This window comes from Mytilus galloprovincialis, chromosome 3 (assembly GCF_965363235.1).
Source record: "Mytilus galloprovincialis chromosome 3, xbMytGall1.hap1.1, whole genome shotgun sequence".
Classification (NCBI taxonomy): domain Eukaryota; kingdom Metazoa; phylum Mollusca; class Bivalvia; order Mytilida; family Mytilidae; genus Mytilus; species Mytilus galloprovincialis.
In genome coordinates this window covers 95,886,087-96,029,897 of record NC_134840.1, presented here as the reverse complement: position 1 = coordinate 96,029,897, position 143,811 = coordinate 95,886,087, and the positions used below count along the sequence as shown (strand labels likewise).

Here is a 143,811-nt window from a genome sequence, read left to right as displayed (position 1 = left end):
TAACATATTTTCTTCTGAATTCATGTACACAATACAAATTTTTGATATGTATGTATGCCAGTTAACACGCATGTTCATTGAATTGGGTCAATTCCGTCAATAAATTAACAGCCTTCCGTCAAAAAATTAACAGGCTTTCTGTCAACACATTAGGTCCTCCGTCAACAAATTCACAGGTATTCCGTCAACATAGTAAACAAAACAAAACTTTCTTCTGTCATCGAAATATTTTCAGCTACCTAAAATTAATCAATTAGGTCATGAATGTAGGTTAAATTAACAAGTATACAATGTGAGAAAAAGGTAATTTCGTATATATATACATAACATAACAAATATGTTTCAAACCATTAATCAGTTATTCATTCAGATAAGTTAATTATATAAATACTTTAGAATAAAAATGTTACCAAAAATACTCATTTCAAGATCAGTAACACCATTCCGTTTTCAGCAGTTTAAAAAGAACCGAAAACAGCAGAGGTGTGGAGAGACATGTTCCAAAAGTTGTAGATATATACAACAGAAAAATGGGTGGTGTTGACCTTGCTGACCAACATATTCAAGTGTATGACCCTGACTTTAGATCTGTGAAACTGTGGAAAAAGTTGTTGGTAAACATGATATTAAGAGTAGTAGGTAGGTGTGCCATTTAGCAATATGTTTTTAAGTACGCGTAGTTATTAGTTCCTCCAGTCGTTTTTATGCAGACATCGTTTGTTTATTTTAATTTTCTTTGGTTTTCGGTCGTCAGCATCTATACATCAATAAATCTAACAGCTATAAAGTTAATTGAAGTTTGATGAGGTTATGAATTTAGTTGTAATCATTTCAATTTAACGTTTTAAACTTATTTTATCTATGTATACAAAAAAAAAAGAAAAATTGATAAAAAAACGTTTCGAAAAAAAGTAAGTTTTCATTTCTCCGGGAAGTAATTGTTCGTTCATCTTTTCTTTTTAATTTCATAGGAAATGCATATGTATTGTATCAGAGGAACAGACGACTACTCCCTAAGATGACAAGGATGGAATTCCATTCCCAAATTTATCACCAGTTGAATGGAGATTTAAGAGTTGACAGGAATATTCCGCGAGGGCCATGCAATGGAAGTCGACGACTTGTTGAAAGACACTTCATTGAAAATTTGCCAGGTAGTTATGATCATACATAGATTTTAGTAGAACTAAAATAGATAAAAATAAGTATCTATAGTTTTAAACTGGCCTGTCCCTTATTTACAAAGGCCAAATAAATAAACAGATGAAGTGATATCTAAAAAAGAAAGTATTGATTTAGAATAAGATAAAAACGCCTTAATTTATATGTACAGTGCCTCAATATTATTGTTCATTTACAAAAGAAATTATAGATTATATTGTATCATTTTATTTATATATAACTGAATTAAAAAAATGATAACCTCATTTATTGTAGGAAAATCACGGCGTCCATGTCATGTGTGTTCCAGACAGACACTCGGAGGAAGGAACGAAAAGAGGTCACGTGTCCGTACATGGTGCCCGGATTGTAACGTGGGACTGTGTCTGGGATATTGTTTCCGCATTTATCATAAATGTCAAAATTTTGCAACCCATCGACGGGGTATTAACGAGGAATAAATAAATGAAAAATAATAACAATTTGTTTTCTTTTTGTATCATTTATTGATTGGTATTAATTATTACGGCAAATGAGACAGATTTATTACAAATTATACATTTCTCCCATACTAAAAAAATATCTGTATTTCTAAAACAAATATTATATATACTATATCAGCGAAAAAATGTGTTCTTGTTCTTATATTTATCTGAGAAAGAAACTCAATATACTAATAGGATTACGTTAGAGCAACAGACGTCGGATTACACAAGATAACGTCAAAAAAAGCACGCAATCTACTACAATATATAGATATTATGACGTTCATTAATTCAATGACGTAACTCATTCAACGACTTTGGGATATAAAAAATAACAAAATATAGAAGATGAAATGTTTATGAAATAGCTTACATACAGTTGGAAAGCAGGTCACGGTTTGACCCCAAGTTTATCAGCAACAATAGAGTCACGTGACCGTGAAAATTCAGTAAAAAAACGGATGAGACAAACCTCATTTTAACTCACTGAATACTATTGTCGTAATAAAAACTTATTGACCTAACTAATCTTGAGTATCCATAGTTTATTCTCGTCAAAACTCACACATCAAATCAAAGTCCTTTATTCTTTATTTTATCTGCAAACTTGGAGTTTGGGTGAAAATTGTCAAGTCTCCTGAACGAAAAATCTAAATATTTACGAGGAAACTAAAAATGATGGGCTGAATTTAAATTTAATAAAGCATCTCATTAAGACAAACACTCGATATGAATATCTCGGCAATAGAATGTTGGATACGCAAACGTCAAATTGATTTCAAACCGAAGCGGTGGTTTTTATGCCGATTTGTGCAAGTGGTTATCTCCCCTTAATATCACCAGTCAAAAATAGAAACCCAGCAAAATGCATAAAAATTAAAAAAGGAGTTTACTTTACAAAAATTAGAAAGAAAATAAACGAAACTCGATTTATAACTATGTTATGATAATATAAAGAAGAGATACTTCCCCCTTTTTTTCAGAGAAGGACTAAATGTAAATATTAAAAGACAAAATATTACTACAGTAAAAAAAAAACAATTCAGAAATGTGGATAATGACACCTACATGTAAAATTAAAAACCTAGCTATATTGAAAGAAATTAGATCTGGCGGATGAAATATACTACATGTAATTTTTATATGAGGGATCATTCCTAGCAGAATTTTTTTAAACACTTCTGATTATATTTAATGCAATAAAACATAGTTTATATAATTTCAATAATCTTTCTGAAAATTGATATAATTATTAAATAAATAGTACTGATCATATATATTTTATATTCTATAAAGTCACTAGTGTGACCAAGAGTCACAACAAATTTCTTCAAATTAAGAGAGCCTTTAAACTCAAGCCTATGTTTCTTAGTTGAACAGTAAAATATAAAAAAGGGATTTATAAGTTTTATACCAAAAATATTGACAGAAATTCTGTAAAAAAATATGCTTTAAATTATAAGTGAAAGTGACACAATTTTGAATTTCAGAATCATTTTTATTGTAAAATTAAACTATTAGATTAGCTTGAACAGTAGCCCTTTGTCTTATTTCTCAGGGTATTTTGTAGATTATAAAAGTAAACTTTTTGGAAAAAATGGGGCTTGTTCTCTTGAACAGGTTGCTGTATCAGCTTCTTTAAATAATTACATATTTATAAACAAAGTATTGTATATATACTTTACCTGAATACTAGTAATAGGAAATAAAATGAAACTGGTGGGACAAATTTTGTGCATTTTACTTCAATAATGATCAAAGATGCTTAAATTTGACAAGAATTTGCCATTTGAATAAATTCAATTTTGTAAAAACACATCTCTATGAATAAACTTCTTGTTTCGCTGACTTGGCTTGATAAGCTAGTTTTTGCTCTTATTTCTATAAAATTGAGAATGGAAATATAGCTAACTAAGTAAAGAGATAATAATATAAGCAAGATTTTATTAACTGACCTTCATTTTCTTTTTCATGTGTTTTTTTCCTACAGAATTTTCTTTGCAATGCATTTTCTATTGCTATTTTTGTGCTTTTGTCCATCCATACAGTAGGCTATCAATAATTTGTCAGATCTGTCCGAATTTTCCAAGACGTTTAGCTTTAAACGCAATATAGAAGATCTTTGTTTGTTGTTTCACTTTTCCAATGTGTAATTTTTTACTATGCACATGACCCTGGCACATATTTTGTTATAAACGTTACATGACGTATGTTGAAAAAAGAAAACAATGTCACCGTCAATTTGTGTAGGGGATCAAAAGGGGTTTTAGTTACTTTAAAATACAAGTGTCGTATGGAATTGTGAAAATCCACAACTTTTAATCAAAATTTCACTCATGTCTTTAATAAAATCAGTATTTTAGAGCACTTTGAAACAGGTACAATGAAAAGAAGCTAAACTTTACTGTTTTGAAGTAGAAACGTATCTAAAACCAGATAAAAATTGACATGGCTGGTGGTCACTAAAATTGATGTATAAAAGTAAAAAATGATGGCTTCAAAACAGTGTATAAATTTGAAATAGGTTTCCCGGTTTCATTTAAGATGATAACCGTTCTTTTCTGTATTTGGATACGCAAACGTCAAATTAGGAAAAATCAATTTTTTTGGCGAACAAAAAAGATGGCTATTTTTTTTTAGAACGGACAGGATAAAGGAATAGCAATAACAAGCTATTTTTTGTAATGTTTGTATGTCGTAAAGAAATTATATTGGTCACAAAACCTACAAATTTTAAAATTTAATTGTAATAAAAGCATGACAAGTTGCAAAAAATACTTTAAACGTCAATTTTTTAGCCGATTGGTTTGGCGGACTTTTTGACGTTACGGACGACTGTAGCGCCACCTAATTAATTCCCCCTGCTATTGTTGATGATAAAACTTGACGACAACAGAAGTTTCCAAGGACTTGCTTTCCAACTGCATAGGTTTTTGAGTTTTAAATAAAGAGCAAACGATGTAAAACAAAGGTTTAATTTTTGCCATTTTCCCGTATTTCCTGGCGTATCAAATGCAACCTTGAAAAACGGTCGGCAGCAAGAGGGTTAATGTAAGTCTCCTTTGTAGTTACTTAGATCGATAATGAGACAATTGTCAGGCAAGTTGGGACAGAGTTTGGTGTAGTCTCACATAATTTGTTTATTCGTTCAACTCGTAAAATATTGCTGTTTGATTTAAAAAAAAAACCAACATAATGAGCAAAAAGACTTTACCAATGTTTACTGGGTATGTACCGTAAGACGATAAATATATGTTTAACGTGAAATAAAATATATGGCAACGTATGGAATGAAGGTATCAATTATGATGATTTTTTTTTATGTAATTTAAATGTCAGTTGTTGCTGTTTTGGACGTATCAATAATAAAGGCGAGTAAACACAAAAGCGTCTTCAATGTTTCGTATGCTTTACTAGAGTCTAAGAATATACAACAGAACGTCGGCACGTGACGACGTTGCGGGCCTATTGTTACGTAAAATGGCGGTAAAACGTTAAGCAAATAAAAGAGTATAAAATACTAAACTGAAACTATAACTAATTCACAACATTCTGGGGGCCGCAAAATGCAATTACTGTTCATGTTTTGTTCATAAAAAGGGTATTGAAAAAACACTTTTAACAATTACAGTTCATATTTCTAATGGCACCAGTTTCACAATTGGTCTTGTTGTAATCAGTCCATTTGATGTACGCAGTTTGACTGCTCTCACTACTCCATCTTTCGCGGTGATCAAATCTTCTATAACTGCTAGTTTCCACATCATTCTCGGTGAATTGTCCATGATTTGTACGACGGAACCGATTTTCACATGTGCGCTTTGGTCTCCAGCGACGCGATGAAATTCTCTAAATCCGGTGAGGTATTCCATTCTCCATCGTTTTGCAAAGTGTTCAATCAAAGTTACTTTATGATTAAAACGTTGTTTGCTTCTGTAAATTCAAAATTTGAATAATGGACCTCTGAATCAGAATTGTTCTCTTGCGATAATCTTCTTCCCTGCAGTAGATGTGAGGGCGTTAGCGGCTCTGGATCTCGGATGTCGGACGACACATATGTAATCGGACGATCGTTGATTACACGTTCAATTTCTATCAAAGTTGTTCGTAATACATCCGAATTTACTTGCGATTTCCCGAGCACTTTTTTTAATGTCGTTTTCGTAATTCCAACTAGTCTTTCCCACCATCCACCGTACCACGGTGCTGCTTTCGGAATAAATTTCCAATTGATTTGAATGTTCATTTCCTTCGGAATATCATGTGAAGCGGAAACAAAAGTTAGTGCATTGTCGGAATACACAGTACTGGGAATTCCTCTCCTACTAACGAATCGTCTAAAAGCTAATTTGAATGATTCGATTGTCATATCTGTAACAAGTTCTAGGTGAACGGCACGAATACAAGCACATGTGAATAGGCAAATATACGATTTTGTAACAAGTCCATTATCTTTAACGAATAGTTGTCCAGCGAAATCAACACCAGTTGTCTGTGATTTCCGACTCCTTAATAATTTTTGAAAGTTTAGTTACACTCATTTCTATGTCATATGTGTATCTGTCGGCCTCCTCTATTTCTTCGCTCACTTCCTCTTCCGATAGTTCCTCCACAATCTTCTCGTTCAGTTGATCGATCGTTTCCTGCTTCTTCACAATAAGTTCTCGAATGGTTGAAAGTTCACTAACGTCATATTCCTGCAAAAGTTCCTCGGAACTCGGTTCCACTTTCTTCAGTAACTTTGTAAGAACTCCCCGATGTCCAGCTCGTCTGGTCTTCATCTTCGCGGTACTCATCTTTTGTATTCTTCTGTTTTTGTCACGGCACCAATGTTTTGGACGTATCGATAATAAAGGCGAGTAAACACAAAAGCGTCTTCAATGTTTCGTTATAAAGTCTAAGAATATACAACAGAACGTCGGCAAGTGACGACGTTGCGGGCCTATTGTTACGTAAAATGGCGGTAAAACGTTAAGCAAATAAAAGAGTATAAAGTACTAAACTGAAACTATAACTAATTCACAACAGTTGCAGATATATATATATATATAAAAAATCGCCGAATTTGATTCATTGCTGTTGTGCCGAAGTTTGCGTAAATTCCTAAAACGATCAATATTCTAATTGATACGAATATTATTCAAGTAATATTTAAATTTCCTCTTTGGTCTCCGGAAAGTTGTGTAGATATGTTAATAAATAAACTCATCATAGATACCAGGAATAAAATTTAATACATACGCCAGACGCGCGTTTCGTCTAAAAAAGACCCATCAGTGACGCGCAAATCAAAAATGTTATAAGAGTTGCTGTCTCATTAAAAGGTACTCAAATCAGATTTTATTGAAATATTATATGGTATATTAAAAAGAGAAACGCATTTCAACGAGGTGAAATCAAATATAAATTATAAATTCATATTTTATAATATATTCTCTTGGTAAAATAAATACGTTACAAAAACACATTAACGCAAACATTTGTCGCCTTACAAGTGAACGTCAAAAACGTCAAATTAGCGATGCTGTGACATATTGGTAGACCACCATGCGACCGCTTCATTTTGATGATTTTTATATTTCTCTTTACTTTATACTCATCAACATGTTCCTTTTGCAAAGGAATTTGACTTTATAGTGATGTTTTTCGAAAGACGAATGTTGTTTTTATTCTTTTTTTAAGATTAGTAACAACTTGTCCTTAATAGTTCTATGAAAAAATGAAAACGCTTTCATTGTGACATTTTGGTAGACACCCTTTCAATGCATCGATATTTGATACTAATCGATGAAAATATTATTTAAAGCATCGAATATTTTCTTTTATATTTGGAATTTATCATGCTGGCTTCATTTCTCCTCTCTAAAATGCAAAACACATTATTTTTCGGTGTTTTCTATACCCAATACCGGAATTTCTAACGTAAAACGTTGGTTATTTTTTTTTTCTGACGGGAGACCTTTGAGGTTCATATACTAAACATTTTTTGTTTAATGCTATAAATGAGATTACTGTCCGAATAAATGACGTTCAGATGTAATAGATAAGGAGGCATGTTACATTTTATGACTAGTTGAAAAGTTTTACACATTTTTAATCAATGTTGATAATTTCTCTACAGAACAAGTTTTTTTAAAAAACGTTGTTGTGACAGTGTTCTTTAGACTAGGTTTTTGGTAATGATGTCGAAGTTTTCGCGGGATTCGCTCATTTACATTGGATTTCTTTGCTTTCATAGAATGTTCCAAACTTGTTTTACAAAAGGATATGCGCTATCATAAATTTGAGAATATAATCTTCTCGCTATAAATGCATTTTAAACTGTTGTGCCGTAAGGGAGTGATATTTTTCCTTGGTGTCTACAGTCAAAAATGACTTCTTTCAAGGCTTACTCGGTCCAAAAATTGCGTTATTTACGTTTTAGACACATGTCACCCCAAAGCCCTAACGCATAACGATGGTGTAACGTGACGGTACCCAAATTGCACCTATTTTGACAGATTTTTCACCTACGTTGTTTAATGATCAAGAAAAAAATGTCCATACTGGGTTTATTTTGTAGCCCTATCCTTCTTTATTGTATAGGTACACCAACTTGATTTTTAATCCATGATTGAGTCGTAAAAAAATGGGTTTGAATCAACCTCCAAACTATCAATGATTCTGTAATGAGGAGTACCCAAATTGCATCCATGCTTAAATTCACATCGTCAAAAGTCTAATAACCGAGCTTTTGTTTAATTTTTTCAAATATTTTGAACAACTGGATATTAGTCCATGCTTACTCTTCATATTTTACGAAATGGATACTTATAATATATTGTATTTGTTAATTTTAAAAAGATGACGTTTTGATGACGTCGCATGGTGACGTTTTCGTACATTTTGCGTTTTCAGTAAACAGTCCATCTGTTGATAAAGACTGTGAACGTTTTGTGTATATCTAAATATGTTTACCTATGTTGAAAGACGTGCAAAGTATCCAATCATAAAAATACAAATTGTTTTGTCTCTAGGAAATCTTGTAAGGTTTCCGTTGCTTTTTTTTTCTAAATAGGTGCAATTTGGGTACCCTTACGTTAGCAATATTATATTTTATATACCTTTAAGTACCCGAAAAAAAAGGAATACTCGAAGAATAACATTACGATGTTACCTGTCTACACTAAAAATACAAGATTTTTCTTGTTAGTATTAGGTAAACAGATTGACAAAACTGAATAAAAACCGATAAGCTATCTGTAACTTAAATTGTGAAGTGCTTTAAATGTTTTTTACACAAAATAACACTTGATCTTTCCTATATTTTTCTTGTTTAAGGCCAATTTTTAGTGTCGGGTACGTGAAATCTGAAAACGTCACCAACATTGTGCGTAACGTCTAATGTATTTTATCGATATGCTTTTTTGTATTTTTTTGTTGGCATATTCGTTTTTTATAGTGTTAAATATTGTAACACAATGTTGACTGCTGTACCTCATATTTTTCATTTCGATATTGTGTTATATTTTCTGTTCGTACAGTGTTATCAATACAATGGAATTTAATGAAACTGTCTTACAGGAATATGGCAAAAGTTTTCAGATTTCAGTTTTGCCATTCGATAAAAGACTTGAATTTTCTTTTGCGATCGGTATTTTTGTTAATTAATTGTTTGAAAGCATTGGAAACCGAACGTTTTAGATTTGACTAAGACTTTGTATGTCACATTTTATAAATAAAACAATCATTTTACTCAGCGTGAACAGCAGTATACTAATGTTGCCTTCATTTATACTCTCGACCTCAAACAATAGAGACTAAGTTTTGTTTGATTTTAAGTTGTTAAGTATATTCAAACAACCAACTATTACTTACTTAAAAAGGATAAGTCACTTCCTCTTGATGGCGTTGTAGGCTTAGTAGATAATGTTGTCCAATCAGAGATTGTTGCTGTTTCTGTCGAAAGTTTATCTGACGTTGTGACTGTTACAAACTGTGCTGCTTTGCTTGTTGATGTCGGTTCTGTGAATGATGTGGATATTGATGCTGAGGGGGTTGTTGTCGAAAAAAACATTAGATCGCTTGTATTTTTCGACTGTTTTGTTGGAACTGTTGTTCGCTCTTCTGTTGATTCAAGATATATGTTTTGAAAAGAGAAAGAAATTGAAATAATAATTAATCTATTTTTTGCCTAGTTCAGTAAGGCCAACATAGTAAGATAGTGTAATAAGTTGCACAACTACTAACACAATTCTATAGAATTACAATTGTATTCTTGTAATTGTTATAAAATATATTAAATGACATAATAACAAATTTAAATAGTTGTCTCATTGGCAATCATACAACATTTTCTTTTTTTTTTTATAAATATCCATTGATATACAATTTTTTTAAGTTTATCTGTGACGTCACTTTTTGTGGCACTGTGACACACAGTTAGTAATTCTATTATGTTGTTTTGTGTGTACTGTACTAAACTGATTTTTCGGTATTCGTTTTTATTCTGTGGTAAACATGCCGAAATGAATTTAATATCATTGATATAGTTTTCTGTCCTAAGTGTTCTTGTACTTATGTGTACTATTTTCCTGTCATGTTATGTTATCATTTAACGGTATAATTGACATTGCCATAAAGAACGAGGTTTGGCTAGCCACAAAACGAGGTTAAACCAACCATGTTTGTTCTTAAAATGTCATGTACCACATACCAAGTCAGGAATATGGCAGTTGTTTTCTAGTAGTTTGTTTCTATGCACTTTAGGGTTTCTGTTGTTTCGTTGTTTTCCTTTTAGGTGGCATACCACCAATTACTCCCTCAAATTTAGAACGTATGTGAAAGTAGGCCTACTCGGATAAAAAATAGTGCATTTTATGTCATTGTTCACCTAAACTAACCAACAAATTTGCAGAAAAGAAATTTTTGTTGAAAGAAAAATATATTAAGACCATTTTGAGCCAAATTTTACCTGTCTAGGAGTTCAAATTGAGGATTAATGCGCTCCATGGTATACTAATTTAAGATTTACAGAAAACTAGGGGTTATTTTTTGTGGTACCTCCTTTCGGGAGCTCTCTTCTTTCTTATTTGATTTTGAATGTATGTTGAAAATTGGCATGCAGAAAGGTGACACCTGTACAATTCAGGATATACCTAGTTTCTTTGAAGTTAAACTTTAGGTAAAATATTTAGAAAGCTGTGAAAATTGCAAAATTTGGTTGAACAGATAGGGACTTTTAATTGGTGGTGTGACCCCTTTATAGCTGATGTGTTTCCGTCGATTTTAGTTTGAAACCCGTTTTTTTTCTCTCAATCGATTTATGACTTTTGAACAGCGGTATACAACTATTGACTTTATTATTCAGAACATTGATAATCCTTTATATTAGTATGTCTGTAAGTTATGAAATTATAAAAAAACCCACAAACAAACAAACAAACAAGAAAACAGGTCGCAAATTATTTAGATAACAACAATTGAGGTTTAAACGAATGAATATAAAAGCTGAAAAAAAGTGAATGAAAAATTGTAGGCTGTTTTTATATATGACTGTCAAAACTCACGTGTTATTGGATTGTGTGATGTACCATAAAATGTTATAGACCAGGAAACTAGCAATACTACAAACAAAATATGTATTATAACTATAATATTTAAATTTTGATAAGATTATTGAGTAATTTTTTTTAACTTTTGAATATCAGTATTTCAAAAGTCAATAACACCACAAATTAACCAAAACCTATGTTTACAACAAATGGTTTTAACAATGCAAAAACAAACACCTTTTTGTATTGTGTACGTACGTTATGCGCAGGTACAAATGCTTATTTATTCAAAGCTCGATCAATATGGAATAAACAAAATGATTGTTGATATTTGTAGAACTAACAATTAATTTAAAACAGTGCATTTCAATACAACATGGAAATTAAACACTTCAAATTAATTTTAAAGGAAAGGATACCAATATTTTAATAATCATTATCAATATATGAACAACTGAAGAGTTCGAAACAGATTGATCCTCACAAGGATATATCGAATGCATCTTTGCATTAAGCTTTAGTGAGAACGCCTAGTGAGAAGTCATGAAAGCTTTGAATGAATTATTATATAAGTATCAACACATCTGTAATCTTATTATCAGACACAATTTATTGACGGAGTCTAACTTACCAATAGAATTTCCCTTATATGAACCAACTTTAAGTCGCCAGGTACCAACAGGGTTTTCCCACCAGAAATGAACTGACATGAATCTCCACATTAACGATCCTCTTCTCTTGTATTTAATGGCATCTTCATACCGGAAATGAAGTAAATTACTTTCAGTTCCGCTTGGAGAAACAAGATTTAGTTCTGTGACACCACGATATTGACTGTAGGAGAAATCTATTTGAACTGTAACGTGTTCTAAGAAACGAGTTTCACTATCAATCCCTGAAAAGGTTATTGTGTCTGACGACAATAAACTGGTAGAACTAAAATAAAAGAAGTAATTCATACATGAATAATTTGCACAATTTCCTAATTCAACAACCTTACTACAATGATTCGTTCTACCATTGCCAATAATCTCATCTTAACTACCAGGCTTAAAGTTTTTACGCCAGCATTGCTATGTACAGAATAATCACTAGTGACGCTCGAATAAAACAATTAAACTAGAGGCTCTCAAGAGCCGGTGTCGCTCATCTTGGTCTATGTGCATATTAAACAATGGACACAGATAAATTCATGACAAAATTGTGTTTTGGTGATAATGATGTGTTTGTAGATCTTACTTTACTGGAAATTTTCTTGCTACAATTATCTCTATCTATAATGAACTTGGCCCAGTAATTACAGTGGAAAATATATTCTAAAAATTTACAAAAATTTATGAAAATTTATGAAAATTGTTAAAAAAAATGACTATAAAGGGCAATAACTCCTTAAGGGGTAAACTGACAATTTTGGTCATTTGACTTATTTGTAGATCTTACTTTGCTGAACATTATTGCTGTTTACAGTTTATCTCTATCTATTATAATATTCAAGATAATAACCAAAAACTGCAAAATTTCCTTAAAATTACTAATTCTGAGGCAGCAACCCAACAACAGGTTGTCTGTTTTGTCTGAAAAATTCAGGGCAGAAAGATCTTGACCTAATAAAAAATTTATTCTTTGTCAGATTTGCTCTTATGCTTTGGTTTCAGAGATATAAGCCAAAATCTACATTTCACCCCTATGTACTATTTTTAGCCATGGCGGCCATCTTGGTTGGTTGGCAGGGTCACGCCACACATTTGTAAAACTAGATACCCAAATGATGATTGTGGCCAAGTTTGGTTAACTTTGGCCCAGTAGTTTCAGAGAAGAAGATTTTTTAAAAGAATACTAAAATTTTAGAAAAATGGTTAAAAATTGACTATAAAGGGCAATAACTCCTTAATGGGTAAACTGACAATTTTGGTCATGTTGACTTATTTTTAGATCTTACTTTGCTGAACATTATTCATGTTTACAGTTTATCTCTATCTATAATAATATTCAAGATAATAAGCAAAAACTGCAAAATGTCCTTAAAATTACTAATTCAGGGGCAGCAACCCAACAACGGGTTGTCCGATTTGTCTGAAAATTTCAGGGCAGATAGATCTTGACCTAATAGATTATTTTACCCCCACATCAGATTTGCTCTAAATGCTTTGGTTTTAGAGTTATAAGCCAAAATCTATATGTTACCCCTATGTTCTAATTTTAGCCATGGCGGCCATCTTGGTTGGTTGGCAGGGTCACGCCACACATTTTTAAAATTCGATACCCCAATGATGATTGTGGCCAAGTTTGGATTAATTTGGCCAAGTAATTACAGAGGAGAAGATTTTTGTAAAAGATTACTAAGATTTACGAAAAATGGTTAAAAATTGACTACAAAGGGCAATAACTCCTAAAGGGGTCAACTGACCATTTCGGTCATGTTGACTTATTTGTAAATCTTACTTTGCTGAACATTATTGCTGTTTACAGTTTATCTCTATCTATAATAATAATCAAGATAATAACCAAAAACAGTAAAATTTCCTTAAAATTACCAATTTAGGGGCAGCAACCCAACAACGGGTTATCCGATTCATCTAAAAATTTTAGGGCAGATAGATCTTGACCTGATCAACAATTGTACCCCATGTCAGATTTGCTCTAAATGCTTTGTTTTTGAGTTATAAGCCAAAAACTGCATTTTACCCCTATGTTCTATTTTTAGCCATGGCGGCCATCTTGGTTGGTTGGCCGGGTCATCGGACACATTTTTTAAACTAAATACCCCTATGATGATTGTGGCCAAGTTTGGTTTAATTTGGCCCAGTAGTTTCAGAGGAGAAGATTTTTGTAAAAGCTAACGACGACGGACGACGGACGCCGGACGCAAAGTGATGGGAAAAGCTCACTTGGCCCTTCGGGCCAGGTGAGCTAAAAAGACAAATAAAGTACGAAATTTAAGTAATTTGAGGACCAAACATTCCAGCAGCGGTGTGTGTCAAAGTCTTGTATGTGTCATTAAGTCTCCTCTTGTTTATAGTTGTCTCATTGACAATCATACCACATCTTCTTTTTTTCATATTAGGCCTGTATTGTATCAAAGGGAATCGGGTTAATACTGTCGAACCCTGGCATCGGAGTTTTGTCCTCATGGGTTATGTACATTAACGCAAGTGAAACTCTGATAGGGCGGCAGAAGTCCAGGGAATTACTCTCCTTTCTTCTTAATGGACATGCCTCCCAGAAATCGGTTTGCACGGCAATACGGACGTTGATCGCGCTATGCACCGCGGCTCTTGTGGTGTCCAGAGCACTCCAAATCTCTCCTATTGTATTTATGAAAATCCTTTAAGCATTTTGAAAATGTAAGTTTTGAAAATTGTTATTCAACATAAGTATGACTATATCAATAATAATTCATGTCAACACTCACAAAAAAATGCCGACTACTGGTCTTGAACGAAATATTGTTTTATTATTTTATATGCCACGGAAACAGTTTTAATAACTTGTGCAAGATTTATATTTCCAAATATGGGCAGTTTAACAAGTCAATTATTAATAGATGTTGAACTTCGACAAATGCCGAGTATTTTGTATATGTCAAATGGTGAAGTCATGTAGAAATTTGATGATTAAATCTTAGATATTATACAGATACGATTATGAATGAATATTAAAAACAAATAGTTTCCGAGTTCTGTATAGTTGTTGATATATATTGGAAAGTCTTATTACAAGACAAAAAAAGACAGTGTATACCTACATAAAAGGGAACCTAGTACGAGTTGTAAAGATGTGTTGTACTGGAACAGTGGTCCATGATTTAGCTTTACTGACCATGGTTTTCGCATCCATTAGACCATACCCAAGGACTTGGCTAACTGCAAAATATATCAACGAGTTTTGAAATATTAAATTTCAAACATATTCATATTTACAATAATTGTATTTTTTCATAGTAAAAAACTATGACAGGTATGTGTTCAACAGAGGACGACGGATTCGTTTCATTTGTTGTAACCCCAATCAAGTCCACTTTTTATCAAGTGTGACTTACTGAATCAGATTGTTCACCGTTATAGTTATGACGTGAGCAACGTATTTGGTAACAGAAGGGCGTAAGATATCAGAGGGAGAGTTAAAGTCATAGATATTGGTAACTCTAGACGAATTTTTGATTTCTCTCCCGGTGCACCTGAGATCACCATCAATTTTATGTTGCATTCGTGTTGCTTAGTCTTTACTTTTCTATGTCGTGTTTCATGTACATTGGTTTGTCGTTTTGTGATTTTTCGTTTTTTGATTCCAGATGCAGGGGCACCCGTCCTGTAGCTCATGCAAGTACGAATTCTCAAGGTTTAAGTCTAATTCGATAGCCTACATTCGCGAAAAGAAGAAAGGGATAGTGGTAACGACAATTGGAACATATCCGTCGGCATCTGCAGATATTGTGAATTGTGAATTTTCCAATTCTAAGTAGCAACATTCCAGCAGCACCTGCATACGGTTGATATATCTCCCAATTGATACGATATTCCCGTGCTTGCATTTCCTATCATGATTTTCTTGATAGAGGGTTGTTGATCACAATGAAGCTATTAAACCAAGAGTTCCAAAGGGTAAAGTTTAAATCATCCCTTCGTAAATTTGACGGACGCCATCACGAGTTGGTTGACCTCTATGGAATAACCGTTTCCTAGATGATATCGGATATGTTCCTTACGTCGTAACTACAACATGTACACTCCCCTTCCTTTCATGAATGTGACCTACCGATTTTGTTATCACAGAAGCAACACGACGGGTGCCACATGTGTAGCAGGATCTGCTCACACTTCCGGAGCACCTGAGATCACCCCTAGTTTTTTGTGGGGTTCGTGTTGCTTATTCTTTAGTTTTCTATGTTGTGTCTTGTGTAATACTGTTTGTCTGTTTGTCTCTCTTCATTTTTAGCCATGGCGTTGTCAGTTTATTTTCGATTTATGAGTTTGACTTTCCCTCTGGTATTTTTCGTCCCTCTTGTAGAGACAAGACGCCATCTATACCGAAACTTTAAGTTAAATGATAATGCCAGCTTTTATATACGCATGTAATAACGTTGTTGATGAGGTCTACAGTTGTGTCCCATGGGAATGAAACTTGTTTATATAAAGTACATCCTCCAAACGTAACTAATATGTTGTCAGTCATGAAAATAAGAACCTTGATTATGCTAGTCTCATAGATTTTTCTGTTTGAATCTGAAGGGTATTTTTTATGCACGATTAATCGGTCTATAAAAGAAGATACTTGTATCTTTATTGGTCTTTGACCTATAAAGGATAGAAGTTTTAAAAAATCGAAAACAAATGGACAGGCTGTAGACAAAAGTCATACCACTAATTTAAAAATAAAAGACGGAAGATTGACGAATATATCAACCTATATGCCGTAAAACCAGTGTGTAAATCTATAAATGGAGTTTTTATCGGGAATACAATGATTATATTAATCATGAATATACTTGGTAATAAAAAAACAAATAATACAAAGGAGATTATAAACAACAACTCACATTCCTTGTTTGCTCCGTTAACTGACCAGTCAGAATACGTGTCATTAAATCCTTTCCTTGATGATGTAAGGACTATCAAATGTTGCACGTCTCTCCATGTAAGATTAGGACTGTAAAGGTAAAAAAAGTCAATATCACGTGCACTTCATGATGTAACTATCATTTGTTCTTACAATTGAAATATCGTTGTTTGCTCGTAACTTATCAGTATGAAATTATTATGTATTTGTTCAATGCTTTGCACGAAAACCCACAGGATCTTCAAGAATTTGTTACTATCTATATACCGGAAGCGTACTGTAATAAAAAAAAAAGGAATGATTTTAACATCGACAAATGTAGAAACTACAGTTACTAAAACATATTGGAAAAGAGATTCGACAAAGCTGCCGCCGTTCTGTTGACCGTTTTTTTTTTCAGGAGCTACGACACATACATCATGTGAACATTGTAAAAACAACCTAAATACTCACATATTCAGACATGCTATTCTATAGCATTAACATTTCTTGAATGAAAAATGTGGAATCAAAATAGTGAACCAGGTTTTCACATGATGATAATCATTCTCATTGTGTCTTTCACAATAAAAGTCCTTGAAAGGATTTAACATCATGTTATTCCCCCATCATAAGAATCAGTAAAACAAGTTAATTCATCAAAAATACCATTCGTAAAGGTGTATACGCTAGAAGCAGGTTTTGCCTCCGAAAGACTAATAAATAAAGGCAACTGTATTATATCATGGTTCAATATTCATCAATTGATTAATCCACACTAAATCCGGCTTACAAACTAAACGAAAGTGAAACGCATCAACTTTTAAGAGGAACACAACGGAACAACAGAAACACTGAACGGCAACAGATTCAAACGCTAACTTACATAGAAACGGATTACCATAAATTAGGATATTTTGGTTTATTTGATACATTTGTACCACAAATGAAATCCAAAATTTAATACACGAAAATAAAGCAAACGCTAATTATTAAAACGCCAAAATCGCGTACGGGTACGACCCTATGATAGTATTATTTGTTAGGGTATACTTTTTATACTACTTATTCATCTTCATATTTTCTTCAATTTAATGCATGGCCAAATCAGCAAATAAATACCTTGTACAATTTTAAGGCAATATTATACAGTTTTTACTTAGTTGTCAATTTTCTGACATTGTTATGAAAAAAGTAGAATAACAAAATACTGAACTCCGCTGAAAATTCAAAACGAAAAGTCCCGAATCAAATGACAAAATCAAATGATTTAACACATCAGCCGAATGGACAACGACTGTTGTAATCCTGACTTGTTACAGGCATTTTCAAATGTAGTAAATGGTTGATTGAACCTGGTTGATCAATTTATTTGGCAATCGTTAATGGCAGTCAGCAGGGTATAAGAACAGCAGTTGTTCTACCTGTTAGTCCATGTTCACACCAAACGCCATGTACAGTAAACATGTTTACTATTAGTTTAACGAAATGTACAGTGGTTTTGCATTAAATTTGTTCACATCTATACCTTTTGTAATTTCCTGTACATAAGATCTGTTCAAACTTGTAAACTAAATGCCATTTAAATTTTCATTACGAAGAACCGAATGCAGTTTTTGGACAACTATCTAGCAGTTAGGGAATGATCATTTAACTTCCAAAAGGGGTGGGTTGGGAAGGGGAATGGATTTTTAGTTTACATGTGAGTTACACTGACACAACACCGAGTAAATGCCAATGTGTACACGGCCTTAGTCAAATGCGTTTTGTTAAAATATACTTTTTTACTCTTTTGGTCTTTTTGGAAAATGTTGGTTGTGCTGTATTTAGACCCCTCTACAAAGATTTTTTGTTTACATGCACACGTTTAAAAATTCCGGTTTTTATCCAACGCAATCATAGGTTTGAACTTTGTTTTCAATTTAGACTTGTTTATATTTATTTCGATTGGGCTTTTATTATATTTCTCTCCGGTTCATTTTAACCGTTCATTCTATTTCCACTCTTTACAATTCAAGAGTGTATTATAAATTGAGGTAAATTAAATGGCCTTCCAATACTTTTTCCATCCCTAACATCATCAAAGAGACATAAATTGTCGAAATCCGGATATGGTGTTAAAAAAAAACAAATTAAGCACCTCATGTTTGTGGTTTACAATCTTTGCCGCAAGTTTATTGTTTTGTATTAATTTGATATTAATTTCCATTTTGTAACATCTTTGTGATCAATTTATTTGGCAATCGTTAATGGCAGTCAGCATCAGTTTTCGACCTGTTAGTCAAATGCGTTTTGTAAAAATATACCTTTTCAATCGTTTTGTAAAAATATACCTTTTCAATCTTCAGTGCTGTACAACTTTGTACCTTTTTCACTTTCGATCTTTTATATCTGGGCGTTATGTATTCGGGTTTAGTTTTCTGTAATTAGTTAATACTTCAGTTTCTTTATGTATATCTCTTTCATATTCATTTGATAAAATTTACTGTTTGCAATAGCATGAATTGTTCTATATAATAAGAATGTTCTTATCCCGGGCATAAAAACAATGCCGTATTTGGCGAAACCTTTTCAACTTTTGATCTTCAGTGTTGTACAACTTTGTACTTTTTTCACTTTCGATCTTTTATATCTGGGCGTCACTTGTAAGTCTTGTGTGGACAAGGCGCGTTTTTGGCGTATTGAATTTTAAACCTGATGCTTTTTGTTATCTATTAATCATGTTTTTCTTTGTCTAATATGTTCTATTAATTTGTATTGTAGTCCTGTAATATTATGTTGTCATTTCAATGTTATATTTAACTTTGCCATTAAAGTGCGAGGTTTGGCATGCCACAAAACCAGTTCAACCCACCACTTTTATTCCCCCTTTAAAAGTGTCCTGTACCAAGTCAGGAAGATGGCCATTGTTATATTATTGTTCGTTTCTGTGTGTGTTGCATTTTAACGTTGAGTCGTTTGTGTTTTCTCTTATATTTGAGAAATTGAGATAAGACGTGGCACGGTACTTGTCTATCCCAAATTCATGTATTTGGTTTTCATGTTATATTTGTTATTCTCGTGGTGTTTTGTCTGATGCTTGGTCCGTTTCTGTGTGTGTTACGTTTCGGTGTTATGTCGTTGTTCTCCTCTTATATTTAATGCGTTTCCCTCGGTTTTAGTTTGTTACCCCGATTTTGTTTTTTGTCCATGGATTTATGAGTTTTGAACAGCGGTATACTACTGTTGCCTTTATTTGGTCTTTTTTGGAAAATGATATTTGTGCTGAATTTAGACTCCTCTTTAATGTGAATTAAAAGAAGTATTTGATACAATAAAATAAATACTTAAAAGAGTGACGAAAGATACCAGACGGCAATCAAACTCATAAATCGAAAATAAACTGACAACGCCATGACATACTTCATGTGTACTAAAATAATTACTTACTATAATAAAAATGAAATGCTTAATTTGTATTTAAAGAATTACGTAGTATACATGAAAAAACATACTAAATACTTATTCAAAGAACTACTTAAGATATATTGAAATGTTACTTGCATTTACTTTCTTTGTAATTACTTACTATTACTTGGAAGTACTAGTATTTACTGAATTTTTTACTAACAATTTATACTTGTGTTTTACTTGTTTTAAATGAAATCTAGTAATTTATTTTTTTGAGTGTACTACTAGAGGCATAAGGACTAAATAAACTCATCACATATAACAGGACTAAATTTTATATATACGCCAGACGCGCGTTTCGTCTACAAAAGACTCATCAGTGACGCTCGAATCCAAAAAAGTTCTAGTTTGAGAAATGCAAGGGTATTTTGTCAATGAATGGGTAAATAATGGCAAATATGAGTTCAAAAACCAAACTTAAATACATTCCTTTCAAGGGAAAACCGAAAAACGACGCCAAAATTTCACAATTACGGTACTTGATAACAACTGCCATTTTACTGACTTGGAACAAGATATAAAAAGAAAAACATGGTAGGTTGAACCTGGTTTTATGGTTTTGAATCAGTAACGTTCGTTTCAAACAGGTGAAATATCCAAATACAGTACAATGTTGTACCCACAATTCTTAAGGAGAAGCTTTATCATCGTGTGACTATGTAGGGGTTGTTTGTGCTGTTTAATGTGCTGTCGTATGTTTTTTTTACGTGTTCGTTTTTATTTTGTGGTTAATCCCCAGGTCTTGTTGACATGAACATTAATCATATAGTCTTTTTTGTTTATAGATTAACTGTTTGCAAGAGTACGAATTATATCATAAATACTACGGATTTTCATGTCCGATGTATAGATAAAATATACCGTGTTTGGCACAAAATTTTGGAAATTTTGGTCATCGGTGTACTTGTTTGGCTTTCTCTACTATTTTGATCTGGGCGTTGCTGGTGGGACTTATGTAGACAAAGCGTAGGTATGGTGTATAAGATTGTAGGACTGGTACCTTTGATAAAAATTAGCATGTCGAAATGTCCTATTGTAATGTTTATTTGTGTATATCTCTGTCCGTAATGTTCTTGCATTTATTTGTACTGTAGTTTTGTAATGTACTGTTATCATTTTAGTGTTATATTTAACAATACCATAAAAGAGGGAGGTTCTACTAGCTGCAAAACCTGGTTACATGAGCATCAATAAGGGGTCCTCAAAAGGAGCAAGAACAGTTAACCATTCAAATGCACCACAGTTTATCCCCGATATGCTTGGTGTGTTGCTCAATCATTGGTTTTCTTTGTCCTTTTCGCCGATTTCATCTTAATTGTCAATCTGAATATTTATTTTCTATTTGTACATTACTAAACATTACTTTATTGTAATTGTTTGTATTCTTGTTTTTCATATTTGCTAAAGTGCTTTGTCTATATGCCTTTTTGTGCTTCTTTATTACATATTTGTTTATTTTCTAGTGATGCCTAGTATGTCTGTTTTTTTTAACACATCGTTGTCGATATAATGGAATTTGATTCAACTGTCATTCAGGTGAGAGGTTTAGCTAGCTATAAAACCAGGTTTAATCCACCATTGTCTTCATAAGAAAAATGACTGTACCAAGTCAGATATATGCCAGTTGTTATCCATTCATTTGATGTGTTTGAGCTTTTGAGCTATCAAAGTTCAGTATTATTAAGATTTTTCTTTTAACGTAGTTTATTTTCCTGCAAAAATATTGTCTAAACTATTATTTTGAAGTGACACCAATATAATCAACGAATATTTACCCGATTTACAATTTGAATAACAGTAGACGATACAATGAATTATTTTATATGACCTTATTATGCAGACACCCTGTACACTTACTTTGCTTGCAGAGCAAGAGCTATTATCCCAGATGCTATTGGTGCTGAGAACGATGTTCCCTGGGTACCATTGGTAAGACACTCATCGGTAGTTGAAGTAGTAGTCTGAGAAAAAAAAACCACATATGAGAATCAATGATTTTAATGCAAATTAAAGTCACAGATACAAAGGTATATATCATTGTTCATCAAACATTTGTCAAATGTTCAATGTTTCTTGCTGTGAACAGTGGAATACTGTATTGTGTTTAAATTATGTCACTACCATAGAATATATAAAGTAATTCGTTTATAAAATATAAATTCTTAAATTTGACCGGAAAAAATATTTAACATGTTATCTTAACTATACATGTATCTAGTATGTACTTATATGTTATCGGAATAATAAAAGTGTGTACTGTGATACTCACTAAATATCTATCTTCCTCGCTACCACCATATGTTGCAGCCAAAGCAGGAGCACATACTTCAGAGTACCATGCATTTTGTCCCAGTTGTACGCTAGTTATAGCCACAGTATAAATACTGTTGACGTATCCATCAGCATTACAATTGTCATCTGTCATGCCATTTCCAGATGCAAATATAAATATGACGCCTTTACCATTCCTACCCTGCTCAGAAAATGAATTGAATTATAGAAAACATACCTGAAGTAGATTTTAATTTGATAGAAATGTATATATTATGTGAACCCATTACAAAATTTGGTAGGTAAAGTTCAAATGAAGATATTGTTTTTCATTTCTTTTGTGATATCGTTCGTGAAAGTTGTCTATTTTTCGAAATTTTTATTGACTTCGCATTTTGAGGTTATATTTTTATTGATACTTCTCAATTTTTTTTTCAAATACGATATGACTATGATGACAAAACTTTACTGAAAAAAATATACAAAAGTACATATTTTTTTCGACACTATACCTAATCAAAGAATATAATGTATCAACAAAATATAAAACGATTGTAATCAATTTCATTCTTTACTATTTTAATAATTGAACATACAACGTAATTCTTTTTTAATAAGTCACTTATTTATGTATGTTTTAGTTGATGTTTTATGTCGCACCGTCCGTTATTATTGATAATATATAAAAGAGGGACGAAAGATACCAGAGGGACAGTTAAACTCATAAATCGAAATTAAACTGACAACGTCATCGATAAAAATGAAAAAGACAAACAGACGAACAATAGTACACATGACACAACATATCTAAAGAATAAGCAACACAAACCCCACCAAAAACTGGGGGTGATCTCAGGTAATATACACGAAAAAAAAAGCTAAGAACCCCACGTTTTTTTGAATTGACAAATATTACTATAAGGGTCGTGGGATCCCAGAACAAATGGTGGTGTACCCTGTTAGGACATAACATTAGCTTTGAGAAAAGCAAAAGATATTGCAACAAAAACGATAATTTAATATATAGATTGTCCCTGAACCACAAGCTCAGTTTAAACACCAAAACATGTCCAATTTAAGTATAGACCTTCTGGGTTCGTTTTGTCATTTCACTTAGAAAACGTCCATTGTCATTTTGTTAACGATATCAATCGCTCAATATTCAATAGTGGATGAAACAACCCTGCGTCTCATCCCTCCATTTAGTCGTCAGTCGTGGTATTTGCTGTCATTCCTTGTAGAATGCTGCTTCCAACTTTTTAGATTTTTTTACTGGTGGTTCGGCTGTCTGTTTCAGACGGCATAATATGTCACGAATATGCTCCATCGTATTCAAATCCGGGCTCAAGGGAGGCCATGGAAGAGCAGTTACTGCTTCGCCTTGAAGAAATGCGGTAACCGCCCTTGAACGATGCGGCCTAGCGTTGTCATCCATAAACACAATCTTGCAGCTAATGGGTTTTTATCAAAATCGGTACAACTACTGGCTGGGGAACTTCTCTGATGTATTGGTCTTCATTAAGGTTTCCTCGTATAGTCACCAAGTCCAATTTGCTGTCATGAGAGCTGCACCCCATACGATCACAGAACCTCCACAGTAAGGGACAGTTGCTTGGATGTTCCTTGGGAATAACATTTTCAAATCGCCGGACTTAAATTATCAAATTTGAAGCGTGGGGAAACTACATTTTGAACGGTGACACCTGTATGGTCACATCTTTTTAAAGGAACATTGATCTTGTTGAAATCAATATTTATTTTCAAATTAACATAGTTGGTATGAAACTATAAGGCAATACATCTGGGGGTGCTTATAACTTTTTTGAGTGTATATATAGGTTTTGTGCTTACCATATAAACGAACCGTTTTCAATCATTTTAGAGAACTTAGCACTATATAATGTAATATACATTAACTCAAAGTGAGAACTACGCCAAAAGTGTAAACAGCCATAGCCTAAACTTACATTTTGAACTCCTGCTTTCAAAGCTTCTTTTGTAAGAGTACCAGGTCCACCAAATCCGTAGCCATCTGTAAGGCCCCAGCTATTGGAGTATATGTCTATTTCATTTAAATGATGATTGAGAGCTTGTGCTTCCTCTGAATCTGTTAATCCACGACTGCCAAGTAAACGTACGCCTAAAATAACTGGTAAACATCACTATACGTTTGGTTTAAGACAATTGTCATATAAAACCAAGAGGAGTAAAACCTACAAGTTTTCCAATGTACATCTTTTGACCTCTTGTAATTTTAGATATTTTTCGAAAATGTGTTTGTGTTAAAGACAGACAGTTTTATTGTAATCAATAGTCGAACATTCTTGTTCAGTTGATATTACGTTAAACAGAAATCGTCCTAATGCAAATGAGTATTAATATATTCTATCTTTCTAGTTGAAAATAAACCAATAAGGACTATTTAATATTCATTGACAAAACCCCTACAAAGGGACTAAAATTCATATTTAATTTTGTATTTTGTATTTGAATATTCAAACTTCTATAGATCATATCTGTCATATATATGTAAAGTTCAGAATTGAAATGGAGAATATGTCAAGGAGTACAAAGTCAAACAGTTTCATTGGGTGGACGTTTATATGATGTAGCTTATATTACGTTGATTTACTGAAAACAAAACACAAAAAACAATAATGACATAGATTTTGACGAACGTAATCAATGCATCATTCACAATTTGGTAAATTATTAAGTCAGAGATTTCGTTGCCATAAATTACCTAAAATGTTAACTAAATTCTTTAAAGATACAAAGATTTTATTGTTAATTTGACTCTACCTGTAGACCTGTACCTGTAATATTGTACTAAAAGCGCGGAAATAATATGTGATCCGTATTAACTCATCGAACCTTTAAACATAGTAACTTAATTTTGCGTAAGACAGACATCGACCTAATGCAAATAAAATTTAATACAACCTATGTTTTGGTTGAAAATGAATCGATAGGAACTATTTAAAATTTATTTGATATAAAACTCTACAAAGTGACCAAAATGAACTGAACACAAATGATCGACTAGTCATCTTTTTCTCTAACTGTTTATGACGTCTTTACACTAAATGGATGTTAGATGAATGATAATTTAGTTTAAGATGCCTGTTTTTTTTAATAATTGTTATCGACTTTGAACTAGCTGTCAGTAACTGCGAATACTCTCAGATCTGTACGTATTGTCTTTTTGTTGTTGGGATGTAGAAGTACCCGGCCACATCCACTTGTATTTGTAGTATTTGTATTTTTATCCATCTGATGAATTCAGCCTTTTTCAAATGATTGTTATAGTTCGTTTTAATAGTGTACTGGTACACCACTGGTCCAAATTAGGGGGTCGGGAACCCGCTTACATGGTCAAGTAACTTTAATCCCGCCACATTCTGTATGCATGTGCATGTCACAAGCCAGGAGCCTCTAATTCAGCGGTTGTCGTTTATTTATGTGTTAATTATTTTGTTTTTCGTTCATTTTTTTGTACATAACTATTGCTGTTATTTTCCTAGGTTGAATTGTTTTACATTGTCATTTCGGTGCCTTTTATAGCTGACTATGCGGTATGGGCTTTGCTCATTGTTGAAGCTCATACGATGACATAAAGTTGTTAATTTCTGTGTCATTTGGTCGCTTGTGGAGAGTTGTCTCATTGGAATTCATACCACATCTTCTTTTTTGTATCATAAGTTAATGGTATCCTACCAATGTTCTAATTAGATCTATCAATATACTTTACATTGGCGCATTGTCATCAGCAAATTAAAACATAACTAAATTTGTATTCTTTTCATATCGACACATCCACGTTTATTTTTTTTTTCTATAAAGATGTTAACTCTTAACTATCACACTGCCTGTTGATACATTTATTATTGGCTTTGTGCAAGTTATGAAATGGAGAATGGAAACGGGGAATGTGCCAAAGAGACAACAACCCAACCAAAGAGCAGATGTCAGCCGAAGGCCACCAATGAATCTTCAATGCAGCGATATAATCCCGCAACCGAAGGCATGCTTCAGCTGGCCCCTTAACAAAAACGTATACTAGTTCAGTGATAATGGACGTCATACTAAACTCCGAAATATATAAAAGAAACTAAATATAAGAATAACGCAAGACTAATAAAGGCAAAAGACTCCTGACTTGCACGCCTACTTTGACTGTCCATGACGTTAAAATTCTACATCCTTAGGACGTGTTTCAGTTGATGTTAGTCTCGGATGCATGATATTTTATAATTATTGGTTTTGGCCTTTAACTAGCTGTTTGTAACTGCAAGTAATCTTTAATCGTACTTTCTTGTTAATTTGACCTGTTGATACTATTTGTAATGATTTTTTTGTTACTTAATGTTGACTTATTCAGGGTAATATGTCTTCCTTATACCAGTATTTGGTATGACTACATTTTAATGGTAGAGTTTACAACACAATTAGTTTCTTTTACCGGTGTATATTTTTGTAATGGTGGGTTTTTAATCAGGCTTATCGTTTTTTTTAATTGTATAATATCTCTAATGTACTAATGTTACCTTTTTACTCCTCCTTATTTTATTTTATTTTATTGATTTTGTATTTACATTGTATCATATATCAATTCTTTTCGTTCAGTGTATGTTCATATTTGTTAATTTGTCTTTTAATTGAGTTACGTCATTTGAATTAATATTTTGTATAGTGTGTCTTTCTATTTTGTAATGTTACACTATTCATGCTATTGTTTCAGATAAGGATGAAGGTTTGTATTCGAATTAGTCTATTTACCGGATTTGTTATCTTGTTATCTCATAAGCACCACGACGGGTGCCACATGTGGAGCAGGATCTGCTTACCCTTCCGGAGCACCTGAGATCACCCCTAGTTTTTTTTATTGGGGTTCGTGTTGTTTATTCTTTGGTTTTCTATGTTGTGTCATGTGTACATTTGTTTGTCTGTTTGTCATTTTAATTTTTAGCCATGGCGTTGTCAGTTTATTTTCGATTTATGAGTTTGACTGTCCCTCTGATATATTTCGTCCCTCTTTTTTACCTGTTAAAACATTAAAAACCGCTACATTTGTTTGCATTTGTCCTATGCCAGGAATCTGATGTCGTTTTTTGATGTGGGGTCATAAACCAGGTTCAACCCATCATTTTATCTTAACATGTCCTGTACCAAGTCAAGAAAATGGCAGTTGTTATCTTATAGTTCGTTTTTGTGTGTGTTGAATTGTCGTTTTGGTTTTTTGTTGCACTTTAATGTTTCTGTTGTTTCGTTGTTTTCTTATATTTGATGTGTTTGCCTCAGTTTAAGTTTGTAACCCTGATTTATTTTTTTCGTTCAATTGATTTACGACTTTCGAACAGCGGCATACTATTGTCGCCTTTAATCATAAGTGTTTCTCGTTTCTCGCTTTTTACATAGATCAGACCGTTAGTTTTCTCATTTGTATGGTTTTACACTAGTCATTTTTGGGGCCCTTTATAGCTTGCTGTTCGGTGCTTGCCAAGTCTCCGTGTTAAAGGCCGTACTTTGACCTATAATGGTTTACTTCTACAACTTGTGACTTGGATGGAGAGTTGTCTCATTGGCACTCATACAACATCTTCTTATACTTAATAATAGATATAGTTGAATATAGCATAAATAAAGGCAACAGTAGTATACCGTTGTTCAAAACTCATAAATCCATGGACAAAAAACAAAATCGGGGTAACAAACTAAAACCGAGGGAAACGCATTAAATATAAGAGAACAACGACACAACACTAAAATGTAACACACACAGAAACGGACCAAGCATCAGACAAAATCCCACGAGAATAACAAATATAACATCAAAACCAAATACATGAATTTGGGATAGACAAGTCCATGACACGTCTTATCGAAATGTGAAATTACACTCAAAAATAGGAGAAAACAAACGACGCAACGTTAAAATGTAACACACACAGAAACGAACAATAATATAACAATGGCCATATTCCTGACTTGGTACAAGACACAAAAAATTTTAAAGGAAAAAATGGTGGGTTGAACCTGGTTTTGTGGCATGCCAAACCTCGCACTTTAATGGCTATGTTAAATATAACATTGAAATGACAACATAATATTACAGGAATACAATACAAATAAATAGGAGAACGTATTACACAAAGAAACACATGATTAATGGATCACAAAAAACATCAGGTTTAAAATTCAATACGCAAAAAACGCGCCTCGTCCACATAAGACTCACCAGTGACGCCAAGATATAAAAGATCGAAAGTGAAAAAAAGTACAAAGTTGTACAACACTGAAGATCAAAAGTTGAAAAAGGTTGTGTCAAATACGGCTATGTTTTTATGCTTGGGATAAGAACATCCTTATTATTTAGAACAATTAATGTTATTGCAAACAGTAAATTTTATCAAATGAATATAACAGATATACATAATGAAACTGAAGTATTAACTCATTACAGAAAACAAACACCAATACATAATGCAAAGACCAACACAGAATAGACACACCCGACTCAGTCCAGGCCTCAACGCAGTAAATCATAAAAATGACGTCACATACGATGGCGAAAAGGCACAAAAATTACGTCACATTTGAATATATGAAATTTCTGAAACAGCAGAAAAATGACGTCATATATGAAAAACTATATCTCAAAAGTAAGATAGAATTAGGATTGAATAAAGATTATAATAGAACTAAATACTGATATTGCATTTAAACACAATGCATATTGCAATACTTATTAATATCAATTAACTATAGTATATATATGTCCAGTTTGTTATGAATCCAACTTGAAACGTAAATTATCGTACAGATTACGTTGACCAAAATTAAATCTAACATAACATTTGGATTTCCCTGAGTTGTGTGCCACTGATGAGTTTTATTTGTAAACGAAACGCATGTCTGATGTTTAAAATTACATGTGTACGGCTTATACCTTTGATATGTTTTTATTGTAGAACTTCGATATCACGTATTATTTCAAACATTGTATATAAAAATAGGAAGATGTGGTATGAATTTCAATGAGACCACTATCCAACAAATATCAAATCAATTGGATGTAAGAAACCATAGGCGACATTACGGCGTTCAACAAACGTAAAATTCCTATACCGTACAATCGGCTATAAAAAAAACTCAGACATGAACATTTTAAATAATTATGGTTCTTTTAAGAACTTTGGCAATCATAGAAATAAGTCATGATCAAAAGTGTTGAATGCCCTAAACCTAAATAATATTATTTCACTGAATCCTGCTTAACTGAGTTTCTATCTATTGCATGTATCGTGAAAACGATTGTTATTTGTTTACTTATGATATTCTACTTTTCGACAAAATTCCTATATAGAATCTCGTCAATAAAAGAATCACCGAAAACTTTGTTTGGCCTGTTTGGTTATTCAGAAATAATTGAAATCCATGCAGTGTTTTATTAAAAATAAGATACAAACATGACTAAGGGGAGACTAAACTTACCAACTATAGAAGAATGATGTGCTACACCAACAATACACTCGTTGTTGTCTTTTTCTGCTGCTATAAGTCCTGCAACTTTTGTTCCATGACTAAAAATATATAATTAAATCTATAATAAAATTAAGAATGGAACTGGAAATATGTCTCAGAGAAAATTCCCCGACTAATGTTCAGATAATAGCCGAAGGCCACTAATGGGTCTTCAACAGAGAGAGAAAATACGGCACATGAAGGCATGCGTCAGCTGGTCGTTAAACTTGGACTAGTTCAGTGAAAATGAACGTCATACTTAACTTTAAATCTTATAAATAAATTAAAAAACAAAATAAATTAAACCAGGTATCGTATATGTATTATCCAATACAAATAAAAACTATAAAAAAAAGCAATGTGTTATAATTTTCACCAGAACAGACATTTAATTAATGTTTTGCTGTTGTATTAGAAATAAGATTCACCATCAGTGTCATTTGAACTAGCTTCATATAAACTATGTATACTTATAAATATTCACCTGCTTCCATATGGAGGCATAGGATTGTAATCATCATCTACGTAGTCATAATCGTTTACTGTGTCCTGAAATATAACAGTGGTTAGATGATAAATCTTAAATGTGAGTTGTAATGACTTTTACAATCAATTCATATATGTTTGAGACAGGTGCCACAATTGATAATTCTCAGTTAACATGCATAAAGCATCGGTTGTCAAAATTGTTGATACACTATATGATGACTTGCACTTTTATTCCTAATTGACAGAGTAAATATAAAATAAATATGAGTAACTTACTACATTTGAAACAAGATCTAGATGATCGGTCTGTACACCATCGTCGATGACAGCAATCTTTATGCCACGTCCGGTGTAACCATAATTCCAAGCTTCATTTATCTGCATTGAAGGGGAGATTTCACCATTCTGAAAATAGATTATATGCTTCTTTTGGTTTTCCTTAACAAATTCCATGATACATCTGTATAAAAGGAGATAAAAAAAAAGAATATGAAACATACACTTTGAAATTTTATTTTCTGTATTTATCTTTAAAAACGCAGGATTTACTGATAATTGAGTATGTGATCAGCTTATGACCAAACATATTCTTTGTCTTTGTTGACATATTTGCTTGTTTTTGTAGATGAAAATGCCTGTAGCAAGTCAGTAATATGGAAGTTGTTGTCAATCACTTGATGTGTTTTATGGTATGATATTGGTTGTAAATATTTGATATTTATCATTAAATGCATTTTTGTTAAATTTTTTTTGTTTTTTTGTTTGTTATTTAATTGGTACAGTTTTTCATTTAAAATCATATTTGTTCATTCATATTTTTTTTTTTTGAATCGTTTAGTTTTTCATTTAAATGCATTTTTGTTATTCAAACGGTACAATTTGTCATTCAAATGCAATATGATTTATTTTATTAAATTGGTATAGTAGTTTTATTTTTATTTATATGCAATAATTGCATTATGGGAAATTCTTTGAAGTCATGAGGTCAAAATTACAGCAACCTTTGTGATTGGTCGGTAAAAAAAACCGCGTCAGAGTATCGCCCCTCTAACTGAATCTGGCGTTCGTGTGAGTCCTGCACTGGCTGGTAATGCAAATAATGGACAGGTCAATGCGAGTGACAAGTAATAATTATTAATTTGACACACAACCTGTTCCTGGATAGAAACAGATGCCTGCGTGCATGACAAAAACGCCTCCAATGAACAAGATACATGTAATTATGACGTTCTTCGAGTCTATATCATGTTTTGCTTTTCTTCATCCTCAGAAGCCTTCTTTTTATGTTTGCCTTCCTGCAACGTCTCTGACTGGATCAAGAAAAGTAAAAAATGATACAGTATCAGAGAACGTCATTATTACATGTATCTGGAATTAGAGGAGGAGGGCCGGGTGGGGTAGGGTCAATAGTCGTGTATCTTTTTTTATTTTAATGTGTAGACTGTGAGGGAGTTTCTTCAGAAAGGATTTATATTGAAGGCCTTTTTTCCATGCATGTATGCCTCAGTTTCTATACTTGAACAGGTTGTGTGTCAAATTAATCATTATTACTGGTCGCTCACATGTTTGTTTCTATCTGGCCATTATTGGTATTAGCAGCTAGTGCACGAACAGTGCACATTACAAAGGTTGTTGTAAATTTGACCATAATGTAATTATTGCATTTAAATAAAAGAATAAATACTAAACCAATTGAATAAAAATATTGCATTAAAATGACAAGTTTTACCAATTGAATGACAAATTATACCATTTGAATAAAAAAATATTGCATCTAAATGAAGAAATATACCATTTAAATGAAGAAATATACCATTTAAATAAAAAAAAAATATCCTATTTAAATAAAGAAATATACCAAATTGAATTGAATAAAACATATTGAAATTGAATGACAAATTATACCATTTGAATAAAAAAAATATTGCATCCAAATGAAAAATATCAATTTTTTGCAACCAATACCATGACACATGTTTTATCTTCTGATTTTGCCATTTGCTAAGTGACTTAACGTTAAGGATTTGTTTTCAGAGTTCAGTATTTTTGTTATTTGACTTCTTTCTTTTTAAAATGAATAGCATTTCAAAAGTCACACAACTTGAATTAAGTTCCTTTAAAATTTCATTTTTTAATGGTTTATTTATGAAAAGTATCAAACTGTTTGTGCATTATTCAAATTGAGCTATTGGCAATCAATTATTTGGCTTTGAGCATTCCCAATGAAGGTAAATCAATAACAGCGATTCGGACGCATAAAAACATAAAACGTGTTGTTTTCGAGTTTTTCAGCACTAAGTCGATACCTATCCTGATGAACTATCAGTCTCCGGGAGCAAAACATAAAGTAGTATACCGCTGTTCGAAAATCATAAATCGATTGAGAGAAAACAAATCCAGGTTACAAACTAAAACCGAAGGAAAGTCATCACCTATAAGAGGAAAACAACGAAACAACAGAAACACTAAGGTGCAACAAAAACCCAACGACAATGTAACACACAAACGAATTATATGATAACAACTGTATTTTTCGGACTTGATACAGGACATTTAAAGAACAAGATGTGGGTTAAATATGGTTTCTATGCCAATGTTAAATATAACACTAAAATGACAACATCAACTGATAGGACTACAATACAAATAACTGCAAGTACTAAGTGATATGAGCTCAGTAATTAGTACTTCGATACTGACAGGATTTATAACAATCATTTCTTTACATTTTGCATTTTAAAATTTTGAAGATATAAAACAAATAAGGATTCAACTCCCTCAGGCAAAGTTGACTTTATATGGATTTAGCTGTTTTTCATGAACGTTTTGGTCATATAGCTTAAATGTTTTGGTTCTTGTAAATCATTGTCATTCAAATATTTGACTTCGTTCCTACTGAAGGTAAATTAAGAAAAGCACCTCGGACGTTTGGAATTATATTGCGTTGTTTTCATTTTAACAGCACTGGGTCAATACCTCTGCTGTTGAACTATCAGTCCACAAAAGGATTGACCTTAAATCGATTTGACTATATTTTACGTTCTGTTTGGTCATGATATAACTCTTTAAATGTTTCGGATTTGGCCATCGAATATTTAGCTATGGTCGTTCAAGAATGTTAATCCAGAAAAGTCCTTCTGACGCCTGAAATTATATAACATGTCGTTTTCTTTTTTTCATAATTTTACTTCAAGAAGTATATAAATTCACAATAACTCCTGACTCTCGTTTTCCAGTACTGAACATTAATTCTATCATATTCTTTAAAACCTAAATATAAAGAGAAGATGTGGTATAATTGTCAATGAGACAACTATCAACAAGAGACCAAATGTCACAGAAACGAACAACTATAGGTCACCGTCCAGCCTTCAACAATGAGCAATGCTCATACCGAGAGTGTTTTTTTAATAAAGTGTGAATTGCTAAATTTTTACTAAAGTTTGAATTGCTAATTTTTCAAAAACATACATGTTAATGTGTTGTTTGATAAACAATACAGATAGTTTAAATTTAAGTTTGACGCAAAAGGCTTACTAATATCTATGATAGAGGACGAGGAGCATTTCTAGATGAAAAACTGATATACTAAATATTATCTTCCTACGCTTTAACTGCTGGCTTGGTTGGAATAACATTGACTTAAACGGGATACAAAATTGTCTTATTGTTTAGCTTGTTTTTTACAAAGAAAATGACTTACCAAGTGCCATAGTTTATACCATTCCGGATCGGCAGTTTTCAGCACTCTCGGTTGACGTACTTCCTGCTGGATAAACTCTACCTACCATGTTATAAAAACAAAATGAAAGAAAAGCAACTAAATTATTCCCTTAGAGGTATGTTATATCAATGCAGCAATACATGTCGTTGATACATCTTCTTAGGCAAAGATAGCCTTATTTGACACAACTTTTTTTAGGAAATTTGGATCACCAAAATGAATGCTTTTCAACTTTGTACTTGTTTGGATTCTTTATCATTTGATCTAAGCGTCACTGATCAGTCTTATGTATACGAAATGCACGCCTTTCGTATTAGATAATAAGCCTGGTACCTTTGATAACTATTAGCATGTCGAAATGTACTATTGTGTTGTTTATTCAGGTATTTCTCTGTCCTGAATGTTCTTGTATTCATTTGTTTTGTAGTTTTGTCTTGTAATGTTATCATTTTAGTGTTATATTTGACATAAACACTTGAGGTTTGGCTAGCAACAAAATCAGGTTCACCCCATCCTTTTTTTCTTAAAATGTCATGTACCAAGTCAAGAAAATGGCAGTTGTTGTCTTATAATTCGTTTCTGTGTGTGTTGTATTGTTGTTTGTTTTTGTTGCACTTAAGTGATTCTGTTGTTCCGATGTTTCATAGTTTTCCTCTTATGTGTTTACTTCGGTTTTAGTTTGTAACCCGGATTTTTTTTCTCTCAATCGATTTATGACTTTCGAACAGCGATATACTACTGTTCCCTTTATCTACCTCCGAAATACCACCAAAAAATATGATGTGTGAAGAACATACACGTTATCGGGGTTTTCTCAACTGTATCAACAAAGCAATTAAATTTCTAACTTCAGATATATTTAACATCTGAATAACTTAATGCATTACTACAAAATTATATTACAGTTTGACTAGTTAAGTGAACATCTCGTACTAAAATTGATATAAAAGATAGGAGAACGACACCAACAAATAACTGCTAGTATGCCATGATGAAATAACATAAAAGAACAAAAAGAAAAACCAGTTAACAGATAGAACATTAAAGACGGAGTAACAGGAATCCGATCAAATACTGGCTGTTTAGTATACCGGAAAGGAAACCAGATTCATGTCCACATGTGCATACTGCGGCTAGCGTCGTGTGCTTTATTTGTATTACGAAATTGTTTCCTATCGTGCTTTATGCTTAATAAAGGGAAAACACAACACAAACAAGTTAACATACAAAAACTGAAAGTAAGTATGTTGTATCTGAAGCTCTAAACTGCATTAAACCCGAAAGTTTGATTTGGACCAATGTGTTCATCACAGCATTAAACCAGGAGGTTTAGCTGGGGAATTAAAATGTGGTCATCCGTATTATCTCAAATCTCAATCTCATTTGACAGGATGGAAAAGCCGGCCTGTTGTGCAGAGTGCATACAAAGTGCAGCTCACGATCACTTAACGTTGCATTGACTGGTTGTGCCAAAATACTGTACTCACCGAATTTCAAGGGAACAATTAACCTCACGTCAAACAGACGAATTAATGAGAGATATCACAAATATGATTGGAACTACACAATACGACTTAATTCAATAATTTTGTGACTACTTTTGTTTAACATTTTGTATAATTCATTGATAAACTAAAGATTAAACAAATGGTAAAATAAATATATCACCTCGGTATCAAGTCGAATCTTCCCTATTCCTGTGTCTTCTACTTGCTTGTTAACTTTTCTAGTCACACGATCCATATCAAATATATAGTAGAAGTTGTCACCAATCTGAAACTATGGTGCGAATGTGAAAGTTAAAATGCAGTTAAAATCTCAAATACTCATAACATGTAAAGTACTAGTTTACTAGTGTTATGTCGTTACAAGTACACACGACAAGCAGATTCTATAACTCCTAAAGTATTGATAGTGTTATGTCGTTACAAGTATACACGACAAGCAGATTCTATAACTTCTTAAGTATTGATGATTTATATATTAACTAATAAATAAAAAATAAAAAAGAGATCGTTTTTGGTAATCTCATAGTGTTATGTGTCCAAAATTGTCATAAAAATAAATAGAGATACAATTGAGAATGTAAATGGGGAGTATGTCAAAGAGACAACAACACAATCAAAGAGTAGACAACAGTCAAAGCCTTCAATAGGTCTTCACCTCAGCGTGCAATTTCGGCTCCCGGAGGTCGTCCTCAGCTGGCCCCTAAATAAAATATATGAAAATCAAGTACAATCCCTCACATTAGCTATAACTATATATTCCCATACACATGCAAAATGATATCTCCGTATACATCTAAATTACAATATTTCTACACCAAATGTAAATACAGGATATATTTCTAAAACATCACTGTTTTTACAGAAGTGGTCTTACTTTAGAAAAGATGATGCGTTATTAAATTATTAAGTTGCTTGTCTATTGAAAAAAAAAGTACAAAGAGTTACTCTGTACGTTAATTTGATTCCTTTGTAACTTTGAATGCTAGGGACAAATATTAATGAAATGCGCTTTTAAACTTTAATTTAATTGTTTCCCCTATTTCCAAATAAAAAAAAATATTATTAGATTCACACGACGAGATAACTGATTATATTGTGTTATATCATGCTGAATTTTAATCCAATTTTGCTTTAAAATTTTGTGTTATCATATATTTATTAATATGTTTGAAATGCTTTAAATGACACAAACCTCTGAAATAAAGACAACTTCCCATTCTTGTGGAAAACATTTGTATATTTATCGTTCCCATTTAGTACCTAATATATACACGATTCAACGCTATGTCGTGAAACAAACTGGATAGCAACCATTTAACCGTTTTAAAAAGGCAGGAAGGTAAATGATAACGTTCTTCACAAAGTAAAGATGCATTGCCCTTCCTCACCTATAACGATATTTAAAAAGTAAATCACAAAAATACTGAACTCCGAGGACAATTCAATCGGAAAGTTACTAGTCAAAATGGCAAAATCAAATGACAAAACAAATCAAACGAATGAACAACAGCTGTCATATTCCTGACTTGGAACAGGCATTTTCAAATGTAAAAAATTGTGGATCGAACCTGGTTTTATAGCGCCTAACCTTACTTGTATGGCAGTCTCATCAAATTCCGTTCTATTTACAACGATGCGTGAACAAAACAGACATACTGAATAATATAGTGAAAATATGGGTACAGCAGTCAGCACTGTGTTACAATCTCAAAACAATTTGGTTTTACAAATAAGCACAACAGCATCTATCAAATTAAAAAACACATTCATTGTTTCGCGTGTCTGACGTCACAAAATGTAAACGTCGCATAGAAAGAAATTTTGTCGTTCAATGTTTATTTAAAAAAATCACATGGGGAATGGTTGTTAACAGGGTTAAAACATCAAAAGTTATGTTAGAATTAACTTCAGAAATAGACCGAGATTTAAAATTGTGCAGATGTTCTTTAGAATTTTTAAGAATCCACATACGGTTAATTTCACTACGCGAGTAAAATAATTTTGTCGTTTGTCGTTCAAAGTATTTTCAAATTTATAATAGAACAATACCATAATGACATATAATAAAACAATAACATAATGACGGGATCTTTTAAATTACAGAATCACGTTAAGTTTCAGTATGTCTCTTTTTATTTCTAAATGAAAATTGTTTCTAAAAATGTATTCAGTCCCTTTTCTACAATTAGATGCATAAACAAACTGTGAAAGAATAACTTCGAAATTATATTGATGAATAATATGATATGAATGATTCGCAAATACTTTAAAAGTACTAAACCTGTGAATTAAACCCATGAGTGTTACGCATACACTCTGTGGATCATGTTGTTAACGTTAATTATCATTTTCTATCTTCCTATATTAACTTAGTTCATGTGTATTGTACTAATCATTCAAAGTATTTTTTATTAAATTTAAAAGCCTGCTCTGTACTGTTATTTGAGGTTTAACCCGTATCAACAACCGATATTGTAAATGTGTATGGATACTATCGAGAACCCATTTAATAATTAATTATAAAATGTTGACAAGTCAAAGGAAATTAAAAAAAAACTGAAAAATCCACAGGGACTAAACGGACAATAAAACGTAATATAAAATATTTCAAGCATCCAAACATACCCGTCGGCGAAATGAATATCCTGCATGATTCAAACAGAATCGTTCAACAAAACCCTCTATTCTCGTGGTGTTCACTATAATACGACCGGTGTACTCTACGTTATTGATAAACTTTAACTGATCAATTTGTTCTGCACGGAGACTGGATGGGGTAATTTGTTTTGTGTATTCTTGTTTGTGTATCAATGCACATAGAATCATGTCGTAAAACTGTAAACATATTAACAATTCAAAATATTTCATTTCACGTCCTTTTTGTTCAAATGATAAAATTACTTATGCCGTCAATATTAAATAATGATGAACCAATCCTGACTGTTTTGTATTATTTTGAAATATATCCAATGGAAATAGTTTTTAAATGTCTCAATTCGTCATCTATATTTCGTAACCGCGACGGAATTTTGTAGCAACGTAAAAATTTAAAAGAATAAATCAGGAAGTCAGGAAAGTAAAACACACTGAACATTTTCAAAGATAAAAACAGCACGGTGACCTTTGACAAACAAAGTAAAGAAATTTGTAAAAAAAAATTACAAGTATGAAATCATAATCAGAACAAAAATACATTAATACATAACTAGATTTTCAGCAATGCTATATAAAATAATTAGTTGTATATGGTATGATTGCCAATAAGACAACTTATTAAAATATGAAATATAGATTGCAATCTATTACGGTCGACTTAGAAATGTAATAACGAATACGATCGTACGATAATATGTTATGACTTGAAATAACAAAAGCTACACAATTCTACAAAATTCATCATAGATACCAGGTTTACATTATTTTACGCCAGTTGTGTGATTTGTCTACAAAAGATTCATCGGAAACGCTTAAATGAAAAGGTACGAAGTTGAAGAGCAAATATAAAAACTAAAAGTATGAACATACATGATAAATATTTTAAAAAATGATACAAATTGTAATGTCTCATTAAAAGGTTCGTCTTTTTGAAAAGACTTCCTTTTCAACCATTCGTGCTGTATGAAATGCTTATTCCGTTAATTTAGTTCCAAAAGAAAGTCCGGTGATAATGTAATTATCATAATAATTGTATCACGAAAATATCTAAAATCTGGCGCCGATTTTCATAAGATGTATACATAGTGATCATGATAAATTTATAATTTATTGCAAATGTAATTGCCAAAACAATGATATGCGTTAATTAAGGTTTTTCTAGATGACGACATCCACCATGTCCACGTTTAAACAATTTCGAAACAAGGTCAATTTACTCGTATACCTTTAAGTGTACAGTGACGTGGAATAGTGTAAACAAACAAACCTTAGTTATCAGTACACATTACGTTTTATCTGTTCAAATCAGAAGCAGATGTATAGGGCGTTTATCAAATTTGTAAATAATCACCTGTGGAAAACCACTTCCGTATAAAGTTTCACAATACTTTGAATAGTTTGAACACACAAATATGGGTCATAGATTTGAAAATATAGAAATTATGCACCCATTTATACGCTAAGATGTTAAATGTCCACAGCTTTCTATTCTATTTAGCTTGTGTGAGTGTTTTTTTTTTCGCGCAGCAAAGTTATTACCTGTTGAAATTAATGTACAAAGAGCATAATATCAAATATGAACCTTATTTTTTTGCCGCAAGTTTATAGGTTTCTGTTTAGTTTTAAATTAATATTACTAAAATCCTGAGCATTACTGACAAAAATCCACTAAAGGATCGCACTTGCTTTTTAATGGTCGGCAGATCCTGCTTCATGTGTGCCACCTATCGTCTACAAACATGAGGAGAGTCTTGTTCGGTGATGCCACATTCTAATGCAACGACGTTTGTAACTTTCATTTTGATTGGAAAACGTCACTTATTTACATGGCATCAATTGACACGTCGCCAGTAAACTTAATTTGCGACCATATTCCCAAATTGATGCCCTCGGAGCTAAAAATACAATACAGTTATCTCCTAATTCGAGACAATGTGGAAGGGAATATGATTACAGTAATTCACTTAAAATTTATATGAGATTGAATAATCCATCACGGTAATTTTTTAACATCAATTGTCATAATTAGCTATACTTGAACAAATAAAGGCAACAGTAGTATACCGCTGTTCGAAAGTCATAAATCATTTGAGAGAAAAAATTCCGAGTTACAAACTAAAACTGGGGTTAACACATTAACTATAAGAGGAAAACAACGAAACAACAGAAACACTGAAGCAACAAAAACCCTAAAAGACAATGCAACACACACAGAAACGAACTATAAGATAACAACTGCCATTTTTTTTACTTAGTCCAGGACATTCTAAGAAAAACGGTGGTATGAACCTGGTTTTGTGGCTAGCCAAACCTCGCGCTTGTATGGCAATGTTAAATATAACACTAGAATGCCAACATTACAGGACAGGACTACAGTACAAATAAAGGCAAGAACATTCAGTACAGAGAAAAACACAAATAAACATTACAATAAGACATTTTGACATGCTTATAGTTATCAAAAGTACCAGGCTTATAATTCAAAACACCTTACGTGCTTTTCGTCTACATAAGACTCACCAGTGACGCTCAGATCAAAATAATAAAGAAAGCCAAAAAAGTACAAAGTTGAAGAGCATTGATGACTCTAAAAAATTGTGCCAAATACGGCTAACGTACAAAAAGAGAACAATAAAAAGAAGATTAACGTAATTTTACAACAAAAAACTGAATGTAAATGAAAAAAAGACAAAAATAAATTTTAATTCAACGATAACTCCGCATTTATTTAAGCGTTTTGAGAACCAATTAGAGGGAATTTACTAATCGGTGGAAGCTTGTTTCTGTTCTTTGGAAGAGGCAATGAAGTTGATGTAGTTGTCTGTCCTAAATCATTGATTTGTTGAACATGTTTTGAAACTTTCTTCTCATTGCTTATTGGTGGAAGATGGTTTGATATCTTCTCCTTCCTATTGTTACTTTGTGGCAGATTATATGAATGTCCTTTTTTCATATCACTATGTAGTTGAAGCATCTTGGGATTTTTCTCCTCGCTGTTACTGACCGGTCGAATACTGTTTGATTCGTTGTCATAAATAGTTCTGATTGGTGGGATATTGCTTGTTTTTTTTCTGATTTTCTGAAGTCTGACCCACTTTGTTCGTTGGAGAACATTTCTTTATGCATATGAAAACAAGAGGAATTATTCCGCCTACAGCAATCAGACAACCAACACCAATTATGATCCACACGATTATTTGACTTTCATCATCTACAAAACATAGAGTCTCTAGAGTTTGTTTTGTTATTTAACTGTTTAATAAGTTGCTTCTGTATATGTGTCTTCGACAAAGGAAATATTTGATAGCTATCGCAACATTTTACATTTGTTCATCTGTCGCTTAAAAGATGTTTGAGTACAGTGTATTTGACAAAGCTAGTAGCTGATGAGCTTGTAGAACCAAAACGAATACACATATACTAGTAATCAATCACAGAACAGAATCAGAGCTTTGTTAAAGGAAAACATTAGAAAAACGTATAAAGAAAACACCAGACTCATATCCTGGAACTCCAGAAACATGTTATCTTTTAGTGTAAAAACAACATTATTATTTTGAACAATTAATCATAATTATGTATTAACTGTAAATTAACACGTTTATAATATTAAAAAAATCTACTGGGAACGTCAGTGTCATCAACGCAATCGTTATAACAAATCATCAAAGAAACCAAACTTATTATTTGGATGGCCAGACGCGCGTAACGTCTGTATAAAACTTACGTTATTTCTATTTAAATGTAGAGCTATGTCAGTTTATTACTTCTGTCAAATTTTGCTTCTTTACCATAAAAATATAATCACAGTCCGCTATGTTACCATTTAAACGGAGTCAAATTATGCCTTCTTATATATTTCAGCTAAATTGTAGGACTTACAATTTTCAGTGTTGTTATCTTTTAAAGATGAAGTTGTTGTTTTACTTTTATGATAAGTACTGGCTTGTATCATGGTGACTGCTGAAAAAAACATTATTAGATATCCCTTAACATTTAAAAAGAAATATTGTTTGTTGTGCAATATCTGTGGACATCTAAAATCGATTTAGAAGAATCAGGTACTTTTTCAAAACAAGACAAAAATATAATGATGTAAAAGAGAGGCAACAGATATCAAAAGGGTCATTCAAACTCAAAAGTTGAAAAAAATTACAAGGCCGTGCCAACTGACGAAAACAAAATGATAAAAGATAAATAACAGTATTCAAATCAAGATGAATCAAAGAATATAAATAGTGTTAATACTTTTATTCTTACAAGTTTGAGTAAAATGGTTATATTAAAATTGAGAAAGGAAATGGGGAATGTGTCAAAGCGACAACAACCCGACCTTAGAGCAGACAACATTCGAAGGCCACCAATGGGTCTTCAATATAGCGAGAAACTCCCGCACCCGGATGCGTCCTTCAGCTGGCCCCTAAAAAATATGTATACTAGTACAGTGATAATGGACGTCATACTAAACTCCGATTATACACAAGAAACTAAAGTTAAAAATTATACAAGACTAACAAAGGCCAGAGGCTCCTGACTTGGGACAGGCGCAAAATTGTGGCGGGGTTAAACATGTTTATGAGATCTCAACCCTCCCCCTATACCTCTAGCCAATGTAGAAAAGTAAACGCATAACAATACGCACATTAAAATTCAGTTCAAGAAAAGTCGTCCGAGTCCGATGTCAGAAGATGTAACAAAAGAAAATAAATAAAATGACAATAATACATAAATAACAACAGACTACTAGCAGCTAACTGACATGCCAGCTCCAGACCCCAATTAAACTGATTGAAAGAGTATGTCTTCATCATATGAATATCAGGCACAATCCCTTCCGTTAGGGGTTTAGTATCATACTATTATAAAATATATGAGAAGAACATAACCCGTGTCATGCCAACAACTGTTGTTTTTTTTTAAATGTGTTTAGTTCCGATGCAAACACCCTATAAGTGAATCAATATTAAAGCCAAAATATACAATCTTTAATGACCTGATATTGTTTATCATTAGAAGAAAGGGATGTATCCTTAACAAAAATACACGAAGTATAGATTTATAATAGGATATAAACAATATAGTATTTTCATGTTTCATGTCGTCGATACCAAACGTTGTATTCCCTTTCCCATCTTGTCTACCGGCTTCCGTGCAATATCATGTGATTTCTAACCGATTTAATTTGACATGCCCTAGTGTGCTAATAAAGAAATATATAAATACATATATTTTTTTACAATTAAAACCGTTTTTTCAAAGTCTGATTTGTCATGGTGTCTTGATTAAGGTAGAGTGAAAGCATGTTTTCTGAAAGGGATTTTTTTTCTGTTTTTATCTGCGTAAACAGTTATATATCTGAAGCTACTCGACTTGTTTTAGATAATCAATTGGCATCTTTTCATTTGCTACAAGATAAGAGTTGTGGTGTAAAAACCATTGACATAACTATCCAAAATAGCGCAAATAATATGGACACACATGTAAGTTACCTTATGGTCTTGATCCATGGACACAACAATACCTTATACATGTTATATCTGAATAATTACATTAGATGTATGTTTCATTATGATACTTTATTCTGATTGGCTAACTGCACATCCCGGGTTATTCCGTAAGCAATTGCATTGCTCAATAAAACTTTTCATTCATGATAACACGTGGTCCCACAATGAAGTGCACAGGTGAATTAAATAAAACAATAATAAAATTCGTGTTTTCATGATCATTGCTAAAGAAATGTAATTATAAGTATTGAATGCTTCTTTTTGTAACTTCATAGGGTTGTAAAAGCGTTGACCGTGCGCACATTTTTAGTATGAAGCGCTTCCGCGCGCTTCATACAAAATGTACTTCGGTCAACGCTTTTACACCCAAATGAAGTTACAAAAAGAAGCATTCAATTCTTAAATAAATTCAAACCGGAAAACCAACAAATATGACAGACATTTACTAATTGCTTAAACTGAACTATATACTCCTGAGCTTGGAGAGGCAAGGATAGACAGTGTAGTCGGTTTACAAATATGTTAATGCAATAGATCAGTGTTATAACAACAAAAAATAAGACAATTTGTTTCTGGTTAATATCTTCACAAATTTTTTTTCAACAATATCAAATATTAGATACATACTTGTACTAAACTGCCTGGCCGTCGTATCTGATCCAGAAGTTGTTTCATCAGTGTTTTGGGCATCGGACAGTTTAACTGTAATATATTACATGTAAGTATGATTTTTTTAATGATACCTTTAGCTACATATTGTATTTTACTGCGTTTTATAATTTAACTATCGAGATTGGATAAATCCGATAATCCACGCGTTACTATGTAATAATCTGTTTCTCTAATGATTACAAGATAAATTTCCTTCTTTTCTAAACCAAAATCCCCTTCGAGTGCCTTCCACTTTCCACGAAGTTGTCAATTTCATTAACACCTGTTAGAACATTTTGATCATTTCAGGGAGCTGAGAAAGGTTATGACCCCTTGACTCAGCCAATCATCTTCTGAGATCACCGGCAACTACACGTTGATTAAATTTGTTTATACAATTGGTTCGGAAAGGGATATATTTCCATAGAATTAGAGAAATTTGTAATACATGTGTACATCAATTTTGTCATCGTTCTTGTATACAACTTATTAATTGACATTTTTAATTGATAAAACTTTCTTTTATTCTCGGACTTAACATGCGTTTAAAAAACAATAATTGCATTACATATATGTTGCTGAAGAATCCGTTATTTCGATTGGATTTAACCTTCATATATCCCGATGAAGTGTCATATTCCTGCCATCACAATAAAGTACACAGGTTATTTGAAAAATGTTAAAGTTTCTGAAAAAAAATAGAGAAATCGATTTTTTAATGACCCGATCATAGAAATGTAATTATTTGGCACACATTTCTAGAATGAGGCGCGTCGCTTCCATGCTTCATGCAAAATGTGCTTCGGTCAACAATTTTACACTCTTATGAAATTACTAAAAGCAACATTCAAGTCATGAATGGTGTTCGTACAGAAAACATAATTTGCCATATTATGTATACTAGAGAAAAAAAGAAACAAATTGTTTATAACAGCAATAGAAATAAATTACATCGCATTGCCTACCATTGACAGGTTGTGTAGAAGTTCCATATAAAGCCAAAGACCATGAATCTAATGTCACTGAAAATTTAAAAAACACTTTTTAGGATGCATACAGTATAACTATAATAATTTGAGTTGCAAATATTAACAGATTTTGCTGGTTACTTTTTTCGATTACAAGTACTTCATCTTGTATGTCCTTAATTCATTCCCACCGGTATAAGCATATTCTGATATTAGATATAAGGTAAGCTATCAGATGACTGTGTGGTTGTACAAATACGCAGCCACGTCCAGTTAGGACGATGATGTAAAAGTTTATGCCTCTTGAAAACGAGTGCCATGTTCTCTGCACGTTTAAAACTCTTTGACAACAGCTCTTTGACGGATCCGTATGTTACCTTTGCAAAGCTAAATGTCGTCCAAATTTACCCTAATTTTTAGTGGAAGTTCCTAATTTTTGCCCTGTATCCCTTTGGACCCCTACTACGGGACCTTCTTATTGTATATTTTTTGTTCTTATTTTTATTAACCGTAAATGAAATATTTACCACTGGACGTTAGCAAAAACAAACCATTCAACTCAATTACTAGTATTTTGTTTTATTTTGTCGAAATTTTACTCTTGGTTCGTACTGTATACTGTTTTGGTTTTTTTTTTTATCTTAAAGGACACCAAGTGTTCTTTTTTTTCGAAGGTACTTGGTTTCTTTTTTTCTTGAATAGCAAAAGCAATAGTCATATATCCATGTAGAATATCTGCATATAGTTATAATATTGGTTCAAAAAAAAAAGTCAATATTAAAATACCTTACTGTAATGTCCAATTTGTCGTTTTAAATTTGCTAGCTATCTATGAAGTACATCACCATACAAAAACCGCGGATGTTGCATCTCTTAAGTAGTTCGTTTTATGTTATTTGTATTTTTTTGAATATTTTCTAATATTATAGATAATTTATTTTAAATTGTTATGAATTGATATGTTGATTTTTAACTGATGATTACTAGCAATGACTACAAATGGAAAGGTTACATAACTTGTCTGATGGTTTTGATGAATGTGTGTAAGGTTACATAACTTGTCTGATGGTTTTGTCGAATGTGTGTAAGGTTACATAACTTGTCTGATGGTTTTGTTGAATGTGTGGAAGGTTACATAACTTGTCCGATGGTTTTGTTGAATGTGTGTAGGTTAAATAACTTGTCTGATGGTTTTGTTGAATGTGTGGAAAGTTAAATAACTTGTCTGATGGTTTTGTTGAATGTGTGGAAAGTAAAGTGCAATAAGTCTTATAAGTATGTTTTGTCAATGTTATGTTATTGCCTTAACTCACCAATAGAATGACCACCAGCTGATCCGAAATATAAGTTCCATGATCCGATTGGATTTTCCCACCAAAAATGAACTGACATAAAAGTCCACGAAAGTGTACCTGCATTACTGAACTTATTAGCGTCATTGATTCTTACATGTAGTAAGTTACTGTAGGTTGCACTAGGTGATAATAGGTAAATCTCCGTCACACCACGGTAACTACTGTAGGAAAATGTGATATCAATAGTCACGTGTTCAAGGAATCTGATTGGACAATCAGTTGTCACTTCTATAGTGTCTGTTGAAAGTGCCTCACCGGATGTTTTCCTGTAGTTAAAACAGAACAACTGTTAGGAATTACAATGTACAATGATTGACTGTATTTGTTAAAGACTACATACAAAAAAAAACTCATCATAGATACCAGGACTAAATTTTGTATATACGCCAGACGCGCGTTTCGTCTACAAAAGACTCATCAGTGACGCTCGAATCCCAAAAAGTTAAAAAGGCCAAATAAAGTACGAAGTTGAAGAGCATTGAGGACCAAAATTCCTAAACGTTTTGCCAAATACAGCTAAAGTATTCTATGCCTGAGGTAGAAAAGCCTTAGTATTTCAAAAATTCTAAATTTTGTGAACAGTAAATTTATAAATATAACCATATCAATGATAATTCATGTCAGTACAAAAGTGCTGAGCACTGAATAGTCTGAGTACAAGGATAAAGATTTAAGTTTGCAGAGCATGTAGCAGTTTAATATGTCCACTTAATAGACCAAAAACGTGATTAACCATGATATATTAAACTGATCAAATTAAACGTTATCAATCAACGGAGAAAGCAAGAAAACAATATCCCAGTTGTAAACTTGTAAAACTATATAATTTCAAACGTTCCTGTTTTATTTCTCTCTCTTAATAGACAAGGTTTTTGTGTTGCCTAGCTATAACAGAAATTATTTTAAATCATAATAATCTTATCATCTTCTCTTCTCCTAAACATCTACATAAAAATGCAATAGGTTTTAAAAATTTGATATGGATTTTTTTTTATAAATCGTCATTTAAAGAAATATGTTTTTGCAAATAAGCAAGACATTAACTTACAAAGATGGATTCCTTGTTATAGAAGTGTATATCTGTTGGTCCGGTACTGTATTCCATATTTGAGCTTGAGTTACCATGGCAATGGCGTTCATTAAACCAAATCCTAGTACAAGACTGACTGAAAATTATTTACATTACTCCGGCTAACAAAGTCAAATTAGATGAATAGAACAGAAATATTTTTAACCCAAATCCCATGAATTATTTTATTTTTGATAACTTGTAAAGGGGATAAAAGTTTTAATCCGTGTTAGAATATGCATCCAATTAATTACTGAATCATATATTCAAACATCAAACACTAAATTCAAGACAATGTACTTTATTTCACTTAGATGATGACAGCTCAAATACTTATCCTATTACATACGTGTACAGTAAATGGTAACTTTTTTTTCTAAATAATATGTACAAACTTAAATTAAATCAATTGTTATGCCATTGAACATGAAAATCTTTATCTTAATCTAAATGCCTTCAGCATTAGAAATAAAGTCCCGTCACATCAGTTCAGTTTTTACTCAAAATAAACTCATATATTTCATAGCAATTCTTCTATTTTTTACTATAATTTTACAATTGTTTTCTAATTATTTGTCCATTTTACGATCTCATTACATAAAAATAACGTTGATGAACATTGTGTCAATTTTTTTTCTGCATCGAACAAGATCCTTATGAACAAGTCCTCTGTATTGGAAAAAATCGATTTCTGATTTATTCTTAAAATGGAAGTTGGCAAAATCATAAAAAAATTACTTTCATTTTTCAGAATTGTAGTGCATGTGCCAATTCCGACGTTTTGTACAGACAACATGAGATACTACGATTCTAATCTTTGTGGAGCGATAATACATAAACCACTTTTCGAGAACCGATGATTCTACATCTATATAAAGTGTTGTTTTCCTATCTAATATTCTACATATTGATTATTGGAAGATTTTCCTGTTTCGTTGACAGTACCACGATGTATAACATTACTGTCAAGGCTCAACTATCTATTTGCGTTTCATTATTTTTTGATAATTCTATTGAGCTTATGATATATAATTACATTCTTTGTTTGCTCCGTTTGTTGACCAATCACCAATGCTATCGTTTAATCCATTCCTAGAGGATGTTAATACAATTAGATGTTGAATGTCCCTCCATGTTAGTTCTGGACTTAAAAAGAAAGCTGTTTTATATCAGTTTGAACCATATAGGCGAGTTCGTAACAAAGTGTAAAGAGAACAGATAAGGGGAGAGGTATGATCATGCATTAAAATGTAGTTTGAAATTCTGAAAAGTAACTGCGTTAAACTGTTCTAAAGGATTTCATAAAGTAATAGATTTATATGTAATCTACAAACTTTTCAGCATCTCTCACGTAATAACCATCGTGGTACATACAAAAATCAGTAGCAAAATATACTCTCTGATATCGCTTTCACAATTATCGAAATTTTAATGAAAATTCTCAAAAATGAGGCAAATTTTGCAGATTGTGACAGTTTTCCTTAATCTTTAAAACGTTTGAAGTATTTAAGAAAACCATGCAATCATATTCTATTCAGCACAAGCATTTGTAGGGTATCATTACTGAAAATCATGCAATCATATTATATTCAGCACAAGCATGCGTAGGTTCTCATTACTGAAGACCATGCAATCATATTCTATTCAGTACAAGCTTGTGTATATAGGTACTCATTTCTGAAAACCATGCAATCATATTCTATTCAGCACAAGCATGTGTAGGTTCTCATTATTGAAAACCGTGCAATCATATTCTATTCAGCACAAGCATGTGTAGGTACTCATGACTGAAAACCATGGTGTTGTTTTTTCTATGGTCGGGTTGTTGTCTCTTTGACATGTTCCCAATTTCCATTCTCAATTTTATTTGCTAATGATTTTTACCAACACATGCTGTTATTTTATTAGTTGTTATAAGCCAGGCAAAATGTTTATATTGTTGTGGCACTACAGGTTATCTCAGTAGTGCTTGTAACTACTCAGACGGAACCGCTTGTAAGTTCATCTTTTTCTATGTGGCTATGCATATGGTCACCAATTACTCACTACTTTGAGTAACCCTTTTTAGTCTTAAAGCTCTGTGTCTTGGTATTTATACATCCATGCCTATCTGATCTTTAGGGTTGACCGTTCCCTATGAAGTGCAAAACCAGAATAGCGCTTCGGACGCACCATTAAAAAAAGTGTTATTTTTGACAAAATAAGAGTTAAATGTAGTGTAATCAAAATTAACCAAAACAAATAATAAAAAAAAACCATAATATTGTAATTTTACTTGGCTTGTAAGGTAAGAGCAATAATTCCAGTTGCAATCGGTGTGGAAAACGACGTTCCTTGAACATTTTCATCAGAACACTCTGAAAATATAGATGTTGTGATCTGAAAACATAATATATATAAAATATTATGATTAAGATAAATATATTTTACTTCAAATTATGTCAAAATGTAAAATCATCCATGTAAAACAAAGACGGCTAGATACAACAACTTTACCGTAAATGTTTCTATTTATCTGTATTAGTTTTAACAGGGTATGAATACGACTTTATCAAGTAATTATCTTCGCTTACTGTCCACTTGCAATTATTTTATACAGTTCACGATTATAAATATTACTATTGAAAGTTAGTCTAATTGGAAGGTTTTGTAAAGAATGTCAATTTGTGGACAGCACGGATTTGCATCCGGGTGCGGGAGTTTCTCGCTGCATTGAAAACCCATTGGTGGCCTTCGGCTGTTGTCTGTTCTATGGTCGGGGTTATGTCTCTTTGACTCATTCCCATTTCCATTCTCAATTTTTTTTTAAATGGTTCAGAGTTTGTGATGTTTGTTTGTGTAACAGTTGTTGTTTTTTTGGGTTTTATTTTTGAAAGGGGGTATGGGTTGGAACGCGCAGTCTTGCATCATACGTAAAAGTCCTTACTCAGAACTGACTTGAATATATTCATGAATCCTGCGGCCATATTTTCATATTTTTCAGGTAACCATTTGAGATTATTATCATAGATATAGGAAGATGCGGTATGAGTGCCAATGAGACAACTCTCCATCCCAGTCATAATTTATAAAGGTAAAGGTTCGGTATTCAACATGGAGCCTTGTTTAATTTATTCAAAAACTATTAAAAAGATGTAGTTTGCTTGCAAATTATTCAAAGACCATAGACTAAAACATAACTTAGTGTAAAACAATCCAATGGTGAAAATCAACGCCTTTGCTTGATTAAGATAAAACAATGAACAAAAAACAAATGAGACCTACGCCACATACGAATTTAATTGTCTTACCAAATATCTATCTTGCTCACTCCCGCCATATGTCGCCGCTAATGCTGCTGCGCACACTTCTGAGTACCATGCGTTTTGTCCTTGTTGAACACTTGTTATTCCTATAGTATATATGCTGTTAACATAACCATCGGCGTTACAGTTATCTTGTGACCCACCGTTCCCAGCTGCCCATGTGTAAATGACGCCTTTTCCGTTTCTACCCTATTAAAAATATGTTTGCATATATAAACCATTCACAAATAACAAAATATTGTACAATATAAAATTAAGGAGATGTGGTATGAATGCCGATGAGCAAGCAACCAAATAAAGTGATGTTAGCAATTATGCGACCTTCAAAAATGAGAGAAAAACGCATACGGTATAGTCGGCTATAAATGGCCCCGGTATGACAAATATGAAACAATTCAATTGAGATTTCTATCGACCTTATTGCTAACAAAACGATTCTGACAAGCCTTTCGACATTTAACGATAGAAATAATAATTTACTTTCTAGTGGACCATAATATACTACTTTTTACTATAAATGTCTGGTTATTTTGATTGTAAAAAGGATGCTAGTGGATCTACGTTGTAAAAGTATATTCTATTCTTTTTTTTATAAATGTAAAAAAAAAGTATGTTAATTTAAAAATGTAATGATCGACCAAGTCTTTGGGTTAAAAAAAAATATATACATGACCGATGGTTTATAAATTTGGCCATGTCGAAGGGAAATGTAAGAGACAATCACCAATCCGCTAATATGATACCTAATCACGTGATATCACCTTATACAAAATGTATAACTTGATAACAGCGAATCTTATAAGAGTAGCCGTTTTTGAAAGGAGGATAAAGCGTACTCCTGGTAGTTTAAGTTGACATGTGCAATCCCATACCCAAAGGTTGGCGTAAAATATATTTCACCAATATAGAATGCCGATGGAAAACAAAAAAAAAATGCGCAACAAATGACGAAGCTGACATAACTTTAATTGCAGTGGCGGATCCAGAAATTTTCATAAGTGGGGGCCCACTGACTGACCTAAGAGGGGGCCCGCTCCAGTCACGCTTCAATGATTCCCTATATAAGCAACTAAATTTTTCCCAAAAAGGGGGGGCCCGGGCCCCCTGGGCCCCCCCCCCCTAAATCCGCCTCTGAATTGACAAACGTGGGATCATCCCATAAGACTATTTATATTACCGCGTAATTAATAAGCTAACATAACTTTAATATATATGTTGTGTACAAATTGTAATCTTGTACAAATTATAATTTGTACAGATTTTTTGTACAAGTTATCAGTGTTTTCTGAACTGCTCAACAAAAATTGACGATGCAAGCACACAGTCTTTTGCTTCTCATATTTCTGTCATATTTTCACAACTTATAAATAATGCAGTCTAATACTGAGTGTTAATACAAAAACATTTCAATACCACACAAAGATTTTGTATGGATATAAACATGGTATAAGGAAAAAAAATAGAAATTAAAACAATGAGGTATAATTATTTCCAATTTGAAGACGAGGAGAATAGCACTAAATTTTAGGATGAAGTGTATTTTTTGGAATTTAAAACATTACACTGGTACATTTTGTAAGATAAACCTGTATCACCTGTTGCAAGAAGATAGGTGTCAAAATATTTATAAGTTGTATAAAAACCCTGTGCAAATAATAATTTGTACAAACTTACATCTTGTACACAATATTTACATATTTGCTCACATTTATAACTCCTTCTTGTATTGCAGATTTTGTCAAAACTCCGGGGTCCCAAAAACCATACCCATCTGTCGGTCCCCAACTATTAGAATATATGTCTACTTTATCAAGACAATGACTGAGGGCCTGTGCCTCTTGTGAATCTGTAATTCCATTACTACCAATAAGCCGTACACCTTAGCAAAGAAATACATTATCTGTCTATGTTAAAATATACTTTTAAGAAGAATATCAATGATAAAGTTTGGACTGCTTATATATATATATATAGATGTGCTAACTGAAATTTAAAAAAAATAATCTTCAATTGGAACTGAAAACTGTACGTGTATAGTTATGATGAGGTCTGACGATAAGGTTTGTCTTTATATTATATAGGATATTGCAGTTGAAATAAAAACTAGAGGCTCTCGAAAGCCTGTGTCGCTCACCTGACTCTACTATGGTTTTGGAAATCATGTAAAAATAGATAAAAATCATAACAGATAATCAAATAATGATTGATGCCAAATTTAGTTTAATATTGGTTACGTAATCTAATGAAAAATCCTGGTGGCCATCTTGAACAGCATATCGGCAACAAATTAGCAACACTAAGTCTTCATAAGCACCTCATAAGGAATATTTTGTCATGTGTAGTTTCATTCCATTAAGTGGTTCTCTAAAATAAGACATTTGTATGTATTGTTGATAGGATCCTGTTTAACTAAGTTCCGTGCTGGCGACCATCTTGGATGATTGATCGGCTTCAAAGTAACAACACTTGGTCATCACTTCATAAGGAACATTTATTCAATTTTTGGGTTCATTCCAGTTTGTTCTCTAAAACAAGACATTTGTATGTATTTCCCATAGGGTCTCTTGTTCACCCTAAGTTTTGGTGGGATTCGTGTTGCTTAGTTTAGTTTTCTTTATTGTGTTTTGTGAACTATAATTTGTCTGTTTGTATTTATATTTTTGAGCCATGGCGTTGTCAGTTTGTTTTCGATCTATGAGTTTGACTGTCCCTTTGGTATCCTTCGCCCCTCTTTTTCAACTAAGTCCCCCGCTGACGGTCACCTTTGATGATGAATCGGCTTTAAAGAAATAACACTTGGCCAACACCTCATAAGTATACTTTATGCCATGTTTGGTTTCATTTCATTCAGTGGATCTCTAAAAGTAGGCATATGTATGTATTTCGCATAGGGTCCTATGTTAAACTAATTCCCCCTCTGGCGGTAATCTTGGATGATGGATCGCGCAGCTTCCAAGTAACAATACTTGGTCAACAACTTAAAAGGAACATTCATACCATATTTGGCTTAATTCCATTCTTTTGTATGCAACTCCCTTAGGGTCCTATGTTAAACTAAGTTCCCCCGCTGGCGGCCATTTTGGATTTCATACTTTCCGACAATATTCATTTGCTGATTTTTTTTCATCAACTGTGACTAGTTTAAACAACATGAACATTTTCAAATTATAAATGTATTTGTATATATATCCGCCGAAATTAGGATCCGTCTTTCATATTTGTTAATTGTATATTACCACGGCCGATTAAATAAAGATTGTGCTTCTCAAAATAATGATTTCATTTCATAAGTTAAATACAGAAATGTGTATTCCCCACCTATTATTTTACAGGCGTATGCTACTCCCACAATACATTCATTGTTATCTCTTTCTGCCGCTATCAAACCTGCAACATTGGTACCATGACTGAAATATATTTATGAATGTTTTATTATTCGCACATAACATCTACACAAGGGAAGGTATTTTTAAGGGTAAACTTATTGTACTAAATAATTCGTTATGTTTTGTTACAGGAGAAAATAAAAACGAAATATACAAGAATTTAGTGATTCAATAATTAGGATTACGAAACAAAAGAACAGTGCTCTTCTATGAATCCGTCTCTACAACAGAACTCTGTGATCAATAAATAATTACATTTCCATTTGCCAGATATTTTAAGTACATGTATAAGTCTTTGACTATCTTTAGTTTTAGCATATTATTTTATGGATCTTTGTATTGTCTTCTTCTTTGCCATTATCTTATCTGTTCTTAAATTATTTGGTATCGACGTACTTTAGTCAAACGCGTATATTTTGACTTGGTTTTACTGCTTGGATTATTTTGTTACATAGAAATAAGGAAATGATATGTGATATCCAAAATGAACCGCAGAAGTGATCTTAGTGATGACAGATAACCGCGTCCACCTGAACTGACTGATCAGGGTTTTAGGGGTCAAAGTCCACATGAACTGACTGATCAGGGTTTTAGGGGTCAAAGTCCACATCAACTGAATGATCAGGGTTTAAGGGGTCAGAGTCCACATCAACTGACTGATCAGGGTTTTAGGGGTCAGAAACATTCCATAAAAACTTCAACTAATTTCTAAAAGTATAGTTCTCGATATATTATCTAAAAAGCACATTTGTGACTGACAGGTAAAATGATTCCCAACCGAACTATTTCCGACTGTCGAGCTGGGGTATAAAAAGACATAGACTATTTGTATCCCTATGATGACTAAAGACTTTTTCAAGTGATTTTATAGTTCGCTCTTATATATGTTGTACGATAAAACCGCTAACATGTTTATCCACGCCACATTCTGTATGTAGGTGCCTGTCCAAAGTCGAGACATAATTCAGTGGTTGTCGTTTGTTGATGTGTAACATACTTGTTTTTCGTTCATTTTTTGTACATAAATTAGGCTGTTAGTTTTCTCGTTGAAATTAATGTCCCTTTGTCATTTCGGTGCTTTTTATAGCCGACTATGCGGTATGGTCTTTTCTCATTGTTGAAGGCCGTACGGTGATCTATAGTTTTTAGTTTCTGTGTCATTTTGTCTCTTGTGGAGTGTTGTCCCATTGCCAATCATACCATATCTTCTGTTTTATATAGAAAAAGGAATAAGATTTGAAATAAACATGTCCGTCCTGCTTATGCATGTAATATTTGCCACTGAACCAACAGGAACATTATAAAAACCATCATTTTTATCATTTAGCAGGCCAGCTTTATTAAATAAACTTTAGAATATATACAGTTTATCATCAAAGGGCACTGGTATATATGTATCACGTTATTTAACAAATTTATGATATCATGATACTTCTTTTCCTTGCTAGTATTCTGATCAAACTTTGACAAGTTATTTTTCGGAATACGTACCTGTTTCCATTCGGGGGCATTGGAGAGTCATCCCAATCCTGATAGTCATAATCATTAATTGTGTCCTAAAAAAAATATGTTGTGTTAGGATTGAATTGTTGTTTGCAATTCATCATTTTTAGAGTAAAATGCTGGTGAACCAGTTCTATCTTGATTGTATTCGAAGTTTATATTTCCTCTCTTTGTTCGCCTCAAATTTCAAATACTTAATGTTTCAGTATATATATCATACTTCTTAGCAGGGTTTATAAAACCAAAAGTTCATTGTTAACCTTTTTAAATTATTTTTGCATTTCATAAATTATTGATTAAATTCTTTTTACTGATCAGAAATGTTTCGGTTACACAAGCATCAACATTCATTATCCTCATCGTCATCATGAATAATGAATGATCTATTTAGTGTCGCTATTTTAAAGGAAAAAAAAAACACACCACGTTTGCGTCAAGATCCGAATGATTTGTCTGCAAACCATCATCTAGTATTGCAACCGTTATACCACTCCCATTGTATCTGGCGCTCCAAGCCTCGCCCACTTTCATTGAAGGATATACGTCTTCATTCTGAAATTATCAATAAATGATTTACGTAATATGATGTCGTATGCGATTTACAAGCTAGAAATGTAATACATGAATAACAAGATCACTGCTGAGTCGAATATGATTAAAAGACAAGATTATATACTGACTATAAAAAATCTAGCATATTTATTTAAACAGAAGGAGATGCGAGGTATGAGATGAGACAGCAACCCAACAACTAAATTAATTATTTAGAACCAGACAAATGTTTGCCATTTATCCCTAATTATTTATCAGCCTTCTTTAGAAACTGTGATATTGTCGCGCCGTAACGGTAAACCAAGATGTGATAATGTAAGTAAAAGAAATATAAGTTTATCCGATTTTTAAGGTAGTTTTATTCAACGGAATTTAATACAGATCGACTAAAAGTAGAAAAATGTGTTATGATAAAAAATTGAGAACGCAACTCTCTAAATATCGTACATGTTTTCTTTATTAAAAATTATTCATTCATCCCAAAAAAAAAAACTTCTTTCCCGTCGCTGACATGTCTGGTGTACAGTATGATTTATCAGCTTTTGCTCATATTATAATTTAGGTCAGTTGTGAGATGTAGAAAAGTTTATAAACTTTGCTTTTAATTCATGATTTTGTTCTCGTATGCATGTAAGTTTCATTTACATCATATACCGCGTCTAAGATAATAATTCTAACAGTTAATCTGTAGTTCGATGGATAACATTTTTACATTGTTCACTTAGTGATAGAAAATGCCTCAACATAAATTGGAGTCGATGCATCAAACAATTATACAAAATATTATCAAATATAAAATGTACATATATTGTTTTTATCCTGCAATTTACACCCGATTAATTGTTTTAATCCAAATCATTGCGTCTGATTTTTTTGCAAAGAAATCGACATAGTTAAACACGGACCGCGAAGAAGACACCAAAATGAACTGTTACCTAGAAAGAAATATCCGTATTACTGATTGCTCAACAAAGCGGGTAATAGGCCTATAGCTAGGAGACTTTATCTGTTCATCTTGTATTTTCTTTTGAGGCGGGATGTATAGTAGACACACACACGATAATTTTTGTCTCTAAAGTCGCTCCTCACTATCCTACTACCTGTCGATACATTTCTTTTTTGGCATTGCACAAGTCATGTCTTCTATGAATGTTCATGACGTTAACTACTAAATCCCTGGGATGTGTTTTAGTTGATTTTAGTCTCTGATGCATGATTTTTTATTATTAATTGTTTTTCGCTTTTAACTAGCTGTCAGTAACTGAGAGTACTCTCAACTCGTACTTTCTTTGTTAATTTAAATTTGACCTGTTGATACTATTTGTAATGCTTTTTTTGTTATTTTATATTAATATTGATCGTGTCTATATACCAGCTTTGATTATTTGGAATATCTACTAATTTTCACTTTTGTGTACTACATTTGTATGAACATCAAGACTAGTATTCTCCTTATATCTGTACAGGGAAGTTTTATCCAGCTCTAATTGACAATGCATAGTTTTATTGCTGATATTCACCCCATATGTATCTAGTGTTAAATTAGCTATTACAATTGCGCGCATTTTTTTGACAGGTAAACCCAGGTAAAATACAGGTAATAATACTTATTTATTTATAATTTGTTCAATTATTTACCCTGCTCACCAACGATGAGGTGGAAGTGGTATTTCGAGCAAGATAATTCCGTTTTATTTTGCACAAGCACTAAATCCTAGAAATCTATACAGATAAAATTGTTAAAATGCTTAAACATAGCTAATCTTAAAAAAGGTAAAGGTATAATTGATAAATTCATTACTTCACATGTTGTTACGTGCCGAAACTCCATGTTTGTGCCTTGGTGTAACTTTAAAAAAATAACTTAAATTATTTACTAATCAGTTTAAAAACGATCACTATTCATTGAAACACTTTTTATTCTGAAACATTCGCAATGAAGTTACATGTATGTCTTAAGCTATACTACGGAGTTTATAATGCTCACTTTAAAATTTGTTTTACAATTTTATATGAACAAATTACAATTTGAATTAAGAAATATTTTCAAAATTAATAATTGATAGTCATGTTTATTATGAAAATGAAAAATATATATAGTCAATTGTAATTTAATTTAAATTTTTACCTGAATTTACCTGTAAAATGAATGCGCGCAAATGTTATCAAAAGCTGCGCGCAAACGTAAAACATTTTAATCCCCAAATGCGCGCAAACGTAATGCGCCCATTTGTATGACAGAACTTTCTTGGTATTCCTTATTATTGGAAAATTTTATAACACAGAAGTAGTATACCTAAAACGACAAAGTTATTTTTCATTTACCTGTATATATTATGAAAACCGTTTTTTTTCTAAAGTGAGTTGTTAAATATTTCGCGGTGGTGTCTTGCCATGGCTTTGTTTGGACTTGTTTGTTTGCTTTTTGGCCTTGAATGTTTGTCCCTAATATTTGATTAATTACACAAAAATGTATGTATTTGCATTCAGGTATCGCAAATCAAATTCATTCGTTCATAAAGTGTTTATTTACGTTTTTTGATTGAGTTAAGCCTTCCAATTGATATTTTGTCGAGTGTTTTTCTATGTTGTGATGTTATTCTATCAATTCAGAAAAAGGAAGAAGGTTTGGTACCGTTAAAACGTTTAATCCCGCTTCAAATGTTTCCACCTGTCCTAAGACAGAAATCTGATATACAGTAGTTGTCGGTTGTTTATGTAATTTACGTGTTTCTCGTTTCTCGTTTTTTATAAAGATTAGACCGTTGGTTTTCCCGTTTGAATGGTTTTACACTAGTAGTTTTGGGGCCCGTTATAGCTTGTTGTTCAATGTGAGCCTAAGCTCCGTGTTGAAGGCCGTACTTTTAATGGTTTACTTGTATAAATTGTTATTTAAATGGAGAGTTGTCTCATTGGCACTCAAACCACATCTTTTTATATTTATGTACAAATAAAGCAAAACATCATTTGTATACATGTTATTTGTACAATAGTAGTCTGATTGCAGGATAAAATCTTTTTTGAGAACGAACAACATCTCTGGAATCATATAATGAAATTTGGGTGTATTTTTAACCGCAATATATTAAGTTTCCCATTCAAAATAAGAAATCAAATTCTCACCAAATGCCACAAGTTTTCCCATTCTGTATCTGCTGTCTTTAGGACTCTATGGTATCGTCTTTCTTGTTGTACATATTCCATCTACAAACGTTCTGTACTTTAGTTACTTGCATGTAGATACATTATTTTAGCAATTTAGTATGTGGACATCGATTGCATGAGTCAAGTTCAAGGTCAGTTGTAATCAGCTTTAATGTTATAAGATGCATTCATAGTTGCAACCAGAATAACCGGACAAGATTGCTCTATATCGTACGTATCGTATTGGGATGATTTTGTATCTAAGGCTACATTGTTTACATTAGTTACATTTGGGCAGAAGCCTTATTTTATACATTTTTATAATACTTTTTAAAAAATAGAAAAGAAATAAGATGTTTGGCGGATAAATCTTGGGTCAGGTCAAATGTAAAGGAGTGTTCCAAATGAAACTGTAATACGAGTAATGGGGAACTTTGGTAGGACAACCCTCATTCAAGAATGGTACGGCTCAGTTCCATCGGGGTATATAAGCAGGTGACATTCTTAGATCAGGGTCGACCGTGCGAGGGATGCATATCCAGTCAGGGTCGTTAAACACTTCCAGTTAGCTCAGGGTCGATTGTTATAAGTCTACAGAGACATAAGACCACGGCACGTTGATATTCGAGATCGGTATTTCTTATATAAAAGTTATTATTACTTATGTGTAATAAGGAACAGGTTGGTGCCTGTTAGAAATACGGACTTGTGCAAATTGGAGTTTACAAGCTGAACCGTAGTGTACCAAATATGACAAAGTGTGAGTCTGTGTAACAATCTTGTAAGGTACATAATTGTACCAAGAGAACGAGTGACGTATTGGACAAGTGGGTTAATTTTTAGGGTACTAAATTGTACCAGGAGACCAGTTTATTCCTGACACATGACAAATTTGTAATAGTACAAATTTGTACCAGTGTATATATGTATTTAAATTATAACAGTTATACATAGAATATAAGGGTGACGCAAAGAGCAATTGTATATATCATGGTTTATAGACGTTAATTTATGAATCAAGTTTACTTGTTATATTTTTCTGTAAATAGAAATTTTTTGGATCCAGTATCAAACTGGTAACGAACTCATTCTAGAATAGAAATAGACACGCCTACTCTGCGTGCACGTAACTGTATGTTGAGTTACACCACGCACAGGGTTTTAATAACATTAATAACAAAAACTCAAGAGGAAGCAATATGTTTAGAACCAATTGTAAAAAATGAAACAATAAAATTATTTTCTCATTTTTTTTCTTCATTTTTTACCTCGTAAATCTCGCGCACTTATTCTCCTTTCAAATAAAGCAATTTGAAATGAAGTGGAAACCTCTAAAAGTATATTGCAAACTGTAGTTACATTAGTTAGTGCATGATACCTTTTTATACAATATGAAGCAGAATTAAAAAATCGATATATTTAGACATCATGCTTGTACAGAATAATTATCGCTGAATCTTATTTCTGGATTTGAAACGTATATATATATATCTGTATTTAACTTTTATAATATTACCGATTACAATGCTAATCCTTATAGTTCTCAAAGGTATCATATGTGCAGAAATAGATGTAAATTATATATAACCATGTATACATGTTTATGGGAGCTTGGTGTCTATGGCTGTATTTAAATAAGTAGTTAGGTTCAAGTACCGGAGTGTACGTATACAAAAGGCAAAGCCATGATTAACTCGGTTCGGAATTTATCTAAGACAGAATATGCATATAGTTTTGAATGGTTTACTTATATAAATTGTTATTTGGATGGAGAGTTGTCTCATTGGCACTCATACCACATCTTCCTATATCTATATAGATCTGTATTAAAATCTATAAATGATTATTAAAATTATCTTAATACTTTATACAGGTACATAGTGACAATAACGATTTTTTTTGGGTTATGATTGAAAGTAAACTCGAAACAAAAATCCATGTTAAAGGTTAGACAGTATTAACAAGTGTTGCTGATCCTTAACGTTATGATTTGACATGTTATCAGCTTCAGCCCCATACATAGTTTTATTTCATGTAAAGACATACCTCAGGATCCGACCTTATGTTTCTTACATCTTCATATTCTGGCTTGAAACTTCTGGAATTCTTTGGCTGATACAATTTGAAAATGAAGTAGAATCTAGTACCTATCTGAAACTTAAAATACAATGAAACATTACTGAAGATCGTTCAGAAAAATAAAGAATTAACAGAAATACCGAGGTCCCAGGATAATTCAAAAGGCGAAAGTCCATAACATTTGACAAAATCAAATGCTCCACTTTGTCAAGGATTGTAACGGAACAAAAGGAAAGGAATTGTCATATTCCTGACTATGTTCAGGTAGTTTCGAAGAAAATGACATGTTAATATATATAACTATATAAAAAAGAAGATGTGGTATGATTGCCAGAAAGACAACTCTCCTTCATGGACCACAGATTGTTAGCAACTATAGGTCACGGGATGACGTTTCAATAATGCTCAAAGACCATCCTGAATAGCAAGTTATAAAATGCATCGAAATGACATATGCACAACAGTTCAAACGAGAAAACTAATGGTCGGATTTTTATAGAAACAATATGCAAAAAAAATGATATACAGTAACATACTTCAACCTTTGAATTACTAGTCTTATAACATAAGCATTCATAGGTTCATATCGTTTGCTTTCGACGTTTTTTATCGGAAATTGCTGAACCATATGAACTGTGCATTAACTACAATACGAACATCCAAAGAAATTTACTCAATAAAAAGATTAAAAATAAGGCCCATCGCATTAATTGTAAATTATATTGAATAACATTGTATCCTTTAGACAATTTCATTAATCTATAAAATTATGTCCAGCATTGTCCTGTATTTTCATATAATAAATTCTTTATTTCCACTTGTCCTGTACACACGGATTATTTTATTGATAATTCATTTGACGATCAGAACGACAGAAAAATTTTCATTATCATCCTACCCCTAACAATGGTTGTCACTATTTGATGTGTTGGTCACTCATTTATACATGAGGAAATCAGAAGTCAATCATATTCCTAACAGTGGTTATCACTAAGTATTGACCGTATTTGTTGTGTGGGTCACCCACTTCTATAGGAATACTAAAATTACGAGGTCCAATTTGTCAGCCGTCATCGGGTAAAAACGACAAATCAAAGAATTCAACTCTATATAGAACTTATATAGGACAATGGTGTAGATTAAAAATTACACCACTCCAGACCCTTTTGTTTTCCACATAATTAGTATTGCCAATAATTAACAAGTTCCGGGTCGAATCCGATATCGATTCCAATAGTATATTCACCTGTTAGCTATTACCCTATCTGTACGTTCCGCATTTGACAGGCGCACCACCAAACGGTGTATTTAGGATTTTGTTATATATACACGGGTCATAATCAAAGGGCTGACACTACTAAATTCAATCATTATCAAATTGTTCCCTATTGTAGTTTTATTCAGCAATCAGCAAGACTTTCTAAGATAACTAACATAGGACAATGCTGTTGATTAAAAAATACTCCATTCCTGGATAGCCAAGACCTTTTGTTTTCCAAATAATTAACATTACCAATAATTGATAAGTTCCAGGTCGACGGGTTCAAACAGAAAAATTTGAAAGCAGAGAAAACTGTGTATCTTATAATCGACATGACTGTATCTGATGACAATACCAATTACTAAAATAAGGCTTAGGCATAGTTATATACTTTAATTCAGTCACGGACCCACGATATCACGGGTGTGTACTTGTATTCCTGACGAAATCAGAAGTAAATCCTACCCCTTACAGTGGTTGTCACTAAGTATAAATCATACTTGATGTGTGGGTCACTCACTTATTCCTGGGGAAATCAAAAGTTAATCCTATTCCCAGTCGTAAGCATCCAAAACATAAAAACAAAACTCGTTTTCTGATGAGTAATCTGAAGCATGTACATTTTTTGTACAACTGATTACCGGTAATTATTTGGTCGTAACTTCTTGTACGTTTTCAACTTGACAATTTAAAGGAGGGAAATAGTGAAAAAAAACTTTTCAAAATAGGCTATATATACCTCCACAATTTGATAAGGTCAAAGAGGGCAATTATTTCTAGTATTAATAACAACGTCAGAAGCAAACGATCTGAACATACGAAGGCTTGCCGTATGTTATAGGACTACTGAATTACAGGCTCGTGACTTGAGATGGGCACATACCAACATGTTGTGTGGTTAAACGTGATGTCGGTGACACACCACGGAAGAAGTTATATTTCACTACGATCATTTTAAAAGTTTATATTTCCCACAAAAAATACTAAGATTGCTGATTTAATTTCAAGTTATGATAAAACTTTATACGGAGTCATCTTTAACATATTGCCCTTTGAAAACCGCTGCAAATGTACTTGTTGGTCGATTTTGGACACATACGATGTATATAAACTGATTATGTATTCTTCAGAATGAACCAAAGGGTAGGCATACCGGTTGTGTTGGTAGGGCTAGCTTCTCCTGCTATGCATGTACCACACGCAACTCGAGTCAACACTCAGTCATAACGTTACTATCGGGAATAGTGATCGGAAAACTTACAGATAAGACGTCTTCGGACTTGTCTGTTTCTGAATACATTAGACCGCCAAAAGATGTCGCTAAATAGTTGAGACACAAAGACTTTTAAAGCAATGTTTGCAGATCCCTTTAAATGAAGTCCATCATGTGTGAGCAAAGGAAACGTAAAGATTCGGATAAGGGAATTGACATTTTGAAACTTATAGTAATCATAATTACATCTTAGTTTGAGGTCGTAAAGCTGTGTCAATATCGAACGAGAAAACCAAGATATGAAGCATATATTTTCAGTTCATTTCAGATATAACAAAACGAAACAAGACATATTTTGAAAAGTAATTCGCATAACTAACAACACAACAAGTGTCACCTGCATACCCTTCCGAAGCACATGCTATCACCCCAAGTTTTTGATTGGTTCGTGTTGCTTAGTCTTTAGTTTTCTATGTGGTGTCTTGTCACTATGTGTACTATTATTTGCCTGTTTGTCTTTTTCTTTGTTATCCATTTCGTCGTCAGTTTGTTTTTGATCTATGAGTTTGTTTGTCCATCTGGTATCTTTCGCCCCTCTTTTTTAACAATTGCACCATTATATACATATTAAGCTTGTGTATCAATAATTTATATGCCTTTTTTCTTAATTCTTATAGTAAATCGATTAACCAGTGTTTATGTTATACAACTGTACATGCACAGTCCTAACGGTGACTATGCATAATTTATATCAATTTCGTCTAGGTATATAGGTGGTAAAATACGCTCATGGGACCGTCTGGATACAGTACATCGTCAATAATTATAAGGAAATAAATCTGTGCAGGCTTGTTTTTTTTTTTTTTTTTTTTTTTCTAAATTTTATTTAACACCAAACAGCAAGCTATAAAGGGTCACAAGAATGCGTATTGTAAAACCATTCAAAGCATGTATCAAAATGCATAAATGTTGCCAATAATAATAAGAAAAAGCATTAGACATGTCTGCACAGATAACTATTGACGATGCACTGTATCAAGTCGGTTCTACGAGCGTATTTTACCACATTTTCCTCATTTTATTCAAAATTACAAAAAAATAATTTAATTATCCATATCTAGACACAATTTCAATTAATATATACTAGATATATAGATCTATCGTAACTTGCATCGAAGATATCCGAGCTCAATATTTTAATTAAATTGAAACTGTATCTAAATATGGATCTGTGTAATTTTGCATTATTGTTTTAAAAAAAGATTGATTTGTTTCATATTAAGGAAAACATGTTTGAGTTTATACTAATCATTTATGAAATCTAAAGTGCGTTATTGTGTAACTAAGTGATCCTAATATTAACTTATATCCAATACCTTCGATTTTTACGTTACAGGGTAAAGGGACAATGGACATATAAAATGCTATATCGTTCTTTTCTTCTTTTAAATTCTATTTGCTAACCCTAACCAAAGTACAAAATTACCCCGGAAAGAGTTTCAAACCTCAGAAAAAAGAACTGTTAGGATTCCCAAGCACAGAGGGCTAGGTGGTATGTATATTCCTTTTTTTCAGGATTCTAGACTACGTTACTAAAAATATGTACAATTGATAAAGGGCTACTAGCGCTTTACAATACCTATATAAAAAAAAGGATGTGATATGATTGTCAATGAGACAACTCTCCACAAGGGACCACTTGAATGTCGAAAGACGCTCTTTTACCCTTCCTCGTTTTGTAAAATTATTGAAAAATCTATGTCCCCGTGGTTGTTCGTAATATTCATCTGACTGTTTAGTTACCATCCGAAACATTTTTTATCGTTTTGATTTGAGCTTTGAATTATTATTTTTTTATTTGTATTTTCTCATTTATAGGATACCATATAAATTGATTGATACATATTTGATCGGTTGCTTCCCAAATGTTCAGTTGCAAATATTTCCAGCATTTTTAATACGGGAATAGTACAAATACTGAATGAGTAAGTGTTACAGACTACCCGAAACGGAATTAAATTAGGGGAGGAATTGATGCGCAGAAGGCTGTAATATTGAACGTTGGCTTGGGGAGAGAAGGCTGCAATATTGAACATTGACTGTAATATTAAACGTTGAAGAGAGACATACAATTTTACTTAAAATAAGTAAGGTAAATAGAGATCACCAGTTCACGTAAGTCACTTAAAACATACATTTTTTTCTGTATCCTTCTATGCACATCTTGGTTTTAAATAAGACGTGTATAAATTTACCGATTGCCTCTTAGTAAAAAGATCTTCCACTTAATGCGGGGTTCACACATTGCCGATTATTGCCCCCGTTTGAGATCAGACAGCGATACGACACGAAAAGTAAAAAAGTCGGATTACTATCCTTTATTCTCTGGAATGTTCTATCATTGTCTGAACGCAGTCGTTTAATTTCGTAACAGATTCCTACGGGTCGGGAAGGGTCCGTAACATTCGGGAAAACTCAGCCTTGTCTTTGTCTTTGTCTAGTCGGATTTCAATTCTGTTGTATCGGATTAAAATCCTTAAAATGTTCTGTGTATTCTGGACGGTATCCTGTGGAACGGAAATGATCTGAAGAAAATTTTCATTGCTGTTTTCCTGCCGATTGAGTCCAGATTGCATCCAGATCTTGTCGCTTGCGAACCGTTTTTGCCGAAACCGTTCCGGAACAGTCCCTTTATTTATACGAAATTCGTCAATGATACCCACGTCAGAGTCCCGACAATTACAGAATAAAAGACCAGACAAAACCGTTTGTAATGCGATAAAGCGGACCGTGATAGGATTACGTTCCGACAGTACCTGATCATCCCGAGTATGCGGACAGTTTTCGAACGGATAACTTCCGTCAGCATCGGTTTACTGTCTGATCTCTGTCGGATTACATTCGGTAAAATCGGGACGCAGTCGTGACAGACTCGGTCGAATTTTACCAGGCGAAAGATACAAATTGAAATAGAAGCGGATTGAACACGGGATTATCGGGATAAATTCGCTTGAAACGGTTGAATATCGACGCTTCCTGAACATAATCTGATTGTTGTCGTGATTAAATTATTTTTTTTACAAATTTGAATTAAAGTTTGAATTTCCATCCACGATTCTCAGAATCTTGATCTGACGTTTGACAAAGCCAGTTTAAATCGGGAATGGTCCTGTCAAGGACGGCAGTAAAAATCGTGAATGTGTGACCCCAGCTTAAAGACCTACTCCAAGGGGTGTGATCAGTTACACAGAGGTGTGTATAAAATGAGATATGCATTGGCATCATTATAATTTATTTATGGAATCACTGTAATATTTTTTTCATTTCAGTGTATGAAGAAATAACATAAAAAATGTAGCGAGTTATCTAAAAATGTTAACCAAATTTTTGTTCGTTATTTAGAAAAGACATTATTGGAATAGTCCAATCTAGAAATGACATAAAAATCAATTAAATTTGTACAAACAAAGCTCAAAAATAGTAAATGAACAATAAAACATTAATGTTTAACCTACCCTATGCTCAAATATATAACCAGTATGTTTTTCGATAAATCTTTCTACAAAACCGTCTGGTTTAGTTGGGTTAACTATTATCTGTCCTGTTAATTCTCCGTCTTCTTGCAATGCACAATGACTACATTCATAAACAATGAAATATGCTAAACAAAAGTCTAACACAATAGTCTTCATCGTAAATGTTTTTGTTGTTACATGTAACGTACATGTACATGTTTCGTAATATAGAATAAACATAAACTGTTCTACTGTAATTTTCTATCTTGCAACGTGCCTTACGGGAATTCACATATCATAAAAGAATTAGTGTGTGATAAATAAGTATATCAAGATACTTTACAAGTAGTTCGTATTGCGTATCATTCACCGAAAGAAGAACCAACGATTTACATAAATTGAATGACAGTGAGGTTTAGTAGACCAAAAAAGAGGAACGAAAGATACCAGAGTGACAGTCAAACTCATAGATTGAAAATAAACTGACAATGCCATGGCTAAAAATAAAAGACAAACAGACAAGTAATAGTACAAAAGACACAACACAGAAAACTAAAGACTAAGCAACACGAACCCCACCATAAACTGGGGGTGATCTCAGATGCCCTGAAGGGTAAGCAGATTCGGCTCCACATGTGGCACTCGTCGTGTTACTTATGTTATTACAAACCCGGTAAATAGTCTTAATCGGTAGGTCACATTTGTGAAACGGGAAGTGTATTAAAGTTACGACATAAGGAACATATCCGATATCATCTATGAAACGGTTATTCCATCACGGTCAACCAAATCGTGATGGCGTCCGTAAAATTTACGAAGGGATGCTTTCAACTTCAACATTTGGAACTCTTGGTTTAATAGTTTCCTTGTGAGCAGCAATCCTCTATCAAGGAAATCATGATATAGGAAATACAAAAACTATATTCAGCATTATGTCGTCAGGTTTGCTTCAATCGCAATTATAGACGAGAATGATGTACCTGAATGCTGACATTTAGGATTTGCAAGGTAGTAAATTACTTCTTCATAAATGGTAGAAATGGAGTATATATGCATGGTGTGGTGCGTTACATGCATTTCAATGCAATTTGAGGCATTTACAGTTTTTGCTGATTGATTGAGATAATACAAATTGAATGCTATTCTTTTCAATTTTGTACTTGTTTGGCTTAATGAATATTTTGATATGAGCGTCACTGATGAGTCTTTTTTAGACGAAACGCGCGTCTGGCGTACTCAATTTTAATCCTGGTACCTTTGGTAACTATTTACACCACTAGGTCAATGCCACTGCTGGTGGACGTTACGACCCCGAGGGTATCACCAGCCCAGTAGTCGACACTTCGGTGATGACATGAATATCAATAATGTGGTCATTTTTGCTAATTTCCTGCCTACAAAACTTTGAATTTTTCGAAAAACTAAGGATTTTCTTATCCCTGGCATAGATTACCTTAGCCGTATTTGGCACAACTTTTTGGATTTTAGAGCCTCAATGCTATTCAATTTTGTACTTGTTTGGCTTAATAAACATTTTGATATGAGCGTCACTTACGTCTTATGTAGACGAAACGCGTGTCTGGCGTTCTAAATTATAATCCTGGAAACTTTGATAACTATTTATTTGATAATGTTTTTGATATTATGTCATTTTGGTCATTCGGCTTTTCGTGTATGATTTTATGTATAAATTATTGAGTAACTATTTGTAGAGCTGAACATTACCGATAAACAAGTAACAAAGCTTATGACACCCTCGTGTACTAGAAGCTCAACAGCAGCAGTTTCGCACAGTGCTAGAAAATACAATATGACAGTCTCTGCATTTGGTGACTCAAAACCGCTTCTTTAATACTACCATCTTCCACAACGTTATCACCTAAAGTTTGAAACCCGAGGCATGAAAATATTTGAATACAGGCGGGGGTTATATGATCAAAGTAACCTAAAAATAAAATCAATACCGGCTTGTTTTGCATCCTCTCTCTTAGTATTTGAAGCTTGCTTGTAATCTACATATAATAATATGAATGTAAATGCAATCAATTACCGTGAATGATTGTGTCCTGTCTGTGATTTTGTTTTTATGTTTTTCTTTGTATCAATCTGATGATCTGTGCCTTTTTCAATCTTTCTAGTTTTTTCTCACATTGTGCTGTTACACCACTTTCCGAGGTTAGAGGGAGGGTGGAGCGCTAAAACATGTTTAACCCCGCCACATTCTGTATGTGCATGTCCCAATTCAGGAGACTGTAGTTCAGTGGTTGTCGTTGGTTCATGTATTTCATATTTGTGTTTTGTAAATTGTAGTGTTATAAATTAGCCCGTTAGTATTCTAAATTAAATTGTTTTATATTTTCATGCCGATGCCTTTTATAGACGACTTTGTGGTATTGTTTTACTTCTCATTGTCGAAGTCCGTATAGCTGTCTTTAATAATAATATTTGTACATACATGTCTCGTTTGAATTGTTTTACATTATATATAAATATTGTCATTTCGGGGCCTTTTATAGATGACTATGCGGTATGGGCGTTGCTCATTGTTGAAGGCCTTACGGTGACCTATAGTTGTTAATTTCTGTGTTATTTTGGTCTCTAGTGGAGAGTTGTCTCATTGGTAATCATACCACATCTTTGTCTTATATTACATCCACTTCATGTGAGCATTGATATATAATTGTCTCATTGGCAATGATGCCACACCACTTTACTTTTGTATATAACAGGTCTGCTCTATATTTTAATTTCTTCTAGTGTGCAAAGACTATCTATTGCTAAACTAAAAATCATCTCTTTAAACCTTTCATAGACACCATCCTGGTTTGGAAGACAGTTATGGCAGCCATGTTATGCCACATTGGACCTTATTTTGACGAAAGATGACTGGTTGTCTCTTTTCAAATATCATATTTCTTTTTTGTCGTCATAACGCAAAATAAATCTAAGATCATAAAAACCATGGACGGAAACCAAAGTTTGTTTTAATCTGTTGATCATCTATATCTTTAGACAAAACCATGGACAGAAACCAAAGTTTCTTTTAATCTGTGGATCATCTATATCTTTAGAAAAAAACAAATTGTCTTTCATAACCCAAAAGTTTTATTATCATATATTGGTAGTGTCAGGTACATTCTCCAAAAGATACAGGGGATAACTATTTTCATGACAAAAAATATTTGATTTACCATTTTATCAATCGTTTAGTGAATCTTTTACAAATAAAGACTTTTTTTCTAATTCTAAACTTCCCAAATGGAGCAAATTAAGACGACAAACATCCTGATTTTCATATCTCATAAATCGAAAGAGAAACAAGATAGATAATGGGTACAAACAATGGGATCCCCTGAGTTATAATAGCAATACAATATACATGAATAATTCATCTTTTATTCAAGTTTTACTGCAAACATAACAAATAAAAGACAGTGTTTATGGAGACTTTTTTTTTAATCAATCGATAACATAGATAACATTAACAGTTCTTAACAATTACATTATATATATTATAACAACAAGGGAATATCACAGATATTTTCTTTAAAAATGTAATACATGAAACTCTTTCACAACACGTTTTCATTAATATATATTGGAACTGATAAAATAGGTTTGCAATTGAATTCACGAATCCCCAAATTTTTTTTATGCATCATTTTGATATTTGCTTATAGATTTTTATTGATACAGCGCCGCAACGAGATTTTCTTTCCTGTAATTGACGAGGACGGTTTTAATTGCAATCATGTTTAGTTTGATCAGATCTTTAAAGTAATACAAAACTTCAAATTTAAAAAAAAAGTTTAATGTTTTATTTTATACAAAAAAACCTTAATATTGTCAAAATCTTAACAAGTGTCCCGAAATCGAATTATTGGCTTCCCAAATACTAATTCGCCGACTTTTTCCGTATGCAGTGACCTTATCTACGAGAGCTCTTGTTATAACTTCGGTGCTCTTGACGGTAAATAGAAATATTAAAGATTGTTAAAGATCAAATTTACCACAACAAATCATCGAATACCTGTTAAGAAATAGTCTAGTTAACAAATGGGAACACTTCGAAAAAGACAAAAACACAAATGTCATGACTCTTTCAATTCCCTGATCTGTCACCCTTCCCACTTGCTTTGTTTTTATTGTTTATCAATGTCACGATCCGGTAAATATCGGCAACACACTTGGATGTTAATAAGCTTGATACCAACACACACTGAATGGAACAATATTTGTCGATAATACGTTATAAATGGGTAATAAGTATATAAAAAAAAATAACAGTGCATGCAAGACTAGGTTGAGTATGTATGCATGCATGCATTTGGTTGAATAATGTCGATGACATTAAAATTTCAAGATATTCGTATCATATGAACTAAAAGTTTGTATTGTTTTTTATATTTTAATTCATTTTGACCTCGAAAAACTCGTCAAGAAACTACGCGCATATGATGTATTACAGTTGTACTGGAAATAAATTACATGCATCAGTATAAAGTTATAGAGTTTGGAAACCAATCCTACCTTAAATTTAATACAAACAGGAAACTGTAGGGAAATACGCTCAAAAGAAGAAAATTTGGACAAAAACAAGAGCTATTATAGCGGTGAATATACGGTCATCAATAAGCAGCTATAAAATGCCAAGAATCAGATATAAAACTTTTGTTCAATTCAAATCACTTCGAAAAAATAAAAGATTGACCAAAATAATTTAAAAATTGAAAAAAACCCATTTGATATGTAATTCCTCACGAAACGTTTCGGACTTTGACAGAAACATAGCAATTTTGCTGGTTCTAACAAGATTTAATATAACCGCATCATATGTCTCCAACAGTAAACAACCAACCATTGGAAACATACTTCAAAACTAACAAAAAGTCACGAAAACGCACAGTATAAATGTTTTTGATAAATAACAAAATCGCAGATCACAATCAAAGCAATAATGAAATTGTAGGAAACGCTTGCAAAGAGCACATTGCATTTCTTTAGAATGTTTTGTAAGGTTGTTTGGAAAAACATAACGCTAAATTAGAGATGGATCAAGTACACAATGGTTGCAAAAAAGGAAGCGCACTCGAATAAAATTGTAACAAATATTCAACTTGAAATAATTTAAATCACATGAAACAAAGTCTTTCTACGAACACATATTATTTTTGACACTTTATCAAACATATCTAACATTCGAAAAGAATTGTCCGCCTTTTCAAGTTCTTCTTTCAAAATTGAAAATATAAATAAAAAACATTGCACATTAATTAAACATTGATTGAACATATTGGAAGGGACGAATAGTTTTTTTTTTGTAATTTGCTTCTAGACATTATACAAATATAAATTAATAGATTATATCTGTATATCTCTGTATCATCTCAGTGCAATCTAACCGAGATTTGGAAAACATCAATTCACGTTTACAAGTTTTTTAATACACCTTGCCATTTATTGAACTAGAAGATTAATAAAAACTGGAACAATTTTCGTATCATTCCAACAAATTCTTCAACTATTAAATCCAGTTTCTTTAAAGGAAGATTTCGGATATTTTTTTAATATAATTTATGTACAAATTAATGTTTTGAGTGATGTTAGGCTTGTGTTTCAATTGAAAAAGTGGTCTTTTTCAAGCATAATTTTATAACCCCAAAGTAAATTTGTGAAAACTTCTCAAATGAAGCCAACAGGTATATTATTTGTTAGCATTAGCTGATGTTCAGATCGTATCTTCTAGAATATTGCTGTTTGTATTCTAAAACCAAAGATATGAAGTTTAGTATGACCGTTGGTTAGTAACAACCATTTACATTCATTATTCAATGCATTTTTATCCAATTAATTAAGTGACTAGAATTGTCAGATTCCTTACTGCAGGTCTTTTGATCTGTCCGGACACTTGTTTTCATCAATCTTAACTCACCTCCAGGAAACAGTAAAATAGTGCTGAAAGTTGCGTTAAAATAAATATGGCAGTTTTCCATACATTCGTTTGATATGTTTGAGCCTTTGATTTTGCCCCTTGTTAGAGGATTTCCGTATTTGATTTTCTTCTTTTTAAAAAACGCCCCCCCCCCCCCAAGTTGTCGGTCATACCTAAGGTTAACCCCTTTAACCCCTTTAATTCACAAAATGTCAAATTTAAAAGTATCTGAATATATTTTTTTTTAAATTGCACTGCATGAATGCAATAAATAGCCCTGATCTTATAATGCTGTGTGTATGATTAGTTATTTTTTAAACATATCATCATTCCTTCTTGTTATGCAAATGTACCACCGGCAGGACCCACTGCTGCTCCAGCTGCAACACACTTTACAACTACACCTATAATGACACCAACCACAACTACACCAATAATAACACCCACTGCTATTGCTACAGTTGAAGTACTTGAATCACTATCATCAGCAGCTGAAAATATGGAAAAAGTTTCGTGCAATAATAGTATTTTAAATATGTTATGACATCATTACTGGCGTTCATCAGTAATAGTAATAGTAATGTTTATAACTCATAAAATTATTAACGATTCTAATAAAAAAATGAAAAAATACACTGGTGATATTTCGACCTGATTTCATACAACGCCTTAGTTAAGTTATTTTTATCACTGGCTTAGTATATTTCTAGGATTTTGATTGGTTAACGCACGTCGTTACAAAACCCATAGCCCCTGAGTGTTGCTAACCCATATCCCGGACGTTGTTACCCATTACATCGGGGGAAATTCACGTGCGTTCCTTACTTCCATGGTTGTTACTTATGAAATATCGAACTCTGTAGATTATTCATGATGTCTGTATAATTAGATACTTAATGCACTAACGATTTTATCTTATTGTGTCGATTATTTGCACTCATTTTAATAAATGCATCACTATTTTGCCACATTGTCAATGAATGGGACTACTGACCTAGCTATGCAAATGACCCATGTTGACGTCACACCGTTTATGATGTAACTCTCACAACTTTGAACGCCAAATTCGACCTATTTCACTTTCTCTGTCTTTAGATTAAAAACGTCTTATATTTGTCTACCTGTAGGGTTCTACCACAAGTTAGTACTCTACACCCCGTTAAAAATATGTCAAAGTCCCAAAAAGTTTAAAAAACGTTACTTTCACGGTAAACTTTGTGGTCGGATTTCTCTAAAAATTGCCAGATTTAGACTAAGACCCGGGATAAATTCGTTATCTACGTTCATATTCGTAGATATGGCTATTTCAATACCCTGAAGTATCTTAGAACACCATCAGGCGCAGCTTTGTGAAATCATGTTTTGACAGCCCAGTCCGTGAAATATTAAGAACATTTCTACAAATACGAACACTAAACATTTCAATGAGAACTAGTTGGTTTGGTGCGTAAATACTATTAAAACTAGTTTGTTTTTCCACGTTTAGAACACGCGTCTTATGTAGACGAAACGCGCGTCTGGCGTATTGAATTTTAATCCTGGTACCTTTGATAACTATTTATCCATCAAAAAATATGTACTTGTTTTTCTTAGTCTGACAGCTAATCATTGAAAATATAAAAACTAACAAGGAAGACGGCTCTTGGTTTGACAGCATGTATAATCAACAGAACGTTTAAAGGTAGGATAAGTAGGAAATTGCACTGCACGCTATGTCGTTCAATGATAATATTCTTTCACTCAAACACATTGTAAATAGTTATCAAAGGTACAAGGATTATAATTTAATGCGCCAGACGCGTGTTTTGTCTACATAAGACTCGTCAGTCGACGCTAAGATCAAAATAGTAAAGCCAAACTAGCCCGAAGTTGAAGAGCATTGATGACCCAAAATATGTCTGTCTCATTTGTCATCTAGCTATAAAGGAATTGACGGATAATTTGTCCATAAACATGCATCATGGTACTAATAACTATAGAAGTATTCGTGTTTTTCTACATTTTCCCTCACTCTGATATGTAAATTATCTAACTCACGAAACAAAAAGTTATAACAAGGCAATTACAAAAATCGCATACACGATATAACTACCGGAACTTTAAAATGCATATTTAAAAACACTATCAAGTTATATCCAAATACCTTGTACATGCACACGCACAAAAGCCTAATGAAAATTAATATATTTCCATGTATAGGTAGAGGAATACTTGGACAAGAGTTTTAATCCTCTTTGTCGTTTTTATGACGTGGTCGTATTCTACTGTTATACCTCTAAATAACTTTTTTGTCGTTTCAACACTCTTAGTTAATATCCAAATTTTATTACATTCACACCAATGCGAAGAACCCAAATTCCAAGACAGAATAGCACTGTCTGTTCTTGAATTATGCCCGTTTTTCACTCAGGAAATTTCAATTGTTTTCGTTACTGGACTGTTACTAAAGTTTGTCTAATCATAATTTTATAAAATTAATTCACAATGATAAGAAACACACACGTATACCGAGTTAAAATGTGTGTTTTGAATTATGCCACTTTTAACTAAGAAAATTGCAAAGCTTGAGATGGGGGATCCGATCTGTCAGACATATTCGTCCTTTGATTACTTTTACTGGTTATATTTTTTTCGATGTTTGTATATCAGAACAGACCAATGTCTTTATGATGTTTTTACCTGCACTCGTCAGTTTTTGGTTATAAAACAAATAGGACATTAACAACTATTTAAAATCAGACATTATGAAAACAACAAGACGATCTATGTCTTAAACACGAATATATGAACCAGATTAATCCCTCTGATCACGTAATGAGGTACTACCACGACATATCGAACAATATTTGACACGGCCTTACTTCTCATCATACATTATGATTAGAAGAAATGAGGAGCTATCATATGTTATGATCAGCAGTTCAGCATTAATTACTTACATGTTTAATTCGTCGTTTTCAACATAAAAAGTTGCCTGTACCAACTGACAGATATTATCCAAACGTTTGATGTGTTTCAGTTTTTGATATTCCCATTTGATTGGATACTTTCTCTTTTGAATTTTTTTTTAGTTCGGTATTTTTGTGATTTTACCTTTTGCACGTCTCTTATAATGTACAAAATAGATTAATGCATAGTAATCATAAAAGAATATTAAGGTTCAGTATATTCTTGTCTTTCTCGGCACTATGTCATTATGTAACAGTCCAAAAATTGAGATTGATAGTATAATATGTACTTACATGTCTGACAGCTTGTCCCTGAATAACCATCAGGGCACTCACAACTGTAGGAATAAACGTTATTTGTACAGGTCCCATTGTTCTGACATGGTGTTGATATACATTGGTCTATATCTAAAAAATGAAATATCTGCTAAATGAACCGAACAAACTAGACAGTCAAACACTTATAACATATCGCACCTGGTGACATACAAAGATAATTTGCACCTTTTGTTTTTTTCTCAACACAAATTACTGGCCTGGTGTTCTTTTTTATATTTAAATGCAGGATAATTATAAAAACAATCATGTTAAACTCATATTGCTATTACAATTATCTTTGAACGTGGACATATTTTTTTTAATGTGCTATTACATATATTCGATGGTCTAACCTGTGATTGAAAATCATGATTTGTTTTGTATATACATTGTTCTATGTGAACGAAACCATCGTTTGAAAGCAAATAAGAAATTGAACATTACTACATCAGGAAATCCTTAACAATAAAAGTCCAATTCGAATTTAAAATTCGAATTTCAAGTTTTGTTTTTTTACAATAAACCATTATAAAAAATGGTGGCATGACTGCCAATGAGACAACTCTCGCTCTAAGTCACAGTTTGTTAACTTAACAATTGTAGGTCAAAGTACGGTCGTCAACACAGAGCCTAGGTTCATACCGAACATTAAGCTATAGAGGGATAAAAAAATGGACTAGTGTAAAAACATCCAAATAGTAGAAACAACGACATGAACTGTTATCATTTTGTTATATGGTTGTATTTGGATTGAGGCTTTATTCACGACCCTTGAGATTTAATTTAGACTTGCATTTTAAAATTGTCAATTGTATATGCATATATGTGTATGTGTTCTTTCGTGAGTGAGAGTGTGTATTTATACCTTAAAGTAGTTCCAACTTACTAGGAAGAGGATCTGTTGCAGTTCCGTAAAATGTCATCGACCAAGAACTGACAGTAACTGAAATATATTGAATAAAAATACTATAGGAAAATCGTTCAAGTGGCATTTTAAAGGTTGACTGCGATGTAAACATACACATTCCTTGTCGGTAGACTATGCTAAGACTAAATGATCATCATTCGAAAAAGATAAAAGAAGTTACCCAATCAATCTCAAGAATGATTTGTTTAGATATAGGAAGATGTGGTATGTGTGACAAATAACAATTTATAAAAGTAAACAATTATAGGTCAATGTACGGCCTTCAACACGGAGTTTTGGGTCACACAGAACAACAAGCTATAAAGGGCACCACGAATACTTGTGTAAAACCATTCAAACAAGAAAACCAACGGTCTGATCTATATAAAAAAAAACGAGAAACAAGAAACACGTATGAATTACATAATTTGTTTTTAACATAACATTCATTCTAAAACTCCGCGTCAATTTGTATTTTTAACAATATTCTTCGTTTCTAGCCAATACCAACATACTTGCTACTGAACTAATGATATCCTCGGGAACATATAGTCCACTTTCAGATGTACCGACCCTTAGGTATTAAGAACATTAATGTACTTATTGTATTGCAAAAGTTTGTAGTATAGTATAGTGAGATTTACAAATGGTACCGTATGTAAGTTTGAAACAGCGAAAGATTTTAATCAGACAGAGGATATCAAAGGGGCATTCGATTGGTATAATTCGGAGAGAAAACAACTATTCTGCAATGGCAAAATACGATAAATTATAAATTGTATCAAGTCGATAAAACCCAGTATGCTATAGAAAACTATTGTCATAAATTTCTGATAACGGGAATGGCCCAAATGTTGAATCCTTCGTGTTACAATGTAATATTGATATATACTACCCGTTTCCAGAGACGCATTTTAATTTTAATTTAAAGCATTGCTTGCTATTTGAAGAACATTATTTTGTCAACGCTATTGGATTTTCAGGACAACATACAGAGGAAGATACTAATAGTTAAGGTTGTGTAGAATCAGTCTTGATAAGTATGAGCTTTTAAAAGAAATGTACCCAAAGATTAAATGTTTTACTGCAACTTTTATGCCATTATTTAACCTGTATTTTTTCTGATCCATTCTATCATCTATGTGTATTTGTATTGACCTTTTATATTATGGTAGGCATTTTTTTTTTATATTTTATTTTATTATTTGAATGATACACTATGTTTGTTTATGTTTTGGTCTTTGATTTGTTTTAATTCCCATGCTGAATGAACAGCGCCTTAGAGAATTTTTTTATTTTTATATAGGGCGCTCTATACACTTTCATTATTATTATTATTATTATCTATGAACATGATGAACATTTAGGAAATAGTTTCAATCAAAGGTTTTTATTTTCCTTATTGACATCGATAGCGATCCTTAAAAATCATTTGTTTATGGCTGACTATGCGATATTAGTTTTGATCATTGTCGAGGGCCGTGTGGTGATCTTTCGTTGTTAACATTCATGTTATTTGGTCTTTGGTGGATAATTGTCTCATTGGGAATCATATTCCATCTTTTTATATGTGAATCTTATAAATTGATTAATTTTAATAGCTGAGGTTAAATGACCCGAATACTTTTATTCTTGATAAATGACTCGATTTCTCATATCCTTGTTAAATGATTCGATAACTAATATTCTATTTAATTGCCCCATTAATTACATTCTTGTTTATGTCGACCCAACTGTTCATATTCTTATTAGAAGAACCGATTAATTATATTCACGTTATGAATATCGACATAAATTTTGATTATAATTTGTGCAAAATAAATGTTTACTTTCAAGACTTTATTACACCATTCATTTTTATACTGTATTTTTTTGTGTCTTATAATATGCTGTTACATCGTTTTATATTTATATTTTCTTGTTAACACCATTTGCATATTGTGGTATTCTTGCTTGTCAACACAGTGTTCCTCAATAATGTCATGCAGCCATTGCGGGATATAACAAAATTTGGAGATCAATCACGTGAAAATCAACTTAATATAACAAAAAAATACCGTTTCGTATTTAAACAAAAACAATCACAATAACTCACCGACTGAGTTGCCGCCGTATGATCTAAACTTCAAGGTCCATTGTCCAATGGGACTTTCCCTCCAAAAATGAACTGACATAAATGTCCATGATAATGAACCAGATGAGGAAAAATAAATCGCGTCATCATATCTATAGTGCATTAAATGACTTTCTGTTCCTGAAGGTGATACTAGGTTAAATACAGTCACACCTCGGTATTGAGTGTAAGAGAAAGATATATCAATTGTAACATGTTCTAAATACGATATTGAGGAACAGTCAGAACTTGAGATAGATTTACTGTCTGTTCTGAATGATGAACCACCCGATGTTGATCTGTAAAAACAATAATATTAGGCATTTTATGTGTCTTTAGCTGTATTTGGTAAAACTTTTAGGAATTTTGGTCCTCAATGCTCTTCAACTTCGTACTTTGTTTGGCATTTTTTTTTTTTTTTTTTTTTACTTTTTTTGGATTCGAGCGTCACTGATGAGTCGTTTGTAGACGAAACGCGCGTCTGGCGTATAAATTTAGTCCTGGTAAATGAAAAACCAAAATTCATTAAACCAACTGACAAAACTTAAAGTAGTGCAAGCAACAGTGACTAACGTTCCCTTGTAAATCAATATTTTTATCGGTCAATCGAATAGAAGAAAAAAATTTAAAAAATCAGCATAGAGAAGGTTGGCGAAGTATCGAAACAGTTTTATCTGTGTTGCATAGTTCTCTCATTGGGTATTACATTGTATCACCACAACTTTCATTTTATGCATATATTACATATTTGCGATACATGGTAAATACTTTAAAACATTCATGGGATTTGAATATTGAGAATTGCAAGATGAACGAGAGAAAACGGGTATCGTAGGAGTGGTAAAAGGCATACTGGTCAGGCTTTAGAAAAAAACACCTTTTTACCATAATTGTTAGAGGTGAGGGAGATAGAACAAATATCACTATAGTTGTATACAGGTACTTCGTAGAAAACATACTACCACAGCTAACTGCAAACATTCGGATGACAAAAAGACCAAACAGAAGGGAAATATCCACTGCTATTACCTCACAGTTCAAGAAATATAAAAACTAGAAACTGCAATCACATTGTCCCGACCTGAACAATGATACCAAGTGGACATGCATAACTCATTAGTCAATATAAACAATAGCACAACAGAAAGAAAACTAAAGTTAGCAAAAAGACAACACGTTCACAAATCACAACATAGACAACTATTGCATGAGCAAGACGAATATAATAGCGATCTAGTGTGCATGGAACGGTGCACATATCCTGATTGTAATCTGTCATGTTGCTCTAATGATTTAGTCATTACACAAGCCTAGTTTGATTATGCAGCAATCAAGGGAAAGCTGATAGAACTATGGTTACCAAAGTAGGTAAATAACCGTTGTCATCTGTGACACAGATATTTCACATCGAACTATCACCTTTTAACTGAATCCGTTTTTAAGAACGGTTTCGACTTTACTCCTTGGATCTTATGGTCCGTATTGAAACCATGCCATTAAACAATAGATCTAGAATAAAGTATAAACTAATACATGAACAAACCTGCGTGATTTTTACTCCATATAGAAGCGCTGCTTTGTTGTAGTCACAAGAAAAGAAAAGTCACTTATGGGTTAGACGAAATCCCTTTTCTAAGGGGAGCAGGAAAGGGGAACGTAAGTAACTATTACGAAGCATGGTATATCGTTACATTTCAATAACTATCCAATAGATGTGACCTATTATGAATCATACGTCGTAAATCACAGAGATCAATTCAATTAAGTAACGTAATTGTTGTTATTCCGAAATATAACTTAACTTCACGTCACATAAAATCAAGTCAGGAATATGACAGTTGTCATCCATTCGTTTTATGTGTTTGGACTTTTGATTTTTCCTTTTGATTTTGGACTTTCCTTTTTGAATTTTCCTCGGAGTTCAGTATTTTTGTGTTTTTACTTTTTATTGCATAGGCTAAATATCATGTTGAGTTTTAACTTTCAGTATGTGATCGGTGAAGGGGACGATAAGTCACATGTCATGAACAGTTAATATGGTAGACGTCAAGTACCAAACTTTTATAAAAATTACCAACAAAAGCTCATATCAGTTCTGAAGACTCAAGTTATGCAACTAAGAGCTATGAAACTATTACGAAGCATGGTATATCGTTACATTTCAATAACTATCCAATAGATGTGACCTATTATGAATCATACGTCGTAAATCACAGAGATCAATTCAATTAAGTAACGTAAGTGTTGTAATTCCAAAATATAATTTAACTTCATGTCACATAAAACCTTAACAACAGTCTTTCCTGTAATCGGAAGAGCGAAACATGGCATGTAGCGCTTACGGATATTTAAGTATCATTACGCAAATAAAAGATGTATTTTGATTTACTTTGAAATACGAAGCAGAAAGGATGTATTATTTCAATAAAATATATTTTCAAATATATTCTTAAAATTTAATTCTCCGTTCACACTAGTGGGCATATGAATTAATCAAAGTTAAAAATGCTTGCAAATCCTTTAAGTCACTATATATATTTTTTCCAACTGGTTGTGATTATTATGAATCATAATTAATATAACCAATGAAGTCAATGGTAACTTAACGTCACGATTATTAGTCTGTAACAATGCACAAAAGAGACGATACCATTACATCAGCTGCGTATTTATACTTGGTTTTTTCTTTTTGATGAGCATATTATTTTTCCGTATTTGCATTTCTTCGCTAAATTGGTCGTCCGTTTGTAAAATAAGAAGACATAATATTTCGGTTTTTTTAGGTAGCGCATAATTTCATGTGTTTTCTAAGGTAACATGTAATCATCGTTATTTCGGGATGTTGGATTATTGCCGATGAAATTTAAATGTTTGGCGTATTGAGTTTCGAACGTTAGCCTTCCTAACAGAAGGAGGTAAATATTTTGACTATCTATATATATTTCAATTATATAAACGGAATATTTTCACTGTTAATGCTTTTGGTTCTTAATTCGGCTCTGATACTAGATCTTATTTTCTGTATCATTTTTTTTGTGTGCAGATGATCAGGAATTACATACTGTAAATGTGAATTAAACTATCAAAATCTGATACTAGGCTTTGGACACATTTCCAAAAAATATAAACATACTACAGTCATAGATAATTTAAACAAAGACGTCGATTTTTTTTCGAACAATTGAAACACAATTCAATGTATTTATACTTCTTTTTTTATATAAATATCATAATATTTGTTTCAGGTCACATGTTAACCATTTTAATGGATGTTGTACTTTTTAGATCATTACCCACAAAAGATGTTTTTGTAATTGTAGCAGATTTTTGCAGGTGAATTTATGTTTGGACATTTGTTCATGTAGTAAAGATTTACCCAGATCCAGTGAATGTTGCTGTTGTGCATGTTTGTTGTGTCGGAACATTTGTCCAACTTGCAGCCTGAGTTACCATACCTTCAGCATTCATCAAACCAAACCCAAGCACTTGACTATCTGTATCAGAAAAGAGAGTTACTGATTACACATGTTACAACTTTAGTACATTGTCCAGATATAGATTTAGGATACAATAAGTTAAATCATGTTTACCCATCACTACCGAGTAAAAGGAGGCATAGAGTATAATATCAGCATTGAATATGATATTAGGAACTTATATTTATCTCGGAAGTGTATTTTTTTTTACGGTTGTCATTAACCATAACAGCATATGTCTCTTGCGTTAGAAAAGGTTTACCTCATTTATATCTTTCTAATGGAAAGTTTTTATTTCTTACCTGGCTTTAACAATACGTTTTTGTCTTGTTTTTGGTTTATCTATTTTTTTTTAAAGATTAAATAAGGTTTTGATTTTCTAAATCTTTCGCTTATAACACACATTTGTTATCGAAGATAAGCTCATCAAGGAATTGCTCGTTGGTGCAGTTGTAATGGAATCGTTAATTTGACCAGTAAATGGTGACTAGGTCAACTCTTATATTTTCTATTGGAAAAACAACAGATAGAATGAAAAAAACGGAATGACAATGCACGAAATAAGGAAATACCCAATACGTCAGTTCTTTTCAGTTGAAATTATTTTTAAAAATAAAGGAAAAAAAAACAAGCACTATAATATGCATGTAACAATCAATTCAATTTACAAAAGCTATGAGTAATGTAATTTAGTAATTAAAAATTACGAAACTTGACTTCTAAACGTCTCTTAGTCTAAGATTTGAATCTTTATGATAAACATAACAGTCATACTGTGTTATTCAACCATACGAGTATATGTATCTTGGGTACTTGTCCGGCGTTAACTATGATTTATCCTGCAATTAAGTGTCTTAATTTACAGATGCAGCTATACCGATATCGCTATGTTGTATCAGTAAACTATACAAATATCGATGTAAAGCTCCGCCCACTGCTGAACTACGTTTGTGTATTGCTGTTGACGAGTGTTGTATGAACATGTGTGACCTCAGATGTGTATTGCAGTAGCATTCAATTGACCTATTGTTTGACCTTATACGAACTAACGATTACTTTTATACGTTCTCGATGTTTTCAAACATTTCTTTAGAGCAATAAGATTTAAACCAATTTTCTAATAACAGACAAACATGAAAAGCAGTATGTTCTACGACGACAATCATCGATTTCAAAACTTGAATGTGTATATGTGTAACAAAATCAACCATGTCAATTTAAGCATACATGTGAAGTGAATGTCAAGTTCAGTTCAAGGTTCTGAAGTGTAGGACAACACGTACACTTCTGTTTCAGATTGAACAATGTTTTGTTATGTATTTTCACTGTTGGAATTATTTGTTATGTTAACATAGATAATTATTCACCTTGAGGAATGAATTATTGTTTACCATTCGAAATTGTTTTTTTGCGAACACGTCTGCAGCTGAATGTGTGATTTTAATATTACTGCCTGGGCCTCAATGGATTTTAAATCGAAAATAAATGCAGTGTGTCTTTCAAAGCATAAACAATATACAGAGTTAATTGAAGGATAAAGACAATAACTGTTTAGTGTCTTTTAATATCAGCTGTAATTGTACTTGGATCGAAACAGGAAAAATTGCTCGCTAAAGCTCGCATTACACTTGTTTCTTCGCCTCGTACAAATACAGCTGATATTTAAAGACACTAAACAGTTATTGTCTATTTAATCTTACAGTCAAATTGTATTGCTTATATCATATGAAGTCAGGAATATGACAGTTGTTGTCCATTCGTTTAGTGTTATGTTACATTATAGTTCGCTTCTGTGTGTCTTACATTTCGGTGTTGTGTCTCTGTTGTGTCGTAGTTCTCTTATATTTGATACGTTTCCCTCATGTTTAGTTTGTAACCCGGTTTTGTTTTTTCTCTATCGATTTATGAATTTTGAACATCGGTATACTACTGTTGCCTTTATTTGTCATTTGATTTTGCCATTTGATTAGGGACTTTCCGGGTGGAATGCTCATCGGTGTTCAGTATTTTTGTGATTTTATTTTTTATCTTAGTAGATGCCTATTCATAGAATAAATGATTATACGTTAAGATAAACGGTGATATTCAATTCTTGCTAATAATAATAGTCTTAAATTTCTTTACCATGTTAACAGATATACACCAGTAAATAATCAAATGTGAGGGTCTCATTGTGTCATTCAATCCGTACAATTAAGCGATTCTTAGTTCCTTAATTAGCAGATATTAACAATTATAAGTCATTCGTTTAAGTCATATTGTTTCATATATACCATGCAGGTGTTGAAGGCTGGTTACTTTTATAAATTGTTACTTGGATAATGAGTTGTTTCACTGGCACTCGTACAACATCTTCCTAGATCTAGGAAATTGATTTCTTGTCTCTCAGAAGACCATTATATGATGATCTAAATGAGTGCTAGTTTCTAAGCCGCCGTTTTTGTATTTTCCATTTTACAACACCGTAATGCAATCTATGACATGTATTCAAGACAGTACATACATTCTTTTCCCGCTCCATTTGTTGCCCAGCTGGAATATGAATCTGTAAAACCATTTCTGGATGACGTCAAAACAATCATGTGCTGGATATCTCTCCATGTGAGTGCAGAGCTAAAACAGAAATACATATGAAGAGTTCTACATTGATTGTGTGTCAAAAGCATGTAACCTAAAAAAAGAATTACAGATTAAGTAAAATAAAGGCAACAGTAGTATACCGCTGTTCAAAATTCATAAATCGATAGAGAGAAAAACAAATCCGGGTTACAAATTAAAACTTAGGGAAACGTATCAAATATAAGAGAACTACGACACAACAAAGGTTTATTAAGAAGATAATTGTGAACTTTAAAACGAATTTTGAAGTGTCAAATGGCCTTTTCATAGTCTTCTTTTGCATAATACATTATCAAATTGATATATGTTAAATTGACTCACTTTGCTTGAAGGGCTAACGCAATGATACCAGAAGCTATAGGTGTTGAAAACGAAGTACCCTGCATACGATCACTTGTACATCCGGAAGAAGTTGTAGTTGACGTCTACAGAATGATAAAAATATAGTTAGAGACTTTATGATTAATTTGGTATGCACAACAAGTTACTATATTGCTATTTTCAGAACATGAGTCGGTCAGGAATTGTAATGTTATTTCGCAGTAAATATGTGCATTATGTATATGAAAATAGAAGTCCTGCTTCTTTTTGATTCAAAGGCACAATATTTTGAATAAAAACACCCCGATAAAACTGTCCAGAACGATGTTGCTAGTTTATAATAGGATTTTTATAAATTAGTATTGACCATTGAGGACTTTTATTGTAAAGATCATTTAACATATTGGTCAATTTGTTCTTGTTACCAATTTTGAGCATATCTATACCAATATATTATAACTTTTACCAAATATCTGTCGTTGCTACTCCCACCGTAGGTTGCCACTAATGCAGCAGCACAGACTTCGGAGTACCATGCATTCTTTCCTTCTTCTACACTTGTTACGCCTATAGTATAAATGCTATTTGTATATCCGTCTCCATTACAATTATCGGTTGTTTCTCCATTGCCTGCTGCCCATGTATAAATAACACCTTTGCCACCTCTACCCTGTTGATAGAAATAACAAACATAGAAAAACAAAACTCATAGTTTACCCTAGAATAAAAAGAATAAACAATCTTAAGTGTATGAATACATTGAAGACTTGGTATGTATAATAAGATATGAAGTACTTTGATGTTATCTTCCAGTAAAATTTAATGTAAAAAATTAGTTTTAACAGTAATGTTTACAAAATTTATTCGTTTTTTACATAAACAAAACTATGATATTGGTCATCAGTATTTACAAACACGAATGATATTTTCATTATCTATAATAATGTCTTATTGCCGATGATATCTTATTTATTGAGCACGTTTTTATGGTGTTTCAAAAAAAATAAAAAAATTACTGAAACAGATTCAAACTGCAATACATTGCTTTAATAATAGGAACTACGCTGGATCAGTAATTTTTATCAAACTATTTTCGTCAATATTATATATTTTCCCTATATTCAATTATTTTCGATGAAATTTTATTTTCCTTATAACAATTTAATTAAATTTATTTACGGGGTCATGTTCATGTTCCTCTTATATCTATTATGTCAGAAAAGAAGCATAATGGACAACATCGAATATTTTTGAATTCTTTCTTAATATGTTCGATTCCTTTAATAATTGGTTAAATTTTATTTGCAAATGCAACAATTGTGATCGACTGCGGAAACCCTGTTTATTGTGCATACATTAGTAGTTCCTTCTTGAAGGGCGCTTTGAGTGAGTGAACCCGGTCCAGAAAATCCATATCCATCTGTTGGACCCCAGCTGTTTGAATAAATATCTACACCACCATTTAGATAATGAGTAAGTGCCTGTGCTTCTTGCGAATCTGTCAATCCGCTAGTACCGAGAATTCGGACACCTTAAATGGAAGGTAAACTCGTAATATACGGTGGCAATTAAACTGGCCTTAAAACAATTCAATTGTATTTTATATAGCTGAAGATTAGACAGATTAGATTAATGCTTGATGTAAACAATAGTATGCATATATCTAAGCTGAAAATATTGTTGTTGTGACGTCAAATCTAACTGATTATACTATAGAATGCTTTTAGTAATTAGAAAAAAAAACAGACATTGTAAAGATGTAACGAATATTTTTGTACTTAACACTTCAGTGACCAGGTAAACACTATCACTACACCTACTATATGATTAAATTCAAACCGCTCGATTGAACAGTAAAAAAACTTCAGTCAGCTGGGTACTGCAGTTGTTTATCATCTTAATAACGCGTTAAAGTGTTCTGTATTTTTTCGTGGTAATTTACTACTTTTACTGTTAACTCTTAAAAAGTTTATTTTTGTTGTATCAGTTTGACGTGGCGCGGAACTTACACATCGAATCATTTTCTATTTTTTTTTTTTTTTTTTTATTTTTTATGATTTTTATACAACTGTCTTTTTAATTTAATTGTATTAATCGGTAGTATGTTAATGTTGTCGTGTTCCAATTGCATATTGAAGGCAATTTTACATTCTTTGAAAGCTATTTTGTGGGTTGTTAAAATAGTTGATATTATTTTAAGTCAGTTTTATAACACATGCAAATTTTAGTTTCTTGTGTATAATTCGGAGTTTAGTATGACGTCCATTATCACTGTACTATTATGCATATTTTAGGGGCCAGCTGAAGGACACCTACGGGTGCGGGAATTCTCGCTACATTGAAGACCCATTGGTTGCCTTCGGCTGTTGTTTGCTCTATGGTCGGGTGGTTGTCGCTTTGACATATTCACCATTTCCTTTCTCAATTTTAATAGTTATAAAAAGTCATGTTACAACTCATAATTACCAATTAAAGTAGACTCATGTGCTACTCCTACTGTGCATATGTTGTTATCCTTTACTGCAGCTATAAAACCGGCTACTTTCGTACCATGACTACAATAATGTCAGAGCATTAACACTGAGGTAAACAAAAATCATTTTACACATGGTTTTAACGATCAAGTCCATCTTCGAATTTTATTAATCGTACAATTATCTTTGATTGTCAAAGTTACGTAACAACTAATGTCCTACGTGTAACTATTCAGTTTAATATTTGAGTAAATACCAAATGAATTACAAGCCTTGAATCTTCTTAAATCTGTAAAAGTTGAAAATCATATATGGTCTACGAGCTCTGTAATGTTGCAATCTTTCTGAGCCTCACATCCCATTCGATTCAAACATGGTGATATTCTCTTTTACATTTTTATGCAACTATTTTTCATATATTACAAGTATATGTATACGATATTAACATCTAGAATAGATAGCTTATTTGTCCTACCTGTCGTCGGCAGAATCTGGTGTCGGATCATTATCCGTACTCTGATAGTCATAATCGTTAACTGTATCCTGAAATAAAAACACAAAATCACGTCCCTGCAGAAATATTAATTGTTGTTATACATATAGATAGATATATATACACACAGACGTGAACCTTTATTAGTGATTGGTGATTTAATGTACAGCTGATAGATTTTTGATCATTTTCAAGACAAGGTCGAACAAAATATCTTTATGTTTTTACAAAACAACAGAATGACTGGTTATTCATAGACTATTCTTTATCTTTATTTGACTACAAAGTTTTATATACCACATTTGAATTTAGATCAGTATGGTCGGTCTGTAAACCGTCGTCCAGGACAGCAACTTTTATTCCACTTCCAGAATACCCAGCATTCCAAGCTTCATTGACCTTCATTGAAGGTGATACTGCATCATTCTGTAAAATATTGAATTAAATTAAACCAAATGAATAATGCTGTCGAGTTAATTATTATTTAGGACACGATTATAATCTCAATTGTCTGTTAGTGCGTTCAGCACAACTAATTTAAATATAGATACTATTCGTAAATGTTCCGTTAAATGCAAGATACATAAAAGAAGATGACAGCGAGATAATCAAAAATAATTAGCCTACAGATAACACAATGACCTACAAAAAAGACAAAAAGACTAAGTGCAAAATCAATACGGCACTGTTACACGTTTACCTGAAGATTTTGTCGTCCTTAAATTAGAAACAAATGTTTACATGTCAATATCATCATTATTGAATACAATAAATGGGATGAGGTCGATAGTCTTAAAGATTTCTTTATATAAATTGATGAGGTTGAACAAACGAACAGCGTCGATATGTTAAATGGGGAAGTTTTAAATTAAATTTTAATGTTATAATTAACACTGCCATTAAAGCGGGAGTTTTTGCATGCCACATAACCAGGTTCAACCCACCATTTTGTCATAAAATGCCCTGTACCAAGGCAGGAAAATGGCCATTGTTACATTATAGTTCGTTTCTCTGTGTGTTACGTTTCGGTGTTGTGTCTCTTTTGTGTCGTAGTTCTCTTATATTTGATACGTTTCCCCCAGTTTTAGTTTGTAACCCGGATTTGTTTTTTTCTCTATCGATTTATGAATTTTGAACAGAGGAATACTACTGTTGCCTTTATTAAATGGATTGAATGAGATGGGTTTTAACTATGAAAAGAAGTAAACCGTAAAAATAAGGTATCGTGTGTGATAACATTGTGTGAGGGAATTCGACGTTTGATGTACCACTGTTCACTCCAGTGCAATTTATGACAATACCACTGCATCAATCAGAATTATTTTTTTTGCAGTGTTTTAAAAAATGATTTTGCTTTGTTGTCGCGTATTATTTGTGAAACATTCAATGTTTTAAAAAGGCGAATTTTCTTTATAAAGTCAATGATTATGTTGACTTTTGAAGGCCAAACTTTCTACAGCCTTAAATACGCTAATGAAAGATCCAAAAACTATACCAATACATAACGACATGATTATGAAATTATAACAAATCTATTGGTTAACAAATTTTTACTCGTTATTGCAAAATAATGAACTTAATATATCTGACATTTTCTCCCTACCCAGTTTACCCCTATACATTTTTATGATGTGGACTGGTCATTGTTATTGAATCGTAGGCAATTTGATTGGATTAAGTTGTTATTAGTTTACCTTCAAACTTGTTTGTGTTTTTCATACATGACTATTGATTAATTTGAACGTGCATGAATGTGACCGGTAACTAAAATGACCTTCAAACTGGACACTGGACGAGTCAATATTATGTTTTATCAATGAAAGTTAAGGTATGAAAGGTAAGAATTGCCACTTATTCGATTTTCACAAAATTTTTGGAATATACAGTTGGAAAGGTTATTTTTTAAAAGCCTATTGTGAAGAGTAAAGAGAAAGTTTACAAATAATACGTTTTGTTCCATTAAACAAGTCATTTTCGTAAGAGAAATACCGAAATATATTTTACGCACGACTACGGCAGGTAAAATTATTATTTATCATAATAAAAAAAAGCATTTTTCAGTCTCATTGGAATATGTTGAGTACAATTAATCCCAAACTTAAGAAGTAAGTAACTAAAGTCAAAATATGTCCGATCTGCCTATTTCTGCACATCAAAAGTCAATACGATCGTTTTAAAGTCAATTTCGTCTACCTCACAAAATCTTGTTAGGCACTATAGTACATTTTAAATATATTTTATTCATCTGAAATTTCAAAACAGTTTACTTGAAATTGATCCCCGATTTTGTGTTTTTCTTATAGTTAAACCAGTAAGCAATTAACCTTTCACAATGAAATGTCATCATGTCATAACCATGATAACGGAGTAAGCTCTACAATGAAATATCATCATGTCATAATCATGATAACGGAGTAAGCTCTACAATGAAATGTCATCATGTCATAACCATGATAACGAAGTAAGCTCTACAATTATTTATCTTACCAAGTGCCACAGATTAGACCATTGTGTGTCTGCTGTCTTCGGTACTCGGAGGAATCTTTTTTCTTGATTAACAAAATCCAACTAAAAAGTGAATAATACAGCACTATATATACTTAAACAAGTTCATATCTTATTTTTATTGGTAACAATCAAAAATATATTAAAGTACAAACAAATATGTCTGACAAGAGTATACTAACATAAGAATAAAGGTCATGATTAACATCGTTATGTAGACGATCTCAATCAGTTAAATTAGTATCGTATCTATTGACATAGATCTATGTTGACACAGTCATACGATTTCATATTATATACTTTGACACGTCGTTCTTTTCATATTTAAAAATATATATTATTCAATATAAACATTACATATATATTTCATAACAATAAGTTATTTTTATTGGCCATCATCGACCTCAAGTCATTCTGAAATTGACATTAATTTCAAAATAAATCATAACATTCTTGATGACACGAGATTTCACAATAAACATGATAAAGTACATAGGCAAATGCAAGAACAACTGTATAGAAATCATGTTTAAATAAAGATCCAACAATCTGATTTGAGTATAGCTTAGCTCCGATGTTACTGGATGTCTTATTGTACTTTGAGTTGCTAAAACTTAAAGCATGACGTAAATGTAAATAATTGTGTTTAAAATTAAAATACAAAATTCTTTTACAAAATGTTGTATTTTTCTTTGACTTTTAAATAGTCTTGATAAAAATTGATGTGTACACTGTTTTGGCTTTTTTTTTTATCTTTAAACATCAACATGTAAAACATAACAACTTTTTTGACTTCTTAAGAGACAAAGATCAAAGAAAAGAGTAAAACAAATTTATTGGACAAATAAGAAAAAAAGAGAAACAACTGCCTTTGACAATTAAAAATACAGAAGTCAAGACCGTAACCAGAGGTCTATATTACAGTTTTTATTTGCGTCATTCATAAAATTAATATACCTCTAAATCAAGTTTTAAGTTCTTAATGTCGGAGTCTTCTGTCTGCTTGCTGGTTTTACGTGTGCGCTGTGTTTCATTTATTTCAAATACAAAGTACTCATGTGTTCCTATCTGAAACTATAAAAGAAAACATATGTTCCGTTAAAACGACTCATTGAACAGCATTGTAATTGAAATCCATTTGAATTAAAACCAGCTGGCTATAAAACCACTATAAACCCACTATTTTCTCTTCAAACAAATTTTCTCCTATTTTTCGGACTTCCCCTTTTTGAATTTACCTTGGACTTTGGTATTTTTTGTAAATCATTGCCTCGTCAGTTTGTCTGTCCGTCTGTTACATTTTCCGTAATACGTCAGATACAGTACGCATTCAGGAATTTAAAGAAGAATAGACTTTACATACGGTTGTTACATCCTTGGTTTCAATTATCGTTTGTTTTGCCCAAACGCAGAAAAGAGATTTAAATGAAAATTGTTGGCCTTATAAATGTGAATGTTTTCTTAACTACTGTACTATTAAATTGCACAATGTATAAGTTGATATATTCCAAATTTCTCATAATCATGCGTTTCATTAAATCAGATAACATGTGTATTGTTATGACATCAATGGTATCCTTACAATGAAGGTCTGTTGTTATTATACTTTAACCCACTTTGTATGAAATAAGACAAAAGAAAACAAGTAATGAAAATTATGAAGACAAGTAATAGGAGAAAAGAACTAAATTTATTATAATTAATGACTAAACTTTTGGGAGATATTCTTATTGTAAAAATCGATTCATGAAAATAAATTTGAATTTTGGCACTATGCACTTCTTGAATAACTTCTCCAATTAAAATTCATAATAATTATCACATGTATAAAGATTCAATTACATAAAGAAATACGTAGTATGGAACAATAAGACAAAAACACATAAAACATGATGTATCGATAGGACACGAACAGGTTTTGTATGGCATTGAATTGTAAATCGTTAGTAGTTTTAGTATTGAAACATTACTGTGTTAACTGTTTTTTCTTTGTCGAATTAAAGCATTTCCCTTCGTTTTGCGTTTTAGCGGAACAGTTTCAACCTTTTCCTTTGTCGAAAACAAATTTAATATGAATATTTCCAAATATAAAAAAGAAGATGTGTATAATAGGCAATGAGGCAACTGTCCACAAGAGACAAAAAATGACACAGACATTAACAATTATAGGTCACCGTACGGCCTTCAACAATGTGCAAAGCCCATACCGCATAGTCAGCTATAACAGGCCCCGATATGACAATGTAAAACAATTCAAACGAGAAAAATAACGGCCTTATCTATATAACTAGAGGCCCTCAAGAGCCTGTGTCGCTCACTTTGGTCTATGTGCATATTAAACAAAGGACACAGATGGATTCATGACAAAATTGTGTTTTGGTGATGGTAATATGTTCGTAGATAATGGCCCACCCCTGTGACGCCATATTACTTTACTGATCACTCTTGCTGTTAACAATATATCTATCTATAATGAAAATTGTTAAAAATTGACTATAAGGGCAATAACTCCTTAAGGGGTCAATTGACCATTTTGCTCATCATGACTTATTAGTAAATCATACTTTCTTGTACATTATTATGTCACCCGATCGACAATGTCGGGTGACATATTGCTTTTCCTCTGTTTCTTTTTCTGTATTATTATTATTATTATACTTCCACCTAATTTTGTCCGCCAGCTTTCTCAGAGCCAAAAGTACCAATCCGAATGGTGGTGCACTATAACAAGGAACCCTGACTCCCCAGAGTCTGTGAAACTTTGGAACTAAAAAATGGCTGCCATCACCATGGAAACGGAAAAATGGTGAAAAAATATAATTTTGGAGTTCCTTGAATTGTTTGAGAATGCTTAACCTTAAAATCTTTAGATTTTAATACAATGTAGGTGCCCAATATATACTGCTTTGGGATGATTTTGGCAATCATTGGAACTGCTATGTTGCCATGGATACTACACCAAAAATTTCAAAAATATGAAAATGCTCCAAATTTTTTGAAATTTTAGCATAACGATGAGCAACTTTGGTAGATGTGGAATTTGGCGTTGGAATTTCCAAAATGTCTGCCGTTTCCATGGAAACAATGCAAAAAAGTCAAAATGCTCCAAAAACTTCAGCATTTGGTGAATAACTTTGGTATGCTTTAACTTAAAATCATCAAATTTTTATACAATATAGTTGTCCACTATATACAGGTTTTGAATGATTATGACATTCATTGGAACTACTCTGTTACCATGGATACAGGATCAAATATTTCAAAAATTTCAAAATGCTGCAAAATTGATGAACTTTAATATTATTGTTAACTACCAAGTCTGGATGAGACTTTTGACTTTGGAATTTCCAAAATGGCCACCGTTGCCATGGAAACTGCAAAAAAGTCAAAATTCTCAAAATGCTTTGAACTTAATAAAACTTGATATTATTGTTAACTGACAAGTAATAATGAGGCTTTTGACGTTGAAATTTTCAAAATGGCTGCCGTTGCCATGGAAACGGCAGAAATGTGAAATACTTTTAAGTGCTCAAAATATACTGAAAATTTACAGAAATATGAATAGCCATGCATATTTGCATTTACTGTTAAACAAGTTTGAAATGGATGCCACTTAGTGGCAATAGGGGGAAGGGTGACATCCGCTATTGCTTGCAATGGCAATTCTAGTTGTTGTTTACAGTTCATCTCTATCTATAAAAATATTGGAGATAATAACCAAAAACAGCAAAATTTCCTTAAAATTACCAGTTCAGGGGCATCAACCCAACAACCAGTTGTTCGATTCATCTGAAAATTTCAGAGCAGATAGATCTTGACTTTTTAAACAATTTTACCATTTGTCAGATTTCCACTTAATGCTCTGGTTTCAGAGTTATAAGCCAAAATCTACATTTTGCCCCTATGTTCTAATTTTAGCCATGGCGGCCATCTTGTTTGGCTGACCGGGTCACCGGACTCATTTTTTTAACTAGATACCCCAACAATGATGTGGCCAAGTTTGGTTAAATTTGGTCCATCAGTTTCAGAGGAGAAGATTTTTGTAAAAGTTAACAGACGACGACGGACGACGGACGCAAAGTGACGAGAAAAGCTCACTTGGCCCTTGCCAGGTGAGCTAAAAAAAATGAACGAAAAACAAATATGTAACACATAATCAAACGACAACCACTGAATTACAGGCTCCTGACTTCGGAGAGGCAGGTACATACATAAATAATGTGGCGGAGTTAAACATGTTAAAACTACTTATCGAATTGCATTGCTTTTAACGGAGACGATGGTTACGTATCCGTCTTCTAGAGTTATTATGTATATTATATAATTCTAAATTATACTAGGACGGACATGTATGCGCCTTTATGCAAAGGATTTTCTTTCGTTTTACCTTCAGTAGCAAACATTTACAATGATCATATACAATATTCCTTCAGTTTGAAAGACTTAAGGTAGCACAATACAAAGATTTTTTCACTCCGAACTCAGACAACTTTAAACTGATGTAATTCATTTCTTATAAATGAGGTACCAAAAGAAAGAAGAAAGATTAATCTTTTAACTGTGATAATTTTATTATGACATAATTATTATGTAATTAGTTGCTATATTGTGATGTCCACACTTGAATGAATTTAGCGTCTTTTTTATTCATAGCATCCCAAAATATTTTATAGACTCTTGTACAACACAGCTTGACCTCCAAAACCGTGTCTCAGATTTCAAAAAAACATCAATAGAACAAATTTTATACCCAATTGAATTTACTGGGCTCTTATGAATTGATGTTGCAAACTTCATTGAAGATTTATGAGAGAATGAAATACAATAGGAAAAATCTGAGACATGGTTTTGGAGGTCAAACTGTGTTGTGCAAGAATCTATAAAATATTTTGGAATGCTATGAATAACAAAGAAGCTAAATTCATTCAAGTATGGACATCATAATATGGCAACTAATTACATAACAATTAATTATGTAATAATTATGTCATAATGAAATTATCACAATTTAAAAGATTCATCCTTCTTCTTTCTTTTGGTACCTCATTTATAAAATTTAAAGAAAGTTGAGTGGAATTACATCAGTTTAAAGATGTCTGATTGGGGATGAAAAATCTTTGTATTGTGCTACCTTAAACGTGAATTCAATTAATATTTATCTGTTAAACCTAACAATTTTTTTCTTTTTAACTTATCACCATAATGACGACAGCGATTATCACTGTATTGTGGCCACACAATCAGAGTATGTTTATGATTTGAAGTGATTGTCCCATTATGGAATCAGTCATTGCTAAATCTTAAAAGAAAGACATTCTCAAACATTATTACTACTTGACTTATTTCTATCGTCTGAAGCATTTTCTGTGTTTGATTTCGTCAATAACCACAAAAAAAAACAAATAACTTAATCCCAAAGAAACGAGAACTTAGAAATTGAAAGGAGGGAGACCCAGGTTACAGTGTATTTAATACATTTCTGTTTATGTTTGTATGCAAAACTCCGCTTTATAATACAATATTTCGAAAGTTTGTAAATTGATTTATATGTTATAGTGAATAACTGTAAATTTTATAAATCACTATGGTTGCTTCCTAATAAATTTTCTGGTGGTTTGGAAAAAAAGTATGTTATATTACAGAAATAGCGACCTCCTATGTAAATCTAAAACGGGTTTAATTGAACAGAACGAAAGGAAACTAGGTGTATATTTAATCAAAATTTACCAGGTTATCGATGTGGTTTTTATTACTTTTCATTTTGTATAAGAAAAATGCATAATAATAATGAATGAGAAGAAGGGATATAAATAGTATATTTTTTAAACATTTATTTTAAACCTCCCCCTTTTGAATTAACAATGGATTTACGGTATTTATTTTTTTCTCTTTTTAATTTTTTTTTTCTAAGGAATACGCGTTTATTTATGTGATATAAATATTTTTCTTTATTACAATCTTCCTATTTTTTACTTTTGATAGTTGGATAGGTGAATCTTAGTTGTTGTCTTACGTGGATCAAACCTGAACGCAGATCATATCTACAACTGTTTCTTGATTAACAAAACCTCCATGTAACAATGAAATATGAATAAAAAAGTAAAACTACTCCAAAATAAGTTGATGCGTTTTCACAAAACAACGTACCATCCTTTGAAACGTATATCCATCATGTTTCTTTGTAAATCTTTCAACAAACCCTTCGGAATTGGTTGTGTTTATTACAACTTGACCTGTAAACTCGCCATCAAACACTGGAGCACTGTAATACATTTGTAAAAAACATAACATGAAAGGTATTAAATAAACGTGCATTATATATCCTGTGCTGGTTAAGTATAGTGATTTAAATGATCGTTATTGAAGTTTATGATATATATATTTTATGAATGACTGCATTTCTTAATATTTGTTAACAAAAAGGAAATACCCAAGCAATTAATTCTAAGGACAATGTTCAATGGTAGTTTGTCATGCGTATACATATGAATGAAATGCTATACGGCAATGAGATAGTAACCAAAATAAAACAAAAACAACAAAAAAAAGCAAAAACGGTTCAAATTTATAGGAAAAAAGCAAAACTAGACGATTTATATAAAACCAAACGGTGTTCAGTATATAAAAAATCACACATGCACACTGACCGTTACCTTTATAATATATTTGCTTCAAATTCCGGTGTGAGAAATTTACTTCGAATAAATCTAATGCAGACATCACAAAGTTTCTGATATTTCATTTTCACAATGAAGATTCTATTCACAAGTTTACGAAAAAGGAAGATTGTTCGTTTCTGATTGGTTATTTTCCTTTGTATTTTTGGACGGTAATGTTCTTGATGCCTGTTTATCTTACAGTATGTAATCAAATAATACTTTGTATAAACTGTTTCTTAAATTATGTCTATTTAATACATTTGTACTTTAGTAAAATTTATCATTTTTAATTGTTCTTATATTGATTTTCTTTTTAAAAATGTTACAGCATCACTTTGCCATATATGAACAGTTCTGAGGACTCGGTATCCTACATCGTCGTGATATTGTTCGCTTACATTTTGTCATCGCAAAAGGGCATGTGTTTCTCAGAAGTCTATTGGATTCGTTCTAATTGATGCATTTATTGTGGAGATCATGATTTATCTATTAAATGTAATTGCATATTTCATTTGATGGAAAAGTTGTTTGTCGAGCCCAAAAATTTAAAAAACAAATCTGGTGAACTTATCGATCCTTCGGATAAACTTACTCTGAAAGTCCTAGTTTGTGTCTTATATGTTTGTGTTTTGTAATTTTGTTTTTTGTTTTAAATGAAGCTGTAAGCTTTCTCGTTGAATGTTTTCACATGCTGAGGCCTTTTATTGACGACTATTTGGGATTGTTTTTGTTCTTATTTTTAACAGAAGGGGCCTCGGTGACCAAGTGGCCTAAGTATCTCTGCTACTGTAATCAATAGCCAGTCATCACTGAGGTTTTGCTTTAGAACCCAACCCTATCAGGTGCACGCGAATCCAATTGCAATTCACTAGGATTGTCAGTTTCCCTATCGAAGGTCGGTGGTTTTCTCCGGGAATGCAGCTTCCACCAGCATTAAAAACTGACGGCCAAAAAATAGCCAAACATAAAAGTTACCTATGATTGATTTTAATCACTTTATTTGAACTCTAGTTGATAGATGTCTCATTGCCAATTATACCATATCTCCTTATTTTATAATGATCCGTTACGTTCTTTAGATTTATGTCATCTATCAATGAAACCTTTTAACTTTTTCATTAGACACGTGCACGAAACAAGTTTTCCCCTCCAATAAATATGTCCTTCTTGATATAGCACTATAGTTCTGAAGTGGCGTTAGCAACCAATCAACCAATCAACAAAAATAACAAAGCTTTTTTCAATTGATATTGATATATATTCAATAATACTGTTCTGTATTGAGCCGAAATTTTACAAAAGTATGTTATTTACTTTACTGAACAAAATTGTACTCGTACATTGACGAACAATTAGGGTCATACGCAAATTACACTCTTCTGCATCTTCATGACGTATTGGAATAAAATATGTATATTTGGTATTGATGTACCCATATATTCAGCTTGTTCCAAAGATGTGCTTTGGGTAGTACATCCGGTGACGTTAAAGGCTATAAGCTGCGTTTGACGGGGTATTTGGTCTATCTTTTCAAATACATATGTTGTACAATAATAAATATGTTATCAATATATGCATGTACGTCTTTGTTACCTTTAGCCGTTTAATTTCATTTCGATTGAACTAGTATTGTTCTTATATATCTGTCAACTTCATCCAGATTCTTGTTCTTAAATGTCAAGTTTTTGTTCGTAAACGCGCATGTCATTTGTGATTCGTTTAAACGTGATAAAAGGTACATTTGCATTTACACTGATTGCACAGAGATATATTGTTGTGATTAGGTTCGCTTATGTCAAAAAATAGCAAGAATATCGTATAGGGCAAATAACTTCTCTTAGGTTGATATATTTTTTTTACTGTCCTCAAAGAGACAACTACAAACCAAAGCGTAGAAAACAGATGAAGGCAACCAATGGCTCTTCAACACTGCAAGAAAAAGCCCGTACCTGGAGGCGGCTTCTTCTCCGCCAAACAAAAATGTTTACTTGCTCAGCAGATATTGACGTCACACTTAATTCTACAAGATAAGAATGAACTGTAATGTAACCAAAACATGACCAACAAAGAACAACGGATTTGAAAGAAGTGAAAAAAGGCAGCAGAGTTAAGCATGTTTTGTGAGATCTCAACTCCCTCTGAATACATGTACCTCTAGCAAGTGTTAAAAATCTTTTTTATTTTTCATTTTTTATTAAGTTTTGTTAGATAATTCTAATTTGCAAAATATGTCGCAAAATACTGTTTATTTACGTGAAGATTTTTTTCTAAATAATACACAATGGTAGGTTGTGATATTAAATGATTTTCCATTATATTCATATGTTTAAGTTTTTTTTGTCATATCTATTATTAAACCATTTCAAATAATGTTACCTTAATTTCGTTTGGTCAAAAAATGTGTACTCTTCCATGGTGACAACCAAACTTCCTTGTCTAATATTTGCGTACATTTGTTAGTGTTAATTATTTATTTTAACGTAGTTGTTAATTGTACTCTCCCGTTATTAACTCAAGTTTAAATCCCACTTCCTGGTTCAGATTTCAATTGCATTTTAAATAAACATAGCCTGGGTTATTTCAATTGCATTTTATTAAACATAGCCAGAGATGTAAACATCGATAAGGAGCGTTATGAAATTCTGAAATTTAAATCATCTGTCAAAGTTAATTATTACTGGGCCATGGTTAACCAGTTCATGGCAAAATTTGTAACTATATTCTACGTTGGCGAAGTTTAGCATGAAAGGAGTATGACTTGGCGATACATAGCTGCTTACACAGTTTGAAGCAGTTGCATTGTTCAAAGCGTTTACTGTTTACTGTAGATGTGCGCCAAGGCTCCATGTTGGAATACGTACTTTGACCTAAAATAGTTTACTTTGACAAATTCTAAACGGACAGTCCTATATCAAATGACAAAATCAAAAGCTCAAACACATCAAACAAAGTGAAAACAATTGTCACAAATCTGAGTTGTACAGGCATTTTTGTATGTAGAAACTGGTGAATTCAACCTGGTTTTATAACTAGCTGGTATGTCAATTTCATAACCTTTTATTATATTGACAACGATGTGAGGACAACACAACAAACATAATAGGTAAACATTTGAAAAAGGGGGTAAAGCAGTCAATAAAAACAACCAAATGTGTATCAAACAAACACAAAAACAATACACAGAAATAAAAATGAAAGACAAGAATACAAAAAAAAAACAACACAAAACAACAATGACGGGAGTTATATGTACAAAACAAAGTAACGTCAAAGGGATATCACGAAAAACAGACAAAACAGTTAAAGTAAAAGAGGGACGAAAGATACCAGAGAGACAGTCAGACTCATAAATGGAAAGTAAGATGACCACGCCCTGGCTAAAAATAAAGTCAAACAGACAAATAATAGTACAGAAGACACAACACTGAAAACTAAAGACTAAGCAACACGAACCCCACCAAAACTGGGGGTGATCTCAGGTGCTCCGGAGCGGTAAGCAGATCTTGCTCCACATGTGGCACCCGATGTGTTGCTCATGTTATTACAAACTCAGAAGATGGTCTAAATCGGTAGGTCACATTCGTGTAAAGGGAAGGGGATTGTAGTTGCGACATAAGAAACATATCCGATATCATTTGTGAAACGGTTTTTTATAACGGCCAATATCCTCGTGATGTCGTCCGTACTTACGAAGAGATGATTTCAACTTCACTACTTGGAACTCTTGAATAAGATTAAATTAAATAAGATCAAAAGATAACAATTCATGTTGTTACAATTTAATCTAAAATATCATGGAAAACATAACAAATGTATGGACGGAGTGGTGTACATGTTAACATAGTTAAGAGCAGTACTCATTTTAATTTAAATTACATATATATAATTTCTTACTGGAGTCGTCTCAATCGTTTTATGCAAAAGGATAAACACAACTAATACAATGCTGCCTCATTATAGATATTACGGGCAGAAATCCTCTTTCATCATGTTTATGCATTTAAACCATTGAAATTAAAAAATAAAAATAACTTATTCTCTAATTAATATCAAACTTATTAATACTAAAGATTTTTAAAGTTGCTTTAACGGTTAACTCTTGTCAAACAACATAACTTAAGATAATATTTATAGGTTTACATTACTTGTGAAATGTGCAATGCAATTTCTTAAATCTCAACACTATCATAAATGAACGAAGTTTATGATACACAATCAAATACATATATGTCATTTATCAAACATGTGCAATATCAGTCAACGTCAGCGACTCTAAACAAGTACATTTAAGATAAACACTTGATTCAACATATTCAAGTATGGTATGCTGAATAACTAGTCAATAAAACACATACTAGATAAATCTACAGTTAGTATTTGCTTTTTAAAAAATGCCAATTTTAGATTTAAACATAGACAACAAACATATGTTGTGTAAAAAATATTAAAAGGGAATGCATAAAATGTGAAACGCTTAATGTTTTACATGTTTGGATGCGTTAATAGAAATATGTATTTGATAATTTTTATCGGTTGGAATCATTAACACCTATATATTGTTTTTCTCGTTAAAAATTGCAATGAAAACAAAAATTACATAATCTTATTAACACATTATATCTTTGTCATGAATAATATCATCAAGCGTTAATTGTAAAAAAACTTGAAATATCAATTTTTTTCTCGTTGACATAACTTAAGTCGATTAATTGGTTTTGGACGATGATGCTGGTATTGCAATGACACATTCAAAATCAAACATTAGGCTTTGTTGTTGCAATTTTAGCAGTTGGGGAAACCCTGGAGGGAACATTGGCGTAACGTACTACGGCAATTATAACACAAGCACATAAAATCAAACCACCTAAGACTGCTGCTATAATTGGTCCATGATTACTTCCATCTGTGTTATTATCTGAAAAGTATGTCGAATATATCAATTTTGTATCATGTTTATCAGTCAATAACCGAGACAATCAATAACAGTTAAAATATGCTGCCTATCAACTACAATAATGGCGGTGTGTCTGTGATTTGTTTTGATATTTGTCGTTAACCACGTTAAGGATCTTGTAGTTTTTAGCGTTTCAACGTGTCCTTTTTTTCTCCGTTATCATGGTGACTTTTAAAAAAGTTCGACAGATGGCTGGAGAAAAAAAAATTAAGATATACATTTTTTCGAAGCTGTAATATATTTTGCATTGGGTCATGATAAACTATCGGGTTTTTGTTTACTTAAAAAACATTTTTTATCCATTCATTGTTGTCCTAAATTTGTAAAGAACATGTATACTATCAATTTTCCATTAATTAAAACTATTGCAAAAGTTATCATTGTCAAAACTAGAAGCCAAAACTTCAAAAGGGACATTCAAACTGTAATTTCGAAATCAAAACTGACAATACCACGACATAAAATATATAATATATAATATATATATAAAATACCACACAAAAAGGTAAAGAATTAGCGGCATTGGCCAGCTCTTTTTCCGAAATCTACAACAGTGTCTTTAATGTGCAAGAGAAATGGCTCTCTCTAAACACGGGTCAGCCATTTATCGTCCCCTTCCGACGGACTATCATCGATTTCTCAAGACCGTACTCGCAAATGGTGTCGAGGGTCAGATACTCCTGAAGGGTAAGCAGAACTGGTTCCATATGGAGAACCGGTTGTGTTGCTCGTATAATTACAAATCCGGTGATAGGCCTAACTCGAGTAAAAGAAGAATGGTGTGGTTCCGACGATTTGAACATATCCGTTTTCATCAGCGAAATCGATTTACTATGACAATCAACCAACTCGAGGCAGCGTCCGTAAATAAAGGAAACGGTAGTATACCGATGTTCAAAAGTCATAAATCGATTGAGATAATACCAATTCGAGTAACAAACTAAAACCGTAACATGTTTAAAGGGATGGTTTTAATCAAATTTTATGAAATAAGAATTACAGTGTATGAGTTATATATGAATGAAGTGTCAATACACAACGTAAGAGAGGTAGAAGTGGAATGAAACGCAAGACAATAGATAAATTACAATTTAACGCAGTTAATATGTTGTGATAATGCGAATTGTAAACATACCTTTTTTATCTTGTTTTTGATAAATTAAATGTGATAGTAAATAAGCAACATGTGAAACGCGTAATCCCGTTTGAAATATACCTTCAAAGTCATAAACCCATTTTGGAGTCATAACGCATGCGCCTCCCTTTCAGCATGTTCAAGTGTATCTTGCTATGCATTAACCTGTGCAAATATAAACTAGACTACTTAAAAACATTTGTGAAAGCAACGCCACAACTTTCATTCTGACAAGTGTTCAATATTTTTAAACTCGAAAAGTATCTTTGCCAGGTTTTAAGCCTGAACTGTATTTATAGCGCTTGTTAAGTAAATTGTGTCTAGTTTAATACATCAAGATAAGAATATATTTTACCGTCTGTAGATGTCACTGTTGAGTCACAGTTTGTGCCTGAGAAGTCATCAGTGCATTGGCAGCTGTAAGAGTACTGGTTGTTACTACATGTACCGTTATTCTGACATGGTGACAATACGCAAAAGTCTGTATCTGTAAAGCCAAGAACCCATTTTAATAGATGTAATCATAAAAGGCACATGCTTTTGGTAGTTATTGATTTTTGGTTTAGTTCATAATGACACAACAAATTATCAACAATAAACACTTTGCTTAAATGCAAATATTCTCTATACGTCAACTAATTTTTGAATAAGCTCAGGGAAATACCGTTAACACACTCTGCACATATATTTAGTGACTTCGTAAGCTGAATATGTTTTTTTGAAGACGTGCAACATTGTAAAAGGTAAAAAGTAAAATCACACAAATACTGAACCTGAGGAAAGTTCAATCGGAAAGTCCCTAATACATGGAAAAATCGAATGACGCCACACGTAAAAAACGAATAGACAACAACTGTCATTAACCTGACTTGGTATTCTAAACTAAATAATATATAACTTACACAAACATGTCCTCTTATTGGGTAATCTTACATTTTCTGACTATTTCGATCGTATGTCTGCTTCGTATAATCACTAACCGCCTAAAATTGGTTGATTGATTGATTGGTTGGTAGATTGGTTGCTTCTCGTCCAGTGGCAAATATTGAATGCATGTTCTGGACCAGATCAAATTAGCAACAAATACAATAATAAGGTCATTTAAAACAGACCGTTCGGAATGATGTTCGGCTAAATTAAGACTGCAACTAGAAAATGAGGGTAAATGGGATAGAAACAGAAAGTGTCTTGCGGCAGGCATCAAACGGCACTCTTAAAGAGTTGGTGGAAAGGTTCTAAATGTGCACAGAGCGTGAAACTCTCTCTCCACGAGTGAATCGGATTACACATCCACGTTCTCATCGGACGTGGACATCTCACAAAGCAAATAAGACGCCCCGCTTTGATATACTTTTTAAATTTTCTTTTGAATGAAAACTTGCGATGGTACATGTGTTTTCCTAATTATCAGTAAATTTATAACTAAATGATATGTAATATTATGTCTTATCCATGTGTATCATTTACTAATTTCAAATGGAGATAATGTTTTTTTTATAGACACACTTAATTTACAAATGATTACATTATTTCGAAAATATAACACCAAAAAAGGGGCCAAGAAGAAAGCTTTGGTATCAATCAGATAATTTAGCTCCCGTTATAATTACATGATGAGGATGAACGATTTATTTATTGTCTTGGTAAACGTGTTTCCTTGTTCCATAATAAGGATATTCAAAATAGATTTTTAATACAGAACATAACAAAAAGTTAACGTGTAATGATATTAGTTTATCGCTATTTTACGATATTTTCCTTTCATCTTACTGACTGATAGTTTCCTTCCTCAGCATAGTAGAGTAATATAAAAATATTATCGCTAGAAACTAAGGATGCACGTGCACGTTGTCAATAAAATAAACAACGACGTCATTGGTATAATACAGATAAACAGATTATCATTGGTCATTTCAACTCGATTTATTTTCTCACTTATCCGTAACGACTCAAACGAGAATACCGATCTCGTTCAGATGATCAACGATAGTTTATAATTACCATACTGCACTAGTGCAAATGAACTTTACGTCTGTGACGTCATAAGTGACACAGTTATATTAAAAACAGGTTTATATGCTTTTAATGCAATATACACTTACATGCCACTACAAGAATATTGATTTTCCAGATTATATATGGAAATAGAAAGCTTTAAATACTCAGGCAAAACACTACATTACACTTTTTTTAAAGAGATGGTGTTATATTGTGATCTATTTCATAAATTTTGCACGCTTTGTATATTTTGTAGAAATTTTAGAAAAATGTCGGTACGTTTCACACAGCATGCAGCAGCAACAAAGGGATATTGATTACATATAATTCATCTGATAAGAGAATGAACTAGATGATGGTTTGGGGTAGTAACACTGAAACTCATTCGGTAACACTTTTTATATCAAATCATCTATCATTTCAGAATGTGGAAATTGTTCCGTAACGCAACAACTATTTAGTTCTTTCCCTGGTCGCACGTAGTTGTCTTTTATAAATTAATCATTGTTCATTGTAACATGATATTAAAATATATGTATTTTTGTTATTTTACTTTTTTTTTAAATATTTCTATAGATACAGAATTTAATGTTCACTAAGTCGTAAATTCTACAACCGAGAATGACCATAAAAATTTATAAAACTCGTGTTTTGCTTCTTATAGATAACAGTCTAACGACAAGAAATAATAATATATCCCCATGTGTCAAGTTATTTTCCAGTGTTGATGTTACAAGACAGAAAACAGCGTACGTCTTCATTAGTTCAGAATGGTCATACGTATATATAATACATTAATAGTTACCTGGAACTGGATTTGTTGTCGTTCCATATAATGATAGAGCCCAAGAAGTTACAGTGACTGAAAATAGATATAAATCTAATATCCATAACATAGTAAAGGCGTTTGTAAACTTTCACTCAAACACATGATGGATTTTCGTAATTCAGTTTTTGAAATTCACGGTTTCGTGTTCTTTATTTTCGTTATTGGTTTTGGTTATCTTACTGTATTTAGTTCGATAGTCAAATGTGATTTTTTTCCTTTCTTTGTAGCAATATTGCAGCAACGCCTGCTTACGGAGTATATATCTCCCAATAGAACCAGGTTTAATCCACCATTTTCTACATTTGAAAATGCCTGTACCAAGTCAGGAATATGACAGTTCTTGTCCATTCGTTTTTGATGCGTTTTGTTATTTGATTTTGCCATGTGATTATGGACTTTCCCAATTGATCTTCCTCTAAGTTCAGTATTTTTGTGATTTTACTTTTTGATACGATATTCCCGGGCTTGAATTTCCTATCATTATTGTCTTGATAGAAAGTTGTTACTCACAAGGAAGCTCTTAAGCCAAGACTTCCAAATGCTGAAGTTGAAACCATCCCTTTGTAAATTTGACGGACGCCATCACTAGTTGTTTGATCGATTTGAAATATCCGTTTCACTGTTGATATCGGATATGTTCCTTATGTTGTAACTACAATTCCGTCCCCTTTTCACGAATCACGAATCTGACCTACTGAATGAGGATTTTTACCGGGTTTGTACTAACATAAGCAACACAACAAGTGTCACATGCAGAGCAGGACCTGCTCACCCTTAGTTTTGATGGGGTTCGTGTTGCTTAGTTTTTAGTTCTTTGTGTGTGTTTTGTGTGCTATAGTTTTCTGTTTGTCTTTTACTTTTTTAGCCTTTGCATTGTCAGTTTATTTACGATTGATGAGTGTGCATGTTCCCTTGAGTATCTTTTGCCCCTCATTCACGTATTACTGTCGTAAATCATAATGAACATTTGGTTGGCTCAATTTACGTGCCTAAGTAATTATATGAATGAACAGTTTCAAAACCCCATGTGTGAATACATGTTGATGATCACAACCCAACTACCTTGCGACAAATGAAAAACATCGTCAATCCACAAAACCTGTCTCCGACCCAGCTTATCCTAAACAAAATTCGTTGTATCAGTTCATTCAAGTTAGAACTATTGTGTTACGAGAATATGACATTTTCACAAATTTTAAATAAAAAGTATAATACATGCGAGGTTAAAAAAAATATGGTTGAAAGGTACTTTTTGTACCTTTTTATACACTGAAATTACTAGAATCTGTTAAATAGAACGTGTTAGCTGGTGGTCGGGCCTACTGTAAGACAATCAGGTATCTCTGTGTTGCTTCGAATTCTGGCTAATTATATGTCAATTTTTTTTTCATTTACTACACCGATACCGAGTGTCATATTTTTATAGTTAAAATCATGTAATAATACCAATATCAAAGTGTTTATTTTGACTTTAAAAACTTCAAGGTACTTATTGTTAAAAAAAAAAGTATGATGAGATATTAATTAAAACTATTGTTAACATATTCGTTTATCTTACCTGCAGATAAATCTTGGTATGATTTATTTGTCACGCCTGCAGATAAACCTTGGTATTTTTTATTTGTTTGCCTGCAGATAAACCTTGGTATGATTTGGTTATCTTGCCTGCAGAAACACTTTGGTATGATTTAGATGCTTAGTCCGTTTCTGTGTGTGTTACATTTTAATGTTATGTCGTTGTTCTACTCTTATATTTAATGCGTTTCCCTCAGTTTTAGTTTGTTACCCCGATTTTGTTTTTTGTTCATAGATTTACGAGTTTTGAACAGCGGTATACTACTGTTGCCTTTATTTAGTTATCTTACCTGCAGGTAAATATTGGTATTATTAAGTGATATTACCTGTATGTAAACCTTGCTATGATTTACTTATCTTACCTGTATATAAACCTTGCTATGATTTACTTATCTTACCTGTATATAAACCTTGCTATGATTTACTTATCTTACCTGTATATAAACCTTGCTATGATTTACTTATCTTACCTGCATATAAACCTTGCTATGATTTACTTATCTTACCTGCAGATAAACCTTGCTATGATTTCCTTATCTTACCTGCATATAAACCTTGCTATGATTTACTTATCTTACCTGCAGATAAACCTTGGTATGATTTGAATTTCAATGTCCATTCACCGATTGGGTTTTCTCCCCAGAAATGAACTGACATAAATGTCCAACTTAATGATCCCGCGGATGAATAGTATACAGCATCAGAGTATCTGTAATGTAATAAATGACTCTCTGTTCCGTCTGGTGAAACCAGATAAAATTCAGTCACACCTCTTTTTTCGGAGTATGAAAAGTTTATATTAACTGTCACGTGTTCAAGATATGAAATAGTAGAACAGTCAGAATTCTGAATAGCTCTACTGTCTGATGAATGTAATGAACCAGACGTAGTGCTGAAAAAAAGAAGAAAATGAAAATGTTATATCATATATCAATTCTTATTCATGTTTACTATCTCAAAACCTCGTTCGACCGGAATAATTGTGTGTATGGATTTATATGTGTGCTATTAAATTACGATTATCATGATGTGATTTAACGGTTTGCAACACAAATTGCATGTGTATCAGAACGGACACATCAGCCTTGTTTAATACTTCATTGTTTTCACGTTATTTCTAACAAGTTTACAAGGCTTGCTCTCATTCATAAATGCCCTAAGGTTACTGGAGCATCATTTCACAATTATGTCGCATCTACTGACAAAGGGTGAGCAGGCTTAGAAAACTTGAAAGTGAAGGCATTGTTACAGTAGTAATGATTATGACGTCTATTTGTATAAGAGTCGGTTTAAAGTACGAAGGTTATACAAAGGTTAATTTCAATGATCCCTGAAACATGCGTGATAAATCTGCGGACGTCAGTAAATCTTTATCACAGAAACCCAAAGGAAAGATACAGGTGAACATGGTAACTTGGATTTAAGGTTTCTAAACACTGTGTCAAGTTATAAACTGGTGAAGTGGATTCGTCCATAGGTTCATTGAGAAATAATATTTATCGAACGGGAATGTAGTTCTCGCAAATAAAACAACACAAAAGATCCCTACCTTTTCGAATGTTAACATTTACATACATATATACAATATTTATTTATTTCCAGCTCCTGTGAGCAAATTTAGAGACCTTTGGGTCTATGTCATTAGATGTTAACAGTTTGGTTATTCATTTCGATTGTAGGATAGTATTTTAGAAAACATAGTGACTAGCTGACGTAAGGCTTTTGTAAAGAAATAATCGATTGTTGAAAATTTACATTCTACTTAAACAAAGAACAGACCTATCTTACCTGGATACAGTGAACGTTGGCGTGATGCAAATTTGTTGTACAGGAACGGTGGTAGTCCAGCTGATAGCTCGAGTCACCATAGATTGTGCGTCCATAAAACCAAACCCAAGTACTTGACTAACTATAGTGAAAACAAAACTTTAACATTTACATTTATATACTTCAACTGCATAAATCAAACTTGTATATATCATTTACTCGATTATATTAACTTTCCATGCAGCTTTTCTAAACATGGGATTGATCCCAATTGCTGCATAAAGATAATCAGATCCTGCACTACATGTTACCTTCTAAATTTGATGTGGTATTGAAATGATAATCTCATAGGGTAACAATCAGCAATGAAATGGAGTACTTCAACTCAGGCTAATTAGGAAAAACTGCTCTGAAATGAGGATGTTATGTAGGTTTTTATCCTTTCTGATTAAATTACATTTGTTTTCTGAGTAAGTAAATTGCATTTGTTTTCCTTTTAGAGATGATAAAATACTGAACTACCTTTATCCACAGAGTTCTCAATTTTAAGATTCATTTGCATGTCTGAAAATAGTATTCATTATTTTTTTTCTCAAAAAGGCTATTATAAATGAGTACATACATTCTTTTCCAGCGCCATTTGTTTGCCAACTAGAATAAGTATCAGAAAATCCACTTTTAGTTGTTGTTAGGACTATTAAATGCTGTATATCTCGCCAAGTCAATTTCGGACTGAAAAGGAAATAAACTAATAATTACTTCACCGTTTGTTAGATGTATACTTACCGCTTGATATTTTAGTCTTAGATACATGATTTTATTTCTAGTTGATATTTGTTCTTAATCAGCTCCCAAAAACTTCAATGACTTCCAGACATGTGCAGTGTGTTTTTTGTGGGTTTTCGAGTCTAATAAGTTCTGTCTTTTTAACTGATTTTTTATTTTGCTTATATGCTTTGTCTATAGAGTGCACGTGTCTACATGCTGTTTTCTTTCTTTTTTGTTGGAACAGTTTTTTTTTTGTTTAATATCATTAAGTTGATAACAAAATATGTTTGTTTTGTTCGCACAATTGAGATGTTTAGTTGACTATCAAATGAGGCTTTTGTACATAAATAAGACCGTTGGTTTTGTTTATTTGAAATATCTAAAACTCTTTCCATAGGATAAACTAGTAGGTGTAGGTGTATCAAATGTTAACTATGACATGTGAAATTGAGAATGGAAATGGGAAATGTGTCAAAGAGACAACAATCCGACCATAGAACAGACCACAGCAGAAGGTCACCAACAGGTCTTCAATGCAGAGAGGAATTCCCGCACCCGGGGGCGTCCTTCAGCTGGCCCCTAAACAAATATGTATACTAGTTCAGTGATAATGAACGCCATACTAAACTCATTTAAATTAATAAGTTTCGAACTTTAGTTAGTTTGTATACCAGACATATAATTATAGTACATCTTCTTTGTACTGCATTTCATGTTTGATGTATGCACTATACCATCGCATCCGCTGATTTCGCTCCTTATAAATATACTTTCAAAGCATTTAAAATTTCTCATAAATTTAACATTAAATGAAGATAACACTACAAATTCTCGTTGTCTAAGGCGCTACGCTAAATCTTACTTCATCCAAAACGCTAGAAGGTAGGTTCTTTGACAGCCAGGAAAGAATAAAAAGTTATGTACATTACAAGATATATAGTTTAAAGGGACACAAAACGAAATGCCAAATATATATAAGACAAATTAGTAGGAGCTACAAATATCTTTCTTAATTTAAAAAGATAATATTAAAAACAAACACAGTTATGCAACAAAGCATACAATTACCACAGCACTATCTTCTCAACTGACATAGGAGACTATCAGTTGAGTCTTTGTGTTTTTGTTGTGTTTTTGTTGAGTTTTTGCTGTTGTTTTTTTTTTTTTTGCTTTTTAAATATTTGTTTTTTTATCAATATAAATAAGTGTTCACTAATCCGTTAATAACCTATTAAGACCCTTATTGCCAGATGACAATGGTGTGAGTAGTTATCAAAGGTACCAGGATTATAATTTAGTACGCCAGACGCGCGTTTCGTCTTCATAAGACTCATCAGTGACGCTCATATCAAAATATTTATAAAGCCAAACAAGTTCCAAGTTGAAGAGCATTATGATCCAAAATGTCAAAAAGTGCCAAATAGAGCTAAGGTAATATATGCCTGGGATAATAAAATCCTTAGTTTTTCGAAAAATTCAAAGTTTTGTATACAGGAAATTTATAAAAATGACCACATTATTGATAGTCCTGTCAACACCGAAGTGAAGTGTTGACTACTGGGCTGGTGATACCCTCGGGGACGAAACGTTCACCAGCTATGGCATCGACCCAGTGGTGTAAATAGTTATCAAAGGTACCAGGATTATAATTTAGTATTTCAACCTTGAATAGTGCACCGGTATATAAAAAAGAAAAGAAAAGAAGAAACAACAATATTTTGCATTTTCATATTGCAAAACTTACTTTGCCTGAAGCGCCAGGGCAATAATACCAGATGCTATTGGCGTTGAATACGACGTCCCTTGGACATTGTCACTGATACAACCAGAAGATGTGGTCGTTGTCGTCTGTAAATGATAGTATCAAATTAAATATTGGACTCGATAAAAAGTTATATCTTAATATGAAAAATCAATTAACATTGAAAACATATGTGTGTCTCAAATAGAATGAATATGAATTTTAATACAAGTTATGTAATAAATATCGGCTAAAGGTTGTTTTTTTGAGGTTTTTTTTAAACATATTTATTTATAGTGGATTGGGAAACAAGTTTTGCAACTTATATTAATCCATTTCCACTTTGCGGGTGCGAGTGCTGCCTTGTAGCGGCATTAGCCTGCTCTTTTTCGAAATCTACAAGGGTGTCTTTAACGTGCAAGAGATATGGCTCTCTCTTAACACGGGTCAGCCATTTATCGTCCACTTCCGACGGACTATATCATCGTTTCCTCAAGACCATAATCGCAAATGGTGTTAATGGAGAGCCGAAAATTTAGCCCCTGAAGTTTTCATCCCAGACGGGAATCGAACCAGGAACCTTTGTGTTAGTAGTCCGATGCACTAACCACTACACCACGGCTCTCTGGCTAAAGGGTGCAGTTGGCTACAAAAGACCTTCAAAGTTTCTTTTTATACTCTAAATGGTAAAATGGTTTTCAAGCAACCTTTGTATTTATATTATTGTCAGTTCAAGTGAGATAACATACCAAATACTGGTCCCTATTACTGCCACCGTATGTTGCGGCCATGGCTGCAGCACACACCTCTGAATACCATGCATTTTCTCCTTGTTGTACACTTGTAATGGCTATAGTATAGATACTGTTAGCATATCCGTCGGCATTACAGTTATCACTTGTCTCACCATTTCCTGCCGCCCAGGTAAATATCACACCTTTACCATCTCTTCCCTACAGAAATATCAGATGTTTTGTTATGTGTGCAAACAGTTTAAATATTCGCATGTAATTATCTGGATTAATTTTTTTGGGAAGCAATTTTTGGACAGCAATCTTATTTAGAAGAACAACACAAATTTATTGCTGAACAAATTAGTTTTAGCTCCATACTCGAAAGCAGAAGATAAGTATTATAATTAAACAAATTATAATTTTAAGCTAACATATAAATCCACTCAAAAGTATATAATTCAACAAAGTGCATAGTACATATTAAACATGAAACGTTTGATCTGGGTTGCAGATATTACATACTATAATATACGATATAATTTGACGGCTAAAGGTATAGTTAATGTTCATGTTGCTTAGCCTTTACTTTCTTATGCTGTGTTTTGCGTACTATTGTTTGCCTATTGGTCTTTTTTACTATTTTAGGTATGGCGTTGTCAGTTTGAATGTCCCTCTGGTGTATGTCGCCTTTTTTTAGATATAAGTTAAGGGAATACACTTCATCTGTTTGTTTTGTGTCATTAATTTTTCATTAATAAATTCGAGAAAAAAAAATACGAACGCATGAACCCCCGCATTAAAGTAATTCCGTATCACACAAATGCTTTAAAAAACGCGGGAACTGACTTTAACGAACGCATTACTTGATGCAAGTCACTTCATTTACCCAGCACAAATTAGTTATAACATACGTTAGTAACGCCATTTTGAAGAGCAGTTTTCGTTATTGATCCCGGCTCCTCAAACCCATAACCATCAGTTGGTCCCCAGCTATTGGAGTAAATATCGATGTCAGATAATTGCCATCCTAATGCTTCGGCTTCCTGTGAATCTGTTACTGTACCAGGCCCAAGTATTCGTATTCCTGAACGAGAACAAAATGAAAACAATACAGTAAATTAGTACAATTTTGTGTTTTCTAATGTCTGTCCTGTACAGAATGTAACTATGCTGCTGTTTTGGGATGGTAATTGGGATAAACTTTAATTGTAAAGTTTTAGATTACAAGGTATGAAGATGCATTTGTACCAGGATGGTTTGATTAGGGACTTTCCGTTTTGAATTTTCCTCGGAAATTCAGTATATTTGGGAATTTACTTTTTTCATGTAACAGGTTTAAGATAATTCGGCATGCAATGTTATTGTTTTTACAATCATCTTAATTTAAATTGCATTGTCTCAAAATTGTTTTAAATCTTGCTTATTAAAAGATATTTTTCAGAAATTTTGAAAGCGGAAATTGAATAATTTTGTTTTCTTTCTGTCAATAAATAAATACAGAACAATTGGTAAAACTAATTCCTGAGTTTGATTGTATTGCACTTGGTATGAAATGTTTAAATATACTAAAGACTTCGTTGATTTTCTTTGTTTTTCACATGATACAATGTAGATTATACTTTAAGAAATTATCTATACAGTTACATATTACGCGTGTCTGGTTTGATTTTTGTAACATGTATACTGGCTTATAGGTCAAATTTGTTGATAATGCATGGAACATGTGTAAAAATCTTCTCATTCCTGGCTTGTGAAAGACTTGTATCAGCTTTTAATTGACAGTGCCGCCCAGGTATTTAATTCTTGTAATAAACTATCCCCTGCCCACTTCTAATTTATTTTTTAACTTGAAGGTCCCCTTCCTCTGGAAAAATGCAGTTGAACACCAAATAGTTGGTATCATGTAGGATATGAGATTTACCGAGATCATACAGTTATTTTACAGTGATGCCGATTGTTTTAAAATAAAGACGATATTTTTGCTGAACCCGCATTCTAACTATTTTCTAATGAATTACCTACTAATGTTGCTTGATGTGCAACACCAACTGTGCAGTCGCCATTATTTATCTCTGCTGCCACAAGTCCTCCAACATTGGTACCATGACTAGAAAGCAAAATAATTCTAGATGCTGAATTTTATAGTCAGAATGACATACATGTATCCTATTACAGAGATCTGTAAGTAAGCAATAAAATTGAGATAGCAATTGGGAATGTATCAAAGCGACAACAACCCGACCATAGAGCAGACAACAGCGGAAGGCCACCAAGACTGCTATTGATATCTTTACTTTAACTAAAAGTATGTTGGTTGATGAAAAAAAATGCCTCTCACAAACGAAATCAAAGTTTATTTGAATACGGCACATTATAAATAATAACATTACATACAATTGAGAATGGAGATGGGGAATGTGTCAAAGGGACAACAACCCAACCATAGAGCAGACAACATGTATATTTCATTATATAACGGTACCGTCGGAAGGCCAAAAAGAGTGTTAGAACTGACTCATCGTCATAGAAAATCGCAGGAGGTACAAGCGAAAATATAAAGAACTACTTGAATATTCGTGATGACAAAAATGTGTTTAACTTATGTTAATTCAGAACTAGTAACCATGCGTTTCCTAAAGGGAAGATCTCAAAACATTGTCCACAATGATTGGACATGTCCGTTTTGTATTACCGGTGATATAGGCTACGAATTACATTATTTGTTTTGCTGTTCGCAATTGAAGAACGAACATTATTTATACAAACTAATTTTCACATAGTCCAAAGATAATATACATTTGCTCTCAGTGTTGAATACTAGAACATGTAAAAAGCAATAATATTAAGAACATGTGTTTATTTACAAAAGAGTATAATAAAAAAGAAGTTATTCCTTTCATGAATAAATGTAAACGTATATGCATGATACATATTTCTTTCTAACAACTTTAACCTTTTATTATTCATGTTACTATTGTATTTGTATTTATATTGTATGTTTCTCGGTACACTTGTATATGTTTTTAGAGAATAAAGTATCTATCTATCTATCTAGAATATAATACTTGTTTTGATTGGATAACAGCAATCTGTAATAGTTATCCTTTGAGGACCCGGTGTGTCAGTGTAAGATCAACCTGATGGCCAGTCGTCTTGGTGTAGGGGTATGTGTAATGGGTTGGTATACTAAAGGTCTTGATTTCTCACCCAGCATAGACAATGGATTTTTTCTACATAAATTTTGATAGTGTGTCATTTTTCAATAAATAATTTTAACTTTTCATGTGGATTAGGCATTCCCGCCAAAATGTTTCAAAGCAAAGGGAAGCATGCAAAACAAAGAAACTAAAGCTCGGCTATTCTGGTAGGAATGCTATGGCTTAGATCACCCCTGGTAGGACAAAGGAGCTGGGATGTAACTATCGTTGAAGACCCTTTGGTGGCCTTCGGCTGTTGTCTGGTTTTTGGTTGCGTTGTTGTCTCCTTGACATATTCCCCATTTCCATTCTCAATTTTATTTGTTCACATCTTTATACTTTACTTCCGACTTTAGCATAATGGCAAGAAGGTCAGACGCAGACAAAGTTAATGACTGCATAAAAAGTAGTCTACCTAAAATAACACAAATCTATGAATTAATGTAGATAAGATTGAAACAACAGGGAAAACAGAATTTGAAAAAGGTATCCGTAATTATATTATTTAGATCTTTTTTAAATAAGAGCTTTACCTGTCCCATGCTGATGAAGGCGACGGATCATCGTCGTCGTCGTAGACATCTTTATCAATTGTTGTGTCCTACGAAATAAAACATGTTTATCCTGCAGTAGGAAATATCTATTTTTAAAGTTGTATGAATCGAAATTCTAGTGATTATACAATGTTCTGCTCATGAAGTTTATGGACCAATGCATACATATTATGGAGGTAACTGTTTTGTATTTTAAGCTCCAACGGCATCAATTGGTGATTTGATGGTCGAAAATTAAGTTTACTGGCGACGCGTTAGCGGAGCTAGTAAACAGGTATTTGCGACCATCAAATCGCCAATTTATGCCGTCGGAGCTTAAAATAAAATATTGTTATCTTCATTCTAATGAAACTGATAGAAAAAAACTTAAAACATACATTTAAAATATGTCATATTTCGTGTGTACTTGCGCGTACGTTTTCATCGCATTAATTGAGAATTGATGTCATGAAAATTAGTGATGTTATCCAATCAAAATGAACATTAGAAACGATGTTGCATTAGAATTCCTAACCTTAGTTCTCTCTACACGTGTCTACATTTGTAACAATTTCTGCTAAGCCATAACGTAAATTCGACAAACTGGCGGCGATTAATTCGGTGAATGATGGTCGAAAACAACGAAACTTAGTTTAGTATGCCATTGGAAATTAGGAAATAATTTGAAATGGAAAAGCAAGTTTGCCTTGTCAAAAGGAGTGTGGTACTCTACCTAAACTAGGTTCCTAGACTTTACTTCAACCATACATTTTTACGTTGTGTATCTAATATGAGATGTTAGAGTTATGATTTGAGTTTGAATCCTTTGAACTGATCTGATTGAACTTTACACAAATTGTTTCAGACCCCTGACAAATGTAAATACTGTCTGTTGACCTTTACTGGTCTTTGAATTGTTAATGTGTGCCGTTAGATTGTTGTCTTATTGACGTGTGTACTATATGTCACATATTCTTGTGTTCATTTCTACACTGTGTAACGTGTGCTCCTAAAATCAGAATTAACAGTATGCCACCATACTCATGTCTAACGTGTGAATCAGAATTAACAGTATGCCACCATACTCATGTCTAACGTGTGAATCAGAATTAACAGTATGCCACCATACTCATGTCTAACGTGTGCTCCTAAAATCAGAATTAACAGTATGCCACCATACTCATGTCTAACGTGTGCTCCTAAAATCAGAATTAACAGTATGCCACCATACTCATGTCTAAATTATGTAACGTGTGCTCCTAAAATCAGAATTAACAGTATGCCACCATACTCATGTCTAACGTGTGCTCCTAAAATCAGAATTAACAGTATGCCACCATACTCATGTCTAAATTATGTAACGTGTGCTCCTAAAATCAGAATTAACAGTATGCCACCATACTCATGTCTAACGTGTGCTCCTAAAATCAGAATTAACAGTATGCCACCATACTCATGTCTAAATTATGTAATCATACTAAAACTTCAGTTCTTTTTTTCTCAATGAAAACAATCAGAGCATAAGAATGGCAATCAATCAAACTTAAATTGTTAATCTCAATGTCTGAAAATCTTTAACAAGAAACGAAAGATTTGTTTTATTTCCGCTAAGGACATATGCCAAAGATATATACGTTGTGGTATACTTCTCTTAATCTAAAAACGGTAGTTGTGTAATTATCATCGGCGTTGTTTTAAGATTCAAATATGTATTTTGACAATGAGAACAAAGATATTCCTTACTACGTTTTCGTCTAAATCTGAATGATCTGTCTGTAAACCATCGTCCACAATACCAATAATTATACCACTACCATTATATCCAAGTCCCCATGCCTCACTTACTTTCATTGAAGGTAAAATATTGCCATTCTAAGTAAATAGATCAAAACATTTATATATATTACGTAACTGTTAGGAACTTTCAAATATGCCGGAATGTTCATTTCATTTTCCAATTTTATGGATATGTTTGTATTTGTATATCGTATATTAAGATGTTTTATTAAGTAGTTTCTAACCATCCACCATGAGCAAGATAAATGCCACCAGAGGAGCGGGAATTGTTTTCCATTACAGAAGATCTCGTCCATTTTTCTACCCGTAAAATATTGTCTTTCTTCGTAAAAAATCAAATATTGCTGCACTGATATATTAGAAGTGTCATATTAATTTTCATTTTTGAAATACAGACTGATATAATTTCATCTGCTCCCCTCTTGCTTTCACTTTATAAACGTTTCTGTCATCGTTTTTAGACAATATTAAGGAACTATAAACAACTATCTTCCAAGTGGTAGGATCAGATATCTATTCCAAGTGGTAGGATCAGATATCTATTCCAAGTGGTAGGATCAGATATCTATTCCAAGTGGTAGGATCAGATATCTATTCCAAGTGGTAGGATCAGATATCTATTAAACCAGGTTGAAACTGACTTTTAATGTGCGTATTGGCAATTTGCTATGTGTTTATATTTATTCTATATTGACTAGAGGTATAAGGGCGGGTTAATATCTCACAAAACATGTTTAACCCCGCTAACTTTTTTTTTCGTCTATCCCAAGTCAAGAGCCTGTGGCCTTTGCAAGTCTTGCATGTTATTTTTTAATTTTTATTATTAAATTTAATTTAGTTTATTTATATGTTTTGAAGTTAATATATAATGTGACGTCCATATTCACTGAACTAGTTCCACCTCATGATCTTTCTCGCTGCATTGTAGTGGCATTTGGCTGTTGTCTGCTCTTTGGTTTGTTGTTGTCTCTCTGACATATTCCCCATTACCATTTTCAAGTTTACTTATCTCCAATTTTTTCCAGAACATGTCTGTACCAAGTCAGTATTAAGACAACTGTTTTCCGTTTCACCTATTGGTTAAAATAGTCTAACGTTTTACTTTGTCAACCTTTATGCACTTCCCGTTTTAGAATTGACATTGGAGTTCGTTATTTTTTTAATGCTTTTTAAAAAGATCTGCATTTATGCTATTTTTTTTTTATTGTCTATGACCTTCATTCTAGACAAATTGTTAAGTCTTTTGTAGTAGTTTTTCTTTTCTCTTTTCTGTTTGTTTGTTGAATCGGTTTTGCTATAAACCTAAGGGGGGAAATACTTGTCACACGGTAGAAATTTCTCCATTATCCTGATGATTGGTTTGATATTTTATATCAGAACGTTAACCATGTTATACTTACTAAATGCCAGAGATTCGACCATTGAGGGTCTGTTGTCTTTGGTACTCTTCTGTATGCTATTTCTTGTTCAAAACTTATAAACTGTAACAATAAAATTGTAGAATTCATAACATGTCCAATAGCAACTGATACATGTAACGTCTTTCAATACTTCCTTTACTTTTTAAAAATATAAAAATAAGAAGATGTGGAATGACTGTCGATAAGATAACTCTCCAACAGAGACCAAATGACAGAGTATAGGTCACCATATGGCCTTCAGCAATGAGCAAAATCCATACCGCATAGATAGTTATAAAGAGCCCCAAAATGACAAATGTACAGTAATTAAAACGAGTAAAGTTACGTCCTGAATTATTCGTAAAAGCAATATGAAAAATTTACAGACATTTACCTTGAAATGTAAAGAAAGGACCAAGAATAACATTAATTGCCCATGATTCATCGTCATATCGCTATTGAATTACGATTCCACGTCTGTTCTTTTAAAGAAATAAAAAACAGGAAGCATTTTGTCGTGCAAGGACCAGTTTACAAAATAGAGTTTTCGAAATGACACGGTTAATAGAAACTATCATTTACACATAATGACGCAAGCCTTTTTAAAATGCAAAAGTTTGTTAACATACAACGTGATAACTTTAGACTTGTTTTAACAGGATGCAGATAACCAGAATTGAAAAAATGAGTTATATAAGTCCATTATAAATGTTTATCTTAAATCTACCTAAATAGACTTATTCAGATATAGTGTTTCTCCATTATAGGAACGTCTTTGTTCTCAGTTCTCTACTTGTCAAAGCACTGGTAGCTAGACCTCGTGTTTCATATCCTATAGAAATAATGTTATTATAAGTATTGAATACTTCTTTTAGTAATCTTAAAGTAATAACGATTACATTTATTGTTCACACCGTAATCGATTACATCATGATTATTTGTAATCAGAAATTGCACGATTACTGATTACATGGGATAACGTTGCAAAATGTAATCGATTACAAGCTGATTACGATTACTGATCATGATTACCCATTACCTGGTTTTAGGTAACCTGACCTAAAGGATCAAGTGAGCTATTTTCATCACATGATATAGCCGTCGTTTGTCGTTCGTTTAATTTTCAATAATCGTCTCCTCCTAAACCTCTTGGGCCAATTAGAACCACACTTGATCACTATCATTAAATATTTGGGTATCTAGTTTAAATAATGTGCCCGATGATCACGTTTGCCAATCAACTTAAATATCTAGAAAAAGAACTCAGAGTTAAACTGCAAGTGTTTCCAACAATCTTCAAAATTGCAATCATGGTAGAAAACAAATCTGACAAAGGCGAAAAGGTCAAAAAGGTCAAAAATATTTAGATCGACCAACTGTTCATGTTTGACTTTTAACATGTTTTCTCACTTTTTAGCTCGTTCCAAGTGTAGATCAAGATGAGCGACACATGCTCTTTAGAGCCTCTAGTTTCTATTTCCCAACAAACAACAAACCTATAATAAATTTAATTTTCATTTTTTTTGTTAATTGGGTATTTGCTAATGTTTTTTTAGAATACTATGTAAGATCATTTACACAGAATATGACACTTCTGTATGATATCAAACATTTGAATGTTACACTGCTCCTAACCATCAGAATTCTTAATATTAAGATGAATAAAATAACGGTATCAAAAATCACCAAAATGAGCTTTTACATCAGGACAAAAGTTAATAAGAAAGTCTTCAGTATTACAATATACAATGTAGTTCAAAGTAATCCAAAGTAATCATGGTTACTTTAAAGAAAAGTAATATAATGCAATCAATTACATTTGAATTTAGGTGTACATTTGTAGTTGTAATTTTAATCGATTACGTTAAATTAGAAAAATAATTGTAATTGAAGATTCAGATTCAATAGTTTATAAAAGTCTCACCACATACATACAAGTATAAACACAATATAATCAGTCAGGAGTCTACTTCGTCAAAATTATCTCCCCATTACGCCAGTTCATTTTCACAATCGTAGAAATGGAAGCCATTGTAGGGATGACGCGCTACCAATATTGCTCTTGGAAACCGATAAAGTTATCCACATTGCACCATTACGATCCTTATATGTCAGTTGTATTTTAAAAGACAAATGTATCAACTAGCTAATGAGCATCAGTTGATAATCTTGTCTGCATTGATTCAACTTAAAACTATTGTCTGATAGGTTGTCAGGTGGAATTTTCGAAAATTCATAAACATTTAAAAAAATTCTAATTAAATATTTCGTGGAAGGGCAGACTAGATTTTTTTAGTGTATGAAGACTATAAACCCTAGTAATCACACACAAAAAATTAGAATTTTTCGAAGATATGCATTTTCATCATCCAACTTGAAAGACTGTCGTCAAGTACTTTCAGTGAAAAAAAAACAGCTATTCGAACACACCTTCTCTGTTTTTTGTGACTCATTAGATAGGTATTTCACTTGACCCATATATTTGATCTTTTAGTACTGTGATTGTTTTGTGTTATAAAGTCAACCTGTAGCTTTAATATATAAAAATGATAGAATCTGAAGCGAGACGATGTATGAAATATTCTTATTTTGTACGATATCAAGACAAAATACTCAACTCAAACACGCCCTTACATAAAAGGGCGCACTCGATTTTCTCTTTTCGATACAATTGTTACCCATTTTTGGGAATTTTTTCTTCAGTCACATAATGGAAGGGCAGACACGAAAATTACTGAACTAATAGATTGATATGTTTTCCGTCCGTGGTAATTTTTTGATAAAAATCGGAGGTTATGCATTTTCTTCATCCAACTTGAAAGATACCAATGTCGTCGACTTGATATCTAATTGTTCTGCTTAACTATGTACTAGATAAATTGAAAACTTATGCAAATGGTGTTTTTAAAATAAAACACCTCGTAGTTGAGAAGAAAATTGCAATTTTGTTTGTTTCTATTAACTTTTTAAAATTTTGTCACTATAGTAAACAATACAGTAAACATTTATCGCCTTCTCTAACAAAGAGATTCGATTCTTTTGTTCTATTTCAACCTGGTTTCCGACTGTAATATAAAGTTAACAATATAAAAATTTAGAATGCATGTGCCATTCTTAAAAGAAGTATGAGAGACTGTTATATACAATTATAAAACAACAGAATTAAAACATAGTTTTGTTATTCATGTTATTTACACAAATAAAAACATAAAAGTGGAATATCACCATGCACATTCAAGGATAAAACCTGATACATGTACATAATAAAAACAACAATGATTTTAACAGTATAAGATACTATTTCGTCGCAATAAAATATTATGGCAGGTTTTGGCAACAGAACTACAAACATTTTCATTTTGTGAATGTGAATTGATTACATTTTAAATTAATCGACCCAATCCCTGCGGCCTTAAACTGGGGAGGGGTGTAGAAGAGGAGTAATAAAGTGTCATGACAGTTAAGTTCTAACACCAATTTCAGACTTGCGTGCTGTTGATCCCTGTCGATCACAAGTCATCCAAGTCAGGAGCCTGCAGTTCAGTGGTTGTGGTTTCTTGTTGTATAACATATTGGTTTTTTATTCATTTTCTCGTTTGAATTGTTTTACATTTGTTATTTCGGACCCTTTGTTAGCTGACTACCAGGTGTGGGTTTTGTCTGTTGTTGAGGACCGTATGGTTACCTATGGTTGTTAATGGCTTTCAGCAATGAGCAAAATCCATACCACATAGACAGTTATAAAAGGCCCCAAAATGACAAATTGTTTAGAAAAAATATATAAAATATTTAATTTCTGTGTTATTTTGTCTCATTTAGAGATTTGACAAATCCACATCTTCTTATATTATATGTTCTTGAATATGACCAATCGTTTTCATAAATATAGGATGATGTGGTGTGAGTGCCAATGAGACAACTCTCCATCCAAATAACAATTTATAAAAGTAAACCATTATAGGTCAAGTTGTTGTGGGAGGGGGAAATTGTGATAACAAATTATTGAACGTCCATATCTTTGATCTACGAGAAATAATCAATAATTGGCGTACGAAAGAGGATTTAATTATAGATTGTAATGCGAATAAGTTTCTAAGTTTCCTTTTTATATGTTATTGTAACCGAACACCAATAATACTGACTCTTGATATTGTCTTTTTAATTTTAGCTATGGGGTTGTGAGTTTAATAACATATTATTTGAATGTCCCTTAGGTATCATTCGCCTCTCATTTAACACATGTCTTGTATAGTGTGTGTACTTACATTATTACTATGTTTGTGTGTTCGTACAATTGGATCCTCTATATCTTTACTGATAGCTTTCGAACGTTTGGATTGGTCTAGTACAGCACGATAATAGATCACATCTCCAAATTCTAAAACCTGAAGAAAGTTGTATGCATTTTAGAACCAAGCTTCAGTAGTAGTGAAACATAAAGCATTAATAGGGGACGAACTGTTTTTGTGTTTCGCCTACGATTACTCTGGTCAGTGTAAAGGTGTAATGTTGACCTTAAAAGTGGCCTTTGTTAGTCTTGTATTATTTTTAATTTTAATTTCTTGTTTGCAATTTGGAGTTTAGTATGGCGTTCATCATCACTGAACTAGTATATATATTTGTTTACGGGCCAGTTGAAGGACGCCTCCGGGTGCGGGAATTTCGCGCTGCATTGAAGACCTGTTGGTGACCTTCTGCTGTTGTCTGTTCTTTGGTCGGGTTGTTGTCTCTTTGACACATTCCCCCTTTCCATTTTCAATTTTATGATAAATGGCAACACGTACACGACTTAAGGGGGTATGGGTGTCTTCCTCCATCTTGGATTGTAAAAAACAGAGAATCAAAGGTCCAGATTTTCCATCAAGTTAGCAAAATTTGATGCAGGAATGCAGATGTTTAATGTACATTTTCATTTAAAAGTACCAATGTATAAGAATATAACTTCTAAATATTGATATTTTTGCAAATGTTAATTATTTTTGGTTGTTTTTATCTTTTTTTAAAATTGGCATTTTAAGGGGAGGTAACTCTAAAAAAGTGCATTTTCTGAAGGATTCTGTATGGAATTTTCCTATTTTGTATTTTAGCCGGAAAAAACGTACGGTGACCCTATCTTTTCTTTTGATATTCTCAAAGCAGTGTCTGAAAGCAATCTTTTCCTGAAGTATTTAACAATTCTATCATTTTGTTTAGTTTCTAATCACAAAATGGTGTTTTTTTCTGTATAATCCATACAAAATTTGTCATTTTGTCCCGTCCTGTAGCTTGAGAAAATGCACGGTGACCTATCATTTTTATTATATATTTCAACATGTATCAATAGATACAAGGTTTTGGCAAAGTATGAACAAATTCTATCATTTTTATTTTAGACTCCCATACCACCTTAACTGAATTATAGACCCCTGACTTTGGACAACCTACATACCAAATGTGGCGGGTTTAAAACAATTATGTCGATCTTTATCAAATCTCAAACAATGTGTGCAGCCATTTAAAAGTTACTATCAAAGATCTGACCTCAACATTAAATTATCATAATAACAAATCAAAAGTTAGTGTAAGAAATAACAAAAACACAGGTCCAAACAAACAATGTAGGTAACAATAATAGCATGTACCACGGAATCATGCGATTCTACCTATACTACACCCATAAAATTTCCATACAGATTACACTGTTTCGCTATACGAACAAACCCTGCTGCTTTGTTCAAGACCAAGGCCAGCATGACGAGTCAACGTTGTTACGTAAAAAGGCATAATTGATAATAATTATCCAGGTACCCTTATTATCCTATCATTAAGTTTTTCAACTGCCCCCGTTAAAGGAATATTTTTGCTCTAGCTTATTAATACTACACGATTCCGAAACAGTGATATGCACCTATTTTTAAAAATCTGGTTTGACACATAGGAGGGACGTCACTAGTACCTTTGTAATGGGACACGTTGTTATGCTATCATAAAATTATCTACATTCAGAATGAATCGTGCACACAACATATTCAGTGAATGATTGTTTGTTGCTTTATGTCCCATAAAATTAGTAGTTCATGCACATTTTGGAAGAAAACAAATCGAATTAAGCATTTAATAATTGTGTTCCGCATAGTGGGCAATAATCAAGACTTCCTCTACAAAAAGAGGAATTTGGACATGGATATCATTTGAACCCGTAAAAGAGTTTTTGTAAAGGTTATAAAACCTGCACAAAGCATGGTAATCATATAAATAATATGTTGAAGTTCTCAATCAGATTGGACGTGGTTATGTATTTATACCTCCAGTAAAGCCAGACAATTAAAAAAAAAATCTTTTCAGTAGAATGTTTACTGTCTGTTGACAGAAGATTAGCTAACCACATTTTTATATCCAGTCATGCATGGGGCTGTTCAAATTTTTTTGATTGTTTATGATTAAAAATCCAAAATGCGCTACTGGACTAGGACAGCCCAGTCATTTTCTAATAAAATGATGCCATAAATAGAATACAGTCTTACATCACATGAAACTGTACATAGCCTGTGTATTACTTACTTTTCTTAAGCTTTCACATTTAAATTCTGGATACTCCTTACAAAACCATTCCTTAGGATCCTCTTTTCGTGTTGTTCTAAAACAAAATTTATCTGAATATGTTCCTTTCTCTGAGGTAATACTATTGACTAGTAAGAGAGAATACGCCGTGTACAATAGTAAAAAGAGAAAACTCATAACAGTTTAGTGACATGAATGTTAAACGGAAATTAAAAACAAATCAACGAATTAAACACTTCCAACTATTCCATCTCCAATTCTTTTCTTCCAAACTTCCTGCTTGAATAATTAATAATAAACCGAAGTCTATCCTAAATACAAAGATTAAAATCCACAAGTTAAATCGTGCATTTAAATTTAATTTATCAACAAAATCATCAATGCAACACACGCAGTTTCGTTTTTAAATTGAATTGATTAAAGCCATGTGCAAATAAACTACAGAATACAAAACGTTTGTTTAGGTTTATCGATTTATGAACTTGCCTTTGTGTAAGTGACTGTTTTGTTTTATCCAACCGTAATAATTATACATGTATTTATTTAAATAAAAGAATGTGTATTTCAGTTATATTTACATTTTGTTATAACTGGGGTTTTTGTTTTTTGTTTGTATATTTCGTGTCAATACATATACTTTAATATCTACAACTGGTGGTTTAGCTACCCCACATGGTCGTGGTTGTTTTAAAAAATATATATTTTATTGTCGTTTTACCTTAATGAACATCTAATACACGTCTCACCTGTTTTACTTGGCCATTTAAATAATTTGTTTATGTTAGTTACTATCTGATCACTAACGGGTTTTTTTTTTTATTACTGAAGTTATGTCTATTTTTGAATGATCAATTTATAGTTCTCATATTCTATTACTTTTTACAAATTGGATCAATATATGGATGTAATTAACATTCTGCACTCTAAACCATGTGCAATGTTACGTATTTATAGATTTTAAACAGTAGAAATTCTGAATGTTTTGTTGGGAACATTATATAAATAGTCTTCCAGGGTACGTTAAAGGACTATTGATTCAGCTCTCTGATGGGTCTGTAATATGTTGGTTGCCCTTCGTAAATTATTAAGTATGCCTTCTGATTATACAAACTTGTCAAATAACGGCCGGCCTCCAGTCTATGTCCATAAGTGCCTAAAGGAGTATGTTCGGTAAGGACCATATTTGGCCCCAATTATGATATTGAATGATACAAGAAAAAAATATGTTTTAAGGTGCTTAAAAGACATGCGAGAAAGTAAATTAGAACTACATTTGTGTCAAAGTTTTATTCGAAAGCGTTGATTTCTACATCCAAAATAGGTCATTTTAACAAAATTAACAGGATTTAAACCAAATTTAGGACCAGGAAACATAGAGCGCAGGCGTCGAGAAACTGATTAATCAAACTAAACATGTAAAATGTAATTACAAACATTGTGTCCAAAGATCTTGTTTGTCGACGTATGCGCTCTATTTTTCCTGTTCAATAATCAATGCAAAATTTACCAACTTTCATTGATAGTTCGTCGAAATTAAAGATAAGTACTGTTTATGACATCATCAGTAGAACGCAGGAAAGTAAATTTTCAACAAAAAAGTTCCTCTATTGTCAATGTATAAGCTGTGATTCCTTGTGATATTGGTCAATAAATCCTAATTTGAAATTTTAGGTAAACTGAAAAGAGGGCCATTGAAGGGCCTTATCGAACCTACTCCTTTTTGCCCATATCCAAAATAGGATAACCTCAAATTTCCAATGATAGGCCAACTTTCCGCCTTTCATTCCGATTGCCCTAATCACCTATTGCATTGTCCTCAATATACATGAAATAGTTGCCACTGGACATTTAACCGAGAACTGAAGACACATTATTATTATTATTATTATTATTATTATTATTATTATTATTATTATTATTATTATTATTATTATTATTTTTATTATTAAAGAACATTTAATAAAAAAAAAAAACGTTTACATATATATAAAAACAATGTGATTGACAAACATTAAGTCATTTGTAAGCCAACTATGTTTTCTTAATCAATTTATAGACCTAGGCCTATGAGAGATAACTCCTGATCGATTTTTGTTGTTTAGCAAGTATTACAGTATAATTGTATTCATGTGGATATGTGGCCTTTTTAAATCCAAACATCGTATATTCAATAAAATTACGATTTTAAAGGTGTCCATCTTTTGCATAAATATGTTTGTAACGTAATTTATATGAGGATTTTAGTTTTATTTAAACTAAAAATTATTTAATCGATTCCATTTCTTTATCAACAATACACAGTGTTTAAATAGGGAGAGGGCTGTATGTGACTGTATTGAATTAGTGTATCAGAATTTTTCATTTTCATTGCAGATGGAATAGCACATCCTAAATTTTACGGTGATGTTGTTTACCGATCCAGAAAACTAATAAAAATCCGGGTAAACTTATCAATCCTTTTAAAAAAAATTAAGAGTTACCAATTCAGCACTTTAATTATATTGTTTTTATTGGTATAAATATTGAGTATGCACTTGCTCGATACTACAATCTGTCGATATCTATCTTTTGGCAGTGCACAATGTCATGTTTGGATGTTGTATATGTATTGATTGATATATAACTAATCTTAGATACACGTTGTCTTTTATAAATTGTAATTGTCTTTAAACTAGCTGCAAGTAACTGTGAGTGTACTCTTAGATATGTACTTTGTGTCTTTCGTTGTTAAATACCCTGCCACGTCCGGTCTGTGTTTTTTGTTAGATGTTTTTATGCTGTATATCGATCTAATAAGTTCAGCTATTTTCAACTTTTTTTATACATTGCTTTTTGTTGAACTATTACAACACTGTCACAGGTTTACATCGTTCAAATTACAGTCCTGCAAATGCAATAATACTTACTTCACATTGTAAATTCAACTGACTTTCGTCAAATATTTATTTTGGATTTTAGGCAAATAGAAAAAGTCAAATACATGTAATTCTTAGCACATCCTCATTTTTACGGAAATGTTGTTAACCGTGCCCGGAAATTTAGAAATGATCCATGTAAACTTGTCGCTTCATTAAATAAACTTATTCTAAAAGGTTACCTATTCAACACTGTAATAAGATCATTGAATATTGTTTTTATTGGTATAAATGTTGATTTTGTTATCAGTAAATTAAAAGGTAACTAAATATTATATGTATGTTATATACATATACATACTCATGGATCAACAATCTGTCGATACCTGTAACTTGGCATTGCACAAGGTCATGTTTTTTCTCTGGCTGTTTATGACGTCTTTACACTAAATCCATTGGATGTTGGATGTGTACGGATTGATAGTCTTAGATGCATGATTTTTTTATTAGTTGTTAGTGGCTTTGAACTAGTTGTCAGATAACTGCGAGTACTCTCATATCTGTTCATTGTGTCTTTTTGTGTCGGAATGTATGAGTACCCGGCCACGTCCACTTGTATTTTTGTCCATCTGATGAGTTAAGCCTTTTTCAATGATTTTTATAGTTCGTTCCTATGTAGTACTGTTATACCACTGTCCCAGGTTAGGGGGAGAGTTGGGATCCCTCTAACATGTTTAACCCCGCCACATTATTTATGTATGTGCCTGTCTCAAGTCAGGAGCCTGTAACTCAGTGGTTGTCGTTTGTTTATGTGTTTCATATTTGTTTTTCGTTCATTTTTTTTATATAAATAAGGCCGTTAGTTTTCTCGTTTGAATTGTTTTACATTGTCATATCGGGGCCTTTTATAGCTGACTTTGCGGTATGGGCTTTGTGCATTGTTGAAGGCCGTACGGTGACCTATAGTTGTTAAAATATGTGTCATTTTTGGTCTCTTGTTGACAGTTGTCTTATTGGCAATCATATCACATCTTCTTTTATATTAGATCAGTCCTCATATAATAGCATAACGAAATAGGAACTAGAAAATTACACAATGCACAATCTGCTCGAATTCTCAGGAGGAAATGGTTTGATTCAAACTACTTGCTGCATGTACGGAATTTCACCAACAGTGGTCGCCATTTAGTTTTTATGTGTTAAGCTGTGTCAGCACATAATTCGGTGTAGGTTAAATAAAAACATACAGTGATATCTCCGATAAATCGTTTACTGAAGACACGATGATCTCGATTTGGTTAGGAGGGGTCCGTCATTTCTGTATTCTTCAATAATTATTGTTTAATCCATATTTCTCTATTCTATAGGGAAAACGGTACTATTACATTTTCCCAGCATTAGGTTGGCCTTATGTGTACCCAAGACAGGTGAAGGAGTCAACTTAGGAGCGCTGTGATTGGATGTAAGGGCCGGTACAATATATTTTTTTATTTATCTATGAATAATTGCAGTGTTTATATTTACAATATAAATTTTAAAACCTATTGAAATATTTTCTAGAGAATTATTCGAAAAGGCTTTCAAAATTTTATAAATTTGCTGCAAAATGACGGTGGGCATGTATAACATAACAAGCTCCGTTGGAAATTGGTCATGATACTATTTGGCTTCAGTTTTTAAAATAGAGTAATAAAGTACTAACACCACCGTCCGTGTACATTTACGCCAAACATTTTTCATTTTAAAATGAAAAATAAATTTTCAAATTGCTCTGCAAATCTTAAGGGTAGTTGGTTTGAAAAATGTAACAAAAACCTATAGAAATCACTTTCAAAAAACCATTTTCTCTATGAGATTTGAAATTTGTTATTTTCATGAAATTATATTTTTGATTTAACGAAGATATTGAAACAAATAACAATAACTTTCTGTTAAAAATGATTTTATTTTGTCAAAAGTTTAAAATTATTAAAACATTTGTATTTGCTTGCTTTAGAAAACAAAACATATTTCAATCTCATTCTTAAAAGCAAATATTGAAAATACTGACCTTTAGCATTTTTCAATTTAGTTTACAATATTGACAAATGGAAAATGATCTAACGTGGAGCATTTTTCAATTTGACTTACAATATTTAAAAATGAAAAATGCTCCAACGTGGAGCATTTTTCAATTTGACGTTTAATATTGAAAAATGAAAAATGCTCCAATTTTTCAATTTTCATTTTACTGTGCAATATTCAAATTTGAAAAATGTTCATTATTTAAATGTCTAATAATGGGAACGAAATGTAATTTGTTTCAATGTAGGCGTTTTAAATGTTTAAATTGTTGTCCCTTTTTATTAAATGTTTTACTATTTCCGGTTTTTTTGTGTCTTGTTTTAAGCGTAATGTGTCTTGAAGATCTTTTTAAGGTGTGTTTGTGTGTGTGTGTGTATGAACTATGTGTGGTATCTAACAAATTCCGAACAAGAATGGTACACTGACAAGTACGACAATGACCACAAAGAATCATTTTTTCTTTTTATCTATATACAATGTATATAGCTGTCTTTGTAGCTACGTGTTTATATCTATCTTTCGATCTATCAATCTGTCATTCATTGTTTATATCTTGCTATCTGTCTATCTATCTGACTTGTTTTTCTTTGTCTTTTCTTTCCGTAACTCGTTTTTGTTCTGAAAATGGAATTACTAGGCGATGCAGAGTAGACGAAGTAGCATTGAACCATATCGTCGCTGAATGTGTCAAACATGTTAGAAAAGAAGAGAAAATATTAGAATATTAGATATTGTCCATGTCAGTTTCTGTACATGCTCAAGGAGCAGGGTTTGCGATTCGAAAGGGATGGGGAGGGATGGGTGTAGATGTTAAATTATTCTGATCACTGTGCTAGTATATGTTTTCAATTTTGTATTTTTCTACATTGTACAGCGTTTCCTAATTTTGAATCTGTTTAATACAAACTTGTTTTTCCTAAGCTTATGATATTCACAATTTCATTCGCAGAATTTCAAATAAGCAATCATCTTATAAAAGAAAATATGAAATTAACTTGCATGCATGTATGTGTAGCAAATGTATATTTCGAAGAATGAAAGACTTCTTATATTTGCTTTTACCGAAAACAAAATGTAGCAAAGAATATATAATAATTATGTGAATAGTATTTCAACAAACATGAAACAGTTCCCCCGAGGTTCTGTATTATGTACATTCTAATATAGTATGATTTTACATCTTCAATATGTGAAAGCAAAACGAGTATTATAGGACAAATATGTCGACACAAAAAAGGGGTCTCAGTCAGTGACAATCTTCTTTTGAAATACAAAAAGGAAAAAATAACAGATCGACACAGATCGACACAAATGATCGAATTTCAAACCGTATGCATCATGTACATGGAACAAATACTAGTAGTTACATTTATCAAGCAAAGGAATCAACGTGTGTGAAGCTAGAGTTGGTAAAGCATTAGCGACAGTTAACCCTCGCTACCATCATTTACGACAGCAGCAGTGGTTGATCCAGAACTTTTCATGAGGGGTGGCACTGACTGACCTTAAGGGGGTCCATTCATGCTTCGGCGATTTCCTATATAATCAACCAAATTTTCCCCACAAAAGGGTGGGGGCACCAACGGAAATACATAGTGTTTCAACTTCTGCAATGATTACAGCGTATAATGCACATGGTCGACGCTTCCACAAAGCCAAAGTTAGGGACAACATCAAAAGTTCAATGTAGGATAATAAAAAAAATACTTAATTTACATAGTTTTTTCACTGATTCCTTATTCTTAACTTAATTTGTGAAATATTGATTGTAAAAAACGGACATATGCAAAATCGATTTTGGATAAACAAAACTCGCAGCAATTTCACACCCCTCCCCCCTCTATCACAAACATCAAGCACGCTTGTATCTGTACTATATGTTTAGCATTTTTTATAACTTTGTTTGTATACGCCCGTCTAAAACGGGACATATTATGGTATACCGTTGTCCGTCCGTCGTCCACACTTCGGACAATTAATAAAATACGCTTCCACCAACTTTTATGGAACTTTATCGAATTGTTTATATCTATTGACGTAAGCTCCCTTTCGATTTTTATAAAATTCAAATTTTTCGTTTCCCATGTTTTGAATTTTTTTTTCCTTAAAAGGGGGGGGGGAGTTTTCCAGTTTTCGGAGACTAATTCTAAAATGCTTCCATCAACTTAATGAGACTTTGGTGAATTGTTTAAATCTATTGACGTATGCTCTGATTTTTATAAATTTCAGATTTTACGTTTCCGTGTCATGAATTTTTATGCTTAAAAAAGGGGGGATTTTCCAGGTTTGTCGGAAACGGTCAAGGAAATTTTGCATGACGAAATTGAAGAAATGGTGATAGACACAAAAGAGAGTACTGACAGTATAACATGGAAAGACGGAACAAGAATTGTGGAGCTTTTAAGTCTGGCACTGAATAACTGCAAAACGCTGCACGGCCCAGCGGAATCTGCTCAGCGTAGAGAAAGAAATATTTCAAGGAATTGGGATCTATCTTACTATGCGTTGCTTAAACTGTAACATGCTGAAAAACAAAATTCGGAACAAAACGACCTGCAATAGCTAATTATGAGTACTGGTAGCTGCTTAACGTACAGCGGCAAATATTTTTTGCACATTTATGACATCCAAATGTTATTTTAATGAAACTTAAAGAAATGAGAAAATGTGTGAACCCGTAATTAATGAGAAAAATTTAACAAAATCTATGGCGCGCAGGGTAGCCGAATCTGGTCTGGTGTTGAAATCCATACACAAAAGTCATTACTACGGCGTGTTGTACAGCTGTGCAATATTTTTCATGACGAGAACAGTTATTTTCATTTATTGATAATGAATTCGAAGTAAATAATACTATCTTGAATTCTTTTCTTGTTTAGCATTTGGCAGCCTCCAAATTTTACGGAGAATTGTCATTGTAAGGCCAAATTTAACAGACTATCAATGAAATAACAAAACCGACTGCATGTGCGAGACTCTCATTGGTGGACAAGGTCGTATAACACCTCTATTCGTAAATAGAATAATAAGTAAAGAGAGTGTCTCATCCTATTCTGGACTTGAAATTGGTACATAAAAAAGCCGATTTTAATTGATATTTTAAAAACATATAATATTGTATGTGTATGAAGAAAAACTTTCAATAAAAATCCGTTAAAAAGATTTCAAAAAATATATTGGTGTCGTTTTTGGTTTGAATTTAAGCAAAATATTACCAATAGATGCAGCATTGTCACACGTTAGTTTGTTTAATTGGTTGTACATGTATTCTTTTTGTATATGAAACTGGATGTAATAGACCAAAACAAGAAAACGCCCGTTCACATGCTGTTAAAAGGGCTTGTAATTAACGGTGTCTTTTGCTATTGTTCATCATATTTGTATTTTGTTCATTGTTTTGTACTTAAATCAGGTCATAAGTTTGAGTTTTTTTGCATTTGTCATGTAGGTGCCTTTCATAGCTTACTATGCGGTATGGGTTTTACTCTTTGTTGAAGGCCGTCCGATGTCCTATAGTCGTTTAGTCATTTGTCTTCTTATTTGTATAAGCATGTCCCTATTGTACATTTTTTACTTCAATGTATTGAGAGATACAAATTGAAGTATCGGCAAATGTACACTAATTGCAAACAGACAGATCAGAAAGTGTACACACGTTAAAACTCGTCGTATAGTTAGACGATCAGACAGACGAACAAAGTGTTTTCAATATAGCTCTTCTTCTAGACAAACAAGTATGCAAATATTCATACGTATACGCCGTAAATAAAATGTTATGTACTTATCTATTGATAAAGACATCGTTCAATATCATTCTCTTATACCGGCTGCAGAACTTCCTATGAAATATTATATTACAACTTCATTTTCGGTCGATTGATGCAATAATGGCATGAGTTAAATTGCACAAAACAGCTTTTATTATAAAACAAGAAGTACTGCTCATAATTTAAATTTGAAAGATAATTATCTTTTGAGTGTAAACAAAAATAAAATCAAAGTACGTCGGGACCTTTTAAAGTTGACGATACGGTATCGGTTTTGTCATTGTTGACGGTTATATGGTATGATCCCTCATTTAATTTATAGTTGGTTAACATTTTGTCATGTCAATAATGTTGTCTATCATCCTACAGTACATCAAGCAATTTAGAACTAATGTCGGACGGAGATGCACCTTTATACTTCTAGCAGATCTACATCTGACAAAGCAATCTGCTAGAATTAAAACTTAATTTAACGTAATTTAGCGCCATACTGACAGACGTCGTAAAAAATAAAGATGTATGGCTTTTATTGAAAAAACAAGCACATGGACCCCAATTGTTTTCTTTTGCAATTAATCAAGTACTGTTTCAAGAACACTCCGCAAAAATTTCTAGAAAAAAACAACTATCAAATTTTTTCTGCACTTCCGAAAAGACGCAAAAGTATGGTCAATTTTTTATTTCGGATATAGCAATCTAAATCCGGAACATGATGATTTGGTTTAACCTTAAACTTGTTTCAGCATGTTGATGTCATGGATTAAGGGAGTATTTTACAAAAACCCGGTTATATAAGTTATGACTTTTCGTTCAAAAGTATTGTTACTTTCTTTAAAAGTCATAATTTATTAAATTTCAGGGATTTTCTTCCAAATATGCAAATTTCGAACCAAATTGTCTCTAAAAGTAAGTCATGAAGGTACTTTTTTCTTTGCATATTTAAAAAGTACACATTGAAATTGACCTTCTATCAAAATTTTAAGAAAAAATCAACGAGGGATCTCTACTGTATCGTATGCCCTTAAAGCATAAAGAGCAAGAGGAGTACCATGCGCTTACAGCGGAGCTCTTTATTTATTTATTTATTTGAAAATTCTTTTCAAAAGAGGAACGAAAGATACCAAAGGGACAGTAAAACTCATAAATCTAAAATAAACTGACAACGCCATGGCTAAAAATGAAGAAAACAAACAAACAATAGTACACATGGCACAACATAGAAAACTAAAGAATAAACAACACGAACCCCACCAAAAACTAGGGTTGATCTCAGGTGCTTCGAAAGGGTAAGCAGATCCTACTTCACATGTGGCAACCGTCGTGTTGCCAATGTGATAACAAATCCGGTAAATAGTCTAATTCGGTAGGTCACATTTATGAAAGGGAAGGGGATTGTAGTTACGACGTAAGGAACATATCCGATATCATTTGTGAAACGATTCAACTGTTTTTATAATATGCTTTTTTTTTTATCACTGTTCAATGTTAAGGGGATGGTTGTGCACATAAAACGAGTTTAATCACTAAGAGTCCTATATATGCGCCGTAAAACTAATTTTTCTCGAATGAATTGAATTGTTTTTAAATTTTTCTTTTTGGATTCTCTTATAGCTTGTTGTGCTGTAATGGTTTTCATCAATGTTGAAGACTGTACTATGAATTATACTTGTTCACTTCATCATCATTAAATGTCTGGTGGAAAAAATTGTTTCTCTCGCAATCATACCACATCTTTTTTTTTTTGTGAAATTATGAATAAAACAAAGTTTATCACTAGTATTCGTCAGTTTAGTTACAGAGCATTCCTTTCACGAATTGAGTAAATGAATACATGGAGAGCGCAGCGTTATTTATTTTCATGTGCCATACATGCTAAATATATATGAATTTTTATAAATGTACATGTATCAATTGGTGATGTTTTTTGTACTTGCTACCTGGGAAACTAAGAAAAAATAAGATAGCACAGTTTCTTCGGTATTGATTATGTTTATTGATTACGTTACGACCAATAACAATAATAACAACAGTTGAAATTACTGAACAATAAGTGATATATATTTCACAATTATTAAAAAAATGTATTCTGACACGATGAAAGCACACGGCCGACACTCGGCTAACCGAGAGTTTGGTCGGTTAATCTATATTGAGTATGCGGCTATATCGGCGGTTGGTCTGTTAATCGGGTTGGCTAAAGTCTGTTAATCAGGTGTTATCGAGAAAATCATTGCAAGGTCAGTATGTTTCATTGTATAACTTTTTAATTATATTTATATCATAAAAACTATTCATGTCTGACAAAACGATTTGGAGTACTGAATCAAGTGGTGTAATTATTTTTTTTCTAGCTTCAATAAACGATCTATAAAATGAAAAGGCGAGTTACTCATCAGTAAATTTATACACATTTTACACACACAAAATGTACACAAAAATGACAAGTTGGTTGAGTTTACTTGCATGCAATATTTTGAACATCGAAAAAAGACAGGCATTATGTTTGTTTACCATATTAACATCAATATGTGAAAAATCTACACGAAAAACTGTATTTTGGTGGCATAAATCAATTTTTGATAAAATGTGGTCTGTTAATGGGTCGGATGTATAAAACTCGGTCTGTTAATTGGTCTGTTAAGAGTTATGAATGACATTACAAGCACAATTTAATTGCTATATGGGGTGTTATCTGAATCAAGGGATAGACTCAAGATTAGTGGCTAGAATATATGGAAACAACACATGAACAATGAAACATAAGTTTAGACAATGGAATCTGAAAATTGATAGAAATGGTTTCAAAAAGTGTAATATCAAAGTAATATTAATTTCAAAAGACAATACATACCGGAAATAAACTCCTCATAGATACCAGGATTGAAATTTTATATTTACGCCTTATATTTACGCCAGACACGCGTTTCGTCTACGAAAAACTCATCAGTGACGAAAAAAATGTTTAAAAAGCCAAATAAAATACGAAGTTGAAAAGCATTGAGGAAACACAACACAACTAATACCGGCGTCACACATCAGCGTATAGCACTGGCGTGTTCATTTACGCTGCCAATATGCTAGTAATTTTGGATGCATTTAACCTGTCAATCATAGTTGTAACGTGTGCAAAACGAGCTTTAAGCGTGTATTGGGCGTACTAGAAACGTATGTTGGCGTATGTTGTATGTTTTTTATGCTGCATACAAATTTCCTGGGATTGTAGCGTTCATCAAGCGTATTTACTTTCCTTCATTTGCTAGAGGAATTAGTGGAGGGTTGATATCTCATAAACATGTTTATCCCCGCCGCAATTTTGCGCCTGTCCCAAGTCAGGAGCCTCTGGCCTTTGTTAGTCTTGTGTGATCTAGTATACATATTTTTAAGGGGCCAGCTGAAGGACGACTACGGGTGCGGGAGTTTCTCTCTACATTGAAGACCCATTGGTGGCCTTGGCCTGCTCTATGGTCGGATTGTTGTCGCTTTGACACATTCCCCATTTCCTTTCTCAATTTTACCTTTGTATTTCGACGTACTACAAACTTATGCAACGCGCTTTGAACGATTGCTAAGCGTTCCTACATAGGCGTTACGCACGATATTCGGTCTATGTTTCATTTGATCATTTCTTGATGCATAAGTATGACAAAAACAAATCAAATCTGCGCATTACTGAATAGTAACTTGTCTTGATTTTTCATTTGAATCTAAATTAAATAAAACCTGATTTTAATAAATTTAATGTTATGTCTCATTATATGATTAAACAATGATTTTGTGTTCATAATTTGCCGTATTTGCCGTGTAAGACGTAACAACAAGCGCCAACCATCCAAATATAAACGAAGAAGAAATACTAACTACTGAATGGATTTCGATAAAATTTGTACAGATGTGATATAATATGATCATATTGATTATGTTAAACGGTCACGATAAATATCCTGTCAGTTCGCAATCTAGCAGCCATTTTCGAAATTCCATATAGCTGTAAGATTTGAAAATTCGAGTACACAAAAATGAAAGCTAACACTTCAATATTATAATATTTTCATATAAATAATAGGAAAGCTTCGCCACCTCTACATAAAAATGTGATTTTATTAAATTTTACAAAATTTTTTTTATTTTTAACATAGCTTCTCCCATTTTATTTTTTTTTTCAGGATTTTCCGTGTCTCCCGTAAATGTTACCATAGAGCCATTGTTCAAGATTTTTGAGTACGATGCTAATTTAGGGTATTTTAGATTTGTGACAGACAAATGAACTATGCAAACAAATGTTATTACTGAAATGTGATTTTTTTAAAGATTTGGTTAAGCCTTCAAAGTTAAGGACACGCCAAATTTTTCATCAATTTCCATCAAGTTGTCCGTGTCTCCCGTAAGTGTTACCACGTCCAAATTGAACGATTTTTGCACGGAACGTGAATGTAACGTTATAATATATAATTGTATATATTTTCTATGTACTGAAAGTGTAGCATGTTGTCTCTTAAGCATTTGACACGTTCTGTGTGATGATATTATTTTGGGAGATATTTTTTTAACTATTTAAATCAACAAGAAAATTTGACTTCCATCAAAATTTGTGTGCCATTTGCTGATCGAAAAAAGCGTCGGATAAATAAAAGCATTATGCAAAAGATTAGGTATTTTTAATGCAAAAGAATTGCATTTTAAACCAAGTCACACAGAAATTAACAACTGTAGGTCACCGTACGGCCTTCAACAATGAGCAACGCCAATACCGCATAGACAGCTTTAAAAGCATGATTTCTTGATATGATCCAGCGATTTTCATGTGTTAATTTACATGTAAATTTATCAAAATATTACTCTAAATTTTCGGATGAATATATATGTAGCACAAGCTTTAAACACGCCGAAGCTTTCGTTTTTGGATTCTAGTAACATAGATGCGTCTGTTAGTACGATTGAATATGTTGTATACACTAAAAGTCATTTCCACGCATCCGACAAACAGACGCATTTGAAATTAATCATTATATTTCAAGAACTGTAGATCACTTTTTAATTTAAAATAAAATCAACAATTCTAAACTGCCGTTTTCATTTTAAAATCTGAGGATGAAACTAGAATTATAGATAAAGCAAACAGAGGATAAATGGTAGCTGTTGCTGCTATTGACCTGAACAAGGATTATATTTCATTATAATCTTCTTGAAAGACACATATTTAAGATGTTGATAATACGAATAAAAAAGCCCTGAAATTATATTCGCGAACTGTAGTTAGAAAACTAGTTGAAGGTGGGTTAATAACATTTTTTTCTTGAAGCACAAAAAAGCTTTGGTATTGGCTGTTTCCAATCGATATAAATGCCTAGTCACAGATACTTGTGATGACGGAATTTTGAGAATCATACAGGATATATAAATGCATTTAGCAACATGCTTGGGCAGTGACAAATATTTGTAATATACACTTTCATTTTGTTAAGAATATGACGTCAATAATATATACTAGTAATCAGTCATGCTATCATGTTGGTTTTTTTTAAATAAATAGTTAAACATCAAAATGCAAGCCGTTTTATAAAAAGCTGCAAAGCTTTGACGTTTGGTACAGAAGTAGGATGAAATAATTGAAAAACGACGTCAAAAAACGTTACCATTTCTAAACCGAACACCGTGCGTAACGTGATCATGGCATGCAACTAACGTATACCGACTTTGTCAATTTTCTCTGTACGTTTGGTGCACGCCGGTCTTTACGTCAATGTGTGACGCCGGCATAAGGTAATCTACTCCTGAGGTAGAAAAGCCTTAGTATTTCAAAGAAAACGCATGGAATTTAACCAGCTGCATTGCAACACATGACAGATTCATAGATGTTACAGACTTTGAACAGACAAAAAAAAATAAGGCTGATTGATAACTTGGCGTAAATAATAAATTCGTGCGAATTCGAGCGGCCAATCAGTCCATATAACGCTATATTGAAGTGACACACCCTTCAATGAAATGCAAAGAAATAAAATTAAAATAAAAGTTCTCTTTCTATAAGGATACTGTTTCACCGTATTGTAATATTTTCGTCACAAGTACATCTCATTTTTCTCAATGTGAAAATATAAACTAAAGGTAGTAAGACTATTGTCGTGGCTAAATAACTCTTAACTGACACGATTTAAATTGTCCAACCCATTAACAGACTGTATTTCCCTAATATTCATTAAAATGTGGTATTACTCAACTTATATAACAATTATGAAATATTTATCAACGACAATTATTTTTTTGGAACCAAAGTACTATTTTGTGTCCTTTAAATCATATATAAAAATGTTTTTTGGCCTTTTTTCAAAAATATTGCTATGCGTACAAGCATAAAAACCACATACTTGCGAGACGCCTTTTCGTTTTACTTAAAACTGCGCAGGCCATGCATTTTTTTTACTGGTGGAAAATGTTCTATGAATGATATCATTTTGTCAGACACTTTTCTTTTTTTGATGTGGTTCTCATAATATGGCAAAAATCTGTATATTTAACAGAGTTTAACATTAAATTGTGAGTTTTACTCTTAACAGACTTATAACCAACCCGATTAACAGACCAACCGCCGATATAGCCGCATACTCAATATAGATTAACCGACCAAACTCTCGGTTAGCCGAGTGTCGGCCGTGAAGCAGGAAACGTACGGTATCAACAATTCAAGACAAGAACTAGTTGCTCATTTTGATCAGTAGCAAAGGTAGAGAAACAAGGAGCATGTTGTATGCCCAAGTCACACTAGACCACTATTGCACCACGCTCACCGCGATCTAAAATGTGAGGTCCCGGTACGAGCAGGATGAAAGTTTGGATTTTCATTGTTTTCACGATGCTACTACGATCCCGCTACGGGTCACGTTCTCATCACGCCTATTCTGAGTCTTCAATACGCTAATCACGTTTTCATAACGACAATACATGCACGATTTATTCGATTGCAACACGATCTTAACACACTTTTTCTGCGATTATAGACCGCTCTTACATCGACCAGTCTAAGTCCTTTCCACTAACGTAATCTGACTACGCTCTCGTCATTATCATCAACATCATACTGCATATACATACTGTTTATAAATACTGTTCCCTTTAATTCTTCTAATTGTCATTTAAAATACGTAGAATTCTCGCAAACAACACAGGCATACCACCAAAATATACCAGAACTAGTTGGCGTGATGGTAGAGATAGAGGTAGAATCAGAGGAGCCTCTGATACGAATTCTGATCCAGTAGACATATATGCATGTCAGATCAACCAATCCAACCCGAGTCACAACGCGATGCTGATCCATCGAGATCAAATGACGATATTTTATTGAACAATAGAGGAAATGATATAGATATGTCAAGCATGGTTGTGCTTATCAAACCTTGACCAACGTTAAGTTTTTGATATTTGGTCTTTTTTTCTAACACTATATGCAATATGTAATCTTTGTTTGGTGTATGGAAATATTTAATGATGTGTATGTCAGTCTGGCAGGTTTTATTTGACCTTGACCTCATTTTCACTGTTCATTGCACAG

The 143,811-nt window shown here is 32.6% G+C and overlaps 3 protein-coding genes and 1 long non-coding RNA gene across 6 annotated transcripts; 1 reads left to right on the top strand and 3 right to left on the bottom strand.

The window, feature by feature from the left end:
* The first annotated feature begins 941 nt into the window (after nucleotides 1-941).
* On the top strand, nucleotides 942-1,643 carry LOC143066651 (uncharacterized). The gene is made up of 2 exons (XR_012975720.1): nucleotides 942-1,154; nucleotides 1,438-1,643. It is a non-coding gene; the product is annotated as an uncharacterized LOC143066651 (long non-coding RNA).
* A 9,540-nt stretch (nucleotides 1,644-11,183) lies between these two features.
* On the bottom strand, nucleotides 11,184-38,542 carry LOC143066851 (proprotein convertase subtilisin/kexin type 6-like). Its single transcript, XM_076239663.1, has 13 exons — nucleotides 38,306-38,542; nucleotides 35,841-35,951; nucleotides 34,152-34,232; nucleotides 30,725-30,853; nucleotides 30,444-30,508; nucleotides 29,930-30,018; nucleotides 24,403-24,575; nucleotides 22,434-22,637; nucleotides 22,022-22,125; nucleotides 16,716-16,825; nucleotides 14,925-15,042; nucleotides 11,811-12,115; nucleotides 11,184-11,251 (listed from the first exon to the last, which is right to left on the bottom strand). The coding sequence occupies exons 1-13, from the start codon at nucleotides 38,504-38,506 to the stop codon at nucleotides 11,184-11,186; spliced, it is 1,758 nt and encodes a 585-aa protein (XP_076095778.1). The 5' UTR covers nucleotides 38,507-38,542.
* A 35,391-nt stretch (nucleotides 38,543-73,933) lies between these two features.
* On the bottom strand, nucleotides 73,934-98,287 carry LOC143069465 (proprotein convertase subtilisin/kexin type 6-like). Its single transcript, XM_076244114.1, has 15 exons — nucleotides 98,097-98,287; nucleotides 92,907-93,023; nucleotides 91,932-92,012; nucleotides 89,742-89,870; nucleotides 89,427-89,494; nucleotides 88,944-89,032; nucleotides 87,833-88,008; nucleotides 86,944-87,147; nucleotides 86,478-86,581; nucleotides 86,041-86,150; nucleotides 83,438-83,555; nucleotides 80,044-80,360; nucleotides 77,928-77,984; nucleotides 77,018-77,131; nucleotides 73,934-74,266 (listed from the first exon to the last, which is right to left on the bottom strand). The coding sequence occupies exons 1-15, from the start codon at nucleotides 98,262-98,264 to the stop codon at nucleotides 74,115-74,117; spliced, it is 2,004 nt and encodes a 667-aa protein (XP_076100229.1). The 5' UTR covers nucleotides 98,265-98,287; the 3' UTR covers nucleotides 73,934-74,114.
* Nucleotides 98,288-102,373: 4,086 nt separating this feature from the next.
* Nucleotides 102,374-128,055, bottom strand: LOC143069464 (proprotein convertase subtilisin/kexin type 6-like). 3 transcript variants are annotated; one of them, XM_076244110.1, is made up of 15 exons: nucleotides 127,577-128,052; nucleotides 125,302-125,421; nucleotides 121,037-121,117; nucleotides 119,583-119,711; nucleotides 117,840-117,907; nucleotides 116,128-116,216; nucleotides 115,021-115,193; nucleotides 114,125-114,328; nucleotides 113,379-113,482; nucleotides 111,489-111,598; nucleotides 110,888-111,008; nucleotides 109,678-109,991; nucleotides 107,501-107,557; nucleotides 105,053-105,184; nucleotides 102,374-103,523 (listed from the first exon to the last, which is right to left on the bottom strand). In XM_076244110.1, exons 1-15 carry the CDS (start codon nucleotides 127,751-127,753, stop codon nucleotides 103,363-103,365), a joined length of 2,040 nt encoding a protein of 679 aa, XP_076100225.1. In that variant the 5' UTR covers nucleotides 127,754-128,052; the 3' UTR covers nucleotides 102,374-103,362. The 3 variants fall into 3 exon arrangements, with proteins under 3 accessions (XP_076100225.1, XP_076100227.1, XP_076100228.1); XM_076244112.1 differs by lacking the exon at nucleotides 125,302-125,421 and having other exon boundaries at nucleotides 127,577-128,055; XM_076244113.1 differs by lacking the exons at nucleotides 125,302-125,421; nucleotides 127,577-128,052 and adding an exon at nucleotides 121,764-121,839.
* Nucleotides 128,056-143,811: the final 15,756 nt, after the last annotated feature.

Bases quoted from the DNA above. Each gene is read 5' to 3' on its own strand.
- LOC143066851 (XM_076239663.1), bottom strand. From the start codon at position 38,506: ATGATTCTATGTGCATTGATACACAAACAAGAATACACAAAACAAATT. The intron at 35,952-38,305 runs GTATGTTTGGAT...TTCGCACCATAG, and splicing joins GATATTCATTTCGCCGACGG to TTTCAGATTGGTGACAACTT. The intron at 22,126-22,433 runs GTGAGTATCACA...TTTTTTTCTCAG, and splicing joins GCGAGGAAGATAGATATTTA to ACTACTACTTCAACTACCGA.
- LOC143069465 (XM_076244114.1), bottom strand. From the start codon at position 98,264: ATGCACGTTTATTTAATACCTTTCATGTTATGTTTTTTACAAATGTAT. The intron at 93,024-98,096 runs GTACGTTGTTTT...TTTCTTTTATAG, and splicing joins GATATACGTTTCAAAGGATG to TTTCAGATAGGAACACATGA. The intron at 89,495-89,741 runs GTATATAAAACT...TTTTTATTTCAG, and splicing joins CTGATCTAAATTCAAATGTG to GATACAGTTAACGATTATGA.
- LOC143069464 (XM_076244110.1), bottom strand. From the start codon at position 127,753: ATGAGTTTTCTCTTTTTACTATTGTACACGGCGTATTCTCTCTTACTA. The intron at 125,422-127,576 runs GTAAGTAATACA...AACTTTCTTCAG, and splicing joins AATGTGAAAGCTTAAGAAAA to GTTTTAGAATTTGGAGATGT. The intron at 121,118-125,301 runs GTAAGTACACAC...TTATTGTTACAG, and splicing joins CACACAAACATAGTAATAAT to TTTATAAGTTTTGAACAAGA.